The sequence below is a fragment of the Lagopus leucura genome, unplaced genomic scaffold (genome assembly GCF_019238085.1).
Source record: "Lagopus leucura isolate 7727_CA_CO unplaced genomic scaffold, USGS_WTPT01 Super-Scaffold_73, whole genome shotgun sequence".
Lineage (NCBI taxonomy): Eukaryota > Metazoa > Chordata > Aves > Galliformes > Phasianidae > Lagopus > Lagopus leucura.
Genome location: NW_024962252.1, coordinates 35,003,677 through 35,130,128, shown reverse-complemented (window position 1 = coordinate 35,130,128; position 126,452 = coordinate 35,003,677). Strand labels below are relative to the sequence as shown.

Genomic DNA, 126,452 nt, shown 5'->3' with positions numbered 1-126,452 from the left:
CTCCGGGCGGGAGCCCGGCGGCTGCGCGCGGGGGCGCTCGAGGGCAGCGCGAGCCGCGGGCGGGGCGGGGCGGGGCGGGGCGGGGCGGCGGCCTCCGCGCCCCTAGGAGCCGGCTGAGGCCGCGGCCCGGCGCTGAGGGTGGATGGGCTGTAGGTCTCCTTTCTCTGGAGTACTGTCATTAGGCGTCGGGCTGCCTTCTTTGGCCGCAGTTTCCCATTGTTGGGTTTTGCTTTGTAGGTTTCTTTTTTGAGGCTCTCGGAGGACTTTTTCAGCGCAATTAAGAGTCCTATCATAGCCCAGTCAGCGTGCACAGTGTTTAATTTCTTTTTCATGAAGAAAGTGTAGCAAAGAGGGCAACCTTAGCTGGTGTAAAAGGTGCTCTCAGTATTCTGCCCTACTTGGCTGAAAAATGTCTTGTGGTGGGCAGAGGAGTGTAGGAGTCACTGTCTGCCACAGACTTACATCTGTTGGATATTAGGAACCATTTCTTCTCAGAAAGAGCAGTGAGGCAGTGGCACAGGCTGCACAGGGAGGTGGTGGAGTCACCATCCCTGGAGGCGTTCGAAAAACGTGTGGATGTGGCACTGAGGGATGTGGTTGTTGGGCACGGTGGGGGTGGGTTGGTTGGTCTTAGAAGGCTTTTCCAACATGAACTATTCTGTGACTCTATAACTTAAACATAACCTCTACAAAACTGCTTTATTCATGTTTCGAAGATGAGATTTAAGTAGCCATGTCTTGCTAGTACTCCTAAAACTTGACTATATTACCTAAAATTTAGTGTTTGTGGCTGCATGTGTAGAGAATTGTATAAAGAAATCTTTAGACATAGAACTTGACATAGAACTGTATTACTCTAACGCATATCTAGCAATATTTTGCTGGTAGTTTAAGGGTGCATGATCTTTTCAGAAAAAAAAAAAAAAAAAAACAAACTAAACAGGGCCAAGCATAAAGACCCAAAAACCACCAAGCGACGACAACAACAAAAGCCCACCAAAAAACTATGTGGTCAGAACTTAAATCTAATTTTTTTTTCCTTTATCCCTTGTAGATGAGGAAAAGTGGATTCCTGGCCTCTGTATTTTGACTTATTTTTTTAAGTTAAAGAAGTCTGCCTGTCTGCTTCAGAGCTGTGCATTCAGCAAGGTTGAATCTTACAGCAAGTTTTTATCAAACAAGTTACGGATGTAAACTAAAACAATTTTTGAATTCTTTCAAGAAATAACTGAGCTGCAAATAGTTTGAAAGACTGTGAAAATGAATGCTTCCCTGCTACAGTCAGTTTCTCAACTTAGGGTTACTGTTTGCTCGTAGGTTTTCCCCTGAAAGTGGGTGGAAAATTTGTTTCTTCGAAGGCAGATTAAACAGATCTATCAATTTTCATGAAATACAAGACTTTTTTTTAAGGCTTTCTGTTAATGACATGCTGCCACTGAGGGGAAAAAAAGCATTGAAGATATTTTGGAAGGAAGAAAAAAAAAAAAAAAAAAAGCAGTGCTTGAAAAAGTGCTTTTAATTTTTAGTAATATACATTCCACTCAAAGCAAACCAAATTAAGTAGGGCATTTGTGTTGGGCTGCTATACAAAATATTGTCTGGAATAGTCCATGGAAATGTACATGGAATATATCATTTTCCTAGTGAGAAAGCCTTTCACTTTCACTAGAAAGCCTAAAGCCTTTTCACTTCAGTTTAAAAACAAAAAAAAGCCCCGACACTCAATAAATGGTGCAGTTTCCCTTTTTTTAATGGTGTCTCCCTCTTTGGGAGTTACTGAACGTTTAGAAAGAAGGAACTGATACGGGGAGGAAGTTTCTGAGGTTCCAAGTAACGCCTTCCTTGGCACCTTCTGGAGACTGGTCCAAACCCAGAGGTGTTAGACTGAGAAGGGCTGATCCCGTTCCATTCCTGTTGCTGCTCACAGCTGAATGTGTGTGTACTCACATTATCCTGAAGAGAGTCTTTGGCTTTCTCAGCTTTGTGTCCAGTTTCCCATCCTTCTACATTTATCCATCTTTGTGTGTTGCTTTGGCCAAACTATTTTCTGTTCTGACAATATCATCTCCAAATTTCCAGCTCCTCCATTGTTCACGCTTTTTGCCGGCTTAGTCAGAGTCTGAGACTGTTCGTAGTTTAGCCTGCAATATTTTATGAAATGTTATTTCTTATAGGCAAGAGTATTTTTGTCAGATAATACTCAAATTGCCCCAAATTTTCCAATTATGTCTTCAACAAGATAGCTCTTTGGATTTAGATTTTCCACGCCTTCCATTGTAGGCTCTTTTCTGCAGTCATTTATAGGAGGAAGATTAAAAAGATAAGTTTTGTCCAGCTAAAAAATGGTGTTCTTCAAAGCAGTTTAATAGTCTTTGTGAGCAGGTACTCTGGTACAGAGACAGGAAAATGCCTTCTGCTGCCTGTATGGTTGCTCCATCCAAAGCTGGCTGAGCTCTGCCTAACTCCAGTGTGTGCATGCTGAGGGACTTTCTGAACAGCTACAATCTACAAGGATTTGGCTGTAACATAGAATACCCAAATCACTTTCAACACTTGGTTCTGAAGTGAATGTGCACAGTTCTCACACTCCCCCTCCTCCTGCTCTAGCCAGGGCTACAGAACCTCAGAGAAAGCTTTTCATGAGTGTTTTTAGCTGCTGCTTTTCCCAGACAAGTTCTTGTGCTGAAACAGCGAATCAGGAATTTCTCTGTTTCATCCTTTTAGTGACCCTTACTGCTAACACCCTGGAATCTTGAAGGAAGAAGCTGTCAGAGTCAAAAGGAAAAAAGACAAATGCCAGGCCAGGATGAGGAAAAAAAATATATTAAGAGAAAGGGTCTCCTGAGATCTGGACTGTACAAGGGATAAAGAGCCAAATCTAGAAATCAGAGACTCGCTGGCCAGGAACGTTTCTCCTCATATCTGTGTGGTTTATTTGCCAGCGTAGTGTAATTCACAGCACACAAAGTATGAGTTAAAGAAGTTGTTGTTGGCCCAAAGAGCTGTTGTCTGTGTCTGTGGGAAGCAGCAGCACTGCTTCTGTTGAGTTGTGAGGGACTGGGGAAGCATGTGGGGGAGATGGACTTCAAAACCGTGGGAAATTGGTAGGAGATGGGGATCCGCAGAAGGAAGAGGAAAAGAAGATCCAAGCTGCTCTCTCTGCCACAGCTAGAAATGACTATATGCAGTTACAGAGCTCTCCTTTTTTTTTTTCTTCCAGTTTTAGTCAGTCTCCTTCTTTGCCCTTTGGGATTGTTCTAATTTTTTAATGACCCAATGAAAATGTTAGTAACTGAGGAGTTTTCTATTTTTCTTCTGTCTTCCTCCTCCTTTATTTGCTTTTCCCAATGGGGCTAAAAAAAGAAAGTTATTCTTTTTAAAATTAGTTTGGAAAAGCCGTGCCAAAATACACAGTTCTGCTTTATTTTATAGCCTTATGAAAGTCAAATAGCGTTTTATAAAGCTTTAAATTTTAATATAAAATCGTCAAGAGCATTCCATTTGCAAATCTAGGGTAATATCTAAGCACATAAACATTCAATATGATAATCAAAGAAAAGTATTTTATCACAAATGCCTTTTTGTACATTTATTTAGATGTAGCCAAGTCAACTGCATTTTAGTCGAATCTTTGTTACCAGCCCACTGAGAGCAATCTGCCAGATCTCAACTGTTGACTTCTTTAGACTTTTCTAACCCTCTAGTATTTACCACCTTTATAAGACTATGTTTAATTCCAAACCAGTAGCTATTCTGACTTTTTTGAATGTGTGATTGTTTCTGCCCTTGCTCAGTGGCTTAGCTGTGCCAGGCTGAATCTCAGCCTTCAACTGGAATGAAAGCTGAGATCATTCTCGGTATTTAGCTTGGTGCAGAAACGGAGTTGTGTAAACTGACTATCCAAGGTATCAAATGGTGATCAGGAAGATCAGTATTTAGCTTTTTTTCCTAACTCATCAAAAGCAGTAACAATAGACAAGAGCCCCTCCTGGCACAAGATGAGGATTTTACAGGAAAGCTGAACCGGCACGTAAGATCTTCAGACTTAAGGATTTATTTCAAAAGAGTCGTGTTGAAATAGTTTTTTTTTAGGAATTCACTGACATATAGCTGGCAAGTCATTAACATTTTAGTGCTTTTTAAATCAATATGTATAGCTTTTAAGAATAACAGTCGTAAGAAATTGTTAACTCAGTGTTAGGAATAAGTTTTATTTTATTACGATCGAGACTGGTTTCTGAGCTTTATTGCATTACACTGTGTGCAGTTTTCATCAACTCAAACTGTCTGGCTCCCTGTAGCAACTTGATTTAAGGAAGTTAAACTGGTTTCCTTGGGGAACTGAAGGCTCAAAAAATTGAATTGTTAGCTGGTAGGAAAAAAAATTTAGAATGTTTTTCAAAGTACAGCGTGGTGAAGAAAGGAAATGATTACTTGGAGTTGGAGGCGTAGAGTCAGAAAGTGCCTGCTTCGTGAGTCTGTGGGTGGTAAGCCACAGTTAATTTATACATATACTTTGTTTTTTCATCTACCGTTACTCCAATCCCAAGAGCTAATTACAGTCATTCAGGTCAGCATGTCTTCATTCTATTGAATATTGAAAAAAATAGGTAGAGAAATTAACAAGAGTTAGAAGCACTCTCTGCATCTACATTAGACCAGAATAATATGCAACTAGAACAACAATTTCAAGCACTCGTTTTCTGTGTCATTTTTATTGTTAAACATGAGCTTAAGAGTGAAACCTTAATTGATAAGCAAGTCCTGACGTGCTCAAAACACAGTTTCAAAAATAAGATTCTTTTCACTCCTGGCTTGCCACTGCCACTTCAATGAAAGTAAATTGGAATTTACTCACAGAGTGCAGAAGTACACCGGGGTGCTAAAAGGTGAAGTGATTGAAACCTAAGCTGGTTGAAATGGGGAATGTCTTCAAGCAGGACAGGATCCCTTCATACTTTCCATACACTTGTAATTGAAAAAACATACAAATAAAGGAAATAGAAGCAAAATGTTAGTAGATTTTGAGGTTTTTTTTCTGATTTTCTTCACAAGTCATTGTAATCCAAGTCCTATTGGTACTTGCTATCAGAACGAAGTTGGAAAGCAATTCAGAATCCAAGTAAAAATGTGAGGGGGGATGGAGGCATGGCATGGGGCTCTTACCAACTCCTCCTTATTTAATTGTTTAGATGTGCAAAAACCTTACAGGTAAGGTACAGCCAGAGATAAAAATCATGGAATGAAAAGAGAAAAAGAAGTGCTTCCTGGCCATGGCTGAGCTAGAAGGCAGAGGATGAGCTTGTTGTGGGAACAGGAAGATTTCAAGACTTTTTCCAACACAATATATATGTGTATACATGAAAAAAAAACATGGCTGAGTCTTAAAATAAAAGTGAGCAAATCAGGTAGTTAAAGAATGGCAAGAGCAATGAAGATTGTCTGTGCAATCAGGGATTAAGTGTTGCTGATGAAAAGGAGGGCAGGAAAACTGGAGCATCCAAAATCTGACAATTACAGAAGGACCAAGTGTGAGTATGGCAATGCTTGGCTGCTTGATGAGGCCACTGAAGAGAAGGTTTCATGCCAGAGCCAGGTGGAGATAGAGGAAGAAAAAACATAGGGCTGATGTTCAGCAGCTGGAAAGCTGGGCGATGGACTGTGAATATGTAAAAAGCATCCAACCGTCTGGCATTTTATCTCTCAGGAGCAGAGCAGAGGCATCACGTGACGGATATTCTAAAGTTATTAGGCTTCATTCTATAGGCTACTCAAGTGCAAAGCTAAATCCATTGCTAGAAAAAACTTCACTGCGAGCAATGGAAGTATCAAACAAATGATTCTAGACCCCCATACTGTGTTTAAGTAGTCAAGTGTGTGCTTTCTAGCTTTAAGCACAGTCCTGTTCCCCAAGGTAGTTTATTTGTACCTTAGCAATACATCATATATTTAAGGAGTTGAAAGCTGCTCTTTTTCTTCAAGTACTGCGCTTCAGTTCTCGTGTGATAAAGTATCTTTTCCTAATCCTAGCCCTATTTTAATTTATCACAACACATGGACCCGAGTTTCCCATTCCTCTTTTATTATCAAGAGATAAAAAATTGTAGTGATACACATCAGTGGAGAGAAGAGTTTTCCATCCTTGCACACATGAATGAGTGTTCATACTGGGAAATGCCGCCCAATAAGTGTGAAAGACTATAATTGTATCTGAATTATTTTAGTGAGAGCATGGTCATAGTTCCACTCATTTATCATTTTCACGTTATTTATTAGCAATGCCCACTTGTGACTGTAGTTATAGTTGCAGGTGACCCAGTATTTACAGAGGAATGATAATTTCCTGTGACCTAGATTTCTGCATTGGGAACAATAACATACCAGCACTGCCTAATGGAATCAGCCTCAAATACCATGACCTTTGGTTTATTCAACCTTTTGCTTCCATTGTTAATTATACATGCATTACGGTTAGTGTAGAGGAGATCATTTGTTCATTATTAAAAATCAGGCTTGCTTTCTTTTGAAGAGAGGTGAAAATACAGAGAACCCATAAAACACAATCCTGAAATGAAGAGTTGAAACATTAATGAGAGAGATTAAAACTGCAATCTGCACACCTTGAAACAGTAAAGAGATAAATTGCGAGTAGGATTAAGACAATTAATTATTGGACAAAGCAGAAGATGTTTGCTGTAATACATGGGGTTTGTACTTGCTTCAAGATGCTGTTTGTTTGTTTGTTTGTTTGTTTTTACATACGCAAGTGTAACATCAATAGAAGATTACAAATTGGCAATCCTTTGGAAGATAAACAGGTTTACAGCACTGCAGCATGGGAAGTTGCTACAAGGCAACTGGTCCTGACCTGGAGGATCTACTTTCGGAAATAAAGAGTACAATTTGGAAGAGGCGGTGTTCTAGATGACATTACATTGGTTTCTCAGGTAGATCTTGGTTCTTTTCTCAGGTGTGAACTCTTTTCATAAGGACAACATCTCATACCATGGTTTGAGCCATTCATTAACCTGGAAGAGCCGCTGGAAAAGCATTTTGCATCAAGCTATTTCTGGCACAAACATGTGACATAATATTTTATGGAAGTGAATTTTCCTATATTTCAATCTGTGCTCATTGCTTCTCCTGTTATAGAACCCTGTTATAGAATCATGGAAGCATTTATTTTGGGAAGGATCCTTATGATCATTAGGTTCAGCCATTGAACTAACACTGCCAGGTCTGCCAATGAACCCTAGACCATGTCCCTGAGCAACACATCCATGCATCTTTTAAATACATCCAGGGATGTTGACTCCACCACTTCTTAAGGCAGCCCGTTCCATCACCTGACCACCCTTTCCATGAGTAATTTTTTTCCGTATCCAATCTAAACCTTCCCTGACACAATGTGAGGCCATTTCTTTATGCCTTTATGGCTCTGGCTGTCTCAGCCTCTTCCTGTGTCAACGGTTTATGGGCTGGTTTGGCCCGGTTCCGTGACGAGCGGGGCGGAGGGATCCGCCTCCGGAAAAAAAGGAAACAGGAGACCCCAAAATAATTAAAACAGCGGCACCGATCTGAGGAGAAACAAACTAATTTACTAAGTATATTATCGGAATGCAAGATAACACACTATAATACAATATAATCAGAATTGAAGCTAATAAATCAAATATAATGAGAGAGTGAATGTCCAAAAGGTGGATAGGCCTCACCACAACGCTGAGGTGAGATGCGCAGTCCAGTTGAGCAGCAGGGAGATGGGAGCAGCGCCCACGACGAAGGGCAGGCGAGAAAGAGAAATCAGGTGACCTTGCCAGGAGTGAAACCTCCTCTCCCTGACCGCAAGGTCCCCTGGGGAATGTAGTTCTTCTTCTCTTCAGAGCAGGTACCCAGGACTTGAGCACTGACAGTTAAAGTCCCAGTGCCCCACATGATGTTATGATGTGGAATACCGAAAACCAAAAATCACAAAACCATGACATCCTGTATGACAGATGCTGCAATCCATTAATGATCTTAGCAGCTCTTTGCTGGACCAGCTCAACTTATTGTATACATATATAGGACATCAAACATATGACTTTACAGTCACATCACAGTCACCTGGTACAAGTGCGTACTTCAGATATTTGACATTGCTTAGCATCTTGCAGTATCCTTCTTACACTTACAAATATATTATTGACTTGCATTGCTTTTTAACCTGTTACATGTAGGGTTAACCAGGGTACTCTCTTTTCCATCTTCTTTTCAAACATTCACTGTTTCTAGAAAGACTAAAAATTAATGCCAATATCTCTTTTTCTTGGTCTCTGCCAAGTTCATTTGAACCTGCAGGACTTCATCAAAGATTCCGTTTTATTTTTGAAACAAGAATTACTAGGAAAAAGATTATATTTCCTGGTATCAATTATATGAGATAGAATGTGGTTAACTCCCCTGTGCAGCAAAAGACCCTGTAAAACATATTTATAGCTTGTAACCCAGACCTGTTTTTCTGTATTCCTTCTATAAGACAAACACCCAAAAGAGCCTGCAGAAAGACTGAACACTATTTTAGAGAAATGAGAGGCATCCTAAAGATGAATTTCAGTTATTGGAGTGTTATGAGAGCATTTTCTTTGCTCTTATAACAAAACAGGGAGGAGTGATTGATAGACAGATGTGTACTGCCATTCAGAGGGACCTGGACAGGCAGGAGAAAAAATGGGCTGAGAGGGATCCCTTAAGCTCCACTGAGGGAAGTGCTACAGCCTGCACATGGGGAGGAATAACACAATGAACTAGCACTTGATGGGGACTGACTGGCTAGAAAGCAGCAAAAAAAGGAGCTGCAGGTCCTGGTGGACACCGAGTTGAACATAAGTCAGTAATTGGCCCATGAAAAGGAAAGTCAACAGCACCCTGGTCTGCAGGATGCAAGGAATGTTGCCAGGAAGTTGAGGGACATGATACTTTCCCTCTGGTCAGTACTTGTGAGATGCATTGCGAGTACTGTTTGGGCCTTCTAGTACAAGAGAGATGCTGGACTGAGTCCATCTAAGAGCCACAAAGATGATTAAGGGATTGGAGCCTCTGCCATGTGGAGAGAGGCTGAGATAGCTGCAGCAGTTCACCCTGGAGAAGAGAAGGCACAGGAGGATCTCATGCAGTAGAGAAGGCAGAGCCAGCTTCTCTTCTCGGTGGTGCTCAGTGAAAAGACAAGAGGCAATAGATATGAATCGAAATACAGGAAATTCCATTTAAACATACTTTGAAGACGATCATATAAATAGTTGATCAGAGGAGTTGTGATGCCTCCATCCTTGCAGACTATCAAAATTTGACTGAACCCAGCCCTAAACACTCCAATGTAAGTGACTTTGTTTTGAGCAGAGAACTTGGGCTAGATGATCTCCTGAGGTCCCTTCCCACCTCAAGGATACTGTGATTCTGTGTTCTGTGAAATGAGGCAAGCCATGTAAAAGATCATAGTAAGTATGGTAAAAAATGTTAACCTAAAAGAAAGAGAAGATCTTGAAAGACATTTCTTTGACTCTGAAAAGATCCATGGATTTAACATTATCAATTTGGAAAAACCTAGTAAGGCAATGTAGTAGAAGTAAGACTGTTCTGTAATAAACATGGAGTGTAACAAACAGTAAATTTAGGTCCTGCAGAGGATGGACAGCAGAAGCATATATGTTACAAAAGTAGAAACATATAATTTTCACTGTAAGCTAATAGTTTAATAATAACAAAATAACAATGAATACACTTAACCCATACAGTTCTTGTCTTCTGTGAGTCTCCAGGTACTTTCACATCACAAAAAAAGAAACAAGCATAAATACACAGCTGGGATAGAAGAGGCTTGACACAGATTGTAGATCAAGCAGATAAGAAATTGTCTGCTAAATTCAGACTTTGCCTTCATTCAGGGCTTCATTCATTCATGGCTTTAAACCAGATGCTTGGATATGTTTTCTGGGAGAAGAGGCAACCAGAGCAGCTATCTTCTCTGTCTTTTAATTAAAGGATTAAAAGAAAAAAAAAAAAAAAAAATTCTAAACAGCGCAGAGCAGACAGCAGTTTAAAAAATGTCATAAAATTTGAGTACATCTGCTCACATACAACAGTAACGCTGCATGTTGATCTAATTGTATTACCAGATACCACATTCATGGTGTAAGTGCAAATGTCACTAAGAAAACAGCTTACCTCAGGACTAGCAGGCTATTTGTCTTCTCATGGCTGAGGACTTTACTCATGGGCACAGGCCAGCTGGCACAGGGTAGCCAGGTCTACATTGTTAACACAACTGGAAATGATCCTCATGCACTGACTCCTGAGCTGTACTGTAGAATTGCTGAGAAAGAGCTAATTGCTGCAGTGTTCATGTAGATGAGCAAAATCCTGTCTTCAGACCAATTTTCTGGCACCACCCAGTTTACTGCTATACATGTATCCATATGCTTCTCATCACACTGTCTGTTCTTGTTGCTGATGGTTATATGAGTGAGCTGGAAAGTGAATGACCATCAAACACCTGATTTTTAGTCATTAGACTATTTTTTCTTATAAAGCAAAACCTGAGAAAGTTAAGGAAATAAATTTGATTACACGATTGTGGGGATTAATTAGGATGCTAGCAGAGCTGAAACAACTGAACAGATAAAGATTTACCAGAGATCATGGAGATGTGAATAAATCTGAATAAAATATCACCTGAAAATATTGCTGTAAGAAAACATCTGAACACTTCATGCATAGATTTTTACTTCTAGGAAAATGTTCTCTTTTGCATTAAATGAAGGGGAACTGCAGATCTGACCTAATAAAATAAGCACAAGTTACTGCAGCTTTCATCTCCTTTTAGATTAAAAAAAGAAAAAAGTTGTGTATTTACTTTTATACATTTTCCTTTTGTTGTAACTCTTACGTCACTGATTTACTAAGTCATCGCATGCTTACCTCTTTGGGTTCCCTACAGGGACGCTGTAATATTAGATTATAACAGATTTGAGGTGAAACTTCCAACAACATGACACACGTTTAGAAGAAGTTGTAAAACCTACAATCTACTAAACACAAATTTATCAAATACAAGATCTCCTGTGTGAACAGGAGTGAGCACTGTAAATTAGACAGTATATGTATACTCCAGCAAAAGAATTAGGGTTAAAAGCTGACAACTTTTGAAGAAAAATACCAATTTTAAAACAGGAAAATATTCCAAAGTTATGCGTTATTGTAAAGTAATAAAAATACAAATTTAATTAAACAAATTCAGTACACTAAGAAAATGTTAATTTGGAATACTTCTTGAGAGTAGTTCAAAAGTCCTTGAATGACTGTATAACCATTTGATGGCTTAAAAAGTTCTTTTTGATTTATTGATTACTGCTTCAGGATGATAATCAGATAAGATCAATGTTCTGCTAATTGTGCACGCTCCACTATGTAGCATTGCTACTTTCCTTCCGTTGCTGCTCAGCATCCTTCCAGTGAGTGACTTTTGGTACTCGCAGTAATATTAGCCTTACTCTAGAGATACAGAAATGATGACATAAAGAACGGATTGTTCAGCCTAACTAAGCAAATCAGTGATAATATTGCATTTAGAGCATGGCGTTTTGGGAATCTCTTTTGCCTATTAAAATTTCTCTCTCCATTGAGAACCTGATTCCCTCTCCACTCACAGTTTTATAGCAACAAGAATAAAAACATCCATTAATGAAAGATTTTTTCTCAAAGTTTGTTAGCCTCAACTCACATTGCCCCTCTGAAAAAATAACTGCCAATCCCAGGAAGAGTCAAGAAAGCCCAAAGAACTGTCTCCCACAGCATGCAGCTTTCTTAACATAGTTGACAAACACTGGGATTCATATACTCTCATTTGAAGGCCAGCTGTGTATTCCACTTCACAGCTAATGGTGGAATCATGAGAGGAAAATAAAACGGAAACCAAACCACAATGAGGAGTTTTCTGTAACTCCTTAACAGACATAGATACAGAACACTTCCTAGCACTCATTATAGCCCTTGCTATGTCTATGCAGCTATCCAGCTCAGCTTATAAATTCCTCCACCATTCAACCATAAACTAAAACTTAATAAGGGGAGACAAGTCTCACACAGCTCTGCAGAGCCATCCTATTGTGCTGTGCCAGACCTGGGAACATCTAAATAGCAGATATGCCAACACAGCTGGAAATCTGAAGGGAAAGAAAGGACTCTTTCTCCCCCCTTGCCCCCTTTTCTTTGTTTAACTAATCAGTCGGTAACTATGAAGGGGGAAATAGCAAAAACAGGGAAAGGAGGAGATAAAGAGTTGATCCCTTTATTATCTCTAGGGTAAAAAAGGAAAAAAAAAAAAAAAGTGTCTCTTTAAAACAGAAGAAACTCTCAACTGTGCCTGCACCCTCTTGCATGGATTCATCCTTCAAGATCTCTTTGTGAAATCCAGACTGTAGACATGCAAGTCTTCTTCAAGTTTTGTTTACTTAAGGGGACCTAGGGCTTAAAATGTGAGTGGAGCAGGCAAAGAATAGCTGTGTTAGATTATGTGGAACCATACTGATTTTTATTTTCTTGTTTTCTTGCTTTCTCCCTGACATCTAAGACTCACAATCTTTTGTGTAATGGCTCGTGCAAATACAAAAGTAAAAGACTTATTAAAGAATTTACAATCTTAGTAAAAAAATGAAGATTGCCAGGAAGATGTCGAGAGACAATAAGACAAAAGAGATCAGAGCACACCAGTAATCTAACTGGTGCTGTATTTTTATTAGGCGTTCTGCAAGAAGCATAAGGGACCTATTTGAAAAAAGGCAAGTGAAATGGCTTTGCAGTAGCCAAGACAGTTGCAGAGAGCCAAATATGAGGAGCAACATGAGAAGAGTCACAAAGGGCTGAATATTTTTTAATTAAACAAATGGCCACTATAGAGACTGATCTGAGAGAGGAGCTGACATCTTAATAACAATTGGATTCATCACCACAGATTGGGTTCTGGAGGAGCACTGTGTGGAATGGCACTGGAGACCTGAGAGCACTGCTCTTTCCAGTTTCACTGTCCTACTGACTTCTGAATTGGTTCACTGCCCTTTCCAGAGCCAACAGTTCTGTCACCTGTGCTGTCATGCATGAGTGGTTCTTCTGCTCAATCTCTGTTGATACAGAAGAAAGCAGACTGGGCAGATCAGACTCTGAAATGAAGCTGCTCTCCCATTCTTCTCTACCACCGCACAGCATTCCTGACATCCTCCAAATTGGATGTAAAGCTAATTGTCTCCTCCCTCTGGGGGCTTCATCCAACAGAACTGCTGTTGTCTCAGTGTTCCAGTATGTCTGCCCCAAGACTTGGCAAGGCAAGTTAAAAGGCTTTCTTCTTCTTTGAAGAAATCAATCTTTTATCCCTTTTCTACTTATGCTTTTCGTTAAATGAAATTTGACACTATTTCTACTGATTTCCACCTTGTCACCAAATGAACCTTTTCTTTGAAATAGTGGCAGGTCACCATACAAACAACATGCCAAATGCATAATGAGTGCTGCTCAGTTCATTTTCATCCCAAAACTCCTCTTAACCATGACAGGTTTAGCAAGCAGGCCTACTCATGGACCCTTAAAAAAAAACAAACAACCAAACAAACAATACAACAGAACAGGAGATAAATTTGGGACAGCCATTTGCTTTGTGTATGAAAGGTACCAAAGTACTTAGGGGGAAACTTTCATGGAGTAAAGTGCCATTGTCCCACTGACTTCTGAATTGGTTCACTGATCAAATGTGGCCTACAGTACAGATTATGTACTAACCTTTAAACACCACAGCTCATCTTGGATAATTCAAAGCTCTGGTGCAAATTAGGAAGAACTAGAGACAAAACCTCTCAAAAAGATACAAAGATAGAACAAGTCTCCAGAGAAGAAGCTAGGCTGTAGTAGGGAATGTTCCCAACCCTTCTCTTTTAAAGAAATCTTTCCATTATTTTTGACACTGATCAATGCTAACTTTTTTTTTTTTTTCCTCCAAAGAGAGCATGGAAGAATTTTTTGTACTACTGTTGCCTGATAACTTTTTCATCTATCAATAAAATACTACAGAAATTAAGTTTTCTAACCACCAAATTCTTAATTTCAACAAGAGAGAAATCTGTGACCAGAAATATATTTCAGAGATGCCAGATTACTTTCTTGCCCCTTCTAATTGGCCGAGATGACTTTTAAAGGTCCCTTCCAATTCAAACGATTTTATGATTCTATGATTCTTTTGTCTCAGATTTTTGCATACTCTAGAAGCTGGTCATCAGCTCTCATCAATAAACAGAAAAACCCTCCTTGGAATTTCCTGAATTTACACGGAGGTTGGAGATGTGGTGAATTACACATCTATATATATATTTTTTTCATTTGATGTGGGAAGTCACTTTCAAGATCACATCAGCAAAACTTGGTTTTCTACTGAGATCTTTCTCTGCATTATATCAGGGTCTGTGCTTGAGAAGTTGTCCAGTAAGACTTTCATTAATGGACCCAGCTGAAAAGTAAACCTGTAGAAATCCAGTAGAAAATTTTAAAATATATTAACCTGTATTATTATGTCAGCATTATCACCTATCAGTTATAAACTTACTTGCAAAATTGTTGAGGAATATGTAACTTAAATATCAAGTCTAGGGTGAATTTTCTTAAACTGCCTTGCTCACAGTGCTTGTAGCCAGGTAATTTGGGACATACATATTTTTCTATTATTCTCATTTGAAATATTGAGATACAAATGTGCTCAAAAAATGAATAACTGCAGTACCCATTTCCAGTGTAACTTTCTAGAAACCTGTTATATTTAGAAAGCACAACTTCATAGGTCTACATTTATTTTATTATTTTCCCCCTTAGCCACGGAGATTACTTCTTCTGTCAAACTATTTTCTACTAATGCACCAATACTCATTTTAACAACTCTAGCATATCTCCCAGGCTATACCACAGTGGGGTGAGGTCTCTGTAACAACATAGATTTGTTCAAAAGTAAGTTGATGAAATGAAGCCTAGCTGATTGGCAGCTAGTATAGACCTTTACATAACTGCACGTTCTTATCTAGAGCTTCAAAAACCTAAAAATTATATCCTACTTAAGGGAAAGTACTTGAAAATATGGATCTGAACAAGCTCACTGACCAAGCTGTTAGGTGGTTACTGAGGAAAAAACCCAACGCCTACTCTGTACTTCTTCAGTTTTAGTAGTGTAGTGCTTCACTTGTCAGAGTTAGTAAACATACACTCTGCCAGGATTTGAAGGAAGAAAGGAGAAGTAAGACAAACCCAAAATATATGTATGATGAACAGATGGAATAAAACAGGACCTGTTCATAGTGCTCACCTTATAGGCCTGTTGTGGAAGTACATATGGATACTTATTAAATAAAATAGTTTGTGCAACTCTGCCCAGAACTTTCTGTGTAGATGTTCATTCTTCTGTAATTCACTGTCTATAACTTCACAGTCTAATTTAGCAGCAAGAGGATCCAGAGCTGCATAAAGTCAAGCCTTTTCAGTGTCATAACTGAAGTGATTTGTCAGTTTATTTGGTTTGACTTTAGAACTATTAATTCCTAAAACACAATTGCAAGCAGGGACTTTCTTAGAATATCCTTTCTTCCTGTGAAACACTAATCTCTAAAGTCAAAACTCACCTTACACAGCTGCTGGAGCTATTTTTGTATATCCAAAGTAAATCCAGCTCTGAGCTACTGTAATGATGATACATCCCTTTAACAGGTATGGAAGCTTTACTCCCTTTTAAAATTGTCTCTAGCAGTTGTGCATATGTGGCATGCCTTGTATAAGTGGCAGACCAACATCTGATGGGGTGTTGCCATTCTTGCTCAAAGTTATCTAGTAGTTGAAAAAAAAACAAAGCTCTGGTTTTCTTTTGGATATGGCCAACTTGAATTTTCTTTCATGTTTAAGCTCTAGTTAATGAACATTAATTAACCAAGATGATTATATTATAGACTGGAAAGATGCGTTTTTGATTAACCATGCCTAAGGAACAAACGTTTTAGTCATGGGACAAGTATGTAAATAGTGCTTACATTGTCATATGTAATTGCATTAATTAAAACAAATTAAAATGAACTGGAAGATTAAGAAACAGCTAGTGGAAAGTAATTATATAATAAGCAATGCAAATAATGGGCTGGCACTAATTAACAATGTTAGCTCTGTTGGAAAATAGAAAATAAGAATGATCTTATTGATAGAATGTAAAGTCTATCCAGCTGAATAACCTGGTCTCCAGCAATAGCCAGGGTGATTCGTGACAGCATATAAAAGCATACAGTGATGATGATCCCAGTATCTTCTCCTGGTTTTGTCCACTGATGTTTTAGAGTAAGACTTGTTTTCACGACTTTATGCTTCACTGTTGTGGATGAATTTTTTTCCAGGAACTTCTCTAGCAGCTTTTTGAACCCAGATATACCCTGGACTACTACAGTGTTCTATGACAATTAGATCCAGTTTCCTATCTTCCGTATGAAATAATCCTTCCTTTTATTCCTATTCAGCTTGCTGCCTGGAAATTTCACTTGATGCCTATTACTACCTTGTGTACACCTTTCCTCTGTTCTTCCTGACTGTGCAGAATTGTGTCTTCCTCCTCACCTCCAGCTTTATCTTTGGTAATTTAGAAACTCCTCACATGGTAGCCAGTAAAATAAAACACATTGCCTTCAGGTTTTGCTGATAGTGGGTCAGGAGCTAATGTGTCATGGGCACAGCTACTGTCCATGGGGTGTGAGGCATGGTTGGGACAAACATGAATCCTGCAGCATGAGCAGAATGCAAGTGTGGACTCTAGGTCCTATGAAGCAAGCCTGTGGATTCTTGTGAAACCCATTAAACCACCCCTCCAAGCAGGCAGAGGTGTCCTGCAGCTCCTGTGCCCTGCTTGCCAACTCTGTGCAGACACCTAAAGTGGGTGCAACTGCATGAGGTGGTGGTGCATGGGCACCTACTAGCTCCTGCTGTGCTAAGCTGTTTATTAGCAAACCAGTAACTGCCTTGTGTTGACAAAACAGCTGGTATTGGTCCTTCCTTCCAAACCAGTACGGCTGCATGCAAGCTCCTTGTTGGGAGTGGCTCAAGACCTCAGCTAATTCCGAAGCTAACATTGGGAGTTACACAAGAAGAGCCTCCCTAGGATTGCTTTGGTGACTCAACCATGCAGACGCAGTGGTTCCAGCACCCAGCCCCAGCTGGCCTTATTTATTGGCATGGACCAAGAGGTCCTCAGAGGTCCTCATAACCTCAGAGGTATGCCAGCATGCTGAGAGGGCACAGCCCCCTGAGGCCTGTCCTGCTCTGCTCTTGCACTAGTGTGGCCACACATCAAGTGCTGTGTGCAGATTTGGATGCCACAAGAGAAGTCCTTGTGGTGGTTGCAGCTCCTCATAGAGAGCAGAAGGACAGCACTGAGCTCTGCTCTCTGGTGGCAGCAACGGGGCCTGAGGAAATGGCATGGAGGGAGAGGGGCAGCTGGGGGTTAGGGAAAGGTTCTGCACCAGAGGTCGGTGGGCATGGAATGGGATGCACAGTGCGGTGGGCACAGCCCCAAGTGCCATAGCTCAAGGAGTGTTTGAACACTCAGATATACGGTTTGGTTTTGGGTAGTGCTGTGTGGAGCAAGGGGCTAGGCTTCTTGTGGGTCCCTTCCAGTTTGAGGTATTCTGTGATGCTTTGGTTCTCTGCTTTGCTTCCTTCAAGTGATGTGTTCTGTGTTTGGAACAGGAGAAAAGCATTCAGAATTTGGATGATTTCAAATTTTTATTTTTTTTTTTTTTTATTTTATTTTTTTTTCCTAGAGTTTATCTAGAGAAATAACAGCATGAGAATAATTCTTAGGACTGAGGTAATGAAAGATAGGCTCTATTTATATAGAGTATATATTTAAAGAAGATGATTCATGTTCATGAACAATTAGGTATTTATAAGGTAATCCAGGAATCAAGATCAGGTGATGGCAGAGGGGAGGAAAGGATTTTCTCTGATTTAAGATTAGGAATAATCAGGATTAGGGACCTTCAACCATTGCAGTACATGAGTCCTGCAGAATTAGCATATCCAGAAATATTTAACATACACATCCATATAGAAAACTGATCTGGTATAGGACAGATATCTCCCTAACTCTTTTTTCACATAAGGGCATAATTTGTATGTAAATAGACAGACATTAATTATGGCTGGGTGCCCTTACAATGAAGAATATTCTGCTAATTCATGATGAGGATCTTGCTATAAATAAAAAACTGACAAAAAATATTATTCAACTTGTGTTCCAGTTATACTGAGAAGACTTGTTAACAGACAGAAGCAATAGCACAACATCTTTCTTTTGTGTCTACCTGGCTTCAAGTACCTTTGCAAATTTATATATTTTAGGAACAATTTTATTGCTTTATTAATTATTTAGGTGTGGTACAAAAATCAAAGTTTTAGATTAAAATAACTTCTGTCTGCTTTTACAAATGGTCGGAAATCAGGTCATTGCAGGAACCAAAAAAATCTCAGTGCTGTGTCACAGATCTGTCGTATTTCCTATTTTTCTGTGTCAGTATACAGTGAACTGTGAGTGTGTGATTTGATGTGCCATATTTTGGTTGTGACAGCTGTGAAACTTCTATTGGGAACATGGGAAGAGAGCTGAAGCCAGGCACAGCCTGTGGGTCCTGGGGGTGCTGGGCTGCCACAGCATGTTTCCCATGGCAGTTCAGCAGGTTCCTGTCCTCCAGACAGCACATTACATGCATTCCACTCCCGTGCAGCATGCATCTCCCCGCAATAGCTGCTGCTGCCTGCTGCATTCCTGCCCTACATCTGGGATGAGCTGCTAGTACTTAGCTTCATAGCTTACATAGCTTCATGTACTGTGAGTTAATCTTTTTATAAATCTTTTGTCTTCAGTAGATCTGGCCTATAAGTATGGCTTTTTTTTCCCCCAAGTATAGATTATTCATCTCACACTCCCTCCTCCCTTCCCATGACCCACAACACCTCCTTGCTCTGAGGAGGCTCGTGAGATGGTGATATAACCATGAGTGACAAGAGTGGGTATTCCATACAGCTGTTTTTCCCAAGCATATCTTTTTTTTTTTTTTTTTTTTTCTGGATGATTAACTCCTGATTTATGAAATTGTTTTTGATCATGAAGTTAAATTCTGTGGCATATTTCCCACAAAAAAAGCCTCTCTGAATAACAATACATATTATAAGAAATAAAAGAAAGAAGAAATAAGAAATAATAAGGTTTTCATTTATTATTATTATTATTATTATTATTATTATTGTTTGTGTCGTAGTGCTCAGGGTTTATTAGACATTCAGAAAGTAACAGAGAATAAGTAAACTTTCCTCTCCAATCTAGATGTGTCAAATCATCTTTTATACATGACGTTCAACCAATCTACCCTTTCCCATGGTCCCACGCCATAGGACCAAACGACAACAGGCCTTCAGGACATTCCCAACCTGACTTGCATCCTTCTTCTGGCTTGAGGACTCCATGCTCTGGATGCAAGGCCCCCTAGCCTAATGCACATGGCCAGGAGCATGAGGAGGCCCTGGCCTGGGGAGTATCAGGTCCTGCAGGACGTGCTGGGAGATCTCTGGCTGCAGCTCAGCACTTCTGTGAAGCCCCTTCAAGCTGCTGCTTCAAGGAGGGAGTAAGCCACAGGAATGCGTCACACATCCAGATTCAGGAACAGAACAGCAGGTGACAAAGATGGTGAGGGGTCTGAAAACATCAGAAGCTGAATATGGACTATGTGTGGTACAGGAGAACAACAAAAAAAGAATTCTGCATAGAAAGTGTTTCACAACTGTTGGAAAGCTGAAGCCAGAATCATTCCAGGAATCTTATCCTTCTGTGGTCTCAAAAAGTGCACATACCTTCAAATGTATATCCTCCTGGGTCCCTGGCTAGCTCTTGAGAGCACACTAATGAGTCACATCCTGACCTCTGGGAAGTACACTAGTGCATGGAGGAAAATGAGTCTGCAACAGAAAACTGTAAGTGCATGTGTCTTACTGGACTTGGATTTGTTTGCTTTCTGCCTGTAAATGCATGTTCTGAAAGCTTGAGGTGATACAGGAAGTGATATATAGGAGAAGGATGAGGGCAATGGTTGCGGGAAGGCATGTTTTAAAGGAAAAATAAAGTGGTCGAGTAGGAAGGTAAAGAATGTGATGGGTGAGCTTAGGAATGCAGGGCAGGAAATGGGCTGGGAATTACTGTCCTAACCATTGGGGAAGGTATATCCCATCCATCATCATCACTGTCAATGGTTAAAACTGATCTTCTGAGCAACACTGACCTATAAATTTGTCTTAAAATGTTAAAGACAGAAAATCATATACTGAGAACAAGGGGACAAGTGAATAACACAGAAGTCAACTAAGCATCTGGCAAAGAAAGAAAATGCTTCTTAGTGGAACACAGTAACTCTACTATCTATGTTAAGTGAAACTTGAGCTGGGATTGTCCTGACTGATGTAAAGGTACCCATGAAACCAAGGACTCGAGGAGTTTCTGGTCTGAGAACCAGGTTGGCTACAGTAATCAATTTTGCGATGTGAATTTGCCTCTTAAAGGGCAAATTCTAATAGAATGCAATTAAAAATGTAGAGAAATATAAATACGATGAACTGACTGGTCTGAAAATTTGATTTCTGTACGTTGGAAGCATTGGCTTTTCTGCAGAATGTATCTATGTCAGATCTATTTTTAGATAGGTCCTGCTATTTCACTGTCTTGCTGACATTTCGTATTTCTTCGGCGGTACCAATTACAAAGTAATTGATGAGTACTAAATCGATGTGTGCTAACTCCTGAGTCTATGGTTCTATATCCCTGGTGACGGCAGCAGCAGTCAATATGTCTAGCTGCTTCTCAGGGAAGAAAGCAGGCAGAGAGGAAGTGATTTTGTAACGAAAAGGAGACAGCTTCCAGACAAATTACAAGATAGAAGCTGAGAGAACTGAGAAACACCATCCTTTTATTCTTTACTTTTATGATTTTGCTTTGCTATTTACAAGGGATTAGCATAAGTAAAAGATATTGTTACAGAAAGTGATGTATCAGAACATTTTCCAATAAGCAGTGGGTGGATCAAGAAGAGGCACGAATACCCTACAACATTTTCCATGTTTGTCTGTCCCAAGTGTGTGGGCAGCATCGGGAAGCTGCAGGGTGCTGGATCTGCTCTCCACCACATCTTTACTCCTGGAAAGCCCAGAACCAAGGCTGCTGTGTCTAATTGCAAATCACAATGCTCGCTCTTCTAAGCAAATATAAAAATAAGAGTATAAAGGGAGACTGACAACCATCAAACAAAGTCTTGTGAAACTCAAAGAAATGGCAGGGGAATTAAATTTTAAGGCCAAAGTAACTCTAGTAAAAGAGTTGGCAATGGAGCTAAGGATGCGACAGGGCTTAACTTCCTGGCAAGCTTCGGGGTGCCTTAGGGCATTTCAGCTGAGCTCTCAAGTTGATGTGTAACAATTTTAATGCTGTTCTGGGCAATTTACCTGTAGTGGCTGAGGGGCAGTGCTGCAGCTGGGCTCTGCATCTTGCAGCAAAGGAACTAAAGCACACCTGGATCATAGTATCTTCGAGTATTTTTTCTCTTTTTTTTTTTTTTTTTCCAAAGCATGAGTGAGATCCCACTGGGAAATCTGCCCACTGCAGATTCTGGGTATCGCTTGAACTTTTTAAGCACAATTGAAAGTCTGTGTGGGCTGCAGAAAGGAGGAGCTGGGCAGAGGCACAGAAGCAGCCAGCAGCTCTGCTGTCAGGACAGAGCTGAGTGAAGAAGCTGCAGCAGGAACAACAGCAGGAGGCTGTGACCAGTGGCAGTGGCTAATGATAAATCTGGCTAATGTGTATTGCTGGTGGCAAACACAAGAGCACTGCTTGTGTAAGTGGCTAGAAGTAAGAAGAGCAACTGTTCTAAAAAGCCAAGGAGAGCAGAACTACTCAGTCAGCGTAAGAGGCGAGCTGAGGGGAGCAGATTGCAGAGCATTCCAGGAACAGCGATCGATGGAGCTGTCACTGAACGTCTCCAGAGCTGCACTGGAAATTGGAACTTTCTCATTATCTCACAGGAATTCAGAACTGCAGGACAGGATTGTGGCCAAGAATATTAAGAGAGTAAAAATAACTGTATAAGATGAAGGCAGAAGTCCATCCGCTTTGATACCTCTGGCAGCTCTGACAGCTGATGGTTGCTGCAGGGTGACAAATTCCTGTTCTGTCCTCCGTGTGAGCCTCCAGCAGGAGCACTACGACTTCAGTGCCTTTCTGGTAGAAACAACCAGGCAGAGGGACTCTATTTGGAGTTGATCAGTCTTTTTCTGAATGTGTGTATGACTAGCAATATTATTCTTAAATCATTTTCTTCACAAAGCCTCCAACATGATAAATACAGTTATTTCCTACCTAGTTACTTACCAGGATGAAGCTGAGCGGAGCAACCTGCAGTAACTCATTAAGGCTGACATCTTGTGGTTGCTTCTTGTATGCTGCCTTCTGCTTACATTTCTTACAAAAGACTGAATTCTTTCCTTGGCTTAAGCAGCTGTTGTATGTGTTCTCACTGTCACCCATGGCACACTAGCTACATGATTCTGAGAATTTTTCAGTATCCTCATTTGGCAGCTGAGAAAAGAAGTAGTGCTGCTATCAAAACTTATTTCCATTTGTCTTCAGAGATTTATGTTTTTGAATTGCCAGTGTAGCAAAGCCTTTCTACTCCTGGAGTCACAGCCCATGTTGACGTGTCTCTTTTAACATGTGGACATTTAACAGCTTAAATATTTAAAATTTTTAGCAATCTTACTCTGGTACACCAAACAAAGGAATTGGTCAAACTTAAAGGAATACACAGTATTTTTGGGTGATAATATATGCTATTCATTTATTTGTTTGCTTGTGAAAGGAATGGAGATTGCCTTCCTTTGAACTTCTCTGAATGACAGAACTGAATGGCAGTAACTAAAATCAGCCCAGTTTTAATTTATGTCCAGGAAGAAAATCAGGTGATGAGGAAAATGAATCCTTCAAAATGAAATAAATTCTAGAATGATAGAAAATAGTACAAACCTGAAGGTAATTTATGCAGTTGCTGAATGCCTGAAAAAGAGATAGATAATGAAAATCTCAGTATACTGGAAGCTCTACATTTGTAGCAAATCTAACCAATTCATTTCACATTCATTTAAAACATTTAAGGTATTGTTCAGGATGTAATATAGCATTTCAACATTGTTCACCTTGCAGGTTTTTTTATTGTGACCTCTGCTGAGTATAGAGATCATTAATTATCATTGAAGAGCTGCAAATCTGCATGTTCTTGAAAAAAAGAGAGTATAAAAAATTGCTGTAATTATCTGGAGGAAGAAAATGTCACATCTGTAGACAGCTGCAGCTGCACAGAATAAAGACAGGAACAGAACTACCGAGGAAAGGGCAGGGAAAACAGGTCATTTGGCACAGCAGACAGCAAGATTGCATCACTTGGATGGTATGACCGAAGTCTGACAGACAAAGACTGAATAATTACACACTCGTATTGCCCAGGCATATGTTTAAACGGGCTCTTAGCTGATTCCAGTCCTTGAGCTCTGCTGATTTTTGCCAAGGTGCAGTAAAACTTCCTTCCTACTAATTCCCAAATTAATAAAGGGAAATATGGTAGAGCTGGCAGAGTTGTTTCAGACCAGGAGCATGGATGTATTAGACAGAAAGAGTTAAAAACATATCACTGACTCTAGGCTCTTCATTACTGAGAAATTTCAGCAACTCAGCCTTGCGGAAATGTAGGTAGAAGTCAAGTAGAAGTAACTGCTCCACAGAGAGCAGAAATGGATGCTGAGCAATTTGCAATTGATGGTCCTTTTGTTTAGAGATGTTGTTCAGGCTCAGCATAAATCACATGGGTCATCAAAATACAAAGCATTTTTTTAGCCCAAACTGTTCAAGTTAAAATTAAAACAAATCAAGAAAGATCTGTATGTATTTTCAAGAGCTGCTGTAAGTCTCAGAAAGGGAAACCACAAGTAAGGAAAGTTTGTATAGCACAATAGAAAAAAAAACAACAAAAAGAAAGAATTCAACAGATCAACAATGCAGCTAGGTAAAATAAAAACAAAAATGTGAGCAGGGTTTTGTTTGATGCCCTGACTCACGGCCGCTTGGCAGAACCAAAGCAACTGCAGTGCTTTCCTAACCTTCTTGAAGCAGGTTTGCACTTCTGGATGAAATCCCTTCACAGTAACATGAAACAAATTCCATTATATGTAAGATCTGTACTTTTTTAGAACGTGGATTTCAGTGTTATTTGGGGAACTTAGTTAATCCACTGAAAGAGAATATTAGAAGGGGTTTAAGCAATCTCATTATGTGAAATATAAAAACTTTTTTTTTTTTGTAGGACAATATTCCTGAAAAATAAGAAAAAATATCAAAATAACGTATTTTATTTTGTGGGATATGTAACATACTGTTCTTATTGTTATTATTATTATTACAGCTTTTGTTAATATTGCTTTGCCCCCTATAACAGAAACAATGAGGCTCAGAACTCACATCTGAACACAGCCAAGTTCTTGTTTCATTTGGCAGCAGCCATAAATGTGCACAAAATACTGACTATTATTACTTTCTTATAAACCCCACTGACAACAAAATAAGGTTGCATTGATTGTTCTTAAGGTGGATATGCAAATGAAACAATTGATTTCCAGTCAGGGTAACAGACAGGGGTGAAACAGCTCAATGCTGCATTTTCTTATCTTCAATACTATTGACAACAAAGTTAATAAAGATTTTTTGTGATAGAAGAGCATTTGGAAAAATGGAGGTCCATGTATATATGCATGAAGCCTCTCTATCCCATGATAAATGGCTGTTAGATTCTGCAAAGTCTAACTGCAGCCATATTTTAAATGGTCAGTTATACTAAAATACATCAGTATGAACTTGTGTACAGTACAGACACAGAGCTGCTTTAGCAGTGACATTTGCAGAGGTCCATATTGATTATTTGCCACCATTTTCATCAGGGTTAGGCATGGGTCTGCGTCTGAAGTGGATCAAGCTCATTTGCTCAGTCCTGACAGCATCTCTCCAGCAATGAGAAGTGTTCTGGGGAGCACAGGGAAAGTGGCTACGGACTCACTTCACATGCATGTCTTATGGCAGCACCACTGGCCAGCAGGGACAGGGAGGTGATTGTCCCCTTTTGCTCAGCTCTTGTGAGGCCCCATCTACAGTACTGCATCCAGGACTGGGGCCCCCAGCACAGGAAGGACGTGGAGCTCTTGGAGCGGGTCTGGAGCTGGGCCACTAAGATGATCAGAAGGCTGGAGCACCTGTACTACAAGGAAAGGTTGAGGGAACTGGGATTGTTTAGCTTGGAGAAGAGAAGGCTCCAGGAAGACCTCATTGCGACTTTCCAGTATTAGAAGGGAGCATCTAAACAGGAGGGGGAATGGCTGTTTACAAGGGTGGATTGTGATAGGACAAGGGGGAATGGTTTTAAACTGAGACAAGAGATTTAGGTTGGATATTAGGAGGAAGTTTTTGACACAGAGGGTGGTGATGCACTGGAACAGGTTGCCCAAGGAAGGTTGTGGATGCCCTATCCCTGGAGGCATTCAAGGCCAGGCTGGATGTGGCTCTGGGCAGCCTGGTCTGGTGGTTGGTGACCCTGCACATAGCAGGGAGTTGGAACCAGAAGATCATTGTGGTCCTTTTCAACCCAGGCCATTCTATGATTCTATGATAGGAATGAAGAAGGTAAGATAGCTTGTATGGGTCCTTGAGTGAAGCCAGCTTCTTCTGCCACTCTGTGAATTCCCTGCTTATGCACTCTTGTCTTTAACAGAAGACATGGTGGTTTCCATGTCTGCAATGAGTGGCTGCTGGGACAAATGACTCCACACCATGCATGGAAGATGTGCTGACTGCCATCACTGCAGTGCAGAGGGAGGAGAATCCCTGTTGGCAGAGCTGGAAACAAGTAAAAGTCAGTGCAGCTGCAGGGGGGGAGCACACCCAATTGTGCTTCTGTATTTGGAGTATCCCATAGAAATACCATACTCTTTTAGTTTATTCCTTGATGAAAAATGTGCAACCACACCATCTGCTCCTTCACAATGAGTAGTGGACAAACAATAAATCCAACTCTTTTACCTATTTATACATATTTAATGATATTTTTTCTCACTAACAAGATCTGAGATTTCTCTCAAGTAGCCCTGCCTCATAGTTTGCCAAAATGTGAAAGGCATAAAATGAAGAATCTCCCCCCTTTATTTTTCTTTAAAAGAAGACAACAGAATATAACTGAAACACATTTTCCCACACATTAAATTTGCTCTAATGCTTTGTCATCCAGTGATGCCCAAAGGGTCTAATTTAGGCCTCAGTTCTTGGGCTTAGCATTGTGTGGAGAAGCAATGGTGTGAGGACCTGAGAACCCAGTGACAAATCAGATGCAATAAAAAGGAGATGCAGAGTTCACATCAAAGTCACTGTGCCACAGATTGATTTGGGGATTTAAAACAAGAAGCATCAATAGCGATTTCTCTCTTTCTTCTATGCTGTTGGCTAACCAGCTTAAAGATTTCATAACTTGGTATGGCTGTGTGAAGAATGGGCAGGGGAATTACAGACCTCTGAAGTTTTTAAATTTGTTTAGTTTTGCATTTTCTTTCTGACAACAAGCCAGAAAAAAAAGAAAAAAAGAAAAAAAAAGAACCAAATATCTGAAGAAATGTTTGTCAAGATAAATGCCATAACTTTCACAGTTTTAATTGTTTTGATGCTAGTATCTTTTGGAAAAGAAACAGTCCAGTTCTGCTTTCCCCAGGGAATGCTCAAGGCAATCAGCTTCCTGTAAAATCCAGAGACACTCCTTCTCTCACAGGAGGAATAATTGAATTGATTTAATTAACTGTGAAAGACAAATTTCTCCGACTGCTTTTATGCTTGAATGTGGCATTTTTGGATATGTGAGTGTAGTGGGCTGATAGGTTCATGCCTGTTATCTGGGTATTGATGGGAAGGAACTCTGCTGACTGTGTTCAGGGAGCAAGTGACCCAAAGGTTTTCTGCAAGCTGGGAATCTTAGTCTTTCTTTGGGAAGGCATATTTTCCTTAACAAGGAAGTTAATAAAATTGAGAAGAATTATAAGTTACACTTGTCACAAAGTAACAAATTTTAGCTATTTTTACTTCTTTTAGCTAATTTCAGCCAGTTAAAAGTTTTCAGTTTGGGACCTAGGCATACTCAAGATATAGACTCACACACCCTCAGAAGATGCTTCCTCCGTATATAATACCAATTTCTAAAGCAGATGGAATTGATTGCCACTTGGAGATGCCTAATTGTGCCTTTCCAGGACAGTCAGCATAGGCTGAATAGCAGGAATACCACTGGAAAAGCACACTGTTCAAATATCTACATCCCAGGATACACTAACAACTCACAGGGTTAAGCTGGGTTTCTTCTACTAAAGCAGTTCATTAATAAAAATAAATAAATAAAATAATAATAATAATAATAGAAAGGCCTCAGCTGAGGCCATTTATGCACCCTTCAAGGTACCTGGATGAATCTAGAATTTAAGACAGCCTCTGAAGGTGATACTGACACTTGTGATCACTGATGCTGAGCACTGAGATCATGTTACTGCTATCTGCTTTGCTCTGGATTTTCCTTCCTTGAGTTTTCATACAGTTCACAGCCAAAGCAGATGTTAACCATCAGGGGATGCTTTTTCTTTTTAGACTTCCTCCTGCTGTGGTGTAAAAAGTAAGGTTTCAAAGCTGCAAGTATCCATCAACATGTCCTCTATTGGACTGGTAATGTGCTGGTAAGTAGAGTTTCCACAGGAAAACCTGAAAGAGGGACAAAAAATACAAGAACAAAATTAAAGTCAGGGGGACTTGGCTGGTTAGGGAAAGAGGAATATTTTTCCTACCCTGATGAGGTCCAAGTTGTCTGGCTTGATAGCAAGTCTCATCAGATAGATAGTGGAAAACCTTGTATTTAGGTTGAGAAAGATTAAATACAACAGTATTTAAGTTGGGAGACTGTGGAACTTATTGCTAGGGAAATAAGTCAAGGAATGAGTATCCTTCTCTCTCTTGAGCACTTTGTGACAATATGGAAGATAAAAATCATCAGTCCTAACTAGTCTGTGTCTCAAGAATAACTGAAAAATATCTTCAAATATTATGTTGCTAGCTCTTTGTTGTCTACCTGTCCTCTAGTACTCTTTCTGCCCTACTGCCTCCAGATCACAGCGCATCTAGTGTGTGACTGTAAAATATTCTCCATTTAAAACAAAATCCACTAATGGTTTTGCATAACTGCTGTAGCAATCGTTTAATTTTGGGGACTTTGCATTTAGCACTGCACTAAAAGCTAGGAATTTCTAGCATAAACCTCTATCAACCCATATTGATTGCACATCCTTAATGCTCTGGTTTTGTTACAGCCATTTTTGATGAACTTAAAGTATGCTTCTAAATGTGTTCTATTATAAATATGGTGGTGGTGCAGCCTTAAAACATCATTGTAGCCAATGAGGGTCTCATAAAAGGGTCTTATATTTAGAAATTTTCAAGTTTCTTTGCTTCAGTTCCTAGAAGAGCAATGATTGTTCACACATGTTGTAGTTCTGTAATTAGGTGTATCCATAATCACATACACACACAAGGAACCCTCACATTTTCACAGCCTTGAGCACTGGAGTTTTACTGTATCTTATATAAGAAAGCATTACTATCTTATTGTGTAAATGTAGACAAAGGCAAAAACAATTGGCCAAATTGAAATAGGAAGTTGTGCAGGGGAAGGAATCAACATCAGGTCCGTACCTGCAGCACTGATGCAGTTTTCATCTCCAGTTTCAACTCACAAGAGTTCTGTGAAAATGGGCAGTATTAACTCAGGAAGAAACTGGCACTTGGTGTAAACAACCCCATTGAAAGCACACAAGCATCTTTTGTGAGATAAAACTCAAATAAGCAACTGCCACCTCAAACAACAAACAACTAAAATATATCAGTATTCATATTATAAGGAAATATACTCTGTAGTATTCAAAATTAGTAAAACCAATACATTTAAACATTGTTAATCCTAATTAAAACTAAAATACACAATTTCATCACCAATAAAAAAAAGTCTTGAGAAGCAGATAGGTTTTGCAAGATTCTTGAATGCTGACATTCAGCCTAGCAGACCAATGGAGACAAAGAATGCTTATCCTGAACATCTTTCCCTTTACATGTCTTCAAGTATCTTAGCTTTCTGACTTTTGGTTGGGATACTCAGCTGCTACTACCTACCAGAGGAGATCAAGCTGTCATCTGGGTAGCTAGATATATATATATTTAAAGATCAGACGGTGTCATTATGTGTTACTGCTTTATTCTTTTTTTTTTTTTTTTAGATATGTTGGCAGGTTAGCAATCCATTTTCCTATGTCTGGATCTTTTTTTTTTTTTTTCCTCTTGTTGAAGGCTTTCTTCAGAGGTTAAACAACTACCCTATTTTTATCTGCTATTTGTAAACTAAGGCTGATCTGAGAAAGTACAGATTTTTTCATTCATCATTAAGAAATGTTAAATTCAGAAGTCTGCAGAAAATTGAGGGTTTTTTTAATAAATTTTTATTTTTTACATTTTGACAGCATTCCATTATTCTTAGCTCCAACATTAAAACTCATTAGATAATTTCATTCCTCCTTGACAACTTTGGATTTTCGTTTGGATTTTTGTTTTGTATTATTTAAATTGATTATTTTTGTAACATGATTTTGGGATTCTTGTTCAAAATGCATTGATTTTGCTATGATAAAGTAATGGATATTGAGTATTTATTACCTTCATCAACAAAAAAAGTACATTATGACAATATTCCAGACTACAAAGACAGGTTGAGTACATCAGAAAACCATACATTATCCGTCAAGAATGCAAGAATCAGTGATGAAAAGAGATTTGTATGCATGCATGCTAGCAACAGAATATGATATTCCAAGGAGCAAGCAATAGTCAAAGTCTTCAGTAAGTAATCTCGTTGTTACTACTATTAACATTCCTCAGTCTCTGAATCTTCAACTAAGGAACCTTTTGTTTAAGAAAAGATTAAAGCCCAGAAAATAAGCTTGGCTGAATACGTTACTAGTAATAAATATCTAATATTTTGCACGGAACTTTAGGAAGGGACTCCAGTGTAGTTGTTCAGTCATCTCTTTATCCCTAAGAAAAATCAATGGATGGTCAGGCCTTGACACAGGCTCCCAAGGGCAGTGCTCATGGCCCTACGTTGCCAGAGTTCAAGAAGAATTTGGACAGTGTTCTCAGATATGTGGCTTGAATTTTGCGTGATCCTGTGCGGAGAATTAGACTTGATGATCATTGTGGGTCTGTTCTGGATTGGCATATTCCATGATTCTATTATATGCTCCCTTCACAAAATATCTAATTGTATGCCTCCTTAAACATTTTCTACTAGTAGTATGGCTATTAGGCAATACTCTAACATAAAAGCTAAATCTAGGCTTTAAACTTTTTTGGGACTGTTAGGGCCTTCCTGAGCAGGTATGGCTCTTACATATTCAGTTTTCTTTCATTGTTCGTGAACTTCTGAGGAGTCACTACATCAATTTCCAGCAGCCCTCACTCTGTTTGGCAAGAACTGCAACTGTACTCCCTATTTTTGTTTCCTTTTTCAATTAACAAGCTTCACTCAATGAATGTCCCTTTGTCCAACGGTACAGAAGAGAGAGTGAACAATAGATCCTCATTTCCTTTGTCACAGAATCATGGAATGGCTTGGAAGGGACCTCAGGGATCCATGTTTGGTCATCATTTTTCATCTTCTGTTGTATATTCTCTATTTTTTTATTTTATTTTATTTTTATTTTACCCAGACAGCAGAATTCTGCCTCAGTTATCACTATGGAAGCCAATCCATGTCTTTGATTACTACCTCTTCTGAACCTCTTTCAATCAACTGAGGTTTTTTTCTCCAAGACATGCTTCTAAGTTGGAGCTCCTGGAACATGTAACACATTAATTTTGCTCCACTATCTCACTGAAATGTCATACGTTTCATAGTTGTTGTATGTGGATCAGATGATGGATCCACGTGGATTCTCACTCACTTGCATTTGGTTGTCATTAACAATGCATGGGTTATGATTTTTCCCACCTTTTTTACAAGATGCATGTTAGTTCACTGTATTTTCATGCAACCCAGACTTTCTTTGCTTGTCAAGATAACATTAAGTAGCACCTGAAGTATTACAAAGGACAAAATACACAGCATTTGTTACTTTTTGCCATTTGGCAACAGGTAATTTCCTGCCAGGAATATAGTACTAACAACGAATGAACAAACATCACCTGCAGGACAAGGGGAAATGGTTGCAGGACAAGGGAAATGTTTTTAAGTTTAGGGAGGGAAGATTTAGGTTGGATTTTAGGGAAAGTTCATTACAGAGAGAGTGGTGAGGTGCTGGAACAGGCTGCCCAGAGAGGTTGTGGATGCCCCATCCCTGAAGGTGTTCAAGGCCAGGTTGGATGGGGCCCTGGGCAGCCTGGTCTAGTATTAAATGGGGAGGTTGGTGGCCCTGCTTGTGGCAGAAGGGTTGGAGATTCATGATCCTTGAGGTCCCTTCCAACCCTGGCCATTCTGTGTGATTCTGTGTTCGTGACACTCATGCTGGCAGCTGTTTCCACGTGGACGTACAGCCACCCGCAAACAGGACCGACATTACCCCAAACACAACGCACCACCGCATCCCCATTCCATCTCCACTCCCACCTCACTTCCGGCCGCCGCCCCGCGCATGCGCACTGCCACCCCCGCCGCCGAGCATGCGCACAGCGCCGGGTGCCGACGGCGGCCCGGGCAGCTTCGGCGCCGGTGCCACCGCCATGGGTTGAAGGGTGCGGTGCGAGGGCTGGTAGCGGCTGTCGGGCGGGCTGTCCTGAGGATGGAGAGAGCCATGGAGCAGCTCAACCGCCTCACCAGGTCCCTGCGCCGCGCCCGCACCGTGGAGTTGCCGGATGGTAGGAGCCGAGGGGCGGCCGCGGTCTTGGGAATCGGAGAGCGGGGTTAAGAGGGTTGTGTCGGCTCCCACCGCCCGACCCGGCACCGCCGGGCTAAGCGGGTTCCGCCCTGGGAGGTGACTCGGGGAACGGGAGCCGGCTCCCCTCCCTGTTCCGGGCACTTGTTTTTTCTTCACCCTCTTCCTTTCCCCGGCGTCCAGCAGTGCCTGTCTGCCTGTCGGGCAGTGGCGGCTCCCACGCCTGTGACCTCCCTCTGCGTGTGCCGGCGTCCCACTGCCGGGAGCGCTGCCCGCGGAGCAGCTGCGGGAAACCCGAGGGCTCTACTGCCGTCAGTCATGCGCTGTCACCGCGCTTCCTTCGGGGAGTTGTTTTTACAGCTGAGCCTGACTGCGTGGCTGCCAGCTCTCGTTTCCTGCGTTGTGGGGAAGGAATAGCTCTCTTTGCTGCGTGCTTTTTCTGTTGGGACTTCTATGGGGCTTTCTGCTGCTCCAGGCTCCTTGTCCCCACGAATGGCTTCAGTGCTGCGGTGCGGTTATTGATAATGTCACAGTGGACAGCTGCTTCAGAGGGACTTTCCTACTTCTCAGCAAGCTCTTGAATAGTTGCAGTGAGAATTGATTTGATATTGCCAACACAAGATCAAACTTACGGGGATAATGAAGTTACACTTCAACCAATCATGATGACAATATCATGGAATCACCAAGGTTGGCAAAGATCTCCAAGATCATCCAATCCAACCATCCACCAATCACCCATATTTCTCACTAAACCATGTTTCTCAGTGCAATGTTTAAACATTTCTTGAACACCTCCACCACCACCCTGGGCAGCCTGTTCCACTGCCTCACCATTCGTTCAGTTTTCCCTAACATCCAACTTGAATCTCCCCTGGTGCAACTTGAGGCTGTTACCTCTGGTTCTGCCACTGGATACAAGTGAATTATGTTCCAAGATAACCTCTGTTTAATGACCGTCTTGCACTGGTACATCTAATATCTTATCCCTGGACCTGGCCATTCATTGGCCTGCTGAAACTTTTCTTGAGGAGCAGCTCTTGTGTAAGCAGTTTGGGATTTAGTGTTTCACTCCAAACATGTACTGACAGGATCAGCTTAGAATATGCCACTCCCAGTCTGGTATGACATGTGGTTTGATGGCTTCCCAAGTGCCACGAATAGCTTTAATTGTAAAGGTGTGGAGTTCAACTCTGCTCTCCGTCCTTGCTTACCTGGGAGTTACAGTATTCACAGGAAAGAATGAAGGGGTGGGGAGAGTGCACCGTCACAAGAGTACTGCAGCAGAGGGTCTAGAGATGTTCAGGAACATGTAGATGTTGCACTTAGGGACATGGTTTAGTGGGCAAGGACTTATAAGTTGATGGTTGGACAAGATGATCTTAGGTGTCTTTTCCAACCTTAATGATTCAATGAATCTATGAAATGGCGTGTTTGAACTTCCTGGTGCTGATGAAATTGAATCTACATGTTTGTCTTTCAAACATGAAAGTGACTGAAGGAACTGGGGCTGTTTAGTCTGGGGAAGAAGAGACTGAGGGGAGACCTTATTGCTTTCTTCCAGCATCTGAAAGATGCTTACAGCGAGAGCAGGGCTGGTCTCTTCTTACTGGTGACAGGACGAGGGAAATGGCCTCAAGTTGTGCCAGGGTAAGTTTAGGTTGGATATCAGGAAACACTTTTTTACAGAAAGGGTTGTGAAGCACTCTAGGGAGGTGGTTGAGTCACCATCCCTGAATGTGTTTAAAAAACATTTGGTTGTGATGCTCAGGGACACAATTTAGCGGCGGGTTGTTGGAGTTAGAGTAGTATGGTTAGATTGTGGTTGGACTCAATGATCTTGAGGGTCTTTTTCAACCTGAGCAGTTCTATGATTCTCTACGTGGGCTGTAGCCATTGGGGTACTATATAGGTGCTGCTCACGCTTCATTAAGGTGGTGATCTCTGTTAAATTCAAGCCTGTTAGGAAATAAAATATGTGTATCTTGTCAGATGATGAATTTTAAGTATATTTGTTCGTTTTTGAAGCAAGCATTACTTCTTAAGTCCAGTGCCAGTGAGTACAGTGAACTGGCCTTACCAACACAAAAATATTTGTGTGTGTTTGTTTGTTTGTTTTAATTCACTATTGAGTAGGCATTTTCTGGGCACGTAAGAGCTCAACACAAATATCTGGATTCTACTCTAAAGGCTCAGTGCCTGAAAGCCAAGCCTTGTAGCCTGGAGCTACAACTTTTAGGCCCTTAATGTTCATGACTTGAAATAGAAGTAAGTTAGATAATGGGGCATATAACTCTTTTCTCCTTTGTATTATGTATTTTTACCTTGAGTCAATAGGAGCTTGTTTATGAATAGGGATAATATTTACAAAAAATAAGAAGAAAAGCTCCTTAGTTAATTAGCTCTGTACAGAAAAATTCGGGTAAAATCTGTGTGTCACACAGTATACATGTCCTTAATGGAATAGGAAAGGGCTCAGGTGAATAACTATGTCATAAACACCCTTTGTGGCCTGGCTACATTCATATTTAACTACTGTTTAGGTTTATTTGATCCTCTCATGTTCTGCTGTTGCTGTTATTTTTAAGCAGACTTTTATCTTCCTTCTAAGAGACGTTCTGAACAGAGCTCAAGCAAGAGGTTTTCTGTATTATTGTCTTTTTGTCGATGTATTTGTGAGATAATCACATACATTTTTCAACAGCTCCTCCCTCAGGGCTGTTTTGGTACATTAAAGTCATTTTTAAGTTTTGTCAAATTAATTTTTTCTTCTTACAATAATACTTCATTCCAGAAAGTCAGTAAGTGATCAGGCAGGCACATCTAAACACACGTAGTTCTAATATGTGAAGTGGTAATACTGACAGAGAATATCATTGCATATCAGGCTATTTTCAGTCGAGCATCGATCTGCGTCTTTGTGTTGCAGCCTTTTTTTTTCAATGCAGTCAGATCTGAAATATGAAACATTACAAATAAAATATACTGTATTCAAGTTTTCAAGTCGGGTTTAAAAGAAATGATTGTAGTGTAGCTTTCACTTTCACAAACTCATAGCTGTGAGGATTATAGAAGTCACCTTGCAATATGGGAAATAAATGTCTTTTTAAGATATATTTTTAAATTTTTTGCTCAATGCACAGTTCTTAAATGCTTTGATGTAGCAGTGTTAAAATAAATTGATAGAAAGAGAGAAAAAAGCTATGTTGAAGTTTTACCTCTTTGTGAGTGTGGTAGATCTTTCTTTATGATGTAACTCTAGGTACCCATAACCTATGTAATAAGAGTGATCTGTTGAACAGTGGGCACTTTAAAAGGTGAATAACTCCTGCTAGATGAACTTATTTTAGGTAAAATATTACATTTTGATAATGGAGTCATTTAATTTCTTTACAGATAATGAAACTGCTGTTTATACACTAATGCCAATGGTGATGGCTGACCAGCACAGGTGAGAGATTATTTATATTTCCTATTTTTATTTTAAGGTCATAAAAAGCAGCATGTTTGCCGTGACTACAGATGCTAGTGTGTTCTCAATAGTTCCAGTGCTGAATTGAGATTTCTTCAGTAGCTGAAGTTAGTAGTTGACTGTGACTGGCTGAGAGATCTGATTCATTTTGTACTTTAAACTGGAACTGCATCATTCCCTTGGTGCACAGAGAGGAATTTGCTCTAGAGTAAGGAAAACATAGTTTTGTAACCGGGTTGTAGCTCTAAGTGTGTATTTTTTATGACGTAAAAGCCATTAGTCTTACGTAGATGTCTCCAGAAAAACATAGAATGAGTGCTGGACAATGAGACTGACACTTCTGTGATTCCTAAGATAAGCAACTGTTTCCTCTTACTCAGTTGCTCTCAGTATGTTTGTGTTTGGGACTTGTGAGCTGTACAGTGCCAACAAAGCAGTGCTGCCTTCCACTAAGTTCTGTAGGCATGCAGGTAGTAGCTCCTGCTGAAAATAGAAATTGCTTATCTAATCAGTATAAACATGTTACACGTAATATCTTGTTGATACTGTGTGCAAAGGTTTTGCATTACATGATCAGCTCATTACTGGAGGTTGAAATGACCAGTTCACTTGTAGTCTGACCTACTTTGAGATATCGTATCTTAATCAGTTCATTAGAACTCAAAGGGTTGTATTTAAGTTTGTCTTACTATTGTAGTATGTCTTCCTACGTAGCGGTCTCCTGTACTAGTCTTCTTTCTGATCTTTGTTTATATTTAGGAAAGCTGGTAGATATCTCAGCATAGACTATTCTAGTTGAGGAAAATAAGAGTGTGTAGTTTTCTCAAATGTAAGCTAGTGATATACTTGTTTTTTGCCTGTAAAGATGTCATTTGGCCATCTGGTCTAATGCCAACTAATGCACATCAGTGGCCCGCTGTCACAGTTCCTTTTCATGTTGTAATGCTATAATAATGTGATGGAAAACACAGCAATGACAGTGAGGTAGCAGAGTCCCAGGCTGCAGCAAGCGATGATAAGCCCAAGTGCAGCAGCTGCATATGCAGAAACAAAGGAAAAGAGCTGCTTACCTTCAGAAGGCCCTCACATAGGCAGGGACCTCAAGCAAGATACCATCCCCTCATTGCCAACCCTTAAATGAGGTCTGGGAAGGGGTGGATCCTGGTTCCACCCCTTCTGGTCACTCATATGCACCTGCATGCACCTGAGCTCCCCTGGGTTGGCCCTGTCTTCCTACCAGGTGCTCAATCACTGATTCAGGACATGACTTAGCATTTCCACTGCATATGTATAAGTCGGAATGAAAGAACGGAAGTAGGTGTTAATATACAGATGCTTGAATATTGTTGGAACTCTTGTTCAGAAGTTGGTTGTGGGGGAAAAAAGTTGTGATCAAGTAAGAAATAGAGTACTTTTGTACTAGTTATGGTATATACTTGGATATTGTCAGCTATTTTTTGTTAACATCTGGTATTTCTTTTTGAAGGTCTGTCTCAGAGCTGCTGTCAAATTCAAAATTTGATGTGAATTATGCGTTTGGACGTGTGAAGAGAAGTTTGCTTCATATTGCAGCAAAGTAAGACTTATTTGAGTCCGGTCCAGAAGTTAACAATGAAAATAATACCACAAATCTAAGGCATCAATGTAAGCTGGAAAACTCTGTAGTATCAGTTACATTTGTTTTCATACTTCCTCTGTATTTTGTTTGCTTTTTTTTGTAAATCAATGTGCCTGTCTCTCTATTGAGTGACAGGTGTTATATGTGGTGTCAAATAGTTTTCCAAGTTCTGGTGAATTCTAGTATCTTGGTGAATACTTTTTCTCCTTTTTGGGAAGAAAATTAGCTATTATGTATTTCCTTAATAAGTGGGCAACCCTTGCCTCTAGATTCAGAGAAGTATCTGCCTGTTGTGTGTAGGTGCTGCTTGCTTTTTTTGAAACAGTGAGAATCATTTGGGTGCTCTTCGGGAAGCAGCTATTTGAGCTTCTTCATGATCATAATGGAAGGGGTCATTCACTTCTGATATGTTTTTAAATAATAAATGTCTGTCCTGGATAAAACACTTGCATGCAAATTTCAGATTTGTGACCTAGATTTTTTATTTATGTTGCTTTTCTGTGGGATAAATCTGCATTGCCCAAGAACAATCAGATTCATTTCCTTACCGAAATGAACCAGATAGTTTTTGCAACAGCCTTTTAGGAAACTAAGCTTTAAATTAATAAAAGAATGGGGTCCCTTCTTAAATATCTTAGTAGTTCTTACATTTAAACCAGATGGAAAAAAAAAAAGTAGTAATACTGTATGTGAATACCAGATGCATATAGATAACTACACATAAGCAGCAGATATTCGGACACAACAAAGGTAGAAGTTTCAGCTTTCTGAGTGGATGGCTTAAGTAATGTGTTACATGAGCATTGCATGTCTGGATTATATGCTTCTTATATGAAGTTTGCTTAAGGAAGTACTTAAAAAACGCAAGCAAATTTTTGTGTTTGTCTTAGAAGCTTCTTTGAAATGCTAGATCTTTTTATTGCAGCACACAAGCAATTATGTTACAGAGTTTGTGGATTCTGTTTTAACTTGGCTATTTGTTGGATCATTAAGAGGTCATCAAGATGCCATTTTTACAACTTATTGAACAGCTAAGCTTCAGTTTCTTTGGGCTGTTGTATAGTAGTTTTGTCATTGAGAACACTAGTAATAAAAGGTAAACTAGTCAGGATGAATACAAAAATACTGTTTGTTTTTTTTTTCCTTCCTTCAAATCAGTGCTTTCTGGAGAGTTCAGAAGCAGAATAAGCATTTATTACAAAGTTTCTTGGTGACATCAATTACTCTAATGAGCTGCCCTATTATGAAAAGTAAAGAGGACTTCCAGACTGAAACCAAATAGCAAAGAAACATTTGCACGAGTTCTAGCATTTTCCTGACATTTTATATTTTTTCTGATGTTAGAACTTCTAAATGTAACTTCCAGACTCTGAAGTACAAAGAAAGAATCATATTGGAATTAGGGAAAATTCAGTCCTGTGAATAGATGAAAGATGAGGTGAGAGGAAATAATAAACAAAGCACTGAAAGGGAAAAGCACATTATAGATGGTTTATGCTTTAAACCATTGGCTGTCTTAAAGATTTACTGTTGGGTTTTAAAGTCACTAAAATCGTATGCAAGCCTGGCATCTATTTATTAGTACAAGCTATGATCAGTCATTTCTCATCATATTTAAGTGTTCTTCCTTTTAGCTGTATGTGACTTGAAGTATAAAGATGTAAAAGCTATTTAGTTTTAAAAGTTTATGTTAACTGCAATCTGCACGTAGTACTGCTGTTGTCTTTATGTCAGTGTGAATTTGGTTTGTAAATATCCTTGTTACAGTTTTTCCCTTTTCTTCTTAGCTGTGGATCAGTTGAATGCCTTGTTCTATTATTAAAAAAAGGAGCAAACCCAAACTATCAGGACATCTCAGGATGCACACCTCTCCATTTAGCAGCAAGGAATGGGTAAGAAAAATGTTATAAAACTTTAAGAGGTGTTGCACGTAATGCACTTCAGCTGCCGTGATGTTGGAGCATGCCTTCTAGTTGCTGTTTGAGAAAATGTCAGGTCTTATGTTGGCCTTTGAAAGATTTTCTCCTTCCTTGTGGAAAAATAACTTTAGCCTGAATAGTCTGTGTCTCCCAGTTATGTAGTTGTTATTTTGAAGGTAAAGCTTTGCAGTGCTAAAGATAAAACTGTTCCAACTCTGATGCTAATGTTGGCTTTCTCTCTTCAGTTGTTATGGACATTTCTGAAAGTCTGCTTTAGGTAGCACATGCCATTCTTTTTCAGTAAAACTTCTCAAACTTACCAAGCTTTTAAAGTATTTCTTAATCTTTTATTGTCTTATTTCTCAAACTGTATCACATGAAAGCACACAGCTGATTATAGTAATAGTTTTTTTTAAGAAAGAGAAACGTGAGAAAAGGTGCAAGAAGTACTAAATAAAAAGAAATGAGAATAAACGGTTGTGGCTAAAGCACTTAGAGTATTAGAGAGCAGTAAAAGACCAGCAAAACATGAAGGAGGAAAAACACTCCTGCTTTGATTAAGGCTTTTTTTTTGTACTTGCAAAAAATGCATGCGGTGTTACAATGAGCATCTTATTAAATAATGATTTAAAGTGATTTACTATAAATATGTTCACTGAAGTGTACAGATGATGACTGGCTTTATGGATTTCCATTAGCTCCAGCATCTTGTCTTGAGAATGTAATTCGTGCTGAATGGAAGCTGTTAGAGTGATAGTTACTTGTAGCTTTCCAACAAAAACATTCAGCTACACAGTTGCTTTTTGTCCCTTGTTGCCGTGTCACACTTACTGTGTGAATCTCTGGTGCTGTTAATGATGATTTCTCTCTTTCAGGTGCTCAGTACCGTACTCTTTATGAATTAAAACTTTCTGCTATTGTTTTTTAAATTGTTAACTAGAGTGAGTGGAGCTTAAGAAGATGACTTTTCCCTGCTTAATTTTAATGTATTGTCTTGTTTATAGCCAGAAAAAATGCATGAGCAAGCTGCTGGAATACAGCGCAGATGTCAACATTTGTAATAACGAAGGTTTGACTGCAGTAAGTGCTGTTAATTGTCATGGTGAACTTAAAATAAATGCAGACTTTGAAGATCCTGATTTCTTATGCTTCTGCCATCTAACTTGTAACTAGATTAAACTGCTGTGTCCAGTGCTCTTAAGAATCAAAGATGTAACTGAAATACTGAAGTATTTGATATTCAGAGCTTCTGCTGTGAAAATGTTGTCAATTATGCAGTTAGATTTAAAATTTTACTTATCAAATATTCACATGGTTGCTTAAGGAAATATATCATTGTTTTATACTTAGATTCATTGGTTGGCTGTCAATGGGCGGACAGAATTGCTTCATGATCTTGTGCAGCATGTCAGTAACGTAGATGTTGAAGATGCAATGGGACAGACAGCCCTTCATGTAGCTTGTCAAAATGGGCACAAGACAGTAAGTTTTTAAACTTCAGTAAGTTATTAAAGGCATGAAGAATTGCATAATGCTGAAGTGTTATTGCATGGTTTGTTTTTTTTTTTAAAGCTTCAGGCCAGTTGTGCATGAAATGATGGTGAAATGTGACAAACTCTCTGGTTTGTCTTAATATTGACTCCATGCTCTTCTCATAGAGATATCTGGTGTTGCTGTTTTTGAGATTTCAAGTGACTTCCTCTATATACTCACTTATGTTCTGTATTATTGTTGCCTTGTTGATAGCAGGTTTTGATGTGATTTTAAAACAAGGAAGGTGTTCTTTCTTGTTACTTTGTAACAATTCATAATTGTATCAGCTAATGGCTATTAAAAACTTTTGACATCTGAAATGGTCTTAATTTACCCTGAATAAAACGTGCATGAAGTTGAATCAGATATGTGTTTAAAATTAGGAGTAAGCATTTATGGACTCTTCGTATGTTGACCTACATGAATGTAATTTTAGGCATGGTCTTGCATTATGGCTGAATATGTGCTCTTAGAGTACAAGTCTAGATGCTGTTTGTGCTTGAAGTGCATCACAGTAGCAGTAGAGGAGTGATCTTGAGTTATAGAGATTGTCTTCAAGATTACTTATGGTTTGAAAAATTATCTTCCTACGCAGCTCCTTCCTGTTGTCATTGTCAGATCTTGACTTTGGAGATGAAATTTTGCAGAACTAGTATCTATGGATTTGTTTACTCACGTGAACAGAACACAGTAAAAGTTGTTTGAATATCAACACAGTATCTTAACATTTTAAATTATGCCTACATATATACATTTACTTTTGTGTGTGCTTAAAACTTAACCTTGTGATAAGCAGTCGTCAAATTGAGGTTTGCTTCTGTATTAAAACAAGCCTAAAAACATCTGTTTGTAATTCCAGGGGTCTGAAGTTCAGTAAGAAGTGTTGTTATTAAATCAGGAAGATCTATGACTTCCGGCAAGCGTGGTTCTCTATCTAGTATTCAGAAATTTTGTTTTTGAGATTCATTGCTGGAAATTAAATCCTTCAGTGTAATTAGATATGTATGATGCTAACTAGTTCTAAGCCAGTAGACTTCTCTGCTACTGTCTCTCTAATGTTGGTATTTTTATTCTGTTACAGACAGTACAATGTTTGCTGGACAGTGGTGCAGATATAAATAGGCCCAATGTGTCAGGGGCAACTCCACTCTATTTTGCTTGCAGGTATATATTCCTATGGTTTAAATATCATGCTAAAAGTTTTTTTTTTTTTTTTTTTTTTTTTTTTTTTCTCTAATCAGTAACAGTGATGGGAAGGCAAAAAAATTAGGAAACATAAAAGCTGACTTACATTTAATCTTTCCTCATGTTTGAATGTAGTTTGGTGTCTTATCTAAATGTTTGCCCTAGTTCTTCAGACTTTTATACCTCTTTGTAACAGACATATTAAACAAATAGTTGTGCATGTTATGGTGAGAATCAATGACTTAAGACATCCATCAACATAGTTTATTTTGATGAATATTTTTCTCTTTCCTGTGACTGTTAAAAAGGTGTGTATTTTATTCTTATAATTCCAGTAGCTTTTTGTACTGGGTCAGTATTCTGTGCTTCCGGCTCTTGTGGATAGCTAAGATGGTGTGCAAGATGGCTAGTTTGTGACCTGAAACTTCATTGGATTACCTGTATATGTAGCCTTAGTTACTACATCTTTTGTTATGGTCATTAAATACTTCTGTATAACATTTTTGTCAGTATATGCACTGGATATTCTTGAAGGCAGCTGTCAGTTGGGCTTCCAGTGTTTTTAATTAAGTCACCATGTAATCACTGGTGCTCAATTTTTCATTTTTTTCAGGGAAAAGAGTTTTGGTGCAACTAGATAATATATTAGTTCAATAACTTTTGTTTTTTTTTCCCTGTCTATCAGGAGTGAGCGAAGAACTAATTTAGCAAAAAGACTTTCTCTGTGAAGTTGTCCAGGGTGCAGGAAATGCAGCTCATAAATACTTACTGGGCTAGACAAGGATGGTTCATTTCTGAATGATGAGGATGAATCTGGTTGTGTAAATGGGCCATACCTAATTTTTCTCTGGGCTTCTATAGTGATTTGGAAGGGTAGTGGTGGGGCTTGTGAGTGTTATCTTCTGTCTCATGTTTCTTCTTAGTTTCTTATTACATAGTATTAGTTCCCTCCTAATTTGTTGTTGACTGTGTTTGTTAGGTATAATAAAACTCAACTCATAATAAAGCATAACTGCTGTGTAACTCTTTCTTCTTTTGGATAGCCATGGTCAGAGAGACACTGCACAGATTCTTTTGATGAGAGGAGCCAAGTATTTACCAGACAAAAATGGCATTACTCCACTGGATCTCTGTGTACAGGTATTGTTGCCAATACCTTTTTTTTTTTCCCCTAAGAACTGTCACTTGCTAACAATATTAATTGCTCAGTGTTGCTCAGTCTTTTTAATTTCTAGGCCAAAGCAGAATGGTAGTTCTTCAGCAAAACAGAATTGCAACATATACGTGTGTGTGTGTGTGTGTGTATATATATATATATGTATATATATGTATGTATATTCAATGAAGCTGAAGGTTTTGTTTGCGAATTTCCAGTTTGTACCCTATGCAAATGTTTGTAATGGGGATCTCATTACCATCTTTGCAAGGTAGGAGCTCACAAGAACCATAAGAGTTTGCAGAAATCCATTTGACTAGAAAGTTTGGAATCTTTGTCTAATGGTAATAGACTGCTTTGGTTTTTGTGTGCTCAGCTCTTAACAAATAAGAGTTCAAGGCACTCAGAAGTTATGCTGACTCTCAAAGGCTTTCCAAATACAATATCTGGATCATGAACAAAGAACAAAGCTTTAAAGTCTCATGTATTTTCAACTGCTGTACAATTTGTGTTTGGTAAAGTATTATTTATTCTGCTTGCTGGTGTGTCTTTTCTTGATCTGTGAATACTTACATAATTTTCTGTAGGATCAAGCTGAGGATACTGTGTAAATAAATGAAGGGAAGGAAGATTTTGAACCCTTTGCCTATAATCAGAAGACTGGAAAACTATCAACTGGAAAATAAAATTTACTGAACTTAGGGGAGACACCATTATTACCGTTGTGAATGTAATTATTTTGGTGGGATCAAGTTTTAAGATCAGAATTTTATGCTGTACTATAGAAGATGAAAATCAATCTCAAATTATTCTGAAGAGTCCTCATGTGCTGAAGACCTGCAGTTGAAGTAGCTATGTCCACATGGTGATGACTGTTGTCTTCAGCACCTGTGGGATATTTTTGGAATAACTAATCCTGCCAAACTTATTTCATAGGTCATCTGTAAAAAGTCTTAAGCAAGTTAGGCTATTTATTTACAGCATTTCTTTTTGGACAGGAGAAATTCTAATCAGTCCTCAGTTCTGCTCTACTGTTTTGTGAGATTTTTCTTAAAAAAAAAAAACTTTTTTTCTTTTTTTTTAGCCTTCCCTTAGAAAAATAAAAATAATGTACCTTTGTTAAAGACTTTGGATTAATTTAGAGTCTTGGTTGTGCTGTCATGTGTAAGGAAATTAATTGTATGTTGATGGTGGTACTTTATACATTTGTGTCTGTTTTCAAGGCTTAAGGAATTTTGGCATTGAACTGTTCTGTAAAATCTCTTATTTGAGTGTGATGTGTGAGTCAACTGTAGCTATCTGATTCATATTACTGTTGGGAAGGCTTAAGTTGGAAGTAAAGAAGTGGGAAGTCAGCAAATCCTCAAAAAGTGTGTTGTAGACAAAGATATCTGATGGGCAGGAAGTAGATCCAATTGTATTTCATTTTAAAGTGATCTTTTTCTAATGGGGTCTCTAGAAAATAGTAAGGGTTGTTTTGGAGGAGATCACTTGCTCATGCCTTCTGTAACCTGAAGCTTTAAAAGCAATGCAAGAATAAATGAAATAGAAATAGAAATAGAAATGAAAAAGAATGCAAAAATAAATGAAGTATATTGAATGTGCCTGAAAACTGCTCAGGAGTAATAGTTCGCTATACTGTCTTACTGCTGTCTTTTCTGTGAAGCTCAGAAGTAGGTATTTTCATCGTTATGGCAGAATGACTTACTGTAAAACCACAGTCTACTTGATTTTGAGGCTTCTTACATCCACAAACCTGTAAGAAAGTGTAGCAGTATATACTTAATAATACTATTCTTATTTCTTTCTTTTTTTATTAAAGTTTCAAATTTCTGCTTTAGTTTTCAGATTTACAATCCTTAAGGAAGTAGAGGGATGAACACTGCTTCAAAATTGTTTTTTTTTCTTATTAAGTTGTGAGTAGTGACACCTGGTGTTTGCTATTTTGTAGGGATGATAATACTGCATTTGAGATCCTCTAGACAAGACAAGCTGCTGAGTAAAAAAGGAGAAAACAAAATATATTCTTTCCTTTTGCATTAATAGTTTTATTCTTTGATTATGGATTAGATTTTCAAAGTAGGTTTGTGCTTTAGAAGTGCTGAGATTATGAATATTTATATTTCTTGCTAGTGTGGTATGACCTTGCTTTTAAAGAGATGACGTTCATTAATTCTTGAGAATTCTTAAGAATGGTTTTGATTTTAACACTTAAGTTCTTGGCAGTAGGAGCAATTAGTCAATCTGTTAAATGAATCTCCTATCACTGAAGTGCATTCTAAACTGTCGTGTACAGAGAAGGATCCTCTGGAGTTATAGCTTTTAATAAAGTACATCTTTCCAGTTTGTGATATCTATTCAGCTACTAGGTGTCCTTTTAAAGTTGCAGCTGTGTTGAATAAGATTTGATAGAAACAAACTGCAAATTCAAGTTCTGTTCTTTCCCAGTAACAAAGCTGAGAAAAATGTTAAGCTGGTTAACGCTGTTGATCTGGGGCACATGTGGAATCATACATGTGTATTCATTTTGAAGTTAAATAATCTTTCTGTGTGTTTATCCTATTTTTTTAGTTTAGCAAATCAGATCTGTACCTTATGAATCTCTGGGGAAAGATTTGTTTCAGAGGATTAAATTCTGGGTGTTCTTAGGTGAATTGGTATCATCGGTCAGCAGGGAAGCTAAATATTACACTGTATTTAATATCTTTGGGGAATTGCTGGGAAAGAGTTGTTTAAGTGTAAGCTAATTTTGATTTTCTGTAGGAGAACATATCCACACTTAAAAAAACAAAAACAAAAACAAAAAAACACAAACACCAAAAAAAACCCAAAAAACAAGAAATGTTTGGTCTAATATACTGAAATAACTTGATTCTGTCTTCTCCCAAACATTTAGTGATGCCTGATGTTGATGCTTTATTGATTTTGGGTTTATTTTAGAACTGGATTTCTGTAGTCGGTGTTTCTTTCAATATTTGTAATTCTCAGTACGTCTTAATGCCTATATTAGGGTAAGGCCCAATTTGAGTACTACTTTTAATTAAAAATTGTTTTGAACTATTGCTTTTTAGGGTGGATATGGAGAGACTTGTGAAGTCTTAATACAGTACCATCCTCGACTTTTCCAGACAATAATTCAAATGACTCAGAATGAAGATCTACGGGAAAACATGGTATTATGTTTTGTAGATCTAGCAGGGGAGTGTTAGTATGGGTTATTTTTCTTCTCTCCCAACTTAGATAATTTTGTTTTAATATTTTGTTTACTTGAAAGTAACTGCAAACAATCTTGCAGGTTTTAAGACTAAAAAGAAAAATAGTTTTAGTAAAGTATTGGCTGCCACTTCACTGAACTTGGTTTACTAGATTTCGGAAGTTTTTGTTATTTTCTGTAATCCCATACTTCCACTACAAGGTTGAGGACGTCGACGTCTAAGCCTCTATAGAAACAGTGCTCAAATTTCTGTAACAGTGTAGAGTTTTATAAAGTAAAATGATACAGAGATGAGAATTCTCAGGGTGCATTTTAGAAACATGGGGAGATGGAGTAGATGACTTCAAATAAAAGAGAATGTTAAAGGATTAAAACCATGGAACAGAAATGACTCCACAGAAAGGTAAATGACAAAGCACACTATCATGTATTGCAGAAGTGAAGACGATAAGCAAGGAAAATGGATGTTTCATCCAAGCAGTCGTGGCAATGTGTGTGAAGTCAGATCTGAATGGAAGTCCATGTAAAATATATTAGATTGATTCATTGTATAGTTATATTTCTTGTAAAAAAAAAAAAAAAAAAAAAAAAAAAAGTATATTAAAAAAATGAAACCTTAGGTATGGTTTTCTACAACCAAGTTCAAACTATTCTGCCCAGGGACTTGGATAATGACCAGTTCATATTATCTGAAAGTGATGACGTGAAGAGTTAGAAGTCAAGACTCACGTTTTAAACATTCTTCACAAACTGGAAAAAATATTGATAAGCTGCAGGGTGAAAGAATGGATTTCACTAAGGATAAGTACTGTGCTCCTGTGCTTACGTAGGAACAATCAGTGCTGAAATAGATTATGGGAAGCTGCTGCCTGTGGAGCAGCTCTGTAGGAAAGGATCTGATGTTTATTGTAGGCTACAAGTTGTGCTGACACATTGGCATCATGTTTTTCAGTTTGTGAGAGTGAGGAAGAAGGAAGGAACTTCTGTTTCCTTTAAGATGCACAAAGAAAGCAGTCCTGCTGCACAAGTTGTCTTTTGCTGAAATATTGCATCCAGCTTTGGAAACTGTGTTCAGAGAAAGATGAAGACTCCTAAGAATTTAAAGAAAATAATAAACACAAGAAATGACTGCTATAAAAAGATTGAAAGAGTTACAGTTATGTAGCATAAAGAAGTTTGGGATAGGAAGAGGCTTGCGGACTGTCTTAAATTTGTAGAAGGCTGCTGAATAATTTTTTTACAGTAAGAAATATTTTGACTTAGATATTTGTAGCTGGTGATTCAACTTAGCACTGAGAAAAGCTTTCACATAGTTAAGGTTAGTGCAGTATTAGAAAAGAACTTGATGAAGCTGCCTCCAGACATGTAAGTTTAAAAACAAACCAGGCAAATTAAACTATTTTGGATCACAGATTCAACAAGTAGCTCTTATCATGGGATCAGAGTGTTGGGCTAGATTGCCTTTGTGAGGTTCCTTTTCTTTTTGCCTTCCTGCAGTTCTGTGAGAAGGATTACTGAACTTTCTGAAAGTGGGAGTGACAGAAGTGAAGTAAATGTGAAGATTGTAGGAATGCATAATGAATGGAGAGTCACTGGAGAGTTAATTCCTCTGTGAGAAAATGCCTAGGATAGAGAGGTGTACAACAGAGGAGGTAATAGAACGTTAACTAAGGTTAGATTAATTGTTCAACAACAGAGGCATGTATGTTAATGTTTCTAGGAATTAGAGTTAGACGGTGTAATTTTATTCTAGATTAAACTTTGGTCTGATACTCTATGCAATCTCTTTTGTTTTAATGAACCCAGTTGCGACAAGTTCTGGAACATTTGTCTCAGCAGAGTGAAAGCCAGTATCTTAAAATCCTGACAAGTCTTGCTGAAGTTGCTACAACTAATGGTCACAAACTACTTAGGTAAGTGTGAGAGGATTATAAATCGGTTGATAAGCTGCCAGGTAGTTCTTGCCACTTAATAGACTTGATAATCTAAACCATCTGATGTTGGGCACATGCTGGAGTAAATGGATCTCATATCTAATTCTGTATAACAGGACCAACTTAGATCACTGTCTTCACAAGGATTTAATTAGAAAAATGTATAGCTGTTAAGACCAGGAAGGTGGAGTTGCAGAGAGGTGAAATTTTTTTAAAAAATAAGTTTGACACAGCTATGTCAGCTTTAGAAAGGGAAACTTTTTAGTCAGCCATCATTATTACTTTCCAGCCACTCTTCTTTTTTCCTCACAACTTTACTTTCTGCATGCTTTCCTGGGATGCCTGAGAAGAATTTTGTTTTTTTTCAGGCACTTGAATCATGCCTGCTGGCTCTGGTTGTCTTCCATGGTTACTAATATATGTATGAAAGCACCTGTACTGCACTAAAGCAAAACTAGCTTCAACAGTGTGGTATCTCAGCAGTGCAAGTAGCAGTTAGTTGAAGAAGCATGTAAAATAGGCAAGTGTGTTTTCCCAGTATGCTTTACTAATTTTTGTGGCATCTGTTAAAGGCAGTTTGTGCAAAACACCTCATCTGTAATGTGTTGGAACTTCAAATGTGTTTAATGTAAATTAAACTGACAATTTTGCATTTCTATTTGATTTATTACTGTTATTGCTCCATTATATTGAGCAACATTTTCTCAGTATAGCTGTAGAAACAGACTGTAGGAACAGCTTGTACACGTCACAGAATATGAGCTGCTATGTGCTTCTGTAGTTGCTGAATGCGAATTGTCTAGCTCAGGCTGAAGACAAATTAGAAGCATTCTGCTGCATGGGCTGGCATTTCTGGATATGCCTGTACTGAGGGTGTCCTGCAGGCTCTTACTGACCCACTTTTTTTTTTTTGGTATATCGTCACAAGCGATATGGAATTATTTTTCTATTACAAGATATAAATTTCAAAAACTGGATTCAATTTGTGCTTCAACTAAGCATTTCTCAGTTGCTCTTAGCATTAACATAATGAAGCTGGAGGTACTACTTAGTGCAGGTAGCCTTCTGAGCTAGGGCCTCTGTCTTCTCTCTCTCTTCCTTCTATCAAACTGCATGGAAAATGCAATCCATCTATTTAAACTTGTGTGTCTGAGCCAGTAACATTGGAGTATTAGTTTCCTGGGCAGTAACCTGCAGACCATTGCTGTTGGGTTTGTTCATTGTTTAGTCTGGAATAATGTGAAGTAAATTTTTGTAATGCTTCTAGCAGGTAGCCTGGAATGACCGTGGATATGGACTTCTGCCTTTAAACACCCACAGTGATCTTGTTAAAATAGCTTTCCCTCCATTGCCCATTTCCTCTTTCCAAGAAATAACTGGAATGATTTGGTCTTGCTGGTGTAGATTGAGCTTAGCAAAATGTTTACAAATATGCTAGCAAACTATCGAAAGCACTTAAAGATTTTTCTGCTTCAGTGAGTCCTCTTTCTAAAGACAGAGAGATTTAAAATGAAATTTTCACCAAGAAAACACCATTGCTGATGATAAACCTGAATTTACATGTTTATTTTTGCCCTACTTCTTGAATTAGCCTATTGTATTCAGCAATTCTTTTGGTCTGTAAGTAAAGATTTTCTAAATACTGATTTTCAGCTGTGACCAAAACCTTTGGTAATGGTCCAAATAAGGCCAATTAGTCAGGAAATTTATGTTACCAAGTTGAAAATTAAACTTTCTCATTCTTGCCATGTTTACCGTTGTATTCCTTTCTTATCTTTATTGAAAGATAATTGATTTATTGAAAGTTTAAATCAGAATCATGGCAGGGAAGTTGTGCTTTCTGTACTAGTTGTGTAGTAGTTTCCTTAAGTAGGTGTGTGGGTGTATTTTTTTTTCTTAATAATGCCTAACTGGTAGTCATTAAAATGTTACGCTGTAAACAGTGTCGTCTTATTTTTCTTATTTTTGATTTTTTTTTTTAAAACCCATACTGTAGGAAGAAGCAAAGTCATAGTGAAGGTACTGCAATGCTACAGTTGTCCTCAGCACTGTTCCAACAATATTATGTATAACTAATGTTAGAAATTCTTAATACCGTTTAAACTTGAGTGCTACGTTATATGTCTAATTCTGTTGTGCATGTTTCAGTGGGATTTTTTTCATTTTTAAAGTTTGAGTTGCTTTAAAACATTTCCCTGCAGAGCACTGAGGAAAGAGCTTTATTCAGAAGTATAATTAGTTGCTTAAGTTTAGGTAGATTGGAACCAGCTGTGAATTAGCAGATTAGTAATTGCATCAGATATATGCATCCTCTAAGGATGTCAGGGTTCTGGTGCATATTGATCTTATAGTTAGAAAACAAGTACTTCAAGGATAAAACTGAATATATACCTCCTTATAAATATGCATGTGTATCATAGAATGGTTTAGGTTGGAAAGGACCTTTTAGAGTATCTAGTTCCAACCCCCTGTTGTAGGCAGGGACATTTCCCACTGAATCATGTTGCCCACGGTCCATCCAACCTGGCTCTGAACACTTACGGGGGTGGAACATCCACAACTTCTCTGGGCACCATTGTTCCAATGCCTCACTGCCCTCTTCCAAGTATTTAACTTAAATCTCCCCTCTTTTAGTTTAAAGTATTACCCCTTGCCCAGTTGGTACACTCCCCAATAAAGAGTCCCTCCCTGTCTTCCCAGTAGGTCCTTTTTAAGTACTGGAAGGCTGTAATGAGGAGCCTTCTCTTCTCCAGGCTGAACATCACCCTTCTTATGAGAGGGGCTTTGGCCCTCTGAGCATCTTTGTTGGAGTGAGTCCAGAGTAGGGCTACAAGTCCATGTCCAGCTGATGTTGGGGCCAGGCCTGGATGCAGTACTTCAGGTGGGTCTCACAAGGTCACGCTGGGGGGACAATCGCCTCCCTTGTCCTGCTGACTACCCCTCTTTTGATGAAACCCAGGGTACAGCTGGCTTTCTAGGCTGCAAGCACACCTTGCTGGCTCATGTCAAGCTTTTCATCCACTAGCACCACCAAATCCTTTTCCAAAGTGCTGCTCTCCGAACTGTGTAGATTTCAGTAGAAGAAATTTTAATTTCTTGCAGTTTTGTGTGTGTGTGTGTGTGTGTGTGTGTGTTCAGGATTAACAAATTCTTACCTCTTGGAATTTTAAACAAAAGTTAAAAAAAAAAAAAAAAAAAAGTTTGAGTAAGAGTATTCCACTTGTGCACAAACTCATGAGTGTCTGTAATTCACACTGTGTTTGTGGTGAAGGAGTTCTTATTGATTTCAGTGTTGGCCAGTTACTAAGGCATAAAACTTATATATATTAAATAAATAAGTGAAAACCCAATGCTCTTACGTTGTATCTTCTAGGTCACTTGTTTTCCCTTTAAAAAACAGTGACATTTATCATCCTGACCCCTTAGCTGATTAAGATAATTAATTCACATTTAGGACAGGACTTAGGTTATGGCTGACCTGTGATGGTAAATCTGATTAATTATTACAATTTTACCATTATATGTGATTCTCTTTTGGAATGAAAAATGTTTTCAACTGATTAACCCAATTTGTTTCATACACTGAGATCTTTACTGTAGTAAGCTGGATTTCTTACCTGGGACCTGTGCAGGAAATAAAAGTTCAAATATAAGACAAGGACTTTTTTTTTTTTTTTTCAGTGTGTGTCAGACCTTAACATTAGATTGCTTACTCCTTAATATACTACTTTGTTTCATCTCGGAAAAGAAACTTAAATATTCCATTTTTTCCCTCAGCTTGTCAAGTAATTATGAAGCTCAAATGAAGAGTCTCTTGAGGATCGTGAGAATATTTTGCCATGTCTTTCGCATTGGCCCATCCTCTCCCAGTAATGGAAATGACATGGGCTACAATGGAAATAAAACTCCAAGAAGTCAGGTGTTCAAGGTCAGAAAAGTATATGATGTTGTTAGGAAGATAGACGTTAAAGAGATGAATTTCACAAAGCATGCATTCATTAATCAGACATCTCATGAACAGGAAGTAAGTTTGGTTGATGTCCCTATCCCTTCTTAAGTTAATCCTGACTCTTTCCTTTTCTTTAGTTGTTTTTTTTTCACTGAATTCATTTAAACACTAATGCACATTTCACTTTATTATTTATGTTTATTTCTTGTTTGATTTTAATGTTTTATTTATTAGATGTTAAATATTTAGTTCTTAACTGGTCTTGGTAAACTTGGTTTTATTATAAACATTTTATTTAAGAATGTAGTGATCTCAAAATGTGGTAATATTAAGCACTGTAAAAGATATTGTATTAATGTTGCTTCAAAATTAGGAGTTCTTAATTTCTAATCTGTGTGTTGTTTTCACTCTGATCATGATTTTTTTTTTACCCAAGTTATTCTTGAATTTTATTATTATATGCTTTAAAATGTACAGCTTACTATTTCCCTGGAAAGGTTCTTGATTTATAGCTGCTTTTAGAAATGTGCTTTAGGCTCTGGCCATTTAGGTGCTTAATTTCTAAAGTTCATTTGAATACTTGTTTGTGAGGAATCCTGTCAAAAATCGTATCTTTACTTTCTGTAAAGCAGTCTCAGTTTCCTGCATGCCACTGCATTGGGAGTATAACTGATGAGCTGTTCAGAGCACCTAAAGAATAACAGCTGAAAGATAGTCTTTTTTTTTTTCTTTTCTAATTTCTCCTTCCATCCTCTTGATGGCACAGTTCATATCACCAGATTTAGAAGCCAATGATTAAATGATGAGAATATTCCTTAACCTTCACATTTCTATCAGGTGTTCTAAAAGTGGGGTATTTTGAAATTACTGCTTTTTCTTTTGTGATCTGATATGTTTTTTAGATTACTTCTAGTGAATTTTAAAGAGCTGTGTTAATAAGTTCAGGAAAGATGATACTAATTACAGCTATGTTTAGTTATTTAGCTTAATTTTTGATTGTTTTCTTTCCTCAGAACGAAGATTAACATTAGAATATTTGAAAAACAAACGGTACTTTTTTAATAGGAAAATAGTTTTAATAACGAATTCATTTGTATCATTAATATAAGACTAGAGCTTGAGTGAAAAGTACTTGTGCAAAATGTAATGCATCATACTGTATGCAGTGTAATATTGGTCCTTTAGGGTTATTCGTTAAAACATGTTGAACTAAATTGGCACTTTGTGAATTTAACCACGTGTTCATTCCATTTCAAAAAATCAAAGCATTACCCAAATCACAAGAATAATTTTATTAAAGACACCATTTTTTAATGCTTTCATTGAAAGCTTGTTTAAATGTACCAGATCAAACAACAAGCAGATGATGCTAAACACAGTTAATACAGAAAGACTTGTGGTGAGAAGGTTGGACAGATACTGTTATCTTTCTTCTTTTTTTCTTGGGAGTAGCTTAACTTTACATTTTGTTCTGGCTTATAGACTACAATAGAAAGAACTTTCTCTTCAACTGAAGATCATTTCAAAACTCATTATTAAAAAAAATAAAAATAAAATAAAAATATCACAATTTGTGAAGGAAGCTGTATTTCAGCAAAGTTACTTACCTGTGTGGCCATACCAATTTATGTGCTGGAGGAATTGTTTCTCCATTTGGCTTGTAGATTAGTCTTGTGCAGTAGACAAATACTACACAACTGGCACAGCTGTCCCAGAAAATACCAGTAATTCTGACTTCTGTAAAAAAAATAATAAATAAATAATAAAAAAATATATATGTGATATATATGTATAATATAATAATTTAATGTTGTTTTAATGAAAGAGAAGAATATGTACTATTGTTGCATGAACTAACAAAGCAAAACATTCATGAGGATTTAACATTTATTATTGTTACTTTTTAATTTATTTTAGAAGTTTTAAAACTTGGGCAGCCCTTCCTTAGAGCCAGTGCTTTCTTTCTCCATGATATTAAATTTTAGAGTAAAAAATGTAAAAATAATTGATGAGAGTTTGTTCTGGTTTAGGAATGGAGTACGCTGGTCTGGCAGTGCAATTTTAATCTTAGTTGCAGTTGGATTAGACTTTTCTGGATGTACAATAACTGGATAGTTACTACAAGATAATTCTAAGTCAGTTGATTGACTTCCCTTTCTCTTCTATTATTATGTTCCCTTTCTATCTTTTTTTGTTCTTACTTTGAAAATGTGATGTTGGGGACTGTTTACTCCTTTTCAGGAGAGAGGAAAGCCCTTTGTTATATCTCTATATTATTAGATTGGTAATTGTTGTAGTGGTACTGGAAGAGACCCAGGAGTTGTCTATCTTGATTGGTACTAGCATCACCAGCACTTTCTTCAAATGCTGTTTATTTGAACAAGACTTATAGATATTGTCTTATTTTACTGTATAGGATGCTAGTTATTTGTCCAGCACTGTCTCAATTTGAGAATGGATTGGGGAACTTCCATTTGGAGAATGTTGTTGCGGTAGCAGTGGCAGCAGTTCTGTCTTATGGCACCCTTGTGAGATACATGGAGAAACAATTTCGGGTGTTGCTGGCTTCTTGTTTTCCTTTCTTCTGAACACATTCTCTTTATGTTCAAATAGGTCTGTGCATGATGACTTTTAAAAAGCTGATGCAAAAATATGCTTTATCCAATACAACAAGTTAAGAAAAACTTTTTTTTTCTTTTTTTCAACACTGTGTTACAGTTTTCTTATATTAGTGTACTGTTTGAACAGACTTTGAAGCATGTCAGAAATTCTTAGTAATTTTGCCACCTGTCATGAATTTTGGATTTTTTTTTTTTTTTTTTTTTTGAAGAGTTACTGTAATCTAGAATGAAATTGAAAAGGTGAATGTATCTTGATCTGAGGCTGCTGAGGATTGTTATTTCTTGGCAAGAATAAGAAAACCACAGGGCCATCTCTGCTTTACTGAGGTTCTTTTTATGTAATTCACCACAGGCCATCTAGAGAGGATTGTGGTCGCTAGGGGCAAGAAGTTAGTTTCATATGGTACGTAGAACAGTACCAGACATGGAGAGCAGACTGGCTTTCTTTCCTTAAATATCTTATTGGAGAAAATGGAAACATTGGAGTTTTTTTTAACAGTAAGCTTCAACAGGAGTTTTTAATACACAGCTTTCATGTGGGAGTTAATTTGTTCTGAGAGCACATGGTTATTAGGTATAGTGACAGTGTTCCAAATAATCTAGACTCCTGATACTCTCTGTTGCAAATAGCCCTTAATATTTAAAGGTAGGGTTAGATGTTGAGAATGTACTTTTCAGTACCTGCTAAGTCCTTAAATTCCAAAGTTGGTTAAAAATATTGATTCAACAGTAATATATGGAAAAGAGAATGTGTGCACCTTTGATTTTTGGAACATTATGGATAGCTTCAGTCAGAAATACCTCCCTGTACTCAGAAAATGTACACTTGTGAAGTGCCCACATAAGCAGCATTAAGGAGTGGCACTGTTGGGTCTGATGTTTTTGAAATGCCTGTAAGGGAGCCACAAGTGTCTCAGCTCTTCCCATTCTTTGCTGTAGGCCTGCACTTGAGCAGATGTGTAACAATACAATTGTGCCAGGTTTTCATTACATTCCTAGTGAGCAAAGAGTGACTTTGTTCAAATGAAATGCATAGCTTTACAAATTGCTGTGATATCCTACTAATATTACTTTTATTTCAGAAGGGTATTAGTAACCCCTGATCTGAGATATCTTGGATAACTATCAAAATGAGCTGTATGATCTCATGCTGTGCATAAAACTCAATTTATTAGATGCATGTATCAGTCTGAATCTTTGGCTCTGTTTAGGGCTTGCTCTATCCACCTGTGGGGAGCTTTCTTGACCAGGACCTTAAGAGAGCACTAATAAGCTCTTAGTCTGAAAACTAAAGGTGTTCTTTAGTGCCTTTGGATGCAGCTGTTGGGCAGAGCTGTGCTGTGTAAGAACAGTGAAGCCAAACTGTGTTAAACAGTTCAGTGTTTGACCCTTCTTTAAATTATTTTACCTTTGTTTCTGTCTCCTCCTTGATTGTTTCCATTCCATATGAAATTTTCTCTTTGTGCTTGTGGCTACAAGTAGAGAATTTTTAGGAATATTTTAGTTTTATGTCTAACAGGACTTCTGAAGTATTATTTAGAACTTTTAAATGTGAATGATGTTTATTTGCCTTAATATTAATGATGTGATCATCATATTATCTAAGGTGACCATGTTTTTTTTTTTTTTTTTTTTTTTTTTTTGCATTTTTTATTGCAGCCACTGGAACTGCTCTGGCACTCATTAGACGAATGGCTAGTTCTTATAGCCACAGAGCTGATGAAAAACAAAAGGGACTCTGCCAACATTACTTCTATTTTGCTGAAGCAAAAAGGACCAGATCACCAGGATGCTACTCCTACGCCTTCCTTTGCTGCTGCAGGAACAGAGAGCAGAAAAGAGCTGTCTGCTGACACAGGGGACTCAAATACATATGAAGTTGCGGGGAAGCAGGAAGCTTATGCTGATGGCCAGGATGTTATCTCCATGACAGCAAACAGGCTAAGTGCTGTCATTCAAGCATTTTATATGTGCTGCTCCTGTCAGATGCCTCAGGGGTAAGGAGGATACTTTTCATTAACTGAGTTATTACATTTTCAAAATCATATATGCTTTCTTGGAAGAGTGTTGGTGCTGACCAGATGATATTAGTGGCAGTCAAGGGCATACTTCCTGATGCTTTCATTAGTTCAATTATTTGATTTTTTTTTTTTTTCCTGCTTTAATGATGCATTTAATGGCACAGCAAATTTTACTTAATGCTTTTGGTAACTTTATCAGAGTGGGTTTCATATTGACTGTCTCTTTTTAATCATGTGGGATACATGCAGGCAATGTAGTTTTGATCTCTTGAAATTTAGCTGTTTCTGCTGTTGGTTCTTAGTGTGAAAATATCCTTAAGTTTAATGTGATTATCCTGCAACAACTATAATTGATCTCAGAAGAAATGCAGACTGTGTATGAAAATGACAGCTGAGGCAGAAGTTTTCAAAAGAAGCCTTTTATCTCAAAATAACACTCACTTGGAATTCTGCCCCAGGTTAGCAAGTATTACTTTGTGTGGAACAGACGTGACATAACTTATGTAAATTAGATACCATCAGTATCTGGTTTAAAACAAAGTGTGTCCTCTGTAGTTGAGTTCTTAGTCTGTCCAGGCTTGCTTATATCTGTCAAGTAAACTTGCAAGGAAAAAATCCTTTGACTCTCCTGAGTGGAGAGTTAAGAAAGTACAGAGATTTGATCCAGGTCCCTGAGAAGTCTTGAAGTGAGGTTCTTTCTAAACTGGAGCATAGGAAGTTCTGCACCAATATGCAAGGGAACTTCTTTACAGTAAGGGTGTCAGAGCACTGGAACAGGCTGTCAAGGGAGGTTGTGGATTCTCCTTCTCTGGAGATATTTGAGACCCACCTGGATGCCTACCTGTGCAGCCTGCTGTAGGGGGGCTGCTTTGCAAGGGGGCTGGACCAATGATCTCTGAAGGTTCTTTCCAGTCCTTGTGATTCTGTGATAGCTCCTGATTATTCCCTGCTACTGCAAGGATTTTCCTTTCTCTAAATGTAGTGGATCAAAAACTTCCAAGTCAGCCAGTACTTTTTGTCTGGTGTCTGCCCTCTGGGCATTCTGGAAGATGCTCTGAGGATCAACACTTTCAACAAATGCTTTGTACTCTACCTTTTAATTTTACTTAAGAAACTGCTTATAAGCTATTCCCATTAAAATCTCCATTAAAACTTGCTAAGATGCAGATGTAATAAAGTCTATTTATGACAGCCAAATGAAGAGTAGAAATACTTCCAGAAATAAGTGTATCTTTTTCCCCTTTGATTTATGCCTATAGCAATATTAAATTTGAGGCTGTCTGTATCCTGCTGAGTTGCCTGTGGACCTTGCCCAGTGGTTCTGTTCTTCCACATGTTTTATGCTGGGATTGGGGAATAACCTTGTGGATACTGTGTAGAATTGAGAGCTGTCATAGAAGCTAGGAGAATCAGAACTGTTTCAGTGATTTATTGGTAACTTGAAGAACTTGGGATGCAGAAAAATAAGGCAGTTTATGCCTGAATTCTGCTTTTTTTTTTTTTTTTTTTTTTTTAAGAATTTCTCAGATCTACGTAGATAAATGTAAAAATGTGATATTTATTCTACTTTACTAAAATTTTCATGGCAATGGGAATAAATGGTATGTCAATTTTGCTTGCTGATTCCAACAAATGACGTTTTCAGACAGAAAATAATTTTAAATGGCTCTGATTTTAGATTTGAGTGTCTTTTATGTTTAATGAAGGAGAGTAAACAGAGCTTATAGTTTTCCATTGTTTTTAATGCTCATACGATAAAAGATGGCATTTCATGCTTTAATGGAAAATTATCTAGTAATGAATTACTGAGTGGAAACAGGGTTAGCACTTGAGCTCTGAAAACATTTGAAGCATTAAGGTTATTTTCATTTGCTCATCACGATTACTTTTCTTCTGTGAATGCTCTTATTGAATCTAGCTGTTCTTTGTCAAAATACTGAAATACAATGTGACAAGTTTTCAGCATCAAAACTGAAGAGTTGAGAGAGTTTTTGTAAGTTACATCTCAATGTGTAAATTGCCATAGAATCTGTGAAGAAAAGACTGTCTTATAGTTGTTCAATAGTCTCAGACCATATCTCAGGCCCAAAATAGTGTTTTTAAAATGTTCATACTTAGCATGGAAGATTTTGTTCACTAGTTTAAATTCTGTAAGAATAAGGGAAAGAATATGGTGAAATTTAGTGAAATTTTAATGAAATTTAGTGAGGGAAGGAAAATAGCTCAGTTTACATAAAAGAGCTGCTCATTTTTATATAAAATTGATGTTGGGGGTGTTGTTATATTCAGACTTTTATTGCTGGAAATCTGTAGTTTTTGACTTGATTGTGGTAGTTAATTTTCTTAAGAAACCGGAGTTCTAGTAATTTTTCAGAGATCTTTTAGGATTATTGTCCTTTTTGAAAGCACTGTTTTTCAGTGCCTTTCTCAGATACTGCCTGTGTTAAGATGATTTTATCCTCAATTGCAAATATTGCTCTTGTAGAAACTAAAGGACTCAGTAAGTAGTTCTCTTTTCTTGAGAAGCGCGCGACACAGACATAAACAAATTTGCACCCACATAAATCCCATGTAAATTCCTCCCACGTTCTCTGAACATATGCAGGAGAAAAAATAAAATTCCATGCTAATGTAGAAGATGATTGCATGGCAAGTAATTTGGTCTCTTCAAGAACCTATTAAGTTTCACCTTCTCCCCTGTAATTAACGAGTTCATTGTTTGTAGTATTATTTCTTCCTTATTCTTTTCCTCACTTTGTACAGTTTATGAAGTGTGTTCTGGGACTTGTAGCTAATGAACAGGCATATGGAACAATGTACATTTATGGTGTATATAATAATAGTCTTTTTGTACATGCGTTTTCATTGCACTGAAAGTTGGGAGAATTCAACAGAGAAATGTGCATCTTCATATTCTTGAATGCTGCTGAGTGTTTTGTTCAATGATTGAGTAGTTAGGAACCAACAGTTTTTATTTGTGTAACATTGTATTAAGAAACAGAATGCAGTAACATACATAATTCAAATTCTTTTCTGTTTCCTTAAATAATTTTGTTAATATCTTATGATTTTCTTTGAACAGGATGACGTCACCTCGTTTTATAGAATTTGTTTGTAAACACGATGATGTCCTTAAGTGTTTTGTTAACCGGTAAGTTTCGAGGAAAGTGCAGTTCCTAATTTGTTTGTTTATTTTTATGTCCAATATGGTCCAACCTCATATACTTTTTCTTCTTAAAGAATTGTGTTTTGAGGTTATTGTTTTGACATATGCAGCATGCACACTCTTGGTCTTTTCAAACACGCTTTAGTCCTTCCAAATATGAGAGAATGAATGTTAATTATTCAGAGTTCAGGCTTAGATGAATTCTTCTGCATTTGTAAACAAACCTGTAAGATTTGGTGAGATTTTGTGAACAAAATATTTTTCGCAGAGCAACAGTAGTTTTTTTAACAGGCTATTGCCTCCTCTGTTTTTCCAATCCTACTCTTCTGAGGTGAATGCCAACTTTCATGCTTATTCAAATGTGTTGTATGTAGTGACTTCTGGACACTATCTTAGTGCATTTGGTTGCTCTCAGTGTTTGTCAGGCAGTGCCCAGCTCATAAGTATGTCTTCTATTTGTATAAAGGATGAGGTAGCTTAAGTCATTTGGAAACAAGCAGTAATGAAAATGTTACAAAAAAGAAAGGTCTGTTGGAACTGTTCTATAGGAGTAATTGCCCTGGCTCTTTGAGTAGCCTTAATGTGACATGAAGTTTTATTAGATCTCTGACTAGTAGACTTCTAACTCAAAGTATTTTTTCTTTCAGGAATCCCAAAATCATTTTTGATCACTTTCATTTCCTTCTTGAGTGTCCTGAACTAATGTCCAGATTTATGCACATCATAAAAGCTCAGGTAAACACCAAGAGATGTTTTGCTACAATTTCTATGAGTATAAGAGAGTTGGTTTTTTTTTGCTTGTTTGTTTTTAAAACCCACTGGGAGGGGATAGAAGAATTATGTCCTCCAGTGCTTCTGAATGTGAGATACTCTAAGTTAAACAGAAAAAAAACAGAGGGTGAATACACCATTATTACACACATTATTAGTTGATTTTTTGCCATAGTTACTTAGTGGGAGCTCCTTCAGTGAAACATTGTTTCCTCCTGTTTGATTACTTGTGGGTGAGTGTGGTGTGTTGTTTTTTTTTTTTTCCTGCCAAGTAGGAGCCTGATGTCTTGTATAACCTAAACACATTTAATGGTTTTATGTGGGATGTGAATTCTAGACTAAAAAGCTAGTCTTCAGAAGGCTATTTGCAGCTAAGTGGAAAAAATAGCAGGCAAACTTCATTATGAAGGTCTGATTTATGCAATGCTTGCCCATTTTGACATTGTTGCCCTTTCTTCATCCCAAAATAATTCCTACCTTATTAAGATAGTACTGAGTAACTCAGCGCATCTCAAAATGAATCTGTAGTGTGCATAATCATTTTCACAGAATTGCACAACAGTTGAAATTTGACAGAACCTCTGGGTCCATCTGTCCAAAGCCCAGCTCAAGCAGGGACTCCCAAAGCAGGGTGCCCAGACTCATTTTGAAGGAAAATCCACAACCTCCCTGGCAACCTATGCCAGTGCTCCATCACCTTCACAGTAAAGAAGTGCTGCCTGATGTTAGATGGAGCGGTGTTTCCTCACCATGCTTGTGAAGAAGGAATTATCTAGTTGAATGCATCCATGTAATGTTGTTTACCTTTTGTTTTGTAGCCATTTAAAGATCGTTGCGAATGGTTCTATGAACATCTGCATTCAGGGCAACCAGATTCAGACATGGTGCACAGACCTGTCAATGAAAATGACATCCTTCTGGTTCACAGAGGTATTATTTTAAACAGAATTGGATGTCTCTGAAGTAAAATGAATTGATGCTTAAAATTAATCGATGCTTTATATTCAGATTCTATTTTTAGGAGTAGCTGTGAAGTTGTCTCTAAAGCAAATTGTGCAAAACTAAAGCAAGGGATTGCTGTGCGATTTCATGGAGAAGAAGGCATGGTGGGTAAAATTGCTTGGTTTTCCTTTATGCTTTATATAGAAAAACTAATCCTGTCTTTCATGAATAATGTTTGAATGAAATCCAAAATTTAAAATAACTTTTGTGCTTTTAAGAAATAGGTAGTTACCTACCTTAACTGGCAGTAAAACCTCTAGGTACTAATATGTTTTATTCTTTTGACATGCAGGGACAGGGTGTGGTGCGTGAGTGGTTTGATATCTTATCCAGTGAAATAGTTAACCCAGATTATGCCTTATTTACCCAGTCAGCTGATGGTATGTCTCTGCTTTTTTTTGTTGTTGTTGTTGTTGCCTAATTTTAGGGTAATGTAAACATTTTTATTATCTGAAATTCACTTAATTGATTGCAGATTGTAAGATTGTTACTAAAAATGAAACTGACAATTATATTTGTATGTAGAGAAGTGATTTGTTCAACATGTATTTTTAAAACTACAAGTGAATTCTTTTTAATGTGAAACTTCCTTAAATTTTTTTGTCTTTTGTAACAGGAGAATGAATTGTTGGTTTAAATGAATATATGCTATTTAACGTTTCCATTCTATTTCTATCTGGTATTAGTGGAACATAATGCTTTGACAGCAGTATAGAAAGTGTTTGCCTTTCTTCTGCGGCTTTAAGGAAGCTGTAGAGATAAGATATTGTGTCCAGGTCTGGAGCCCCCAGTACAAGAAAGACAGAGAGCTATTGGAGAGGGTCCAGAAGAGAGCCACAAAGATGATCAGGGGACTGGAGCAGCTCCGCTATGAAGATAGGCTGAGGGAGCTGGGCTTGTTCAGCCTGGAGAAAAGAAGGCTGCGGGGTGACCTCATTGCAGCCTTTCAGTACCTAAAGGGAGCCTACAAACAGGAGGGGGATCAACTCTTTAAAAGGGTTGATAACTGCAGGACAAGGGGAAATGGTTTTAAGTTGAGGGAGTGGAGATTTAGGTTGGATGTCAGGGGGAAGTTCTTACAGAGAGTGGTGAGGTGCTGGAACAGGCTGCCCAGAGAGGCTGTGGTTGCCCTGCTGCTGGAGTGTTCAAGGGCAGATTGGATGGGGCCCTGGGCAGCCTGGTTTAGCATTAAACGTGGAGGTTGGTAGCCCTGCATGTGGCAGGGGGGTTGGAGATTCATGATCCTTGGGGTCCCTTCCAACCCTGACCATTCTGTGATTCTGTGATATTCATTCATTTCTCTTTAGAAAACCACAAAGTCAAGCAGTTCACTTTTGTGGTAAAATGATCTGTTGGTCTCCATGGGCCTACCTTGTATTTGACTTTTTGTCTTTTAGGTACTTCATACACAGCAAATCTTTATCAATGAAAGATTTCATACCAGCAGCAGTAATAAATGTTTTGCCCTCTGGCTTAAAAAGTCTTAGGGAGTGACAAGGATATCAGTCAACAGCAGAAGCATAGATCAGTTTCTGAAAGTGAAAAGGACAAGTGCAGGGATGTCTGTGTGAGATGGTCTCTTCCAAGAGGACCAAGACTGGATGGTCTGCTGTCTGTATGTGGCTGGATCCAGACAAAAGGAAATGAATGTATTCTGATCTTTCCTGTGAGCTAGTTCACAAGTTTATAGAAGCATGGCCCATGAGAGTGAGCAAAGGTGCAGGTAGAAATGGAAGATCAAGTTCAGCAGATCATGCTTACCCTTTTGTTGATGATAATTATTTCAGGGTGTTGTCTTGGAGAGTGGTTATGCAGTATCATTGTAGTAATATGATGTCATTACACTGTAATATATTTTTCTTCTGTCTTTCTGACATGAACAGAAAAAAAACCAAACAAAACCAGCCATCCAGAACTCCGAAATAAAACTTTGTTTTCAAATAGCGTGTTTTGACAAACATGAACTTCACTTAAAGTAGACATATAGATAAAGAAATCCTATTATGTTCTTATTTTATAGGAACGACCTTTCAGCCAAACAGCAACTCTTCTGTAAACCCAGATCATTTGAACTACTTCCGCTTTGCAGGCCAGATCCTGGGATTAGCTCTCAATCACAGGCAGCTGGTGAACATTTACTTCACAAGATCATTCTACAAGCATATTCTTGGTATGGCTTTATTAAAATCCTATTTATTACTCACAACAATTGTCTGAGCAGTAAATTTTCTCCTTTTTACTTTTGTATGTGTGTTGAAAGTGCAAAGAATCTTGCTAATCTTTTGAGTATATCAAAATACAGCATAATATGACAGTGATTACTGTTTCGTACCGAGTCTCTCTTATGAACTGCCACATCACACAGAACGTCCTTTCTTCTGAAGTGCTATTCCTTAGTTGTCTTTGGAGGTGTAAGATAGCTTGTTGTTTTACTTTTCCTCAAGAACATGGATAAAAAAGTTTTACTTTTCCTCAAGAACCACACCTACCTTTAAGCCCTATCAAGATGTTCAAGGGATTGTTTAGGTCTCATTCTGATTTTCTACAATCAGCTTGTTTATCTGCAGTCTTTTTGTGATGATTGCTGAATCTGGAATAGATTGTCTCTTAACTTCAGATTTGCTGTTTCTTTTTCCTAAAAGAGTTTGGGGGGAACTGTTGCACTCTGATGATGCAGCTGTCTTTCTCAAGATCATCTTGCATGGGAATAGAGTTAACTTTTACTTCTCTCTCTTAGATCTGCTTTATGCTGTGTGACTGTGTACTAGGTAAGAAGTGAAGGCACCAGTCTGAAGCAGCATCAAATTGGCAATGATCCATTAGACTTCCATAGTAATTGTTCCTTCACATGATAAGAGGGTTCTGAAATAGACATTGCTTTGTATGGTACAATTTGACTCTGACTTAAGGATTGGCCTCTCAGCAAGATATTCCTCTGTATGAGGAGAAGAATGACGCTTACAGGATAATCTCCATGTGTTGTATTCAGTAACGGGAATCATTTTAATGCTGTTTGCTCATATGCTTTAAGAATAGTCAGGTGTTGATCTTGTGACCTCTGTTGGAGATGACTACTGATTAATTTGGTTCTTTTCTAGTTTGAATTGAATTGTAATTATGTACTAGGTTTGCTGGTTTCTAAATTGACAGGATGACCTGGTGGTTTGTTTCTTCTTTCCTTTCTCCCTCTATTTTGCAATAGTATCCCATTCTTGTAGTCTGAATTTAAAGATGTCTGCCACTTCTGAAATATAAGTTTGTCTCAGGTTACCAGATTTGTTCTTTTGCTTCTTACTCTTGCTGCAGGATATTTTTCCAGAGGTGAGAAATTAGCACAGTATGTAAATCAGCTGTTGGCAGCATCTCTTCTAACAAAGCATCTCTCTATTTGAAAACTGAACAGCAGCGCATAGCCTCTGTAAGCCTCTGTAAGATCTTGTCAGTACCTCTTAATAAGGTCTTACCATCCTGTTGAGCTGACACCCTGTAACTCCTCAGAGGTTTGAAGCTTAAGTTCAAAAGGTTCACAGGTTTTTGTCACTCTTGTTACTTTCTGAACACAGTAAAACGGAAAAATTATCTCTGTTTCCCAAAGTAATTGTTTTTCCTACATTATTGTGGCTTATTCAAAACAGATTCCTAAGGCAACTTCCCTCAGCTTTGTGAGTCTCCTCTCATTTCAGGAACCTGAGATGCACACCAGCAGATACTTCTGAGGGCTTTTTAAAATTTATTTTATTTTTGTTTCAAGTTTAGCTATGGGTTATGTACACTGTTGTTCATGCGAAATACAAGTTTCCAGGTTACAGACATGGTAGAAGTTCCTTTCAGCTTCTTGGGGGCCATAAGCAATGGAGTATTAAATATCCTATTGAAACCTGAGACCAGTTTCAGTTTTCTGGTTTCTTACCTTGCACTAGGATCCTTCATTTTACTTGCCTCTCCCAATGATGGTACACTGTTGTGTGCCAAGAACTCCTGTATCTGAGGAATAGTGTGAACCTCTTTCAAAGGAACTCTTCTGTTTAGTCAGCAGACATGAAGTGGAAGTGCCATAAGTAGAAGCTGAAACCTGTGAAAACAAGTGAGGCCGGTTTCTTTCAGGTTCAGGTGGCCTTGTCACCTTTTTACACTGTGCTGGGATCTTTTTGCACCAGTAACTGGTAGGCAAGGAGTGATCTCCTACTCTGGTGACAACACAGTTAAAACGTGTTAAATTTCTGGAAGAGAAGATACATTCTCTTTTGCTGTTATCCAGTTATTTTGTAGTTTTTCTAAAGAGACAGTTTTCTGTTTGGAAAAGAAAACTTCCAGCTCCAGCCTACAAAGCCTCAAGCACTATTCAGACTGTTCAGTGAAATACTGTATAGAGATTTTTTGTATTTACATGTTTGTACAAGCTGTTAACCTTTTAATTGTCATATTGTCTGGGGTGCTGCTCCTGCAATCCATAGCATGTTAAAACCTCTACTAACAGAACTAAAAATGCACAAGACGACTGTGAAGAAAAAGACATACTTCCCAGTAATTAGTTTTCCTCTCTAAAGCCATTAACACTTATACCCTCTTCCTCTTTTCCAAGTATTTATTTTGACAGTTATCTAAATTATCTGTCTTCATAAAGTCACTCAGGTTTGCTTTCTTGTGCAGTGAAGAGGTAGTTTTTCTGTGCAAACTCAGTCACCTTGTTCTTGACATGTTTGCTCAAACTTGTTCTCAAGTGCCATGTCTGTGAAGGGGATAATAAATAAGAAGTTTCCATACTTGGCTGGAATCCAAACTTCTGGCACCTCTGTGTGTCTCAGTGCTTCTGAGTGACCTGAAGTTCAGTTTGAAAATGTGAAATTTCTATAAATCATTTTTTTCAACTGAGTAGTAGAACTCATAACAAAAGATGAAAAAGAAAACTGAAGAGTGAGGGAATTTTCCAAAATGCAGACAAGCATTTACGTTTTTCCAGCTATAAATCTTTTTCTGGGGAGAAGAGATATTATACAGGAAGAAAAAAATAAATAAATTTGGGTTCCTAGAAGTTACACAAAAACTTTTTAGAAGAGCTTATTTTTTTTTTTTAATCACTTATTTAACCTTGTACATTCATTGTTAGATGCTTCTGCTGAAATCCACAAGCCATCTAAAATTGTGCAAGCTGTTGTTGCTCAAGAGGTGTGCCATTTGCTTCTCTGTGGGGGAAAAAAAAACATCCAGTGGAAACTTTAATGCTTTTGAAATGTTATAAGTACAGTTCTGCTGTAGTTTAATAATAGTGAATCCCTTTTCCCACTTTTCTGTTACTGCATTATTCTGTTTCCTCTCTAGAGGGCAATCTTATACTATATATTAAATTAGAACCCTTTTTCCCTTCTTGTGTTTATTTTATCTTTATTTTTCTTTTTAGGTATACCTGTAAATTATCAGGATGTAGCATCTATTGATCCAGAGTATGCAAAGAACTTGCAGTGGATTTTAGATAATGATATCAGTGATCTGGGTTTAGAGCTGACTTTTTCTGTTGAGACTGACGTATTTGGAGCAATGGAAGAAGTGCCATTAAAGCCTGGGGGTGCAAGTATACTTGTTACACAGGAAAACAAGGTGAGTGTACAGATTTATTCAGGGGCTGGCAATACAAGAAAAAATGATTGTACTCTTTTTCTGAAAACCTCATTTTTTTTTGAAGACAGTCTACAAAATAAAAACTTTCTGGCTCCTTTCTTTTTCTAGCTTGATGTGTTACTGAAGTAGTACTATTAAATGTATCTATTAAGTGTTCAGCATTGTTCTTCTTTCTCTCAGAACTTCTGGAAGAAAAATGCAGTATTTATTTTAAATGTTACAGACATTGATACTGTTGAGTCATGACTGAATACCAGGAGGGTAGAACAGTAGCAATTGATAAAAAGTAAAATTGTAGCAGGGCAGTCCTAGATTGCCAGTAGTATACAGTACAATTGGTAACATAAAAAGCTGCAGGAAGCTTTTCAGCCATTTCCAGTTCACTCACTATGTAGTTGTATCAGTAGGTGTAGTTTACTTTGTGTATGCAGTATTCATTCGGTTTCGCTGCTAGCACAGATAGCTGTTGTAATAGTAAAGACCACTTGGTGTCAGCATTTGCTCTCACAAAATTTTAGTTCCTCTTGGCGCAGTTGGCACCAAATTCTTGTATGCTTAATCCTCATTTTCATTAAGGCAGAGTGCCATTGCAATAACTGGGATATGTGTTATTAGCCAGATTCTGCCTGTTTCCTGCAATACAGTCTTTCATGAAAGAATACGGATGATAAAACAAGTCTGATTGTGAAGTGAGTGGGTGATTAATTTCTTTATTAGCTATCAGAGAATGCAAAGATGTTGATTCTTGTTTCTAGGTGGTCTTGATTTCAGTGTATAAAACTGAAGATGAAACGAATAGCGTTCTTTTTAACAACCATTTAAAAAGTATTTGGCAGTTATCAGTTAGCATGAAATTAGAAGTTTGCCCACATGAGGATTTCCTCAGCCATTAATAGCTCACATTGTTCCATTAACTTGTGACTTGCGGCGCAGTCTGAAAAAGGTGCTTGAATGTGCACAGAACATTTGCATCCCTGCCAGCTCATCTGCCTTCCTCAGCACTGTCAGGAGGGTTTGGGCAGCTTTTATTTGAAGGGTGGAAAGAAACAGCTGTTATAGTAGCTTTAAAACTGCTATTCTTCATTGATTTTTGAATTTGAAGGCTGCAAAATATAAAGTCAATGTACATCTATAAGATGGCAATGTCTCCTGTTTATTTCTGATTTTGACATCAGTGAGCCAGGCTATTGAGAATTGTAGAACTGTGTTTTCGTGTGATTTAGTACTGTTTGAGTATTTTTTCCAGTTTCTTTAACATGGCATGATTTTTGCAGTATGTTTTAGCTTAACGGCTCTAACAGGTTAAACAAAAGAGCATGCTTTTATACAGCACCTTTTTTTTTTTTTTTTTTTTCCTGCAACAGATATCTTTTTTTTTTTTTCTGCCTTTACCTGAGGAATAAAAGATTTTTGCTTAAAAATCTTTGTATTTGCCATACCTCTGGCAGAAGGAAAACCAGCTTCTAAAAGAATTTGCTGTGTCTGCACACTAGCTGATTACCTGCTTGAAGATAACGTATATTGAAATGAAATTGAATGAATCCTTATTCCTTAAAAACCAAACCAACAAACCCTCCAAAACCCAAACAAACAAAAACAAACAAGCCCACAGACACCATCCAAACAATCTATTTTCCTCTTACAGAAAAGCAGAAAGGAAAAAAAGAAAAGTATATTATCGAGGAATAGAAGTAATAGCTGCATAGCTGTTTGTAAAAAGGTGTTTTCTTGATCAAATTCTCTTTTTACCTCAATTGTATAATAGGTGAATGGTTGTGGGATCGTACGATGTAAATGTACCAGTCTTGCAATTGGACAGTCTGCATAGTTCCGACTAAAGTTTCTGTTACAGTAGCGGTTCAACTTCCTTTTATGATGATAATGGAGAGACATCAAAGGGAGAGATCTTGCTTTTTCCCATTTCCTTGCTGTGCAGTTTTCTTTATTCTTTGCTGTGTATTTTCTTATAGATTTCTGCTTTTAGGAAAAACGAGAGACAAAGTTTGACCATATGCTGTTTCAAAAAGTAGTCCAAATTTTCTCTAAGCCGTATTTGAGACATGTCTGTCTGTGACCTGGCCGTGCTGTCTGGCAATAGGAAACCACACAAATTTTTCAAACAGCTTTAGAATGTGGCTTCCCCCTAAACCTGTACATCATAATGGATGTTGATCCTTGTCTCACCCTGGTGCATGGGGTTGTGAAATCACAAAAGTACTATCTTTGCTTGCTTTACCACAAAGGAAAATGCAGTACAAGCCCGTACTCCAGCTTAGACTTCTCCATTAGGTTTGTGATGAGCAACACACTGAATGAAGAATGTGTTAGTTGCACCTTTTATGCACTATGTAGGACTGCATACAAAATTATGAAGATATATATATTTTGTAATGTGCTCCTGAGGCTTTGGAGAGGGCATAAAATGCAAATGAAGTGAACAGAGGCAAAAACAGATTGACCATTTTTTGCTGGCACACATTATGTAAATGTAGTGGTCTCAGAGTGCACCAGTTCTTGTAGTCAATATGCTACGCTGTTCCAGGCTGTTTAAAGATTTCTTGTTATACCTAAAGCAAAGTAACTATTTTCTTTCATAATGGATGTGTTTAATGTAAATATGTTTTAATACAGAAAATGAGCACTTATGTACATCATATTCATTCTAATGGATTTTTTAAAATAGGATTGTGAAATTTTCTCTCTACTTCCCTGTTTTCTGAATAGCCTAACAAGTAACAGACTTAAGAACAAATATTTTTGCACGTGGAAGAACAATGTTAACATTACTTCTAATCCTGTTACTGCTAAAGTTTCTTATTTCTACCCAGAGCTCATGAACGTAGTTGCAGAGGCTGACTCTACTGCAGTTAATCTCCTTTGGCTACTCATCTAATTCATTAGAAAAAAGAGATGTCTTCAGTTTCACTGATACTAAAAACAACCTAGGGAGATTACTAGATTGAAACTAGATTTTTGTTAACAGCTCTGCAGCTGAAGACATGCTTAGGTATGTCTTTAGATCTCTTTACAAATTAATTGTCCTTTCCCCCTGTTACAATGGTAGCAATGCATTTAAGAATATCTTCTGTCTGTGATGCAAGTAACTAAAGGATGTACTTCTGTGCTCACAAGGAACTGCTTTTGAAAAAATACTTTGTTTCACGCTTCATTTTGTTTGGCTTTCTTTTCTTTTTTAAGAGAAGGAGAGACAGATTACTTAATTGTTTTTGTGCAGGTTCAAAACCTCAATGTTACATTAATGATTTTTTTTTTTAAATTAAAAATCTGCGTTGCTTTTTTGTAAGGTTGTTGTCTTGAAGCAAGGTGATGGTTGAGATGGTTAAATTGGGAGGTATGTTTTATGATTTCCTTCCTAGAAATCACAATTAGGAAATAAAAGCATTACTTTGAAACCATATACTTAAAAAAAAAAAAAAAAAATCCAGAAATAGGTTTCTATTTGAGGACAAATTTTCTGTTCTTGAATACTTTATTAGACTTGCACTGTTTTGTCAGGTTAAATGAGAGGTGTTTGCACAGCTTTAATGCAGGCGCTCTTAAATCTGTCTCTTTCTTAAAAACCTTCCTTTAGTTGCCTGCTAGGCTTTTGTGTTTTCAACAAAAGCAGAGTTCTGGAGAATTCCTTTTCTAAAGGAAATCTTTTAAAGCGGACAGAGCCCTCAAATCTCTAAAGCATGCAAAATATTGCATTGTCTGTTTGTGTATTATGGTATAAATACTGTTGTTTTTCGTCCCTCTAAAAATTGAGGTGGCTTTTGAGACTTTAGTTAAAAAACGTTATTAATACAGCAAAGTTTGCAGGGATTAGACTCTCAGAGGCTCAAGCAAAGCAAGCAAGCTTTTTTGACTAGCAAATACTGCTTCAGGATGTTACCTTTTTTTCTGAGTTATGTCACTTGGCTTAACTGTGCAACAGCATGCATCAGAGGTGGCTGTATTAGATGCAAACATAACAAAACAATTTTATTCACGTATGTGATCTTGATCTAGGTCCATCTTGACTGGCTTCTGCTATGATTTGAACTGTTGTGTTGGGTGTTGTCTTTGGAAGGAAGGAAGGAGTAAAACAAAGAACTTTGGACTCTAAAGGATCATCTGAGTTATCTTGTTGCTTAACTTTGTGGAAAGTGCATAGGTGACTCAGTGCCTCAAGAGGAGATGAAATTTGTAATATTTGGAGGACTGCATTTGTGTATGCATTATTAGTATGTATTTTTGCTATTGTATGTCTTAACATCATTTTCTTTTTTTCAGGCTGAGTATGTCCAGCTTGTCACTGAACTTAGAATGACAAGAGCCATTCAACCTCAGATAAATGCCTTTTTACAAGGCTTCCATATGTTCATTCCACCATCTTTGATTCAGCTTTTTGATGAATATGAACTGGTAAGCAGAAATGCCTGTACTGTTGGTCAGAGACTTTGTACAGCACCACCCTTCCTTGGTAATGGTGTAGAAGCAAAGCCCAGAGAATACATACTTTGTATCTTTCATTTCAGTCCTTTCATTTGCACCTATCAATGAAGGCCTCAGTATGAGTATTCCTGCTTAGTGTCACAGGAAAATGCTGGTGATAAATGCTTTAAACTGTACCTTGAGAACTGTTGTCCAGGTGTGTGTGTGTATATTTTTTTTTAATTTTTTTTTTCTCTGGAGGACAGAATTGGAGGACAGAATTTCTTCAGAAAATCATGAGATGCTGTGTACTGTCTTCACTTTTTTTGTTTGTTTCAGAATCAAATTGGAATAAGTTTTTTAGGGTAGTTTGTTATTCTGCAACTAAGGCATCTCAAGTTTTGTTTCAAGTCATGGTAAAACTTGGAGCTTTTATTTTTAGGTTCCTTCATTATAATTTCCATCTCTTGTTGTAGTGTGCTTAAATTAGAGAGATCATGTACAGTTGGCTGATTACAAGAATCTTTTGATAGTAAAACTTAGTAGTAACACAAGATTCTGTAAGGGTGAAACTAAGCAGAAAAAGAACTGTAATCTTTTTTTGAATTATTACTTAAAAGCATTACCTTTTCAAATAGCACAAACATTTGAAATTAGTGGGTAGTCAAGACTAACAAAAAGCTGTGTGCTTCTTTTGAAGGAGCTTTTGTTGTCTGGTATGCCAGAAATTGATGTGAATGATTGGTTAAAAAATACAGAGTATACCAGTGGCTATGAGAGAGGAGACCAAGTAATCCAGGTAAAATTTTTTTTTTTGAATAATAATGATTGTTGCATTTTAATCCACAAGAAAGATGTTTTTTCTGTTTCTGTGTGTGTGTGTTTTCGTGGAAGCTTATTTTGGTTAAAATTTGTGGAGCTTTTTTATACTGTGTTCCTATATTAAGTGACTTAGTTATGTATAAATTTGATGTGAAAATTGCTGTAAGTTAAGATACAGACAATTTATTGTTTTACCATGATCTTCTCAAATACTGTAAGTATTTGATGGGAAATACAAACTAACTTATTTCTTCTTTAGTGGTTCTGGGATGTTGTGGAAGAACTAACTCAGGAAGAGAGAGTGCTACTATTACAGTTTGTTACTGGCAGGTGAGAAACTCTAACAAGAAATATGTTGTTTGGATACTCTTGAAATAAGTCAACAGACTTCAGATTATATACCTAGAAACTGCTGTGAATATTTTGGTGTTCAGTGTGTTTATCAAAATAGACAAAATGTGCGTTAGTACTTCTGATACTTGTATTGCCGGTTAAATGGATAATTACTCATTTATTATACTTGACTACTTTGCAGGAGGCCTCACAGAATCATACAATTGCTCAGGTTGGAAAACACCTTAAAGATCATGTCCAACCACAGCCTAACTATACCACTGTAATAACCCTCTGCTAAATCATGTCCCTGAGCACCACGTCCAAATGATTTTTAAACACATCCAGGGATGGTGACTCAACCATATCCGTGGAGAGCCTATTCCAGTGCTTAACAACCCTTTCTGTAAAAAAGTGTTTCCTGATATCCAGTCTTCCCCTGCCTCAACTTCAGGCCATTTCCTCTCGTCCTGTCACCAGCAAAAAGAGACCAACCCTGCTCTCACTATAAGCACCTTTCAGATATTGGAAGAGAGCAATAAAGTCTCCCCTCAGTCTCTTCTTCCCCAAACTAAACAGCCCCAATTCCTTTAGTTGCTCCTTGTAGGGCATATTCTCCAAGGCCTTTCACAAGCCTTGTTACCCTTCTTTGGACTTCCTTCAGCAACTCAATGTCCTTTCTGTACTGAGGTGCCCAAAACTGAACACAATACTTTAGGTGAGGCCTCACCAGTGCTGAGTATAGGGGCAGGATTGCTTCCCTAGTCCTGCGCACCACACCATTCCTGATACAAGCCAGGATGCCATTGGTCTTCTTGGCCACCTGGGCACGCTGCAGGCTCATATACAGCAGACTGTCCATCAATACACCAAGGTTTCTGTCAGGTTGCTTTCCAGCCACTCCTCCTCAAGTCTGTAGGGTTGCTTGGGGTGGTTGTGACCAAAATGCAGGACCCGACACTGGGCCCCGTTACAGTTTACCTTGGCCCATCAATCCAGTCTATCCAGGTCCCTCTGTAGTGCCTTTCTCCCCTCAGGCAGATCAACACTCCCTCCCAACTTCTTGTCTTATGCAAACTTACTGAGTGTGCACTCAATCCCCTCATCAAGATCATTGATAAAGATGTTGAAGAGGAGTAGTCCCAGTACCAAGCTTCTGTATAGCTAATTTGCTGCCTCAGGCAATTTTCAAACAAGGAGGTAATGAATTTAATGACACTTCATATTTGCCTTCCTGTTGCGTATTTATGTGTCTGTTGGCTTCTCCAGTGAGTACTGCATAGAATCATTAAGTGGCTTGAGTTAGAAGGAACCTTCAAAATCATCTAGTTCCAACCCCTTTGCCATGGGAAGGAACACATGCCACTGTAAGTTTTGAATAAATATAAGTTTTACTATTAGAGACAACTAGGTATGATTTCAATCGGTGTAAACAGAACTTCTTTCTCCTAAAGCTCAGTTGGATTTGATGTTAGTACAGCATGACAAGATCAAGTGAAAGTGTAACCATAAGAAAGACTGTTTGCTTTTTTAGTATTTCTATATTCCAGTCGTTCTTCAGGAAAGCCACTTTTGCTTCCTTTTATGGTGTGAGCAATAAATTTCACTTGGATCTGGGTGTATTGCCAAGGCTGTGTATACAGATAGTTTGCAAAGTGACATATGTTGGCTGAATTTTGTAGTTACTTCTTGCTTTGTTTCTTTTTCTGAGGTAGTATAGACTCCACCATCTTTTTAACTTAGTGTTCCCTTCATACTTGAGGATCAGCAGAGCAGTTGACCTTTCCTTTGTTTATAAATTTTGTGATTAAGTGGTGGTAAAATACAAATTTAGATCATTAAACCGTGTCTTTTATAGGAAGAAATTTCACAGTCACAGACATATCATCAAATGGAACAGTCTTCAAAAATTATATTAGTTTCACTTGATTTATTATGAATTTGATTGGTTTTAGGGATCACAGGCAATTTAAGAAGATAGTTCTGTGCACACTAATCTTTATCCTCTACAGAAATGAGTCCTGTGATTCTTACTGCACATCTGCTGCCTGTCAGCTGGTGGTCTTCTATATTTTTAATGAGCTAATCCATTTCTAAATCTAGATGGCAAATAAGGATCTTTAAGATGTAGGGTCATGTTTAAAATGTTTAAAATACTGCTTAAAACATTCCCAGTGATAATGAACATACTGAATGCCACTTCACAGACATTTGGGATAATAACCTGGATTCTCGGAGATACTTTCTACTGAGTAAACAATTGTGTTTCCTGATTAATACATGCTTGAGCACTGTTCATCCAGTCGTGTCCTAGAAAGTTCTAGTTCTAGGACATAGAATATTTAGATGCCAAGCTCTGAATTGGTGTACAGGCCAGTATTTCAAGTAAAATTTTACGTTAAAGTTATATGTGATTTCAAACAATTTTTTTTTTCTAGCTGGATGCTCCACATTTTTTTTAATGAGGAATTTATTTTAAGATTCTGTGTGCGCTGGTTTGCTGTCTGTATTCTAAATTTCCATTATTTTTCCCATTTCCCTTTAGTCTCTTCTGCGTATTCACTTAATTGATTTTTTTTAAGTAGTACTATTCTTACTTTCCAGTTAAAGGCTATAAAATTAATTTTGTGAGTTGAATAACATTAATTACTTTTATGACAGTATCTTCAGTGTTTCTCTGACATCTCTAAATATTTCTGTAACCTTTCATCTTCTCTAGTCCTAAAGCTTTTTCCTCTTCCATGTAGTAAAGGTTCACTTTGGTAGTTTCAGTACTTCTAGCATTGAATTCATCAGTAATATTAATTTTGAGACTTTTTCTTTTGACAGTGCGCTTTCCATCTCACCTAATGTTTCAGTGTCTGTGTTTTGAAGGAGCACTCTGAAGAAAAAGCCTAAATATTCTTGTGCCAGATATTCATGTTGGGGACCCAAACGTTTTCTTAATAACCACCTAGTTTATAACTGTATTTGGCTACATATTTGTTAATTACCCATTGGCAAATTTTGATCAGCTTTTTAGTTAACAGTTGGAAGAAAGTGTTGAGTGCTTACTGTGATAAATGTTTACTAGTATTCTTTTGGCTGCAGAGTTTTTAGGTTATTATACTGCGGATGTCTGCTCTTCTGATTTAACTTAGAAGACTGCAGTTTCTGTTAAGTAACAAATAAGGTATATGCTATTTTAAGGGAAACTCAAAGTATTTGATAAATGTGATGGATATGATTATTCTTAAAACATAAAGTGAGTTCTTTCTATGCTGTTTTTTTTTTTTTTTAAATAGGATTATGCAAAATCTGTTAATAAAAAATAGATAGTAATATTATGATTCAGATGCAAGTTTAAACATTTCAATAGCTCTGGAGTTTCCAAAGCTATAGAACTGTATTGTTGCTTTTGCTGAAGGCTATTTGTACATGCAGTATGAAAAGTAGGATCTTGTGATCTTATTTACACATCTTTGAAAGGCTTTCTTTATAACATTGGCAGTGTTTTGTTGAGATGAAAACACATACTTGGAAGCTTAAGCCAGCTATTTTGTGCACTGAAAGATATGATTTTAATCTACTGTATGAAAAGCATTTTAATGAGTTAAATTATTAAAAAAAAAAAACAAAAAACAAACAAAAAAAACAACCCCAAAAAACAGTTAGCTAATAGTGGGCTGTTGACAAAATGAAGTCTGTATTTTATTGCTTATTTCAATGTAGAATTCTCCTGGCTCACAGAACAAAAGATCACTGCAGGGGATGCAGCACTGTGTTAGAAATGCAAGCCAAAAACATGATACAAAAGAGTGTACTGCTGTAAAATCTTTACAGCTCTTTTGAACTGTGGCTACAAACACAATTGCATTTGTACACCAGGAATGGTATGCTGCAAATAATCAGTACTTCTCTTCATGGTGAGAAGTCATCAGTACTTCTCCTCACCAATGCTGGGAATGATGTGTTGAATTTTGCTGCTGTTAATCTAGGTGATTGAATACTATACTTGTGTTGGATACCAAAGTTGGTTCTTACTGCAGGGTCTGATATAGCTCCTTAGCATCTGGCAACAGCAACTTCCCCTTTTCTGCATTTTTACCATGTAAGTTTACTTAGTGGAACCTTTGCTTCATTTTCCCTTCTTATTCTCGTTTTTTAGTCACTTTTTTTTTTTTTTTTTAAATGTATTTTCATTATCTTTAATGTGTTTTCCTCTAATCCTGAATGGTGACAATTGTTTTATATTTTATGGAAGGTTTATCTTATTTTATCAGATTCTTTCTTTGCTAGTTACAGAATCATAGAATAGATGAAGTTGGAAGGGACCTCATCCAACTGCAAAGCAGGGTCAGTTAGAACTGGATGCTCATAGTCTCATCTGGTCTCCAAGGACCCCACAGCTTCTCCGGGCAACTTGTTCCAGTGTTTGACCACCCTCAGAGTGAGAGAGGAAAACAACACAAAACCCCCCTCAGGTTTAAATGCAATTTCCCAAGCTCTACTTTATTTATTCTCCCCTTTGGAAATTCAAACACATTGATCAGATTTCTCTGAGTTTCCTTGCTGAACAACTCTCCCTCCTCACATGGCAGGTGCTCTGGTCCCTTTGTGTCACTTGGCTCATCTTGCTGCAGCACATCCTTCTCTCTTCTTCCAGAGAGCATTTCCAAGTGTTTCCCACCAGGGCTGAACACAGGCAGGATCACCTTTTGGCACTGTTCTTGATGCAGCCAAAGAGTCTGCTGTCCTTTGATATGAGAATGCATTGCTGGCTCACATTCAACTTCATTAGTTCTTATCCTTTTGTTGCACTTGTTAGACTTTTAAAAGACATTCGTAATGAGGACTGTAATAAAAACAGGTTTTACATTGTAATGCATACCAACTTCAGCTGATACAATTATCTGAACTTTACTGTATTTGTCTCTGTTAGTTTAAAATCTGGGAAGGATGCTGAAGACTTCATGTCTGTTATCTATTTACACTTTAATCCTGAAAAATATATTGAAAAGGAAGGGGAAAAAATAAATAAATAAAATGATTAGTGAGAATGCATTCCTGATGATGCTAGTGATTTTTTTTAATATTGTTTTGCCATGGATTATCACCAGGTGAGAGTGTATATGATGTGATGGTTTTATTAGTTAAGATCTGAGATATTAAATCTGAAGCACTAAATGAAAAGATATATCAAAACACTTGGGACAGTTGTTTCACAGGCAGTAACTGGAGAATAAACTTTTTAATGCTGTACTTCAAAAACTGTAAATGTAAAAAAAATGTAAATAAGGTGTGATAAATGTAATAATGTAATAAACTGAGGTAATGGTCTTATAAAAACTGGTTGAAGTGAACTTGCTTTGCAAACAGCATTCTCCTAAATATCATTCAAGGAATTTGATGTATAATGCAAGTAAATGTAAATATGTGTGAGTGTTGTAATTATAAGTATTTAGACAATGTGAATTTTGATACTGATGTGAGAAAGGGAGAAAAGTATTGGTAACTTAAGAGATATTTGCAGTGTTACTAATGTATTTTTGGCTTAACTCTTCTTACAATGATCTAATTTCTGTGAGTATTCTCAGTTCCAGAGTGCCTCACGGTGGCTTTGCCCATATCATGGGTGGGAGTGGATTGCAAAATTTCACAATTGCTGCTGTGCCATATACTGCGAATCTTTTACCAACATCTAGCACATGGTATGTCAGCTACTCATTACAACACCTGAAAAATAAAGGTTTTTTTTTTCTTATAAATGCCAGTCAAAATACCAGCATTTTGAATATTTTCATTAAAAGGCCCCAAATCCTTGATGGTTGCTGGAGTATTCTCTCGCCATCATCCAGGTGGTACTTGTATTTTTTTTTTTTTTTTGCTCATTTTTCTCCACTTCAGTCAAATGAAATCAATAAAGGAATTTAAAAGTAAAATTATTGTATTAACTACTGTGAAGAAAAAAAACCCTTTTCTGCAATATATATGAATGCTTCTCACTGGGACTGTAATGCAGAACTGGCTTCCTTTGCTCCTTGTTCACTGAATGTGACATCTTTGGAATTTTCAATTAGAAAACAAAACTTTACTCTTGCATTTCTTGCTCTGATGAGTTTTCCTTTCCTTTTTTCCTATTCTTGTTTATTTTTTTTTCCCCCTTTTCAGTATCAACATGCTCAAGTTACCTGAATACCCAAGTAAAGAAATCCTGAAGGACAGGCTTCTTGTGGCATTGCACTGTGGAAGCTATGGTTACACGATGGCATAATGAAGTCCAGAAAACTCCTCTGACTACTGATGTGAAATTCAGACTGGCAGAAGTTTTTTTGGAAGCCGTTAGTGGAATAGCAACTTGGATGCTGCAGTAAGGCTGAGTAATTCATACAGGACCATCAGGTTTCTTTCTCCATTAGATATTGTCAAAGGAACTTTGAAATTGTCACATAACTTACTTTTCTCAGTACGATGTGTTTTCATTTTTTCAAATGGCAGGTCTGTATGGAAATTGGTTTACATGCTTTTCATTATCACTTCAGTCTGAATGGGGAAGTTTGTTAGAATCTCTTTCTACTGTCTTATTTTTGATTTTCAACTAGATGGTTGAATGGCATTTGTTTATTTTGCATTCAGCTAGCATACTGGCAATGGACAGGCTTGTACTTTATGCCTTGTTGCATGTGAAAGTGCCGTTTATTTTTTTTCAGAGAACACCAGGGAAAGTTCAATTTGGATATTGTACAGTAAGACAGATCTGATGTATTTTCCATTTCTTTGCATAGTAACAGAAATAAAATTTTATAACTTTTTAGTATTTTAATGTATATAGTATGTAAAGATTAGACTTATCACTGGAAAAATATCAGATGAAATTAATAGCTAATTTGTATTAGAATTTACACTATATTCTACTAAATATTTAAAGCATTTGTGACTTTATAGTTAACTTACAGTTTAGAATTTGTAAATATTATTTAAGTTCTATATTCATTTGTTTGAATGCCTTTGCTCTTTCCTTGACATAACTGTATGTTTAAAAGTTATTATTAAATTTTAATATTTTTACCAGAATCTGAATGTGACAAGTTTGTATGGTTTTGTATATTTGGGTTTGTTTGTTTTTTTTTTTTTTTTTTTAGGACTTTGTTCATCTTGTGTATAATTTTAAATTTAAATTGTCGTGGAAGTAGCTTTTGAGAAGGCATTATTAAAGTTTATGGATAGACATTATCAAATGCACAGGGAAGGAACCTGAGCTTACTGAGAGGTTAACTGTCAAGGCTATCATAATTAGAATCTCATGTCAAAATTCATATAGAATTAGGGCATGTTACTCAAGTCATATGCAAAAATGCACACCTGAATGTTTTTCTAGTAAGTGAGGATAGATTATGTATTTTTATAGCAGTTTTAAAAAGATTTTATGGTAGGTCTACATTAGCATTTTGGTTCTGGCTAGGAGTGCTTTTAAAATTTCTTTAAATGATTCTGATCATCCCTACTTGCCATGAAGAATGTGGTATGGATTATTTCCAGCTGAAACTAAACAGAGAAAAGCTGTCCATGAATGTACCAAATGATGTCAGATCAACATCTGATTATGAATGCAGGACAGCATTGGTCCAAAGAGATGATATGACAAGTTAGTAAATGAGTGCAAGCTTAGCAAACGCTCCAGAGAGAGAAATTTTAGAGTTCAGGTCCTCAGCACAAACAGTTTATTACTGATTTGCTCACATTCTTCTACACTAAGTGCTAATACAAGTATAGCCTCTATAATACAGTTCACCAGCTGATCTGTATAGGATGCTTACTTGATGATCCATGGTTTTTTGGGGGGGAGGGGGTAGGGGGGTGAGGGGTTGTTTTTAATGTGTTTAATTTGTTTAATTCTTTTAATCTAAAGCACTCATAGCCTCTTAGGAGTGGGAGATAGAAATTCATGGGTCACCTGATTCAGTGGTGCCACAGTAATTTTTCTTAAGGGGAAGCTTTATACGTAAACTTCCCCCCAAGTTCTGTTTGTGCACCAAAACTAACATTTTTTTTTTTTGCAGTGCTTGTGGACATCCATCTGACACCTTAAAGACTGCAATTTAAGAAGAATACTGCTTTTTAGTTGGTAGAAAGAAGCCAGTCTTCTAGCTTGGCATTTCACTGAACCCTCATGGTGGTTCAGTCAGAAGAGCCCTGGCTGTTGGTTTAGTCAGCAGAGAGACATGCTGTTCCTCTGTGGCATCCTTTAGGAAGCTCAGGGAGATTATTAGAGAGGTTTGAAGTTGGAAGATATGTGGGGTTTTAGTGCTAAATTCCAGTTATCTCGGATCTGTCAGCAGAAGTACTTCACTTTTCTGCACAGCTGGGCAGTGCCTGATTCCCCGGCTGTGCAGCTCTCATGTCTTTGTCTGCCTCTGCTAGGTGGACTGACACCAGGAAAGCATTCTGTGTAATGCACGATATTTCTCAGGGATTAAGTATTTGCTTTCTTTGGGTAAACTGGAAATGTATCCGCGTGTTTTACTGTAAGTACAGCTGTCTGTGTATTATGCAACTACTTAGTTTTTCCTTTCACGTGGGAGATAAATCACCAGTTACCGTGATGGGCAAAACAGACCCAGCGTAGGGATATTAATATACTTTATTGCCTATCACTTACAGCCTAGAGCAGTGAGAACCAAAAGAAAAATAAAAACACTTCGCTTTCTCCAAATGCTCTTCTGCCTCCCCTCAGGCAGTGCAAAGGAACGGCGGGCTTACGGTTCAACCACTGCACTTCCTTTCTGCCGCGTTTCCACGGTCGCTCTCCATCCCCGCTGCACGTGTGTGTGTCCCTCCCGCGATTCCGTGTTCCCCAACTGATCCCACATGGCCGCCTCTCCCGGGCCGCAGGGAGCCGCTGCCGCGTGCCCGGAGCTTCTGCAGCGCCGACCCTTCTCTCCCATCTCGGCTCCCCTCTCCAGGCTGCTGTCGCACGGCGGTTCGTCCCTTCCTTCCGTCCGCTCTCGCAGAGCGCACCCGGCGTCGCGCACGGCTCAGCTCTGGCAGCGGCGGTCCCTCTGGAGCAGCTGGAGCTGGCTCTGCTCTCACATGGGCAGCGCTGAGCTCTGCTCACTGAGCCCAACCCTGCAGTCCCTCCGCTGCCTTATAAACCCAATACAGAAAGCATGATGAAAATAAGTAGAAAATCGGAATAGAGCTCTTCCTGCAGTTATACCATAAATCCAGTCTCTTTGTTATTATCATTACTATTATTTTTTAAGCACTATATGGGACTGTCTGATACAGCTGACCACATGAAGTTACCGGAATTTAATTGCTGCCTTGAAAGACTGTTTTTAGGACACCTGCGCCCTATTAGCAACAGGATATGACAAGCCTGTTGAGAAACTACAACTTAATATAGCTTATAGTTTAGAATGATTAATTGGTTTATATTTGTTCTTTCCCACTGTGCCAGAAGAAGGCGGGGGTGAGTGTTTTATCTAGGAAAGAAAAGAACAGATGTCTTGTCACATCATAGATCATGAGCGCTCATTAACTTTTATTATCTTTATAAAATGTTAGATAGCAAAGCCTAGTTTTTGATGCTTGAAAATGTGTTATGCATCTAATGTTACAAAACCATTAAAACCATAAACTGTGAAATGTAGTATAATGACTACTCCTGTACGTTCCATATGAATTACTATAGTCAGTAAGATTGAAAATGGAATGAAAGAGAGAAGGTGGTTGGCCTGAATTTTCAAGAGACTTGGAGACTTCTGTGCATACAGTAAAAAAAGTGTGTTAAGACCACATCTGGTTTGGAAGGCTGTAAACTCTCTATTTAAAAGACTAAACTCAAAATTGTAGTTTTATTGTGGTTGGACTGTTTTTGAAGTCTAATGAGCTGATTCAGCTCTGCAAGTACAGCTCAATAATGCCTAATAAAAGCATTGCTGTTGACCTTCCAGAAACTGAACAGGAACAGAAGCCCTCTTTAGTGACATCCAGCCTGGAGGTATGTGGCATAGAAGATTGCTTTTCTAAACCTTTTGAATAAGTAAATCAATAACCTTTTTGCCCCTCACGAAGGCAGGCAAGCAGTACTCCTTAGGTGTTCCTTCAGGTCTTAATATATTGATGGTTTTCCAGTTAAACTTCCTTGCTATTAGACAGGAGGCAGTCACAGAAATTAAACCAAGCTTTCATAGTTCATTTTGTATACGTCATAGATTGATTTTTCACTCCGAGCAAAATTATTCTTTGCAGTTCTGCTGCCTGAACACGAGGGGTCCTTGCTGTTCAGGCAATGGAAGTCTATTGCTGACACTGTCCTGCTTTTGTTCCCCTGGTGCCCTCCTTCATCCAGAGCCCTCAATGATTAAGACCGGTTTAATAGCTTGAGATTAACCAGTGCAGTTGCTGAATGCTTAACAGTTTTTGTAACAACATTATTTTATTTTTTTTTAATGGGAATTATTCTTGATATTATTTAAATACATTTGCTGAGTCCTTATTTCTTGGCTCAGAAATAGCCTTGGTTTGGTTATCTTCAGTTATTATCGGGGGTAATTCTGAATTCCTTGCAGTGTACTGTGGCTGATTATGCATCAGCAAATATGAACAAATAGACCAATTTGTCAGTTCTCAAATTTTTCCCATTTCTTTCTTTGCAACATAGTTGCAAATTTAGTATTTTTTTTCTAGAAAAAAAAGTGGTAATCAGAAGTCTTGCTCTAAAGCCATCCACTCATCATTTTAAAGACCTTGTAAACAATAGCTTACAATAAAGTATTCCAAGCAATTATTAAAACATTAACAGATACTGAACAAGTACTTTAGCATGTCAATTTTTCTAATGCAATCTTGCATTAATACATTCAAAAAGAGCAGTGAATAGAAAAGGGGAAAAAAAAAAGTACCTTTATGAAGAAAGACGACAGCTTGTGAATTGAAGAGTTCTTTAACTTCTTATTTCTGTTGTGAGAAAGCAGTCTTGAGACATCCAAAATGGAGATAAACTTTACATGGAAGGACCTATTATCTACAAAGATGAGGGTTCTTTCCTGCTATTTGTTTTCCCCTTCCCAAGTTGTCTTTTCACTTCTGTATGTAGGGAATAGTTTTCATTCAGTGGCAGGAGGATAAAGGAGTTCTTCTTGTCCTATTGATGAGGGAAACAGATGAGAAAGGTGAGATCAGATACAGCAATGATGGTTGTTTCAGAAGGAGGGCATCTTCCATGAGGTGTGTTGGATGTCTTCCTAATGCTGGCAGGTCAGAGTGGAAAGCAAGTCTTACTTCTTTGAGTTTTCTCTGTGTTACGTACTTTAATGTATATTAAAATAAGGTTTTGTGTTCTGATTGATGCCAACGTTATGCATCTTGATTATTCAGCAGAGATGTGCTGGGGAAAGAGACCTGTTAGCTTCTCGAACTCTGAGTCAGTGTCAGCTGTTTGCCTGGGATTCTTTACACCAGTCAACCCCCATAAACTCCTGCAATACAAGATTATAAAGGAGATTAGAAAGAGGTGCTCTTTCTACAGAAAATCTTTCTGGAGTGGGTACTTTAGAAAGCCAAACAGACTCAGTGTTAAATTGAACATGCAACTTATTGATGACTGTTCTGTTTTTTTCTTTTCCAGATAAGAAATAATGAGTTCTTTTTGCAGAACTCGGGAAAAACAAAAATCAAAGGTGATGCTATCGGTATGGGAATTCTCCTCGTGCATTAGAAAGACTGCTTGAGTAAAACCACTTGATTAATTAATAGACTGGTAAACGTGAACTGTGGTAGGAGGAAGTAGATGACCCTGTCTTAACATATCAGGAAGGCATAGTGATGCTTTGTTTAGTACCTTCTTGTTTCCACCAAAGGCTTTTGAAGTATGAGGCAGATCTTGAAAAGTGGGAGAGAAAGAAGGTGTTTTCCCAAGACAGAATACCTTTTCAGAGTTTAAGACTAGTTTCTATTTTTCTATAATTTTTATAATATGCAGCAATGAATATTCAGTATATGCTTTAAATGTACACTTTAAGTATAAAACAATAATATAGAAAAATAAAACGTTTTAATTATGTATAATATATACATAGGTCTCTCTGAAAGTAATGCTTCCTCTTTATTTTCATGGAAGCTAGAACAGATACAAAGAGCACAAGAACACTATTTGGTAGTGCAAATTCTCAGCTACACAGCACTCTTTTTCATGATAGTTACCACCACTGTCTGTGCATTTTTGCCAGTGATGAACAAGACCCTGCATGCTGTGCTTGTAAAAATCTGCACCAGGATTTACCTGGTGATTGGAATATAAAATAATATTCCTATATGCATGCCAGGCTTTTTTTTTTTTTTTTTCCTGAGAAATTGTGCATTAAAAAAAAAAAAAAGAAAAAGAAAAAGAAAAGCTACGCTAATATAGTTAGAAACTGATTATTACCAATAGATGTAGAATTTCAGTAGGAGTGCAAATACAGTTAAGACATGCATGGCTAGGCTACTGTTTGCAGCTGTGTGTTCTTGCTGCATTAAGTGCTTGTGACAATCTATGCCAAGAGTTCAACTATTGAGTTTCATACGGAGCTGAATGATTCATTGAGATTATTAGGATTCTCATGGGATTGTTCCACCGTACCGATTGCCTCTGACAGATCGGTTTGCTTAGATTAAAAAGCAATTGTTGCTGCCTAGTCAAATTTAAAAGCTGTGGTAAAAGGAAACGGAACCCCTAGGGCTGTCCAGTACATAAAAGCACCTTGATCTGTGAATTACGTAGCTTAGAAAGAAAACTGAATGCTGAAGAGTGATACTAATATACAAACAAACGGGCAAACATTTCAGAGGTGTCTGGTAGATGGCTTCTCTGTGCTGCTTAGCTTATTCTGACATATTTAAGTGGGTCTGTGCATAACCATTATTTTAGACTTGTTAAGTCTCATTTAGCCTTTTGGATATAAAGAAATGCAGCTATTGCTTAGTCTTTGGACTCCTGTGCTACATTATGGTGCTATGGCTTTTAGATGTGTGTTATCAGGTAGGATTGCTCTACAGGAAATGTAAATTCTGTGACAGATTAGGGCTGGTAAACTAAGCTAGAGATGACTACTGCACTTACCCCTGTTTTATGACACATATTAACAGTACTCTAGATTCAAGACATAAGCAAGAGAAAAGAGGAAATAAGTGGTAGAAGCACGCTTCTGAAAGTGAAGATTGTCTTCAGGAAATAGGTGCATAGTGTCTCATGTGTAATAACAGTAATGTTTCCAATAACAGGCATGTCGTTCAGCTAGCAGGTGGGAAAAGAGCCTGGGCCTCTTTGAGGCGTGATAATTTTTCCTTCCCCACCTGGTTTCAAGGTTGCTGCCTGTTTGCTGCCGCAAGTGTGGGAAAATTAGTGGGGCTTGACAGGTCTGTAGGAGGGTTGGTGGACATGATGAATTCTCTCCATCACATCTGGTGCTAGTCCAAAATCAGTCTTCTGTAGACTCTTCAGTTTGATGATTTTTCTCCCTATGCCTCAAGGTAGATTTTCTTGGCAGTATTTGCTAAAGCATGTTAAGGACTCCCTTCTGTAAAGACAAGATGCTTCCCATTAAACATAACAGCACTCATAACTTTGCTAAAATGTGTCTCTAATTTAAGAAAAACTCTAAATTTAAAATCTGTGGGCAGTACACATGGGATTTAATTACTGTATCTTTGCTTTTAGTCCTTCGCTTTTTGACATATTAAATTGAACCTTATTTATACTGCCTGCACATGTCTTGGAAAAATCTATGTGTATGTTTTTAAAAAAGATACTTTGAATGCTGATATTGCCTTCGTTGCCAGTAAAGGTTCTCCTAACTTTAAAGAAATTCACACATACAAAGGTTGGAAATGCAGTTGGATGAAATTCAAGTAGCTGTCACTTTCTTTGTTTAGGTTCAGTGTTCTTGTGGAAGTGTTTTTATTTTAGTATAATACAAATCTTTGTTTCCTTGTAGTAATTTAAGAGCTGCATTAGAAGGACCAGACAAACATACTTGGTCTTTGCTCTTCTCTGAAATTTCTTTCCCAGAATTTACTGATGTCCAGTATCTCTGATAGTTTCCAGAGAAATGGTCTGAAGTAATGGAGATGCATGGGTAACTTTCATAACCTTTAATGTCAAGCTATGCTTTCTTTAAGTACTCTTAAATGCTTTGATTACAGCTGTTCAGGGGATCAGTGTTGAGTTAATTATAGCTCATACCTGTGTATTTTTGTGTGGGAAAAAGCCTGATAAAAACATTTTCCTTAATGTCTTTCACAGAAAAAAAGTCTTGTGATAATGTCTTGCGCTGGTGGACTGTAGATTTTGTTTCTGTGTCTGTTTTGTCTCCAGTACCAGGCTTTTCCAATACTCATTCTTGACTGATCTGATGCAAGTTCACTGAGGGCTTTTGCACTGTCATGTATCTTTGTGCTTAACAGCCAGCAAAGTTCAATGGACAGACTGATTATACAGAGATTGCTGAGGCTTGTGTTTGATGTCTACTTCTGCCGCTGACCTCCCTTGTAAGCTTAGTAAATCATGCTATGTAATAGCACAGGCTTATGTACAGTAAAGGTAGACCATAAACTTCTGAGGGAAGGAGACACCCTTTGTATATCTGTGTGATGCCTCAAAGAAGAGATGAGTTTGATAGCAGCATCTGGTATTATCCAGATGTAGTATTTGTATCTTTATTCAGGGTTTAATTTTGGTGACCGTTCCTTCGAGACATTACCTGGATTCTTGGGAATCTCCTCACTCTTGTCAGGTCTTGCCATCCCATCAAGTCTGTCTGGCAGCTATCCTGTGCTCTCACCTTGGCTACGTGCCTGACAGAGTGTGGGGGAATAGAATAAGTTCCTGTGATATGTCTGCTAAATGCTCGTGTTCAAGAGCCAGTGAACTGGTGGGGACACTGCATAAGAATATATCTCAGGTGGCTTAACTTGCCCTAAAGGAATCATCCTCTCAGAAGGATTCATTCATTGCTTTGTTATAGGGGCCTTTACAGCCAGAAATGGATCTCCAGAACAGAGAGGCTCTTTTGATAAAGCTGGGAAATCCCTACTGTTTAATGTTGACTCCTTGACTTTCAGATAAGTGTTGCTAGTTGTTGCTCTCCATCTTCTGATGAAGTTGCTTTGGAGTAGGTATTTTATGAGGACCTCTCAGTGGCCTTGGCATTTTTGGAGTAGCAGGTATCACACTTTTTTTTTTGTTTTGGTGTTTCTCTGTATAAGACCATTCAACATCACCTGGCAGCTTCTGTACCAAGCAAACAACCTAACGGTAAACTCAGTCCATCTTGTATTTCTCCTGCCTTTTTAAATGCCTACAAACTCTTGTAAATACAACCTATTCTTATGAAAATCCACATTTTTTTCTGTTACATAGTGAATGTGAAATGGAATCTTATGTTAATAAGTTCATTGTAGTTCACCTACTCCTCTTCACTTAAAACTAAAACAAAGCAGAAAATCCAGCCCCATGACAAACATCCTCTGACAGCTTTCTGTATATGTGTTCAATAGATATTTGCTACAAATATAAATTTTTGAGCTTAAGAGAATAAAGCACAATGCCTGTATTTTAGCAGGTTTGATCTCACTCAAACTCCTGAGATATTTTCTCTCAGTACTGCATTGACATTATGCCTTAAAGCCTACTGTTAGTGTGAATTGTGTATGTATGTGCCCCTTGCTTCAGTTAATAAAGCAGCCTGTCCTGTCAATATTTTATACAAAGCCAAAAGCAATTTTTGGATAGTGTAAAGGTAAAAGTCAGTATTGTTTGTTCAGTTTTGCTGTGTGTTGTTTCTCTTTCTCTGTAAAATGAATGGCTACGTGTATGAAAAGAAATCAAGTCAGTATTCAAAGCAGGCAGCATTTAAAACCAAAGATGGTGAGGAATTTCTTGGTTTCCTAAAAATGTGCCAGTCTCATCATCCAGACTGCCATCCTGCAGCTCTACACAGATGCTGCTTTTTTTAAAGATATCTTATTTTTCTGTGACTGTGGAATATCTCATCTTTAAATTTCATGCCATACTTCCCTTCAGACAAATCAAACTTCACAGCATCGGGAAGGCTTCTGAGCATGTCTAGATGAAGGCAACGATAGAAAGCAGTAAACCAGCAAAGAATCTGCAACACCTGAAGGTCTCTCATTTGGAAGGTGATAGATAGCCAGGAGGTGATATATGCCAAACATCAGCTACTAGTAGCCCTTAAAAAAGGAGTGCCAGGAATAAATCTATCTAAAGTATTTCCATTGCTTTTTCTGCCTCAGGGTGACTGTCTGCTCTGATCCTGCACCACACAACCATGCTTGTTCAGTATGTCTGAACCTGCTTAAGTAAGGGAACTTAATTATTTGAGATTTTTATGATATTTTATTTTCCTGGGTGTAACAGGCAGATGAGCATCATGTGAAACTGGAAATCACACATTAGAAGTATTTCATATTGAGAAGGAGGAGCCACTTCTGTAGATGGTGTAACCTCTATATCTTGCATTGCAGTTCATGAAATTCAGATTATGATCTCAAAGGACCGTTCTCTGAGCATAGAGAGCTACTTGCAGTACATTCACTTTTGTTGATGCTTATGTTTTCTTTTTGAATGCAGGAGAGCTGAGATATTGGTGGCACCTGGTTTTACAGGTGGGAAGATTCTGTCAGCTGTTCCATTAAATATTATAAGGCTTTAAGATGTTTTTCTGGCATATGATGTTGAATCAGAAGGTAAACATTTGGCTTTGTTTCGCTGTGCACTTTGTGCGAAGGATGAATCAGTATCATCAAGCAAAAGGAATGCATTTATGTGCAATTATCTTGAATTATTTGCTGCTAACTCTCCTTTGCCAGTGGTGGAATGCTCTGATTTCCATCTTAGCAGGATACCAGGCCTTAAACCTGTCAAAGGCAGGACTAAATGGTGTCCATCCTGTACATCAGACTGTTGTAACTTGGGGAAAAGGAGGCATCCACTAAGAAACCTTTGCTGAACTTCCCGTGATGCTTTGTTTTTAACTTCAGAGAAATCGCTTGTTTAAGAAAATGGTCTCTTGCTTGAAAATTGGTATAAGAAATGAAATAGAAGGAGCATATGATATTTCTGTGTTGGCTTATATACATGCAGGACAGAGTTTTGTTAAATTGTAGAAGTGTTACAGTGGGACAAAGGGGCTCTGACAAATCTTAGTGTGCTAGCACCGGTGGCTCCTTGGCACAAAAAAGGTGAAAAGATGATCTTTCCTCTGAAGAATTTAGTGTTTCATGTTAGACCAAAGTCTATAAAAAATAACAAGCAAGACAAGACCCTAAATCACCACCACCAAAAGAACTACCCAGCAGTGAAGCATGGGATTGGCTGTCATTTGCTTTGTCATTTCTTTCCATTTCTGGTTTCTGGTGGTTTTTTTTTTTTTTTTTTTCCTGCCAAAATACTGTGTTATGTTGTGGGCAGATATTTGTAGGAATCTTTCGTGTATTCAGTTAATACAAATAAGGACACTTAAAGGAGTCTTTTGCTCCAACAAGATTATCCTTCTCCATTTAGAAGTGCACCTTGAAATATGAGAGTTAACATCTGTACTGTGCTACATATTTTTATATCTACTCCTAAGAAGTTTTTAAAATATTGACTTTTAAAGGAGCATATGGTTCTGTTTATGTTGTCTAAGACCATATTTCCCCTTTATTGCTGGATTTCAGTTATGGCAGTCTCTACTGAGAACACCAGTGTTTTGGAAAAACATTTATCCTGCAACTTAGGGGGATACCCAGGACAAATTGGAGATATGATGTGTGCAGATTGCTGGATGAGCCAGTACATACCATCCACTTGCTTTGGAAATGGGGTTGCAGGCAGTCTGAAATGTGTGCAGTAAAACAGCTTTACTTGGAAGAGGATAAAATTAATGCAGTGAGGGATGGATGGGCAAACAATGGGACTATAAAACTGTTGAGGCCCCTTCAGAAGCATAGAAAGGAACAGACTCCTTTGATTACTAATAGTTTGCAGAGCTGCAGTAAAGCTGCTGCAGTGCTGACCTAAGGCCCACCAGCTCCTGGCTGCATTCCACCTCCCTGCCCACTCTCCACGGCTTGCCTCAGGTATTCCTGCTCGCCTTCCTGTGACCATGATCTCAGAGCTCTAATTGTGAGCATAGGTAATTTAAAGTCTGTGACATGTTAGATAATGCAGTGGTGAAGATCATGGAGAGGCTGGAGGGGACTCTCTCTGAGGCTGTTGTCACAGGAGGGAAAGCAGGAATACTTAATGTAAGCCAGTTCTGAGCACTCAAGAGAAGTCAGCTGAAAATTAAACCAAGACAGCAGCCCCTTACAGCACTCTTTGCTCTATTCTTGCTGTGTTTCTGATTGTATTCAGTCTTTACATCGTGTTTCCCAGCTGAGCCAAAAAAGTAATGCCCCCCACAAGATGGAAAGGTTTTGTTGGAAGGGCTGTGGAAAGGGCTGTCACTTTGCGAGGAAAGTCTGCTTCCTCTAGAGAGGGAATAAACTTGTGGCTATGCTTTATTTATCCCCTTAATGTAGATTGCAACCGAGTGAAATTTAATCTATCTTGCTCACCCAAAGCCTGATAAACTAAGGTGATTACTTCTCCTTGTACCAGCTAGCTATGGGCTTGGCTGCAAAGCTGACGTGGATGGAGTGGACGTGCCCAGGCATGGGGCTTTGAACGCTCTGCCTAATGCGGTACTAGGAGTGGAATCCAAATATATCGATATATAAGAAGAGTTCTTTGTATTTACTGCTCTGCAGTCAGGCAGCGGTATCTCTGATCTGAGCACCTGACCGAGGCTGTTTATTGCACTTGCTGAAATGGTAATGGTCAGCAATAGATAAGATTCAAAGAAGTCTGCAGGACATGTCTGTCTAAACATTACTGAGACTGCGGTATTGTTCTTGAAAAGTGAAGGCTGTAAAATTTGTCAGTGCTGCAATAGATTCTACTGCCTTCTACCCCCCAGCCACCCTGCAGCTCTATTACTAGCCATAAAATTAAGTTGTTTTGTCGCCTGTGGTTATTCATTTTAACTTTAGCTTAGTAAATTTAATGCAGAGACATTTACTTACTGTAAATTTGTCTCCGATGAAACAAAGGGGCACTAACTTTGCAGGCTTGTGTAAAGAGTATCTGTTTCCATTAAAAAAAGTGGATGCTGTGGGTTAGGACATCTTGTAGAGTAAGTATACACACCAAGAATCAATGAGTGTTTTATAAGTGCCTGGAGATTTTCTTCACTATAATTTTATTTTTTTTTTTAAATGCAGTTGCTATATAAAGGTAAATAAAAAAGCTAACCATCTATTGCCTGACTTTCACTTAAAATCTTGTACTTGATTAATTCTTTCTAGGTGAGCAGTGTTTGTAATTTTGCTATAACATTGAGGCTTCATAAGAAAATGGCTTTAATTGTAAGCTTTTATTTATTCAAAGATATTGTCAGCGTCTTAGTTTTTATACCCCCTATTACAAGTCAGGAAAATACATCTTATTGTACTGAAAGAAAAGAAAATTCAGTTCAGCAATAGAAGTTTCTGTCACTAAGATACTTGATAACAAAGGGGAGATTGGGGTAGCCTTGTGGCAGAAACTTGATTAAAAGCAGATTAATGCTGCTTTATCAGCCCATACCAGAGTGAATTAGCCCAAGAAATCTGTTTGAAGTTGCTTAGTTGTCCGTTTGAGAAAGGTCTCTGGACATTTATTTGGCTATTGCTGAGTACTTGCTATAGGCTTGTCTGTCTGACAGCACAGGAACAAACTTCACACCACACCAGCCATGCTTACTTTAGAGTAATGTGTTTCTTATTACCCCTTCTTATCCCACAGGAAGCTGGAATGTTTGGGAGGTCAGCTACTGGTTCAGGGGGATTATTCCTAGTAAATCAACTTAGAATTAACTAAAAGAATTACACTGACATTCTGATTTCACTGATAGTGAAGGCAAAAAATGCTAAAGTGTTACTTTTAATTGGAATGGTTCTGTCCTAATGCCTGTTGTAAATCATATTTTTATCAGCAAGAGAAGTCTTTCATTTCCTCTCCTAAGTATAGGAGTGTTTATCTTTGGAACACATGAAAGCAGCCCGGCAGTTGGGCCTGACAGGTTGATAGATCTACAGATGCACACAACTAGAGGAGGGAATGGGGAGTCAGCGCGTTGGGACCGTGGACGGCCTTTGCTCCGCATGGGCATTCCAGCTCTGCTCCTGATATAAATTACATCCACATCAAATAAGTAAAAAGTCTGTGGTGATCAATCCATCTCTCTGTCATTTGGCAGATGTGGTATATATCTGAAGTTACAGCTGGCAGTCTGTAATTAACCGGCAGTTCTTAGGCTCCGATACGCTTTATTCAGTATAAAGGAGAAATCACACCATAAGCATGCACAAATATAATGCGTATGTCTGTGTGTATGCACGAGATATGTGTGCCTACACGCAAATACTTTTTCCTCCAGTGGCCTTCAATTTGCTTGGGAAAATGTGTGAAGCAACTGGTAAGTTCAACTAGTCTGAAACGAGGTCTGTATGAATTTGTAGCTTTTTGCTTTTATTTCTCCTTGAATTGTAATAGAGTTCATTTCTAAATCTCTTCCTTTAAAATATTTTTTTTTGCCAGGTCTATGAAAATGAGTCTACGGAATTGAGTTTTAATATATAGATAGAATGTCTGTGGAAATATTACCTTGCTGCACTAAGCTTGTATTTGTTGGCTGCAATATGGTAATGTGAAAAGGTACATTCTTAAATGCTGCACTGCAGAGGTGTGCAAAATGTGTTGTTTTGAATGCATTAATAGCAATGACAAATTCTAAAAGAGTGCCTTCCTCAACTAGCTCAAAGAGCATCCTATTTCATTGCTATAAAAGAGAATTAACAGTAAAGAGCCTGGTAAAGCACATAGATCTTGCTGATGTGAATAGGTGCATTTCGTAAAACCAGAAGGGGATATCTGCAGCATGCAGAAAGAAGCTTGTGTTTGTGGACAGAGACTGGCGTTTACGTGCAAGCAATTTAAAGCCTATTTGTGAGAACCAAGCAGCCGCAGGGTCAGGACAGCAAGCTGTTTAAAAGGGTCTGATTCAGGCAGAAAAAGCAGGAAACCTTGTTACCTTGTGAACTGCCAAGATTTCCTTTGTATGAGGTCCTCAGGGGCTCTCCTTCGCCTGTATGCCATTGAGACCAGACACCATCTGGCTTGAAGTATTTGTAAAGTTCATCATTGCAATAAATGTCATCCTGCAGGAGTATGAACAGGCTGTTGCCCTGCTGCATTACTGGTGCGGTCATGTGTCCCTAGAACTTTATTAATACAAGTAAAAGGAAAATGGATGGGGCAGAAAAGACCAGCTGCATTGAATTTGGTGCTCTTAAGGGCAGATTTAACTTGCCATGGTGCTTGCTGGGGATTACACTTGCTGTTTAGGCAGAATGAGTGTTCTTTATGCTGATTTCAGTCTATGAACGTTCAAGTCTATGGGTATGTTCTTATCAGATCTTTTGCAATGGAGGTTGCAATATATATTTGTTCAGGAACCAATTATATCCCTGCTGATAAGACATGCTTTCCAGAAAGATTGCCAAGAAGGAGGACTGACGGAGAGTCCGTTTTTTTTTAATTTGTATCTGTGTTTTAGTCATCTCTTGCCTCACTGTTTTAAAAACTTGCAAATAACTTAAATTTATTTGGTTTCAACTACCATTAGAGCTTGGCTTTTTCTACTCTGCTAAATGAAATATTCCTTCAGCAAGTTGTTCTTTCAGTGTCAGGCACTTGGACACCTGGCCAAAGTCTTTCTTGCCCTTAGTTATTTATTAAGAATGTTAAACAAGTTGAACCCAGTGCTCAGAATTGGTGAGTATTTGTGACTGTGAGGAATGAGTATCTTATAATATCTTCAGTAACCTATTGTATCTCCCTTCTCTGGTACTGTCTGTCCTGGAATGCTCTCTTTAGATCCCATTTCACCCTTTCCAAATTATCAGCTCACTTTTTTTGCTTTATTTTCAGTCACTGTACATGAAAGTTTAGGTAGCGTTTGTCTACTGATGTTACAAAAGCTGTCTACAGGGAAAGGGCTGCTCTGAAAGTAATGCCTCATATTTTATTATGTTGGTCCATTGTGGCAAAAGTGAGCGGTGGTGGTATGGCAGTAGAAATTGAACCTTCCCGCCAATATTCCTTTACGTGTTGTTGCTCTATGACAGAAGGCAGCAGAAGGACAGTCTGACACAATGGCATCTGACTTAGAACTGCATACGAAGCAAAGGCATAAAATTTAATTCCTCCCTGTGGAAAAAGTGACAGACACTGACATTCCCTGATGCTTGCTGAACACCTGTGGAGACCTAACAGTATGTGTAAGTACCATGAGATGGTGAATGGTGTGTTTCAGGCAGTGGTGACAGCAGCAGTGGATCACCTCAGCTTATGCATGGATTTACCTAATCAAACTGATAGCCTTCTGTGGTGAGTAAGGGAATGCAATGCATGAAATACTTGAATTCTGCTCTCTGAGATGCAGAAGGAAGGAATGAGAGACAATAGACAGTAGTTTCAACAGGAGAATTTTTTTTTTCACCATGATGGTGGTCAAACACTGGAACAGGTTGTCCAGAGATATTGTGGTGTCTCTGTTCTCAGAGCTGTTCACAGCTTGACTGAACATGGCCATGATCTTGCAGGCCTGTTTAAAAAGCTCAGGCCACATGGCTTCTTGAGGTTCTTTCCAGACCTGGAATTTGAGAAAGACAAACTGAAGCTTTGCCTAACTGTTATGAAAGACTCAAATATGAATCTTCTCCCTTTTCAAGTGACTGTCCTAGTTGCTGAGTGGAAACATTTGAAGCACCACACTTTGTTTTCATACCAGCCCATTTTGCGGAAGGTGGAGAAATTCTTGGGGGTTATCCATTGTTATACCCTGTTTCATACAAAAATAATTTTCTCTTGAGCAGATGAAATAGGTCATCACATGGTTTATTCTTAAGAAACACATTTTTGTACAATACTGGAAACCAAAACTTTCTGGGGAGTATTTATTTTACAGCCTTTCACTTCAGGCATCTTTTATGCTAACCAAAACCACAATTTTCACACACACAGAGGAAGAAGTAAATAAGACCAACTTCATTTTGTGATTAAGAAGACACTGATTTTTCTATTTTTGTAGTAAGCCACATGAAAGTATCTCTGGTAGAAAGAAAAAATCTTCAAGGTTAAATGTCACAAAAAGAGATCGTTCTGTTTAAACCAATCTGCTTTTATTTGCCCTGGAGAGTATATTTTCCACAAGAGTTTTAAGTTTGCTGATTCTTGCAGTTGTGTTGACTTGTCCCTGCAGTCATCTGACAGAAGAAATTCTGCTTTTCCCCTTAACAAGCTGAAAATGTATTTCACTTGGAGGAAGAAGATGCATTGACAGTTGCCACTTGCTCTCCCACATCCTTTCTACCCCAAGACAAGCTGTTCTCCTGGCAAGCGATGTCCTTGGTAGTGCAAAGAACTAAGAGAAGATCCTGAGGCTGGAGTGTGTGACTGCGTTGCTGCATCTGTCACAGTACCAGGCAGGCAGCTACTCTGCCTTGAGGGATGGAGGCAGGTAAAGCCATCGCTTTGTTGCCCTTCCTGCAGAAATACACTTTGTTTCCTAATATCTAGAAAGAAGTGACAAGATCACTGGATGTTTTGTAGATAATCATAGGTGTGTTTGTGTAGCCTTTCAGCCTCTCTCCCACTGTCCATACAGGATTTGGAAGGGACACACAACACATTTCCACCTTTTTTTTTTTTTTTTTTTAATTTAGTTTTTATTATCTTTTTTAATTTGCATTTTTCCCAAAGGCACAATGAAGCACACTCCAGTAGAGGAAGGAAAGATAATCTTCTCCTGACTTCCTGGGCAACAATGTAGTCTCTACTTGACCAGGAAACAGAGATGCTGGCCCTGTGTGCTCAACCAGTTGTTGGAGCCTTCATGCCACATATCAGCAAAGGTAAGGTAGTAGAAGAGCTTTAGAACAATGCAAGGCTGTTGTATGTTTTCTGATATTTAGCTTAATATTTGAGTTGTGAGCAAGATTTTTGGCACTTCATTCTATTGAATCTCTAGACCAAATGGCATGTGCAATGTGTTTGGGTTTGTAATACCTCCAGCAGATCATCCCCCCAGGAACAGGGACTGCCACTACAAAGCCAAGTGCTCAAGGGATTCAGAGGGTTCCAAAATAGGGGGCTTCAGTGAGGTCTTGTTCACTCAGATGGAGGTATCCAAAACCGGAAGAGGAGAAGTTCTTAATTTTAAGGGCAAAGTAGTTTGCTCTCGGGTCATGAGGCTGATCTGAACCTACAGGCACAAAATTCAGGGATCAAAAATTGCTTCTTCCTACGGCAGAAAAGAGGTTTTACTACATCAGAAGTAGTAGGTTTATATGGGCCGTGTTTGAACTATTCTTTTTGTCATTCTGTGCTTAGATCTTTGAGCAGTCTATAAGAATGCTATTGCTAGAGAGATTGGAAACTGGTAGTTGATAAATAGTGCTACATTGCTCTATTAAGAACAGTTGATGAATGTTACAATTGTATGTGAAATGTTTCTCTTTTTCTCTTTAATAGCACTGTTTTAAACTACTTTGTCCTGCACAGGGGACTGCTAAGTAAACTAGAAGTGACATATGATAAATGTAAAGCTGTGGTTACAGCTCCAGAAATCAATGAATTGCATGTTTCACATGTAAAAGGGCAGTTGCACTGCTTCGTTTGCGGAGTGATAAATGTAATTCAACCTATGAGCAGTAAAACGTTGTATAACTTGCTAATTCCAACACGTACCTGAGAAAGTAAAGGAGAACTTGTGAGAAACTGTGTTGCTCTGCTTTGAAAGCACCTCTAAAATAATTAGTTATAAAATTTGCAAGGAAAACATACAGCAGAACCACACTAAAAAGTGTATCAATAGGGAACATTTTTCTAACAAATGTGGTTCATTTATATGTTACTGCATCTCAGCAAAATGTCACTTTGAGAGATACTTCAACATAAGAGATAACATGGCCATAAATGAAAACTATTATTTATGGTATTAGGAATGCAAAAATGAACCTCTACCAATGACTCCCTACAATGCAGCAAGTAAGAAAGCATGTTATTTGACTTTTAAATGATGCTCTGTAGCAAGTGATTTAACAAATTCTAGAATAAAAGGGAAAATACAGATTCAAGTACATTTCAGGGACTAGAAAATGAAGGTAGCCCACTTTTAGTTTTTTCAGTTCATCTGAGCACTCTGATTTTTGTATTTGTCCAGTAGACTGCTGATCATAGAGGGTTTCTGATAAAGATCAGCACCTGTCTTCCAAAAACTGCTTCATCTTGTTTTCAATTCTGGTTTGAATTTAAATTAATGAGGATTAATTTTTCTCAGGGCAATTCATGGAAACTCAGACAGTGTTACATTTTGTTGAGGTTATGTGGGATTCTGTACCTCTTCTGTAGCTTTTGAAGAAATATTTTTTAATGTTAAAGTGCTGTTGAGAAAGCCAACCATGGCTGTTGGCTCATAGCAGAATGTTATCACAAAGTTGTCCATATACCCAGTAAGCCATGCTGTTACTGAATGGGCATGCATAAGTGGGTAAATTCCTTATATGGTTCTAATAATTTTCAATGGGATAGTGACCATGGAGGGATTGATAACACATCCAGGGACAACTTAAAGTGTATGGAAGTGCTGTAGGGGATGTCTATCTCATCCCATGAGAAAGAGCTTGAGACGGTTGTTTAAACAATCTTTTCTTACAGGTTAGGAAAATGAAGTGAGATGTATCCATTTTGAATGAAACAAAGCCCAAAAGATTTGATTGGAAATGCAGCTCTCTTGGCTTTTGTGTTTTTAATTTAAATACCTTCCTATGCACACAGCTTTTTCCCAAGCCTGGTTTTAGGCAATGTAAATGCACATACAAGTCCATGTTTAGCACCACGTGGGACTCCTTTGACATTTCCCAGAGCTTAACTCCAAATTCCATGTTTTTTTGGCAAACTGAAAGGCATGTGTAATACAAAACAGACCATGAAACTGAATGGAAAAGCTGCGGTACACTTGTGATTTTTTTTTTTTCCACTCTTCATTTTGGTTTAATGCACTTTCTACAGTGACTGCACTTCACCTTGATGTTTTCAATGAGAAATCTTCCACTGTCCTTTGACGCTGTGCTTAATGCACCACTGATCTGAACAGAATGCAATGATGTTTGATGCTGAATGTCAAGCCATACAGCCTATGTATATAAGGTGCAGATGGTTATCAGAAATGATACCTTTTTCTGGAGAAGTGCTTAGAGATCCAGGTGGTATAGGTGGGTGGGGATCAGAAAAAACAGCTGCCCAACCTTCCTGTTTGCTGAAAACCCAAAGCTTAATAGCTCCAGAAGCAGAAGGGACTTGTAAGAACTGCCAGGTAATAATTAAATACAGTGTGCTTAAATGGTACTATATTTTTCATCTTTTTTTAAAGTGAGACAGGATAGGATGCAAATGAATAAGTGAAGGCTTGTCTGGTTGCCACTGTGGAATAGAAAAAGCAGAAATGAAAAATGCATTTGTGATAAACAAGATTGAAATTCCTTGGGAGTCTGTGTGTGTGTGTGTTTAACCTCTGAGCATGAATGTACTTGTTTTTTGTCAGAATAAATTGCTAAAACCAATCCTGAAATAGAAAAGAAATATGAAGAAGAGCTCAGGATTATGGTGCAAGTGAATTTAGAAACCCCCAAACTCTCTCTAAGAATCCTGATTAGAAGAAAACAGCATCAAATTCTAATGGCTCTTAATAGTGGCTGAGAGTTTCAAGTAGTTAAATAGTTCTTTCCTTGATAAGAATATCCATGAATACCTCCCCAGCTCCCAAGAGACTGCTTTAAGAGGTATGGTATTTAGAAGCTGATGTCTCTTATCTCTGAACTTTTCTTTTTTTTTTTTTTAATTATATAAGAGGATATAACAGTTTCAGTATTTGATATCTGGGTATACTCACAGTAAACACATTCTCGACACTAACTGTTTTCACAGGAGCTTATATATCTTTCTCTCAGTGGTGTAAAATTAATCTGTGCCCTTGGGAGAAAGCTGGAGCCCTCTTCTCAATGTGTGGCAGTGGACCAACTCGTGACATGGGGTGACAGTGACACGCGTGCCTTGCTGGCAGCCCAGTTTCTATTGGTTTCATCTCCCAGTCAGTCTCAGGCAACCATCACCTATGTCTGATGCTTCCCTATCCCTGGAATGCTCTGAAGACAGTTAAAACTCAATCCAGGTAAGCTATTGCGCTAATGAAGCAAATGCTTCATCATGTTGAGTTTCACTCTTTTACGAACTCAAGCTGACCAGTTTGAAGAGAAACTTAGATTCAAGTATTTCGACATTAAAAACAAAAGCTCTTCACTTTCAGGTGGTTGTTAAAATCTAACTGCTTCTAACATTGCTAGTTAGTAAAGGAGAAATAGCTTGTCATAGCAGCTGATTTCTGTCAGTCTGGAGTTTATTCTGGGAAGCAATCCCTCAGATTTTGAAAGGAAGAACAACCCCCCAAGCCTTTATCAGCTGAGTGAGAGAAGTCAGTGGCAGTTTCCCCAAAGTAGGCGAACTTTAAACTTTTGTTCAGTGCAGTGTCTTTTCAGAAGGATGGAACAATTGCTCATCCCCTGCACCAGCACCTTCCCCCCTCCCTCCCAGGGCAAGTCAAGGTGACGAGCTGGAGAAAAAAAGCACTCGGGTGATTGTTTGAACTCATTCTTCTGCTGGTGCTACACCCCTTGCTTGCAGCCTTCTTCCTCTGGCACAGCAGTAGCCAGACTTCAAGACCTTAAACTGGCAGCACTTTTTAGTCTCTGTCTTTTCACAGATGCACTGTCTTGTTTTTGAAACATGCTGGCTGGCTATTGAGAGCTTGAAGCAAAATGCGGAGCAGCACTTCATGTGGCGTTGCCTTCTGAACACCACTGGATATGCTGTTGAAAGCAGATATTCTGGTGAAGAGTCCCAGTCTGTGTTTATCCCTCAGTCATATTTTATACGATCAGACTGGAGAAAACACTCAGTGAATCTAAAATCTCACAGTTTAGCAGGACTTCAGAAGGAAAAACTAAAAGTATTGTAGGAAGCTCCTGAGTCTAGTGACCTCTTGCACTTTGCGCGCTAAGACAGTATTGATGGTACTTGTTTAAATCTGTTCTCTCCCTCCCTGCAGCCCCAGGCCCTGTGGTGCTGGAGTTGATGTTCTGCCAAGCAGAGGACCACTGACAGTGCCAGACAGAGAGGGTGGTTGTCCTTGGCAGCAGAGCTGTAAGTAGCTTTTTGTCAAATCCACTTGAAAAGGTTCTGTCCTGAATTCGGTGGATTTTTGGTTGTTTGTTTTTTCCTTTGTCATGTAAGTGAAATGAGATCTTACTGAAATGCAAAATTTGTTCTGCTCTTATTGTCAGGATAATGGCAGGGACACGAGCTTTCCTCCAGTCTGGGACAGACATCACTCTGCAGACAGCATCAGCAGGGCTGATGGGCAGTCGAGTCCTCCTAGTGGGATCCTGTCAGTAGATGATGTTCAGCTGAACATTGCTGGACATTGCCTTTGGGTCCAGCTGGGTATTTTGCCAAGTCCCAGTCTGCAGAGGATCAATACAATCTGGGCAGCTGTTAGACACCAGGGTTATCAGCTCTGCTTAGCATTGGCAATGCCTGCAGTACTGCATCCAGTTCTGGGCCCCCCGGCACAAGAAGGACATGGAGCTGTTGGAATGGGTCCAGAGGAGAGCTATGAAAATGGTCAGAGGGCTGGAACACCTCACCTATGAGGACAGGCTGAGAGAGCTGGGGCTAGTCAGTCTGGAGAAGAGAAGGCTCCAAGGAGACCTTGTAGAGGCCTTCCTGTACCTGAAGGAGGCCTACAGGAAAACTAGGGAGCAACTTTTTGTAAGAGCTATGGGATGAGGGGAAATGGTTTTAAACTGGAAGAAGGTAGATTTAGATTGGATACTAGGAAGAAATTATTTACTGTGAGAATGGTAAGACACTGGAACAGGTTGCCCAGGGAGGTTGTGAAGCATTCAAGTCCAGGCTAGATAGGACTTTGAGCAAGCTGGTCTAGAAGGAGTGTCCCTGCCTATAGCAGGGAGTTGGAACTAGATGATCTTAAGGGTCCCTTCCAACCCAAACCATTCTATAACATATGTATATCTATAGAAGAGCTCAGAGCTTTCTATCCTCACTGATATCTCCCTATCCTATGAGTAACATCCACTTAGGCAGGCTTGTTTTTTCCACTAATATGCTAAATTTTTATATTAATAAAGAACAAAAACGTGAACAGCACGGTACCTGAAGGAGTAGTTTCCTTTTGTTTTCTTCTGCTTTTAAGATTATTCAATATGTCTTTGCTTCATACAAGTAAAGAATGCACACTTTCACCCAAGTCATGTACTTGCAGAATAAACAAAGGCCATACAATACCAACTCCTGGTAGTTAAGACCACACTTTCAATTTGGTCCTTAGGCAATTGAAGGTAGCTTATTCATTTAAATTGCAAAATCCTAAGAAAAGTGAAAAGAAATACAATATCATTACAAATGATAAAACCTCAGAAAACGCATAAAAATATTTAGTGGTAAGGTGCAACATTTTACAGACCATTCAGGGATGGACAGTAGTACAAACAGGAAGGTGAAGACCAGTGGTTAGGCTGTTAGTAACTGAAGTCCCTTACAGCTTCTGTTTTTCAACTATCAAAATCCATCAACCTTCAAAGAAAAATAAATCATTCACATAGAAAATTACTCTTTGAAGAGACTTGCTGGACTGCCCGCTGCAAGGAATATTACTGCTAGGAAGTTAGCCAGTATTTTCCACAGCTTGCAGCAAGTCTAGATCAGCAGAGTCAGTGGAAAAAAAAAGCTTTCATCTCCTGTTTGTCAAGAAACCAGTTGTGTCTCAGGTACATTTAATCCATATTTTATAGACTTTGTAATATTCTGCAAACATTCTACTAAATGTTAGTTGCTGAGGTGTGCCGTGATGCATTTAAACAACCTGATGACTTCATTGATTGAAATTGTCTCTCGATAAGATCCAGGCTTGCATACTTGCCTAGTCTCATACTTGCCAAAACACAATTTAAAAACCATTAAGTCCTCTGAGGAGGGGATGATCATTAAGAGATTATTTTAATTCAATACCATTTAAGCTTAAAGTAATAGCTAATAACAGCAGTCAATGCTTAGAGGAATGTCTACAGTGCTTTGAAGACGTGAAGTGTTCTTTAGTATTTATATGGAAAGGAAAGCTGACTTTGAGTAATCAGTATCTCTTTCGAGGGAAAAGAGACAGAACAAAGCAAGCTACCATGTGTCAGTCTGTAAATAAATAGTTTTTGTGCTACTTGAAAAGGTACAGACAGATAACAAGATTGACATCTGAACCAGAAGATATCAAGTGCTTTGGTGCTATTAGGTAGTAATCTGTTTCTCTGAATGCTTTCATGGAAATAGCCATTTTCACTGGACAAGTAAAGAGGTAAAAATCAGGTTTCAGCAAGATGGCTTTTTGAGAGCCTGCCAAATTACAGCAAAAGATACACAAATGATCATGCTTAATTAACTTGGGTAAAATACAAACTAGCTGTTCTAGCTTCATTTTTTCTTCATAATTATACTCAAAGTTTCTGGGCTTCAATGATCAGAGGTGGATAAATCTCAGGTGAACAGTTCTCCCATGCAACAGCTGAAGTCATAAATGTGTTGATTCATTTCCACCCTAGAGAATGGAGGTTGTTGGGAGCTCAGAATGGTAGAAATCAACTTGAGTTATGTTGCTCATGTGAAGCTGCTGCACCTAAAACAAATATTGTTCCAATACATGTTAACAAGAGTTTAATTTCTAAGATAGTAAATGAGTTTTTCAAGAAAGCCTGAGGCTTCTGCTTTAATGAAGCAAATGTCCAGGACTCTTGTTTCAGTGCTGTGCCTTCAACACAGGGTCTGGGCAAGAGTGTGTCCAGCTGTATTCATGAGATGACAGATGACTTGGGCAAGCAGCCCTCATCTGGGGCTTAGCATCTGCAGTATTAATGATGTGTGTGCTGAAATATCACAGGATAAAAAAGGGATGGCCCATTAACATCATCAAGAACATATTGATTAGTTTTACTGCACTCTTTACCTTTGTGTGGTCTCTGAGTGCCAAATCTGTAATCAGCCTTAATTTGACTTACTGTTGTCAAGCATATGTGATTAGATGTGGTCACCTTCTCAGAGGTCCTTCTTGTGGCTTTTCTGTTTGGCGAGGACACGAATGCAGAGCTGCTTCCCTAAAAGGGCTGAAGGTGGTGGGCGTGAGGCCAAGGCAGAGCAAGGATGCTGCATGACTCAATGTGTATAATGCTTCACTGCTGCTTATACCTGAAATAGCTCTTTGGAAGCATCCGTATGTCCAAAAACACAGGTAAAAGTTAACTTTGATTAACCTCAGTTAACTTCTTCCAGACTCAGTTATGCCAGAAAAATGGGCAACCATCATAGCTTCTGATCATTCTTTTCCCTTGTTGGCAGCTAATCTTTAGAGAAAACTGCACAAGCATCTTCATCTTGTTTCAGGCCAAGACATCTAAATTAGATCACATACACCACAGTGTTTTTCCTGAGGTGAGTCAGATGGATAGCTTGCACAAATAGTCTGATCAACATGGAAAGGAACCTCTTTTACCAGTTCAGTTAAAAGATACCCATACCTTGCTCATTTCTTATATCACTGACTTTTTGCTTTAGTGGAAAAATCCTACAGGTCTCGAGCACATGGTGCCAAAAAACAATTTGTAAAAACAGGTTTCCACATCATCTAGACAGTTCCCAAGTTTCACAGCATTTTGGGAGTGCAATAGAAAAATACAGCTAAAAATGAGGAAGAAGGAACGCATCAACAAAGCAATGCCTCTGTCTGAGTCTTCCTGAAGATGGCATAAATAGTTGAACACAGAGGAACCTCAAGATGTCAGGAAAGATGCTGTTACACAGCTTTCAGTGCTGCTTTTGCTGAGTTTGCTCCATGTTGGGAACAAAGCAGATGCCTCGTGTCATGCACTAGCCCCTGTTTTGTGGACTGCGTGTGTCTGCTGCAGATCTGCCCTTCACTCCATGGGTGCCTGGCTGCCTCCACTGAATGCTGTCTGAAGGCACGTTTGCTTCCAGGTGTGTGTTTGCTCAGGGTGACTTTCAGCAGATAAGTGCTATGAAAAATACCTCTTACCTGTGCTAATAGCAAGTGCCTTTCTGGATCATGAAATGAAATTGGGGTAAGTAAAATGACATTGAAATTGAACAGAAAATGATAGTAATGAATCAACAGGAAGACAAACAGTACTTCTGCAATTACATGTGCTACGCAGAAAGCTCTCTGTCAACAACTGACCTCTTCAAGTTGTCATGCCTATCTGATTGTACAATTCAGCATCTATAGCTCTAAAGGGAGACAGTTGTCAAGCATCATTTCTTTATTATTATCATTTTCCATAGATTCAAATGCTCTTTGAAGTGATCAGAGATTAATAAATAGAAACAATTGTTCAATCCGTCACTCTGCAAAGATTAACACAATAGTGTCCTTGGCAAAACCTTGCCATAAGTTGTTAACTGGAGAGCAGTACTAAGGAAGGTTTTCCCAAGATTCATGAAAGTTGAGACTGTTTTAATTCATCTTGGGAAAGAATATGGGAAAATAAAATTGACAGTGTATTTAAGAAAAAATAGAAATAAAAATAATAGAACAATTTTGTTTTTTTTTTTTTTTAAAGAAACAGTGATAACTGCTGTTATCAGTGTTTATCTCAGTGGTCATATCCACAACGCTTCCATGAACTAGAAAGTAAGGTTAAATAACATGCCCAAGCTTATTTGAAATCTGCTGCAGAGAGGAGGAAAAAAAAAAAAGAGGAAAAGAAAACTCTTCAACTTGATCATTGAAATCCCAGCCTAGCTGCCCAAGCACTGGAGCATCTTTCCTCTGCCAAGTATTTATCAGACCACTTCACGATTCATTGCCTTTTCAAATAGCTTTTCACTGAGGAACAGTGTGTTGCAAAAGGCTTTGTAGATTGAGCTAGAAAGGTCTTCAGAAGGTGAGCCAGGAATGATTTCAGATATAGAAAACAAAATACTGTCTTGAAAGAGGGCAGAGAAGCAGGTCTACATCAATTCAGTGATGCTGGGAAACCAATATGCTGAACATTTAGCCTCAAATGTGAGCTGAGGAGCTTCCACCCCACTCCTCCTTGCCCCTGCAGCCTATTCCTTAGGTGCCATTTAAAAAAAATTTAGCACTTTCATCTCTCACAACAGCTTCTCAGAGCTCTTCTACGCTACTAAGGCAGATCTGCTATAAAAATGGAATTATGCCAGTTACAGATGTGACTTTGGATCAATTACCAGCACAGTCCTTTATGTGGACACCAACTGCATCATGATAGTATCATATATCAATATTATTTCTTTTCCTCCCTGTCCAATTAGGCAGCCTGCCTTTCTGACCCCATGAGCAGCTTACAAAACTGTGACCAAGAACCATAAAAATAGGTATGTCAGAAAGCCAAGGAGGGAGGGGGTAAAAATGAGGGCAATGAGATGAATCACAGCATAATCACAGAATCACCAAATAGATGAGGTGTGAAGGGACCTCTGGACAAGATGGGACCAACTCTTGCCAATCAGGAACACTCCTTGCCAAGCAGGAACACCCAAAGCACAGTGCCCAGGCCCACATCCAGGTGGATTCTGAAGATCTCATGGGGGAGACTCTCTGGGCAACCTTTGCCAGTGCTCTGTGACCTGCACAGCTCAGCAGTGCTGCCTGGTGCTCAAGGGGAGCCTACTGTGTTCCAGTCCAGCACAAGCCCGTTTTCTCTTGTTTTTGGGCACCACTGAAAAGAGCCTGGCTCCGCTTGTGTTGCACCCTTCCTGCAGGTATTTGAACACATTGATGAGATCCCTCTGAGCCACCTCTTCTCCAGGCTGAGCAGACCCAGCTCTCTCAGCCTCTCCTTGCAGCAGAGGTGCTCCAATCCAAGCATTTGGTGGCCCTCCACTGGACTCTGTCACAGAATCATAGAATCATAGAATAACCACACCATTGGTTTGGAAGGGACCTTTAAGTTCTTCTAGTTCCAACCCACTTTCTATAGGCAGGGACACTTCCCTCTAGACCAGGCTGCTCACAGTCCTATCCATCCTGGCCTTGAATACGTCAGGGAGGGGGCATTCACAACCTCTCTGGGCAACCTGTTCCAGCGTCTCACCATCCTCACAGTAAATAATTTCTTTCTAATATCTATTCTTTAGAGTGAAAGTTTCCAGAACCTATGTTCAGATCCCTTGTTTCATTTTGGAATGAGGCAGATGCTGTGAAATGCCAGTCTTGGGTTTTTCCAGGCTATGTTACTGTTTGGCCAGGGCTTCATTTGGAGCCAGAGAATGAGTTAGAATTCTCACCCAAAAAGGTCCTAAGAGGCAGGACAAGGGAGATTGTGTTCTGGAAAGGTGATTTCCATATCTTCATTTTTCATTCTATTTATTTGGGCCAAGTTAATTATATTTGCATATAAAGTCACAATTTATTACTGTGACAAGACCAGAGACTGATGGCTTTGACTGGAAAGGATGCTATATCTGAGGGGGAATAAGAGTTGGATAATTGAGTAGAGCTGAGGTTTGTTTTTCCCTCGCTCCCTGATGTGATACTAAAGCTTTAGTGTTGATCGCTCATGTCCTCTAACTTTTCCCAGAGATTTTTTGGCTGTTTCAAGGCTAACTTTGCTAACTTAGTCAGTGTTTTCATACTCATAGTTACTACAATTTTTCAACCTTTCTCTGTGTTAGCTCGGGCAATTACATTCTATCTATTGAAGGTTCCTACTGCTGGATCAATAGGAGAAGTTTATTCTTCATTTCATTCATAATAGCTATTGTATAGTGCTACAAAATGGTTCTAGTAGCCAGCTGTAATTCGGCAGTGGATGAGCAATCTTGCAGTCTGAAAAGCATCCAAAGATCTTATGGGATGAAAAGCGATGTAATCATTATTGGTAGCTCTATTTCTCCTTTAAGTATTAGTAGAGAACTGGAAGGTTATATGGGTATAAATGTTGCTTCAATCAATTATCTGTGCATTTTTCCCATCCCATCTGATAATCAGTTCTGTCACAAACCACTGGTATCCCACAGGGTCCCTCGATTGAACTGGAGTCTACAGAATTTTATAGCTGATTCCCTGCTGCTTTCCAGACATCTAATGCCCCGATATAGAAAGGGGCCCTCAGAGCTAGGATTGCTGCTTTTTTTTCCTCTTAAACAGCTGGCCTGTCACTGTCATTACTGTTGTCTCTAGACAGTGAACAAGTTAGCATCCTACAAGCCTGCTGGCAACATCTGATGTGTAAAGTTACACGCCTGGTGATAGAGAAAGTGTTGAATAACCCAGTAATTCGCCTGTGATGATATCAACTTCTGCCTTTTGTCACTGGAATCAAAGACCTTTTCAGGGTCTTGGGTTATAAATTGGAGTGTTTTGAATTAAGGAGTGTCTGTGGGGAGACCTCATTATAGCCTTCCAATATTTAAAGGGAGTTTATAAACATGAGGGAAATCAACTTTTTACATGAACAGATAACGATAGGACAAGCGGGAATGATTTTAAACTAGAGGAAGGGAGATTTAGATTAGATGTCAGCGGGAAGCATCTTACTGAGAGAATGGTGAGGTGCTGGAACACATTGCCTAGAGAGGTAGCAGATGCCCTGTCCCTGAAGGTGTTGAAGTCCAGGTTGGATGGGGCCATGGGCAACCTGGTCTAGTACTTGATCTAGCAGCTGGCAACTCTATCTGTGGCATGGGGATTGGAAATTGATGATCCTTGAGGTCCCTTCCAGCCCAATCCATTCTGTGATTATGTGATTATAAGATTGTTGCATGGCATTGTGAAGCCAAATATTTACTTGATTCTGTATTTGCATAATGCATTGAGCTGGTACATATATTCATTCTGCTTCCTAAAAGGGCTGAGCAGTATGAGAGGGTAATTGCATCTCAGCAAGGAATGATACTTATACCACTGCAAAAAGTATGTGGAAATGCTCTGGGATGCAATGCTGGTGTTTAATACATAACTTTTAAAGGTTGAATAGATGGTGAATGTTTTGGGTGGTGACAGTATCTGGGTTTTATGCTTTTAGTAGTTTTAAATATTGTGCAAAAAGAAAAATTGAGAAGATTTCATTATAGCTCCTCTTGGAATCCAACATGGTGCAAGTAAACTTCTAGCTGATAGAAAACAAGAACTAGCAGAATAGGTACCTCGCTAGGAAGATGTTCCAGAGAAAAGCATGAAGGAGTGTATTTGTTTCATCTTTTGTGAGGGATGTTAAAGAAACTCATATTTACTAAGGAAATAGGCAAGTGTCATATTGTGAAGAGAAGTAAGAAAAAAGTAGCACCAGAGTTTGAAAGCTTGTATGAGACATGCTCTCCATCTAGAGTCACTGAATGACCAAATTTTGTCCTGCACACATTGGTGTTAAAGAAAACTTAGTGAAGTGTTCTTCAGTCTTTAAATGAGCTACTACACAGAAAACAGCTTTATACAACAGTCTTCTTATTGCATCTGCATCGCCATAAAAGGAGGCACAGCCTTTTTATAACTCCTGTCTACATATGAGTCTCATGCAAACTCTTTGATTTTCAGTATGTTAGTGAGGTCTGCTGAAAACATTAAATAATAAATTATGCAACTTTCTCATTCCCTTTCAGCTGAAACGCTTAACAGACAAAATTCAAACACAGGTTTAATTCACCTATAAAGTACTTGGGCATCTGAATTATGGTTTTAATCTCCAGCAACTGAGTTATGTCCTACTGTTACAATATATTCAGGATGTGAAGGGTGGGCAGGTAGAATCTCCTTATTTTACAGATTGTGGGGATAACTTATGCAGACAGCTAACAGCCTGTTCCTACTAGGTGGGGAGAATTTATTGGGAGAGCTCAGCTTCTTGCTGTTCCTGTCACTGGCAGGGTATTAACTTGTCCATCCCACTGCAGAAGTGATCGTTTCGGTTCAGCCTTCAACTGACTGCAAGCACTGACTTTGGAGGAATAAGCTTGTAGTGTAGGAAGAGGGTTGCACCTGCACATGCTCCTGCCCAGGAAGGATGCTTAAATGAATTAACATGGTTGGTTTTTTTTTTTCCCCACTATCCCAAGCTAAAAGGGACAAGCTCTGATATTATTTGTGCTATTGGCTAGCAAATGTATCAGCTGTGCAGACAGCTGGTAGAATATATGTCTATTTGCATACACATGAAGACAGTCATGTATTTATCAGGCTTGACTCTGAGAACTTTTCTTCTGAATAGTCAGTCTGGAGGTACTCAGCTGGAACATAATCTGGTGATTCAGGCTGCCAAGGACAGTGTATCTCTACCCAAAACACTGGATGTCATAATCCAGGTGACCATGAATGGAATGAGTGTGACTTAAGCATATTGCTAATTTTACTGGGTGAATAACGATATATTTTTTTTTCCCTGGGGCACCCAGAAAGACAGAAAGCTTGATACGTGCTCAGAATTGCACGTCAGCTCCTGTGAGTTCTGCTTGCATGGACGGGTATCCCTTGACCTCCGCTTCCAGGATTGACTGCACTCCCACAGAAAGAAGGCAGAGATTTACAGTATTACCAGCTATCAGGTATTTTTGCCTATGGCTTGTTCTCTAGCCTCACCAAACTCTTTAGGAGAAGGACTAGGGCTGGACATAACAAATGGCTTCACTTTCTGCAAATATCAACACACTCTGAAGTTCATTGTGTGAATTAGTTCAAAGCAAGCCAGGGCCAGCACTTTGGATAGACTCCCATGGCTGCCCTGGGAAAAACTGTTGGATTCTGTATAGAGAACATAAACTCAAATGGATATGAACAGAGAAAGAAATCTCATTTAATAGTTTGTCAGCCATTTTTTTTTTTGCTAATGCCTTAGTACCTCAAAAGCCACTTGAACTAGTCAAATGAAAGACAATATGGAAAAATGTGAGAATGTGTTTTCTGTGGCGTGCTAGAAATTTATACAGTTAAATCTTTGAAAAATATGTTCTTAAACCTCTGCATTTTGCAATTTCTGTTGATGGACTGAGATGTGCAGCATCCAGATTTAATGCCAGATCTATGCTATTATATGTAGTGTTTTCCTGCTAATAAAGAAGTCTGGGCACTCTGAACTTACCTCATATTTACTAAAAATGAATTTTATCATTTACATAATTTATACTTAGAATGGGCTGGGTGATTTTGATATGATAAATTACAAGTTAGATCCTTAGGGCAAGCAAATGAGATACAAACTGAGAAAGCTAAAGCTGGAAATAAATAAAATAATCATACCTAATGGAGCAATTTAGAAGGGTGCATTTAATGGTCTTCAAGAAACATTTTCAACTTATAATGATTTATTTCCACTGCTCACAGAAGCTGTGTGAATAAGTAGTACTCTCTGATAAAGCCTTTTTCCTATTAAGGAGTCAACTTTGCAGTAAAGCAAAGAAGAATATAGAAAGTTGCAGAGACAAGGTAAAGCTATTAGCCAGCCTCCATTCCAAAGTTGTTTCCTACTTGCTGTAAACCATTTCTATCAAGGGAGCAATTTCCTATGTGCTGCCATTAGTGGGTAATATTTTCCTTCAAATAATGGGCTGTGGATGGTGACTAACCACAAATGGCAATATTCTCTTTTTTAAAAGCCTTCACAGCACACTTTAATGTTCTGCCATGACGCATTAAAACATAAAGTAGACTATTTCCAATATGAAAACTCATTTGTTTAGAAAAATGTCTTCCCTCTCTCATTACCTCTCTCAAAACAGCTGAATGAGAGTTGAAGGTTCCATTAAGTTTCAGCCGTCCCAGAGTTCAAAGGTACATTCTATAGTCAGCAAATCTTGGTAGAACGTTGTGTATGAGGCTTAAAAAAACACAATACAATCTGATGAGCAAGACAACAGCATGCACACATATGCCATGAGATTTGTTACCGCTTACATCTCTGGGCTACGCTGACATGCACACGAGATAAATGGAGCTTGGATTAAGCAGGTGCAATATAACAGTGTTCTGTTATCTGTCCCTGACAAATTACAGGCTGCTAGCTGGAATTGCCACTTGCAGATAGTAGTCATTTAGTAGTAAACTGTGCTTGTTTTTTCTAAAAGCCTGAAACAAGGGCATGTTTATAAGTATGTTGAAATATGAAATGCTTTGAGTACATGTAAGGGAAATGAATACCTTCCTAGCCTTTCATTTCACATCAAACATTTACTGCATTGCAGGTCTCTCCAGCTCAGCGGCAACGTCAGTGTAGCATACCTCATGCAGACAGTGCTTTACAGCCATAGAGATGTAGTATTTGAGTCCTTCTTTAAACCTGTATTCTGCTTTTTTGGAACTGTTTTTGGTGAAAGAGAATATAGGAACATATTTGGATGTTCTCAACAGTGGCAGTTTATGAGGGAAAGTAAATAGACTAGACTCATGTATTATTGCAAGATTCATTGCTCTGGAAGAAAAGCCCCTGCTCACAGCTGAGCTTGTGCAGTGGAATAAGGACAGCAGACGATGCTGAGCTGCCTAACTGACTTTTGAATTATTCTGTTCTCAGTGGGTTTTATTTTTATTTTTTGAAAAGCAAGATTGCAAAATAAACTGTTGCTTTGCCCTTCATTTTCTTCACTTACATCTCATTTTCCACCATTGAGGCATATATTGGGGGATCATTTTAAGCACTGTCAAGTGAGAAAAACAAAACCTTCACAGCTGCAGGAGACAGGTAGTGAGAATACTGCCTGAAAAAGCACTTACAAATATAAAGAGAAAATGTAACAAGAACCTAAAGGCAAATACAATGTGTATTTTTTTTTTAAATGTACTTTTAGTTACCCTTTTCCTGGATTGTTAAAAATTTGCACCTTTGTTTGTGTCCGTCCCCATGTTCCTTGCTCATTGCAAAGCAGATTGAGGAGGTCCCACATTGAATATTCTGAAGCTCATACTAAAACATCTCTATCAAGCAGTTACCAAACTGCTGGTTTTCAAGCCCCCTTAAAAAGAAAACTGCGATGATGCTCTGTTCTTCCATCAGCTCACACTCTTTTATGTCTCAATAATCTAAATGTTTTCTAGAATCTATTCTAAAATAATGCCAAGGTACATCTAAAATGTTCAATTACAATCTCCTTTTAAAATATGTCAGATCTTTCAGGCAATCTATCAGAAAAACAATGAAGCAGTCATTATTTTATCTCTTCTATTTCTCAACTTCCAAGAAACAATTAATAAAACTACAAAAAGTGTCTTGACCAGTTTTGGTTTGCTACTGGAATCACTAATCTGACTTTTGAACTTGTCTCCATGTGAAGGTCCTATTTACCTTGCTTGGATCACCTCTGAGCAAGAGGCAAAGTCTGAGGCAGCAATTTTACAACATGTAGCTTTAGTAAAACATCCAGTTTTTTGGCATGGCTCTTGAAATAGCTGAAAGAAAATTTCAATCCATGTGCTGTGCTGAAAGGCAGAGGGAAGAGGGGGTCAGAGGATATGATGCTGAGTGTTAGTCAGCCTTAGCAGCTCAGAGCTTGGGATGTTTCTCTAAGCTTCAAGGACCCAAAGGCTAAATACCCACAAAGGAACTCCCACAGTTCCCACTTGTATGTCTCATGGTTTAAACAGCTGGGGATGAATGCAGGTGATAATGATAGAAAGCAGAGGTAGATCTTGCTTTGCTTGATGCCATGTACAGCCCCTTTGGAATTGGCTGGAGCACTGGAGAAAAGCGGATTTTGCTTCTCATTACTGGGTTGAGTTGGCTATACTGGAGCTCCTGGGACATTACACTGGGCTCAGCTCAGAGACAGAAAACTGCCTGTGTGGGTGCATGGGCAGTTTGTTATCAGCAGTACTTCTAAAAAGGTTGACCATCATGCCATCCCACAGAGTTCCTTACTTTTCAGATGCCATTACCTTTCGCATGTAATACCATCTTTGCTAGCATCCTGTTTTGCTGACACCTTTGTCAGGTGATGTGATATTTGGTTTTTTAGTCATGCTTTGGAACTCCTTGAGTCATAACTGCAAATACCACAACTGTTCCATTATACCACATATAACAGGCAAAAATCATTTGTTCCTACTTTGTTATCCCCCAACAGCTTTATTGCGGGTGGGATCAATTTAGCTTTTCCAATATTTAAAAAAGAAGGATGCTCTGAAAATGAGGTCTGCAAAAAAATATTTTGCCTTTCAAGTAGGTGATTCCAGGATTAAAATCTGGGATAGTTCATTTCCCTCCTGGATTCAATCATTTCTGTTTTTTTTTCAGGTACTCTTTCTGGCTCTTTAAAGTGTAAATCTTATAGTTTTTATGTGTCTGTAAATCAAAAACTGAAGAAAGCATTTTTGCCTCTTTAAAAAAACATCACATCTGGACCAAAGACTTTGTATGCCAAGCTGCAGCATCATGCGCATATGGAAATGAGTTAAAATCTTTGAAAAAGGGAGGCGGGTTATAATGGGAATGCTTTTTGGAGTGGAAGTAGGAGAGGGCATCTCTGCAATAAATCTGGAGAATGGAGATAAAATGAGTTCTTATGATGCTTTCATGCAGTTTGGCAGAAAGTAGTTTTGCATCAGAGTTCAGCTGATTCTACCCATGAGAGGCTAGTAAGGGTGTATTTTTCAAATACTTAAGTTTCACCATGTCCTTTTCTCCTTTTTTTTTTTTTTCCTCCATGTGGAGAAAGTCACAAAGTCAATGACCTAAAGGCAGAGCTGTGCTCAAGAAGTTCTAAGGGTGTCAAACCTTCCCTGGCCCCCAGCATCACCTCCCTCCTCTGGGTCTGCTCCCCTTGGGGCGGTTTAGTGGTGATGTGGAATTACTATGGCATCTCTCTGTTGTCTGGATTGGGACTCAAAGGGGGACTCAAAGAAAGCTGCTCACTATTGTATTGCAAAAGCCTAGGCAAAGCACTGGAACACTTTATGGAGGCTTTGTGCCCTCTAGAAATGCTCAGGTGGTTGTCCTCACAGGTTTTGGGCTTATGCTGGCAGAAGAGTGCACTACCTTCACCTCAAGAGCACCGTGCTTCTCAGTATGGCTGTTTTCAGAGCTCCGAATAAACACCGAAGCCCTGCTGCGTCTGGAGGAGCCTGGCATCTTCTGCAAGTGAGAGCCTCATTTGTAGTAAATAGGTTTTTTAACCTTTGTGACAGTCTGAAAATGTTCAATTTGAGCTCTCATACACTGAACTGACCAAAACAGAAGGATTAGAACAGAATGAGAGGCAGTATTTCCTGGAATGTACAATTATGCAGGAATCCATCTGAAAACAGCAATCTGTAGGAAAGACAAGAGGAGGTGTTTGCAATAATTCTGGGCTATGGGGGACCTGCACTTGTACCCTGTTTGAACCCTGATCACATCACTGCTGAGTCACTGTCATTTTACCTTCTTGTTATTCTTCTACAAGAGAAGAATTGACTTGGCTGGCAGGAATCATTGGGACCAGCAAGAAATCATTCCTCAGGCAGTTTCTGGAGGAGATGATGCCCAAGGAAAGGGTGTTACTCAAGTTGGTGTGTTACTCAATAGAGCAGAAAAGCTGTAGACTGAAAATGTTGTCAAAGTGGAATGTTGGAAGTCTTTCTGCTTATTGCTTTACACTGCAGATTCAGGTACAGCCCAATTAAGTTTTTGGAAGGTGCAGAATAGTTATTTGAAGTTCAAACTTTTGAATTCACTGCTTCTGTTGTTCAGCAGGAAGTTAGGCACTAGGATACCTATAGATTAGCCTGAAATGATCCTAGAGCCAGGGGAAGTGTGCAGGGAACTGTAGGGCTGCATTCTTATTCAGTTACAAGTCGATGCTATTGCTAATGTCCTACTTGATGAATAGGAAATATCCTATTAAAGCTGAAACTAAATGAAGAGGGGAGAGCAGCAATGTGAAGGACAAGTTAAATGGTGTTGGCAACCTGCAGAAGCAGACTGAACACAAAAATGATGATGGAAAGGCAGGAGTCCATGCTTGATGCAGTTGTCTTTTTTTGCTGTCAAAACCATGATTAAGATCAACAGTCTGAGAACAACTTCTGTTGAAAAAACTGAAGTGCTATTGTGGCCCAAAAACTGAACACTACTGAGGCAGGGTACTGAACCATAAAAAAGCAAAAAAACCTGTTTTCTGTTTTGTTCATCACTAGGAAGACCTCAAGTAGATAAAATGTCCTTCTATGGGTGGGCCCATGGAGTTTCTTGCCACAAGATTGTGTGGATGCTAAAATTTTCCATGAGATTAAAAGGTGATGTGAAAACTGTTACAAAGACACCTGTTCTGGGTTTAGGTGTCCTCAAGCAACATTTTTTACTTAGGGGCATGTAAAAGTCCTGAGAAAATGCTGTTGTATTTTGCTGTGTTCTCAGCCCCTTGGCAGATTATGGCCATGCATATGTTCCACCATGTACTTAGAGTCAGCAATGAGGATGAGGGATGATGATGAAGAGCCATAAGATTGTACCAGGAGATATGAGTGGCTGCCAAGAGCTGCTCAGCCAGTACTGTAGGACCTGAGGCGAGAGATGACATGCTGGACTGATGGTTTCCCTCTGTATAAAGCTCTGGTGTTACTTCCATACCAGACCTTTGCCAGTGCTAGTCTTTCTCTCTTGTCTTTCTCAAAGCTTGCTGCCTTGTCCCAGGCTCTGCAATAATACTGCTTTTAATTTTGTTCTTGCCCATAATTCTGAGGTCATCTGGTAATCTAGGCAGGCATCCAAGGTAGAATTGGGATTTATGTTTTAAAAATCTACCTGACCTGAACAATAGATTATGGCGATTTTGAAGGAGATATTGTCCTTTCTTAGCTAGGTTTCTCATAAAGTTTTATATGACAGATTAAAAAATAATAAAAGGAAGTGAAATAATAAAAGAGGACATTATGGTAACAAAGGAGCAAAATAATTGAGAAAATTCAGGTTCCAGACAGAAGCCAAGGGCAAAAATCCATCTTAATCTATGAGGTTAATGCAGCTTCTTTTTGGTTTTAATCCTCATATTTTGGTGTACTTCATTCCTACTCTTCACACTGTGGAAACTGAGCATTATATTCCGGTAGTTTAATAAAGCCTATCATCTTGTTTGTTTCAATCATTTTTTCTCATTGGGCTGAAAGCTTTAGGGATTTCTTTCACAATAATTCCTCAGATCTCATTCTTGGTCATTACAGTGCAGCTGATTGCCACTAAGCAGATAGTTCCTGCTTTTTATTCTTTGCTTTCAGACTCATAATTCTGTGCTTATCTGCACTGAACTTCATTTGCATTTATTAGCTGTGTTGGTATTTAAAATATTTGCTCTAAGACCTTCTTTATCTTTCTGTATTGTTTCTTATTATTTGCTGTCTCTCCCAATTTAACTTTAAATGCAAACTCCAAATGTTTGTTCCAAATGATTGTCCAAATTCTTTGCATAAACACTGAGTTCAGATCCCTTCCTAATTCCCAGCTACCAAATTCTTTCTAGCTGAGAGGTTATGCTTTTCAACTTGTACTTCTTTCAGTCTCTGTACAGCTCCAGGTGGCTCTAACTTCTTGTTCTTCCTTTCCTTCCTTCCTGCTGGATATGACTTCTATTATGGTGCTTGGCAGCATGGAGCTGCTTCTCAATCCTACCAATATACTCACTGCTCCCTGAAAACACCTGCTTTGTCTTCCCCATATGTCAGAATGAGAGTGTTGTCTGTGCATGTGGGCTCCAACACTGCCAGGAACTGACGTATACCTTCTGGAGATGGAAAGAAACACCCTGACTTTGTCTGCGTTGAGGATTCTCACATCGTGCCATCATTGCTCCTTATGTTTTTGTCTGATCTCAGAGGGAATTTGAGCAGTGATTGAAGGTACTCCCTGGTATGTGGGTGCAGTCAGAACAACCAGCCTGCTTCCAGCTTGTGGTTCTGGCATTGGTTTCTATGATTTCAAGCAGATAAGTTCCTGTCTTCTCTTGGAGGGGGCCAACGCCAGGCAGAGGTGCCAAAATTTGACTATTTGTGGAGTAATAAGATAGCACTTGCCTGTAGCCACAATCTTAGTATCTCTCTCATTCTCTTTCTCATCAGAAATCCCTTACTGTTTTGAGATTACTGGTGCTGTCAAACCTGACAGACCTCCTGAAATGAAGTGGGAAAGTCCAGAGCCCCAGGTGGTGCAGGGTATCAGCGCTAATACCAGGCCTTGTGGATAATATCCAGACCTCGTGGAAGTGCATTATGGGTGCAGTACTTTGGGCAATGTAACCATGAGCTCCATTCATCTAAGCCAATTAGTTGGGGCTGAAACTATACTTTTAGGGCTTGATCGAAAGTCCAGACAAATAAAAAGATCATTTCTATTGACATTGCAGGGCTACAGTTTTCTCAGGGGCACGGTGTTGAACAACCTAAAACTGTTCCTCAGGATTCTTCAATATTTGAATGCTTGAAGCTATTCTACCACATCAACTATTTAAGGCAGTGTTAAAGCAGTAGGAAAGTTGGAAAATATTCTGCAACTTGTGGAAATTTAAAAGCAAATGTCCCCATATAACATTCTGAAAACACAGCAAACCACAAAATACCATTTTAATTGCTGTTGGTTGTAACATCTACTTCTTGTCTCCCACAGAATGTTACAAAAATTTAAAACAAACAAACAACCAACACGAAATCAAAGCCCTTATAGTCCATCCAGAAGATGGACATGGGAAAATAAGAGAGTTTTGACTTTAGAAGAGGAATTAGATACAAACTTTGGAAACAGCTGTAATTTCCACTGCAAACACTTTGAAAGCTGCTGTGTGAGACTGAATTTTGTCCTTAGTATGAACTCTTTGAACCTTTATCTCTGGATTGGTGAGCAACAATTTACGTTTTTATGTATGCCAAAGCATACTGTCAGTGACTGTTATAGATGAATTTAAACTCCAGAGACAAAAGGATTAAAAAATGACAATAATTTTATATACATTTTCTTAGTGTTAACTTCGAACTTTCTCTGCAAATGTGGGCATTGTGTTGTTGCTTCTTCATTGTTGCTTCTGTCAGTAGGATTTTACCACTTGATGAATATCCTGCTATCATGGGGACCATTGTAGTTCACCTTTTTTTTTTTTTTTTTCATGATATGAGCTGTTAAGATTGTTAGCAATGTTCTGTGACTTGTGGTGCATTAAGAAGACCATCTGTTAACTGATTAGGACTTAAATGATTGTTAAATGATTTGCTAACAGTTCAGGGGATTGGACTTGAAATAAAAAAGATGACACCCCTTAATTCTGGAACCAGATAAGACTCTGCTAATTCGTTTGGCTTAGAAGACTGGACAGCCAAATCTGTTTTCATTTTTTCACTTAATGCAGTCTGGATAATAAGAATGATTGACATAGTGAAGAAAAAAATTCCTACATAATTACAGTATTAATGACTTCTCAAGACCTTTTTTTTTGTCAACAACTTTCCCATTGTAATTATTTAATTAATGTAAGCCTGCTTATTAAGATAGTCTGCAGTATTTTGATCTGCATGTAATCTGTCATAAAGATTAATGTATTGTATAACATGTTAATGTCTGACAGCGTATTTAGTTTATTTAACATTTTGCATCATCCTTTATTCTTTTACATCAGGTGTCCATGAGCATCCTAATGTCATATTTTTTTTTTCTTCATTACTATTCCTTGTGCAGTTAGTTGCAGTAGTTATATTTGTGAATTCATGGTAGCTTTAAGGTTTATCAGTGAACATGTCTACACATACAAATCTTCATGAAGATATAAATTGTCAAGTGAGGTCATTGGGAAAAGCTTTTGGGAAGCACAGTTCTTCAGTTCTTGCACTTTCCCCATTAACATCTTTGCCTAGCCATAGCAGAAAACCTTCTATATTAGAGCTATCTTACATCCTTCTTGCATCCTCCACACATGGCACTGCTAGACCTTTGCCTCTCTCCTCTGCTGCTGGTGGGGCACAGGCTCATCTGTTCCATCTGCTGTCACCTGAAGTGGAGACATATGCTAAGGTGCTAGAAAAAGTCAGTATTTAAAACTCTTCCTTTCTGGCAGGTTTGTCAATATGGTAGACTAGAGCTAAACAGAGATATTTTACCCATGTCTTATGAGAAGTGTGGAAAGAGAAATGTTTGAAGATTGATGGATTCATCCCGGAGTCCTCGCAAGTGGGAAGAGGGAAAGACGTGCTTTATTTATCCTCCAGCAATGCAGCCCTCAAATATCCTCTCTACTTCTGCAGCCAAATTTTCCAAAAGAAAGGATGTGTCCTTTCTGCATCAAATCACCATAACTAGAAGAATCAAGTTTTTGGACAAGTTACACAGAAAAGCATTCTTACAGAAAGAATAAAATCCACTGAAAAGTGATGTCAAATGTAGAAAAAGCCCAGAAATTGCCAACTTCAGGACTCATAACTGTCACAGTTAATTGTCTCAATATGTGTTCTCTCTTCACTCAGTTCTGTGGTTAAATATCAGCAATATATTCATATCAGCTCCTGGCTATGAAAACTCCTTGACAGTTTGCACAAAATACTAGTAATTAACTTTCAGAAACACATCAACCTTTATGAAAGAAGACTTTCAATCTGTGCCGTATAATAGTGTTTGACAATCGTCCATCTATTTCCTCAATTACATTTTGTTGAATCAGGTTGTGTTTTTTGACAATTGGAAGTCAGAATGTTAAAAAATAAAATAATCACAGAATCACAGAATCACAGAATCACAGAATCACAGAATGGCCTGGGTTGGAAGGGACCTCAAAGATTATGAATCTCCAACCCCCCTGCCACATGCAGGGCTACCAACCTCCACGTTTAATGCTAAACCAGGCTGCCCAGGGCCCCATCCAATCTGGCCTTGAACACCTCCAAGAACGGGGCATCCACAACCTCTCTGGGCAGCCTGTTCCAGCACCTCACCACTCTCTGGGTAAAGAATTTCCCCCTGATGTCCGACCTAAATCTCCCCTCCCTCAACTTAAAACCATTTCCCCTTGTCCTACACATATCAACCCTTTCAAAGAATTGATTCCCCTCCTGTTTGTGGGCTCCCTTTAGGTACTGAAAGGCTGCAATGAGGTCACCCCGCAGCCTTCTTTTCTCCAGGCTGAACAAGCCCAGCTCCCTCAGCCTGTCCTCATAGGGGAGTGCTCCAGTCCCCTGATAATCCTAGTGGCTCTCCTCTGGACCCTCTCCACCAACTCCCTATCTTTTTTGTACTACGGGCTCCACACTTGTACACAGTATTCCAGATGGGGCCTCACAAGAGCAGAGTAGAGGGGGACAATCACCTCCCTGCCCCTGCTGGCCACCCCGCTTTTGATGGACCCCAGGATACCATTTGCCCTCTGAGCCGCAAGAGCACACTGTTGGCTCATATTAAGTTTTTCATCCATCAGGACCCCCAGGTCCTTCTCCACAGGGCTGCTTTCAAGGACCACTCCTTCCAGCTTGTATGGATGCCTGGGATTCCTCCAGCCCAAGTGCAAAACTTTGCACTTTGCCGTGTTGAACCCCATCAGGTTCACCCGGGCCCACCTTTCTAGCCTCTCAAGGTCCCTCTGAATGGCATCCCTTCCTTCCATCATGTCAACCGCACCGCTCAGCTTGATGTCATCAGTGAACTTGCTGAGGGTGCACTGTAATATAGTAGATAAAGAATTTCCTGATATTTTCATCAAGCCCAATAAATTCTAGCTCATTTGGGGTGTGGTTGACCAGTGAAGTTTGCCTGAACTTTCCTGAAGTCTTTTTCAAAACCTGATGCTTGAGAATATAATTGTAAACTGCAAAATGCATCTCTGTTAATGATGAACATTTTACAAGAGGCATGAATGCATATTATCTACTTTCTGATGATAAGCAGATACTTTGCCACATGTTTAGTTGTAGAATCTTGTAACAGGCTGTAGTATCAAAAAGCAATTGCATCTCTCTATAGGGGAGGTGTGTCTCTCATTCACGGGACATCAGTGGAGCAAATAGCAGCAGAGTAAGTTTGGAGTCTCAAGTTTAAATCAGTTTCCTGAAATGTTCCATGGGTACTTTTTGGAGAAAGAGGAAAGTAACTCTGCAGTGATACTCATCCTGACAAGGATGAAATACATTGGCTAAACTTCTGTAATGAAATTTGGCTTTCACAAGTCTCATGTCAGATAGTGGTTTCTTTTCAGCTCTTCATAGCACATTTCTCCTTCTGTTTGCCATTGGTCACTTAGTAGTAGGTCAGAGTTGTTTTCTGTCTCTTGCTGAGAAATGTAAAACAGTATAGAAGTGCAGGATTTAGCTCATGATGCCCTTCCTTTGTTTTCCATGTCATGAAAATTAAAAAAGATATTTCCTCTTTTATTTATTTTATTTTTATTTTTTTTATTTTTATTTTTATTTTATTTTATTTTTTAAGCTGTACCTCATATGTGTTCTCTTCATGTGATTGAGATGCCTTGCAAATGTGGAAACTTCTTATAAATGGAAAACGGCATAAAAATCCCTAAACTTTTCTTGGCAGGACTTGGAGATCTGAGTAAGGGAACCTTTAAACTCTTCATTATGATTACAAGAGATTCTGGTTGAAAAAAAAAGCAAAACTTTTTTATTGTAATAAACAGAAACATAATCATGAAAAGACATCTCATTTTTAGAGTAGCTTTATTCATCAGATATGGTTCATGAATCTTATTTGGATGAACTGGGAATCACATAACCACAGCATGAAATACATACCAGATTTGCTGTATAAATTTACAATGTGTCTTCATAGTTGTTCAATAAATGAAAATGAGAACAATGCTCATAAGACACCAAAGAGCAATTGAGTGAGTCTTCAGACCTTTTACAAGTATTTAGCACGCTCCTCTAAGGAAGATGGTGAACTGGGAGCCCAGATTTGGGACCTGGTCTTCATTTTGCCCTGTCACAGTGTACCAAGTGGAGGTAAGGCAATTCTCTGTGGGATCACAAAATGGTTTGGGTTGGAAGGGAGCTCTAAAGATCATCTTTTCCACAGCTTTTACTGCGTCAGGTTTGTCAAAGCCCTGTCCAACCTGACTTTGAACACTTCTAGGGATAGAGAATCCACAATGTATTTGGATTCCAATGTCTAACCGCTGTGATGGTGAGAATTTTCTTCCTTGTACTTAATTTGAATCTGTCTTTCAGTTTAAAACTGTTTCCCCTTGCCCTGTCACTGCAGGCCCTGGCAAAAATTCATCACCTGTCTTTCTCATAAACTCCCTTTATAGGTTACAGTGAGGTTTCCCCAGACTTCTCCACACTGGAGAAACTCACCTCATTCAGCTTATTTTCATAGGAGAGGTGCTCCAGCACTCTGATCATTCTCATGGCATCCTATGGATCCACTGACTTTCTTATGATGTAGACCATGGCGATGCCCCTCACCAGGGCAGAGCAGAGGGGAAGATAGTGCTGCTAATCTGTTCCTGCTTCAGAAGAAAAAATCTCTGTGGGGCCCTTCTGTCTGAGAGGTACGCAGTATAACAGAGCCTTTGGTGACTCAACTAGTTATAAGCACACGAAGATAATCTACAGTTTTTATTTACTATTATCCTGCAAAAGGCATCTCTCAGTGTGAGCTCCACATTTCATTCCTGTGCTTTTTCCAAGATAACTGCTGTGTCTTCACATCTTCAGCATCTGACTTACCAATCTGGGAACCATGAACTTTAAAATCATTATTCAATTATTCAAGTTCAGGAAGTTTGCGGCTGCCTTTGCTTTTTTTTTTTGGTATAGCAACAGGGCATGCAGACCTGCTTAAGAAAACCCCTATCTGCTCTCTTCCTGTAACCTATTTGTTAATCATGTTTTGGTGACTGACTTTTGGGCACAATCCCAAGAATTTTTAAGGCAGTCTTTAATAACCACTAATATGTCTGCATACAAAACCAGATGATTATTATTCATGGGTGAGATTACACAGAATTAAACTTTCCAAAACTGCAACGACCACATTCAGCTAGACATGAAAGTAAGCTGAATTTCCATTTGGTTTGCTTCTTGCTGAGCCTTCAAATTATAAAGTGAAGCAAAGCCAAAAGATTAATACAATGAAAACAAAGATTGGGAAATTAACTGACACGATGCAATTTTCTGCCTCATTGGGCTGGCACCAATAATATGCAAAGGAAAGCCTGCTTAGCGTTGGTTAGCTGCTGTATAAATGCAGGACAGTCAGTCTCCTTCTCCTGGGAAGGTATTTTCTTGAATCATATAGCCATTGACTCTTCCAATTACCAGAGACCCCATGAACAGCTTGAGGCCTATCTTTTTTTTTTCTTTTACTGTTCTGCTTTGCCATATTACTGCTATTAGAGTTTACGCAGGTACATGATTTCTTATTATCTCTAATATTTTACTGATAGATAAGAAGAACACATTGAAAAGAAGGAAGGGAAACCCTGCAGCCTGCTGCTACCTCCACAATTAAATATTAATATTTTAGAAAATGTTCCTTTAGGGAGCCCATAATGGGTCTGTTAATCATCTATTTCAGTGTACTTTTAATCCATTATGTATTTAGGCTGCTGTTGTGGTATTACTGGAAATAAGCCATTGCTCATAATTCTCCAGAGGGAGGCATCATCACCTACTCTGCTTCTTTGGATTACTTAGATATTAAAAAAAAAGTTGTCATTATTTTAAAGATTTGAATAAAACCTGAATTACTGTCGAGTATGTATGAACCCAGGGCCTTTTTACTCAGAGCAAGTCTAGTTTTCTTTAGCATTGAGTCTGCAAGGCTTGTGAGCCTGGGATGAAGCATTCCTTATCTGTGAATATTCTGGTGTTCTCAAAGTCAACCTGAACCATACTGACATCTTTATGGCATCCTGTGATTTACCCAAGTTATTGGCTAGTGGCTGACTTTTTATATGATGCCACATCTAAAGAGTAAACTTTTAAGTGGAGTTCAGAAGGACTAGTGCTGGTCCTACTTCATATTCTGACATGGTCCATAACCATATATAAGTTTCTTCTGCCCGTGTTTTACCTTCTGTTCTTGTTTGTTTGGTAGCTTTAAATTGTAAACCACTGAAAGTAGGAAATGCCTCAGTTGGATGGTTTGTACAGCACCTCTGGGTCCAATCCTTTCTGCAGCCCTGGTTTTGCTGCTCTTCATACATCTTTCAGAGTGTGAAGGAAGGGCTGTGGGAGAAAAGAAACACTTAAATTTTTCACAGTGCTTGCGCCTGCTGGGACAAAATGAGGCATGCATGAATTAGCATCATCTTGGTATTCTGAGTGTTGGAGTCTTAATGTACTTAATGCTCTTAATATTCACTCCTGTGATATTTTATATTTAATTTTCTGTTAATCCCATTTTTATATGTGTGGCTGCAGAATTTTTTAGGGCATATCTACAAGCTTTGCAGAGAACTTCTGGTCAGATAACAGAAGACCCATTGGCCACAAGAGAGAAACACGTCACCTAATGAAGCAGCACAGGTGCATTAGTAAGAGTGACAACATGTCACTGATTACCTTGTTGGTGGCTTCACTAGATTCTTTCTGGAGACATCTGTCTAGGAAATGTATTTACTACAGAAGAAGCAGTTATGTTATATGATATAGTACTTTCTCTGTACATACTATAACATTTTCTGCAAGAAAAAACTGATGTATTCTTCACCTCTTGTTATTGTACCTTATTGTCTGAATGTGATATTATGGCACTGATGTGTTTAATGAAAGATTTTAGCGACCTGACATTTTGTAGTGAAATTTCCATTTTATTTTGTCTGTCATTTTGTGTTTTAATTAGTGATTTGCACCACTGGATGTTATGCCTATTCTTAGATAGGTGTTTCTTGCGCTTTTAGCATCAGCGTAGATAAAGCTCCACAACTTGACCCGGGTAATGTAACAAACTGTCAACGGTTTACAAATACATTATTTACAAATAATGAGGTAAGGATTTCAATCCATCTTCATTTGTCTCATGTAACATCTACTTAGTTACTCAAATGTGTGTTTTCAGTCCAATGGAATTGGACTGTAGCTAATAAAAAAAGCTTGTTGTGTGCATGAAATACTGTCCTTTACAAATCTTCAGAATTCCTTGGTTATGCATTGCAAGACATTATTCCAAATTAGCTTGCTGTAAATACTATGCCCAGTGAATGTTATTGTGGTCTGACTCATTGCAGTGCTGTATAATGTGTTTCTAACTTGAGTTACTTTGACAAAATGACTGTAATAACCAAGTGTCAGCAGGTAGTGGTTCTGGCTATGTTCATACAAATCAGGTACCAATTGCTGTCAAGCTTCTATTAGGTGCATCATGAACTATCATTGCTTCCTTGCTGTTCCCCCCCCC

The 126,452-nt window shown here is 38.5% G+C and overlaps 1 protein-coding gene across 3 annotated transcripts; it reads left to right on the top strand.

The window, feature by feature from the left end:
- Positions 1-31,974: 31,974 nt before the first annotated feature.
- HACE1 (HECT domain and ankyrin repeat containing E3 ubiquitin protein ligase 1) lies at positions 31,975-79,919 on the top strand. Of its 3 annotated transcripts, none has more exons than XM_042891100.1 (24): positions 31,975-32,146; positions 35,560-35,614; positions 37,122-37,211; positions 39,041-39,145; positions 40,177-40,252; positions 40,523-40,654; positions 41,787-41,869; positions 42,934-43,030; positions 46,118-46,219; positions 48,067-48,173; positions 51,972-52,122; positions 56,424-56,761; positions 59,868-59,936; positions 60,599-60,686; positions 61,541-61,652; positions 61,731-61,828; positions 62,017-62,104; positions 63,745-63,894; positions 67,123-67,319; positions 71,616-71,747; positions 72,457-72,555; positions 72,838-72,908; positions 78,488-78,601; positions 79,062-79,919. In XM_042891100.1, the coding sequence occupies exons 1-24, from the start codon at positions 32,071-32,073 to the stop codon at positions 79,162-79,164; spliced, it is 2,733 nt and encodes a 910-aa protein (XP_042747034.1). In that variant the 5' UTR covers positions 31,975-32,070; the 3' UTR covers positions 79,165-79,919. The 3 variants fall into 3 exon arrangements, with proteins under 3 accessions (XP_042747034.1, XP_042747026.1, XP_042747042.1); XM_042891092.1 differs by having other exon boundaries at positions 51,972-52,218; XM_042891108.1 differs by lacking the exons at positions 31,975-32,146; positions 35,560-35,614 and having other exon boundaries at positions 37,126-37,279; positions 51,972-52,218.
- Positions 79,920-126,452: the final 46,533 nt, after the last annotated feature.

What these genes read in the sequence shown, in the direction of transcription:
- HACE1 (XM_042891092.1), top strand. Translation starts at nt 32,071, where the DNA reads ATGGAGAGAGCCATGGAGCAGCTCAACCGCCTCACCAGGTCCCTGCGC. An exon ending in TTGCTTCATATTGCAGCAAA is followed by an intron (nt 37,212 to 39,040) that starts GTAAGACTTATT and finishes TTTTCTTCTTAG; the next exon opens with CTGTGGATCAGTTGAATGCC. An exon ending in AAGATCTACGGGAAAACATG is followed by an intron (nt 46,220 to 48,066) that starts GTATTATGTTTT and finishes TAATGAACCCAG; the next exon opens with TTGCGACAAGTTCTGGAACA.